The 116,358-nt window shown below is 36.6% G+C and overlaps 3 protein-coding genes and 3 long non-coding RNA genes across 26 annotated transcripts; 3 read left to right on the top strand and 3 right to left on the bottom strand.

Moving 5' to 3' along the window:
* Positions 1 to 1,212: 1,212 nt before the first annotated feature.
* On the bottom strand, positions 1,213 to 4,620 carry LOC139976923 (uncharacterized). Its single transcript, XR_011796319.1, has 4 exons — positions 4,479 to 4,620; positions 3,409 to 3,592; positions 2,857 to 3,070; positions 1,213 to 2,337 (listed from the first exon to the last, which is right to left on the bottom strand). It is a non-coding gene; the product is annotated as an uncharacterized lncRNA (long non-coding RNA).
* Positions 4,621 to 8,601: 3,981 nt separating this feature from the next.
* On the bottom strand, positions 8,602 to 19,646 carry LOC139976919 (scavenger receptor cysteine-rich domain-containing protein DMBT1-like). Its single transcript, XM_071985805.1, has 8 exons — positions 19,453 to 19,646; positions 17,237 to 17,545; positions 16,418 to 16,723; positions 15,448 to 15,753; positions 14,208 to 14,516; positions 12,728 to 13,033; positions 11,515 to 11,820; positions 8,602 to 9,503 (listed from the first exon to the last, which is right to left on the bottom strand). Exons 1-8 carry the CDS (start codon positions 19,541 to 19,543, stop codon positions 9,196 to 9,198), a joined length of 2,241 nt encoding a protein of 746 aa, XP_071841906.1. The 5' UTR covers positions 19,544 to 19,646; the 3' UTR covers positions 8,602 to 9,195.
* An 8,440-nt stretch (positions 19,647 to 28,086) lies between these two features.
* On the bottom strand, positions 28,087 to 30,216 carry LOC139977566 (uncharacterized). Its single transcript, XR_011796598.1, has 2 exons — positions 30,067 to 30,216; positions 28,087 to 28,872 (listed from the first exon to the last, which is right to left on the bottom strand). It is a non-coding gene; the product is annotated as an uncharacterized lncRNA (long non-coding RNA).
* A 145-nt stretch (positions 30,217 to 30,361) lies between these two features.
* LOC139977565 (uncharacterized) lies at positions 30,362 to 32,499 on the top strand. The gene is made up of 2 exons (XR_011796597.1): positions 30,362 to 30,518; positions 31,714 to 32,499. It is a non-coding gene; the product is annotated as an uncharacterized lncRNA (long non-coding RNA).
* Positions 32,500 to 36,487: 3,988 nt separating this feature from the next.
* LOC139978033 (coatomer subunit delta-like) lies at positions 36,488 to 56,286 on the top strand. The gene is made up of 10 exons (XM_071987976.1): positions 36,488 to 36,644; positions 37,198 to 37,461; positions 38,882 to 39,061; positions 41,505 to 41,713; positions 42,344 to 42,502; positions 44,944 to 45,109; positions 47,781 to 47,928; positions 49,362 to 49,473; positions 50,159 to 50,363; positions 52,270 to 56,286. The coding sequence occupies exons 1-10, from the start codon at positions 36,642 to 36,644 to the stop codon at positions 52,357 to 52,359; spliced, it is 1,536 nt and encodes a 511-aa protein (XP_071844077.1). The 5' UTR covers positions 36,488 to 36,641; the 3' UTR covers positions 52,360 to 56,286.
* Positions 56,287 to 67,220: 10,934 nt separating this feature from the next.
* LOC139978032 (cubilin-like) lies at positions 67,221 to 115,647 on the top strand. 21 transcript variants are annotated; one of them, XM_071987953.1, is made up of 42 exons: positions 67,221 to 67,421; positions 68,411 to 68,592; positions 70,481 to 70,667; positions 71,204 to 71,230; positions 72,083 to 72,133; positions 73,246 to 73,424; positions 74,085 to 74,241; positions 75,251 to 75,328; positions 75,872 to 76,053; positions 78,489 to 78,675; positions 80,860 to 80,901; positions 81,658 to 81,708; positions 82,479 to 82,657; positions 83,319 to 83,475; positions 83,967 to 84,044; positions 84,594 to 84,775; positions 87,072 to 87,258; positions 87,806 to 87,847; positions 88,529 to 88,579; positions 89,332 to 89,510; positions 90,171 to 90,327; positions 90,827 to 90,904; positions 92,340 to 92,521; positions 95,056 to 95,242; positions 95,790 to 95,831; positions 96,881 to 96,931; positions 97,621 to 97,802; positions 98,456 to 98,612; positions 99,081 to 99,173; positions 100,609 to 100,790; positions 102,404 to 102,590; positions 103,131 to 103,172; positions 104,116 to 104,157; positions 108,106 to 108,287; positions 109,054 to 109,210; positions 109,717 to 109,788; positions 110,188 to 110,343; positions 111,102 to 111,199; positions 111,984 to 112,128; positions 113,710 to 113,760; positions 114,121 to 114,336; positions 114,827 to 115,647. In XM_071987953.1, exons 1-42 carry the CDS (start codon positions 67,361 to 67,363, stop codon positions 115,009 to 115,011), a joined length of 5,283 nt encoding a protein of 1,760 aa, XP_071844054.1. In that variant the 5' UTR covers positions 67,221 to 67,360; the 3' UTR covers positions 115,012 to 115,647. The 21 variants fall into 21 exon arrangements, with proteins under 21 accessions (XP_071844054.1, XP_071844053.1, XP_071844052.1 ...); XM_071987952.1 differs by having other exon boundaries at positions 71,189 to 71,230; positions 99,096 to 99,173; XM_071987951.1 differs by having other exon boundaries at positions 71,189 to 71,230.
* The last annotated feature ends 711 nt before the right edge of the window (positions 115,648 to 116,358 follow it).

Below are 116,358 nucleotides of genomic sequence, written 5' to 3'. Positions count from 1 at the left end.
AAGAAAGGTTCCTTCCCATACCATGATAAGACGATGAAAGCTGGGTATTGCCTTGAAATAAATTGAGCCTATTCACAGAGGCAGAGCTCTGGTGGGATCTACGTATTGAAGTCTTCTATACAGTTGCAGCCCTTTTAGATATCAGTTGCTATCTTGTAGTTCCAAAATATATATCATTAAAATGAATTTCTCTGTAATTTCTTTGAATGTATTACAGTTGATATTTTTAGAGTTTTAGTCGAACTTTTCAAGGTTTCCACAAATTTGTCTGACAGCAAAACGTAAGATTAATAGATATAGGATGAGAAATTATAACCAACTGTTGCAGTCAGTCAGAAGTGACATAATAACTTTAAGGCGGACTAATTAGGTTGCTCAATCGCTCAAATTGGGGGCGACACAGCGGACTGGGATCATCCATTAGTTAGCTCCCTGAGAAGAAACATGGTGAGGGTTAGGAAGGGTCTTGGTTTGATGTGGCATTCATTTTTGTTTAGTCTTTTGGTAAGTTGGTGTCCCTCAGTTAGGGCCTTTTACACTGAAAGTTCCGTTTGGCTCACGACGGCCCAGGTGAAAATTCCAGTTAATACCTGTTGAGCTGGTTTTAACAGGTACCTGTTGCAACTGGTATTTGGTGACAGGTAATAACAGGTATTAAATGGTATTAACGGGTGTTAACTGGTATTGACAGGTTTTAACTGGTATTAACACGTTTCAACTGTTTTCAACAGGCATAACAGTTTTTAACTGGTATTAACAGGTTTCAACTGTTTTCAACAAGTTTCAACAGGCACAACAGCTTTTAACTGGCATGAACAGGTATTAACTGGTAATAACAGGTTTCAACTGTTTTCAACAGGGGCAACAGCTATTAACTGGTAATAACATACTGTATGAACTGGTTTCAACTGTTTTCAACAGGGGTAACAGGTTTTAACTGGTTCTGTTATCAACATGTCTTTACTGGTATTGAAAACGTTTCAACAGGTAAGAACATGTATGGAAGGTTTTAAGCTGGTTATAACAGTAGGATTTTCCACAGGTTCAATTGTTTTCAACAAGTTATCTGGTGAAAACAGGTGGCGATGAATTTCAACAGGTTTAAAATTACTCTTTACAGTTGCACATGATGTAGGTCTAACACTTAACAAGCAAGTTAAGGCGAGGGAGAACTTCCAGCAGATGGAGTAAAAAGCACTGTTAACAAATATCTGAAAATATCATTTTATTCCAACAAAGTTAAGACAAGTTAATGGATCAAACATGAATGGCAAAAGTATAGTACTGCACAATAATGCAAAGTTGAGGGCAATGAAAAAGAAAACATAAATTTGGAGTCTAACAAGAAAGCAAACTTCTGAAGTAAACGCTTTCATATTACACATTAAAAACTTACATATAATATGAAATACCAACTAAATATGTTCATTAAAACAATGATTTCATGTATTGCTGTGGCAATTAAGAAAGGAAACTCTATCTGTTAAAACAATATAAAGGTTATTTTTTTATCAATCATTATATCAAAATAAAAGTTATAGCTGAATAGATAAAAGTTATTCAAGAGTAAGCATTACCAAACTATGTAGTCTGCAATTCTGCATGCTAGGCAGACAATAATAATAGCTAGTCAGACAGTAACCTTTTTGAAAGGAATTCATTCTTAAATTGGCTACCAATCAGATCTTAAAAAACAATATTTACCTACAAAGCATGTATTTGTAATGCATATTTATACTGAACACATATGTGACGACAATATACTGTCTATTCTGGAGTTTGAATAAAAATATGAATACTGTTTAATGGCATTTGTACATACTGATTACTAGAAATGTTAGTTCTTTAAAAAAAAGGCAAAAGTGGAAAGATGACTTTGCCAAGTGAAAGTCAACATCAGTCTATAGTAGTCATGGTTAAACCACTTTCAAGAAAAAACTGTCCAGAAGATCTCCATTGAAAACTTAAGTTGTAATTAACAGCAACATACTTTCCATTTCCTGAATTTAATTAAAAACTAAATACCATATAATGGCAAACAATAACTGTTAAAAACATAATGATAAATATGGGTTTAATCCTACTTTGAAAAAAGAACTGTCTGGAAAAATTCCTCTGAAATGTTAACTTGTCAGTGACAGCAATATGCTGTCAGTTTGAATAAAACTAAAGACTGTTTAATGGTAAGCAATAACCATTGACAAAAATAATATGATACTAATGTTTTAAGGCCTTCTTTGTTTTACGATTGATGTCAGCTTCTCGGATATGTATTTGCTGAACCTTGTAGCTTCCTCAGTAAACTGCAGCTTTCTTTCAAACGTTCCACGAATTGTGCTGCAAGAAACAAAGCGTATGAACACTTAAGAATTGACTTATCATGATTAACAGTAACAGTGTGGTCCTAAAACTAAACAAACTCTCTTGCATTGCTAGATGAGTGCTTTCATGGAAAGTTAAGGTCAAACTTTCCTATGGTTTAGAATGTCTCACGATATTTATATCTGTTGGTATCCAACCTGAATGGACTAGCAATCACAGTCTAACCAAGAACATTCTTTTAGAATTTGGGATTGCTCAATCTTTTGGTTGGAAAAACTACACCACTATGGTAGTTTGATTGTAGGCTTCCTGTCAGAACTCAAAGGCAATTAAGAACCAACCAAAATGATATCAGTTGTTAACTCATGATACTGGAATGCATAATCCTACTGATAAATAGTTCTGTCAGTGTTAAAAAATTACTTACTCCTGAAAAACAGCTTATTCAGTAAATTATATTGTACACTTGTGTACTAAGTCATGAGCTTGTAATATAAATGGTTACTTGTTTGAAAGCTATTCATAATCACTAACCTTCCATAGCATTAACCTTCACGGGAGACAACAGCGGTTTTGCATCTCTGTCACTGTTGAATCTTGTGCAAGCATTCCCAACGACTTTCGTTTTCAAAGTGTTGGTACCCCAAATCAACACCAGTAAAGTCTTCACGAACATAGAGTGTTTCTCTTTACTACAAATGGCCTCCCACTTGTCTTCAGGAAGCCCAAAATCTGCACCAATATTGCCCTGTGAACAGAAAATATGATATACCTGTAAGCATATATACAGATATAGCACATGATAACTCACATTATCATAAACATACATTTACATTAAAATTAAGCCAGGAATAGCAGCTTTACCAAATAATTACTAGCTTTGCACTATAACACCAAGTTATTTTTCAAAGCTTAATAACCATGTTTATAATTATCCCAAATCAGTAAAAAAAAAATTGGCCAAACTTATGACGCTTGTACGTAAATGATGTACCAGACTGTTTTTTTTTTATATTATATATAAACAGGTTATGAAAAGTATTTAAATAATATCATTACACATTTGGGTACAATAGTTAAACTCACCCTTCCATCTTTTTTCTCTATGGCACTTGTTCCTTTGCTTTTTGGACTCTCGGATAAACACTTAATATCATCTTACACCATTATGTCTTTAAGCCATATACGTTCTCCTCTCCTGTTTTTGCCTCTACACTGGTGTCGTACATCACAAGAAACCTCACCTGGATATTTGGTTTTTCAATTCTTCCTGGAAAAAGGAAATAGCAAAGCAGCAGTAGTGATCATTTGAAAAAAAAATGAAATAAAGTTGTCACCACAAAGTGATGTGAGATTTGCTTCCACAATAGTCTAAAAAAAGAATCCCAAAGTTTGAAGCAGACTGTATAAAGCTGAACATTTGAACCAGAGTGTCATCATCATTGCAACCAGAATCAAATGCCCAGACTACAGAGATAATAAAACATGGGCTAAATCTTTGTTTGTTTTTAAGATCTAAAAATACAAGATTTTAGAAACACAAATGCACTGAGCCAACTTATTTATAGGCCTAATTGTTTTAAGTTATTTTGCTTGCTCACTTAACAAGTCTATTTAGACCTAGGCTAGAGAAGAAACAGTTCTTTGTCACACTAAGTTAGTTTGTCTTTCAGCCGTTTTTTTAGTCTTACTAGTAGTAGTACTAAAGTATATAATACCGGTGACTAGCCAACATAATTTGTTCAGCCTACTGTAACAGTAAGTTTGAAGGTCTATCCTTGTTTTATTCAATATCACATAGCCTACCCATTTAGATTCACATGGGAAATTCAAGAAATCTTTACCAAATGAGTGTAGACCTAAGCTTCAACTATTGAAACTCAGTCCCAGCATTTGTTTGGAAATAAATTAGAAGATTATGTGCGACTGTTCAATCTAGCCCAATACACACATAACACATTGTTAATTGGTGTTTAGAATGCACAGTTTAGTGTTGAGAATGCACTGCAGTACTCAATAGAAAACCTAGGCTACTCACTGTCATTGCACTTGTGTATTGCGAAAGGCTAGCCTAACAACGGTCACAAAACCGCGTAGCGTAATGCTAATCATAATACTACTTTGTGCCAGTGCCTAACAATTAACGTTAGTTTTACCTCCAAGTTTAAGGAACAACATGTAGGCCGATGGTGGCGGTTAATACTTCCATTCTTATATAGATCTTCTTGGGTGATTAACAGTTGAAAGTTGCTTAGAGTGATCGTATTCAACCATACCAAGCAATGCTTACGCTATGCAATGCAAGTTGCCGTTGCTCCTCGGTTTCGAAATTGAATATGGTGTTGAAGTCAAAGTTCAACTTAAACCTCGTAGAAAATGTGATTATCAAAAAAATTGAAAAAATTGTCTTTGGCCTCCTAATTTGAGAGTTTTATGTCAATGAAAATTACAAATATCATTAATTGATATCAAAAATTTAAAACAACAGTAAATAAGAAAGGATTAAATCATAATACAATTTAAACATTAATTATTTTTATCTTGATCTTGACTTGGCAATATGCGTCTTAATTTCTTAGACTATGAATCACTGATCTAAATATAGATGCGAACTCGTCTCAATCTTTTGATGTATTTCTATGCTACGTATTCATATACTATCTGGAAGAACTCTCTCATAAATGTAATATGTGAATTTTTCATTTTACCTTAATGTACCAAATAGAATAAACAATTCAGTGATCAGACATATGTTATACCACATCTTTGCAGTGGCAAAGCCAGCGAGGGTGGGGAAGGGGGGGCAGGGGAAAGAGTACCTCCACAAAAAAATTTGGGGACGTGATGTCCGACGGTGAAAAAAACGAAGGGAGCCAAAAAAAAGGGAAATAATTGCATCATTTTGCATATAAGCCCTTTTTGAGAACAACAATTTTCAAGCCACCCTCCCCTCATAAACCTTCCCTGACAACGGTGATCCACCATTATGTGCCTTAAAGTGGACACAGAAATTTGAACCAACTGGTACCTGTTGAATGCAACTGGTGTAACAGGTACCTGTTAAACCAGTTGTTTTCAACAGGTACCTGTTAAACCAGTTGTTTTCAACAGGTACCTGTTTAACCAGTTATTTTCAACAGGTACCTGTTTAACCAGTTGTTTTCAACAGGTACCTGTTAAACCAGTTGTTTTCAACAGGTACCTGTTTAACCAGTTGTTTTCAACAGATACCTGTTTAACCAGTTGTTTTCAACAGGTACCTGTTAAACCAGTTGTTTTCAACAGGTACCTGTTAAACCAGTTATTTTCACGGGTATCTGTTTAACCAGTTATTTTCAACAGGTACCTGTTAAACCAGTTATTTTCAACAGGTACCTGTTAAACCAGTTGTTTTCAACAGGTACCTGTTTAACCAGTTATTTTCAACAGGTACCTGTTTAACCAGTTGTTTTCAACAGGTACCTGTTTAACCAGTTGTTTTCAACAGGTACCTGTTAAACCAGTTGTTTTCAACAGGTACCTGTTAAACCAATTGTTTTCAACAGGTACCTGTTAAACCAGTTGTTTTCAACAGGTACCTGTTTAACCCAGTTGTTTTCAACAGGTACCTGTTTAACCAGTTATTTTCAACAGGTACCTGTTAAACCAGTTGTTTTCAACAGGTACCTGTTAAACCAATTGTTTTCAACAGGTACCTGTTAAACCAGTTGTTTTCAACAGGTACCTGTTAAACCCAGTTGTTTTCAACAGGTACCTGTTTAACCAGTTATTTTCAACAGGTACCTGTTAAACCAGTTGTTTTCAACAGGTACCTGTTAAACCAGTTGTTTTCAACAGGTATTTTACCTGTTGAAAGCAACTGGTTTAACAGGTACCTGTTAAAACCAATTGGTACCTGTTACAGCTTACAGGTAATTTACCTGTTGCAACAGGTAATTAACTGGTATAAACTGGTTTTGGTCACAATACCTGATAAAACCAGTTGTCGTTAACAGGTACCTGTTAGTCCCTGTTGGTGCCGGTTAAAACCAGTTGAAATTGTAACAGGTATTAACAGGAATTTTCTCCTGGGGGATCTCGATCAAACGTTGACAGGGACTAGCAACTGCACATTTCTTGATTCGTGGCGAGGGGGTTTGTACATTGACTGACTTCGAATTTCTTGAAATGTGTATAATATAAGAGTGATCGACATTTCACCTAACACACATATTGTAAGTCTGCCAATCTGGTGTATGAGTAGACAGGTCTGCAGTGCCGGATATCCCCATACATCCCCATACATGTCCATACAAGTGTTCACGTATCTTCACTATACCCGCATAAATAGATTGATTATCCAACCACGTTTGTCCAATTCCTAGGTGTTTGTACCTCTCAGAACTAAACGATGTTGTTCGTGCTTATTCAACTGTTTGTATGGCAAGCCATTTTATTTTTTATTCAGTATTTACTGTTATCAACAATTATTTAATGATATCAACAATTATTTAATGATATCATGAATTATTTCATGATATCTAAAATTCTTTTAATGATATGTTCGTCATACTTGATGATATCATTAATTGGTGCAAGGAAATTATTGATATCATTATTTTATTTGATGATATCATAATTAAACTTTCTGATATGAAGAATTGAATTTGTGATATCTTAACATAGATGCACTATTATAGGTATCAATAATACAATTCAAGATATCAAAAATTCAATTTCAGATATCTGTGTATAAATTAATGATATCAAAAAGTATGACGTACATATCACGAATTCGGCCATATTTAATGATATCATTAATTCGAATTTTTGATATCATAAATTCCAATTAATGATATCATCAAATATGACGTACATATCACGAATTCGGCCATATTTAATGATATCATAATTCGAATTTTTGATATCATAAATTCCAATTAATGGTATCATGAAATATGACGTACATATCACGCATTCGGCCATATTTAATGGTTTGAGCGCCTGGGATTATGTGGCGGGAAGTAGCGGGGAGTGCGGTTAGTGCGTTATATTCTGTCTAGAACTGGTTGAGCTTCAATCCCCGCCATATTAAGAGCAGTTTTACGTATTGAGCCTACCGTATAACTAATGTAATGTATACTGCACTGCACTAGACCCATACCAACTACCACCAGCTTAGTTCCATAAGGCATATGTACGGATGAGTTACTGAGACTACGCCGTATAACCAGACATGTCGCAGCAATGTTTAAATATATCATTAAATATGGCCGAATTCTTGATATGTACGTCATAATTGTTGATATCTTTAAATCGAATCGATATGTACATATCACTAATTCGAATTAGTGATATCAGTAAATATGACGTCATATTTCATGATATCAGTAAATCGAATTAGTGATATATAAATATCACCAATTCGAATTAGTGATATGTACATATCACAAATACATTTAAAGATATCTTTAAATCATTTCTTAATATGACTAATTCATTTCTTGATATCATTAAATGAATTATTGATATCAAGAAATGAACTGAATAAATGATATCATTAATTGATTTAATGATATCATCAATTCGAATTCTTGATATCAACAATGGATTTAATGATATCATCAAATAATTAAAGATATCATTCAATATCGAATAAAAAGTAAAACGGCTTGCCATATGTCCGCAGATACTGAAATCTGCAACGATTGTTTTAACTGCAAAATAAGTCAAGTTAAGCAGTAAACACATGTGGTATGACCACGTGCGTCCGGGGAGGGGGCATGTGGAAGGGCAAAACAAGCCAGGGGGCGAATAAAACAAGAACCCCAAATTGTGCTATCTCGTTAAAAATATCCCAGATCATCAATCTTTGCTGACCAAACCAACTCACGGAGCAAAACTGTACATGAAAAACATGATGTTCAGTTGAAAGATGAAATTGCTTAATTGATAAGAAATCACCCACGTTTATCGAACGATAAACTCCATTCTATGTGTCCGTTTTGGCATTTCTTCAAGATTTATCGTGTATTGTTTTGTCTCTGTCAATGCATTCTGCATTTATGCTGTGGCTTTGGCTGTCGTTAAAGCAGTCATTTTGAAGTGGGAAAGAGTGCCACATGATCAAAGTACGCTAAATATTACTTTGAATAGTTGGTCTCTCTTAGGGAGGTTGTTGTGATCTTGATATTTTGGAATTTATATGAATCACTTCTTATTTCAAGCAGTTAGTGGTGGTTTTTATTGTGTGGGTGGGCATTCTTATCTTAGGTGAGATAGAAATATCCGAAAGCAAGGTCAAGTGCAAAAAAATTCTTTATTATCTAAAAATGTACATTACACTTTTGCTCAAACTTTCGTTTACCATAATTAACAACAAAATAGTAAATTTATTCAGGAATCGGTTATCATCATCCACAACCGTGATTGTGTTCTTTGATAAAACAAAACAGTACCATGCCTCCAGTCACTATTTGATCCAAGTTTCGTCAGTAATTTAATAAACATCGTTTTAGAAAACTCTCTCATGTTATGCCTATGTCCTACTAAAATCATTTAATGAAGAGGTACTATTACTAAGAAACAATATTCCTCGAGTACATCATGCTATTTTAATCAAGACTTTGAACATAATTGGACATTGTTGTTAGCCAAAGTGTCTCATAATACTTTATAAAAGAGGAACATGCCGAGTCACAGTAAATGACCCCAACAGACACTTTTCAAAAACATTTCTGTTTCTGTTATATCAATACTTTATTGCTTAAATAACATATAATACCACAAGATTACATCTTTGCGGTGATCGATAAAGTGACACCTGTACCAACAATTATGCCAGATGAGTCTCGATAAGTAATGTTAAATTTCAACTCGCTGTTATTAATCACCTTAAAATTCACATCTTACACCAGCATCTTCACTATGACCACAGTTGTGTACACCAACGCCACGGTTTGCACAAGACAAAATATTCTGTTCGGATCCGTCACATTGTACATCATCCAACCAGATTTGACCAGTTCCTTGCCCATAACTTGCAGAACTAGTTGCTGCCTCCGCTGACGAATAGCCAAGCTGCCGACAGGCCACGTTCGCATCATCGTTATCCCAATAATCATCACAGATGGTTCCCCAAGTTCCATTTATAAATATTTCAACTCTGCCTTCATTGTTGTTTGCACCACCAACAAGTCGAACTGACGTGGGTGGAAAAAAATAGGTTATCAATCCTAGATGTAGAACACTTTTGTTGCAAAAGATTTAATGAAGTTTAAATGTTTATGCCTCGCCAGGGTATAAAATGAGTCATGGGTTTAAAGGAGACACATGACAAATAATTAGTTTCGATCTATGTCAAAGAGATACATGTAATAAACAATTCTCCAAACAGCTAGTAAAATTTTAGACTATTTGGGATGTATCCCAGGTTTAATGTTCCTTCACATTCAGATCTGATAGACTTGTTCGAGTCGAAACATTCATGACATCATGGAATAACATGTAAATTTAAAATAACTTACTTTAAATACTACAATGTTAAATTTTTGTCGGTGGAGTTTGACACTACTGAATCTACAATATGAATTCTCTACGTACGGCCTATAATGATGTTATCTAGTTTAGTTACAACACTGTTAAATTCATTCTTGGGAACTACATAAAGATACTATAGAGCCACTATGACATCACATAGTTACAATATGACAGCCTCACAGACACGACTTTTAAGCTATGGTAAATACCAATCGGTGCAAACATTTTCGTAGCCGTGTTTGGGAATTGTTCTTCAAATGGATTTTTTTAAGCTAGAGGTGACTTTGACTGTCACAGTAAACATTTAATAATTGGAAATAGCCGCAATCTAAAGGGTCTATTTTGTTTTCCGTAGTCTCGCTAGTTCATAGGCTAAATTAGCATATATCTAGCCAAAGGTTAATAGGTCAATTTTACAGGTATAGTCCCTATTGGCACGTTGCCAATGAACTAAAATTCCAAAACTTCCAAACGTCACAAGTTATAATGAGTCAGTTAGTTAGCCATACAATAGGAACAAAATAAGTCCAACTTGGTAGGGTATTGTTTATACACCTGTGTTTCGAGGTATATAAGTATATGGTGTAATATCATTCGGGGTTGAGATCCAGAACTGGTATCAATATTCTACGCAGAAAGTTATAAGGTTCAGGCCGTGTATATCGCCTAGGGCGAAGTATTATCATATTAGTTCGACTACCTTCCAAAGCTATAGACAAGAGCACGTGGCGTCTGTCATAGGGGAAGCAGTGGGAGCTTTATAAAATTACACCGCAACCTTGCCAAATAACATAACAAAAGTAATTAAGACTTGGGGCATCATTCTTGGAAACCAGCCCAACACCTATGTCCTGGACACCGTTAGCCATCTTGTATGGTAAGATTTCATTCTTTAATTTAAAATGTATTGTTGCTGTTATATTATGCCAATTTTGAATACTACTAGAAGTATAGTTACATGACCGTCCTACAGACGTGAATGAAACATATTACACGGAGTAGTGGAATGCATTAAGTAAAGACTTTAACATATAAATATATTACAACTGAAGCAATTACAATCGAAGTGATGCCTTTGCTGTTTGTTGGAAGTTACCGTATGAACTTTCTAAATATTACCTATGTTAATAAATTAGGAAACGTATATGATTTTGTTAGATGAATGCAACTATAGTACTGGATTGATTATATTGAAACTTATAGGCAGCTAGTCCGGGATTCCTGTCTGGCCCGACGAACTACCAGGAACAGACCTGAACGTGGCCCCATATATATACTGGTGGACCCTGGAGTATACACGCGACGTTTTTACCCACCTTGAACTACGGATAGTGTGAACATTATGGTTTAAACGTTGCAAAGGGATAGTAAGCTGAAATAAGAGGGGCAATATAATAGAGGGTGCAATATAACTTAACGGGCAAATAATATTCAATATTTAATTATAAGTTAATTCTTTTGTTTTGGTGTTAAGTAGTTTGATGTTAAAATTAGTGCAATAAGACGTGTAATAATAATTGTTCACTAACTTTGACAGCGTCTTGTTGTATTTTGTTGATTGTGATAGTGTAAACACCCCAGTATTTGTAAGGAAATCTGCGAACCCACATGTCCCAGCAATACAGCCGTGAAAGTGACCATGTTCTCTTTTATGTGTTTAAACGAAATACGTACGTGGACCGTTACATGAAACTCCAACATCTTCAGCATGAGAATCCTCTCGTGTGTCGGTTTGGTAAGGACACTGTATTAATTTGGCCTCTTCACTGTGACAATTCACGTTATCGATCCATATTGGTCCTGTGCCCTGTCCAAAGTGAGCACCCTTGTAGCCAATTCCGCCATAATGAAAGCCGAGTTCACGACATACAACACCAGCGTCAATATCTTCCCACGGGTCTTCATCAACGGTACCCCATTCCCCCTTCATAAACAACTCCACTCGGCCTTGGTAATTTCCTTCTCCACCAACTAATCGCACTGTAAATATAACGTGGTACCATTAATCCCAATATGTATTTATTTAAAAAAATGCACTTCTCTAAGCTTCCCATTAACCTTCACTACTCTGACAATACCTGCGTTAACAGCAAGAGTAAATATCACATACCATAATTACAAACAGTCAGTTGGATGAAAGTAAACCAAACAATCCTATGTCATATCTAAGCACTGAATCCGACTGAGGTTGCCGAAACAATCAAATGTGAGTTACGATAACTCCAATACCCCAATAAAAAACAATTTCTAGGTTGATAAAGTTCTAATCAATTTCACGGTAGACAGATTCAATGAATCTGTCAAAAATTCTTTGTTTACTGATTTAAACGCTAAGTAAAATGTTTCCCATGAGTTTCTTTCATAAAGTATTGTTTACATAATCTGAAAACAAAATGACAAATTTTGAAGTTGATCTACCGGGATACTCTCGACCATTTGCCTTTATATAATATAATGATCAACAAAATGGGATGTCATTGACAAACACTACTGTAATTTAAACAGAAAATATGAATTTGATACACGTTTCTCATATATATGTACGACGTATTAGAAATGTTTTACCGCATGATGCCCATAACGAAATACTTGGAAGAGGGAAATTTTAGACTAAGATTCTTTACAAGCCTAAGATTCATTTTGACGCCTGAGAATGTTCTAACTTGTGGTTATACGCAAAGTGCATTTCTCGTTTCACTTTACAAAGGTCACCATCTTACGTCCCGTATGCCATTTGCACACCCCAAATAGAAATATCAGGTCTTGCGATGTTGCTATCTATTTCAGTCATAACCATATCACAATACTATACATGGGAAGTAACTAGAAACAGCCGGGAGTTTACTGTACCTCATTTGATATACTGTGATATACTTGAAATACTTACATGGACCGTTGCAAGCAACGCCAACATCTTCCGCGTGAGAATCCTCCCGGGTGTCAGTGTTATGAGAACAGTGTAGTAAGTTAGCCTCTTGACCTTCGCAGTTGACGTCATCAATCCAAATTGGTCCTGTTCCCTGTCCGAAGTGCGCACCTTTGAAGCCAACACCGCCAAACGGAAAACCGAGTTGACGACAAACAACAGTAGCGTCATTATCATCCCATGGGTCTTCATCAATGGTGCCCCATTCGCCTTTCATGAACACCTCCACACGTCCTTCGTAACTGCCTCTGCCACTCACTAACCTCACTGTAATATTCGATAAGTAGTAAATATGCTTGTTAAATATTTAGCTAAAGTTAAAGTTTATTATTTCGTTTTCCCTCTAAAACAATTAAATTCAAATATCTCTTTGCAGACCTTTCCTAGTTATGAAACTATACAAAATTACAACAGGGTATTTCTATATATATATATATATATATATATATATATATATATATATATATATATATATATATATATATATATATATTTATATATATATATGTATATATATATATATATACATATATATATATATATATATGTAAGTATATATATATATATATATATATATATATATATATATATATATATATATATCAATTAACATTTATGGAATTTTAGTTGTGATGTGCTGCCAGTCTCACACCTTTGATGACACACTGATGACGTTCGAAGGATAAGTGTGTACTTGTGGGGTATCAGTAAGACAACAAGGAGTTGATATAAAGAAAAGGGGTTAGCGGTTTTCGAGAACTATGTGTTAAGCAGGAATTTCTATACCGACCGTTAAGCCAATGAACGTCAACCTGGAGGGCAGATATCGTTGTGGCGAGTTATGTGATGAAGTTTATAAGATAAGATAAGTGTTGACTTCAAATATGATTGCTTAATACATGAACATTGGCTACAGTGCCTCAGTGAGCTCTAACAAAATATGTTAATGGTAAAACCCCAAAACATGGGCTCACCTAGATGACAAAAGGTTAGCCACCATTCTACGCATGTAAGGATTATAACGTTTAATGTGCAATACCGTTAAGAAGTAAAAATACAAGGGGCATCAGGTCAACGGAGATCAAAGCTCAAATTAAAATAATTTTGAGGAAAATTCGACAATGCCCGGCGGATGAACTGGGTAACTGTTGTGAAGTATGACGGCATATTGTCAATGTGTACGCAAAGGTCATCAGTTAGAATACAACTCTATTGCGTGCCTTACATGAGTATGACAGATGATAAATTGAGATTCTCACACCCTAGTACGAGCATGATGATGAAAAGTTGTGCGTAATGTGTAAATTGAGTCCATTGACGAAACCATGAGCGTACCCCTCCATGGGTGATCACGTTACATCTATCAGTTGACAAAGGGTATATAACAGCATTTAAGGAATGTTTTGTGGAGCTCCATGTTTTAGTATGCAGTTAACCTTACCAGGAGGTGCACACCGAACACCTGCATCTTCATGATGGCCACAGTTGTGTTCACCGACACCCCTGTTGCCACAGGCCAAGATATGTTCTTCGGATCCGCTACATACTACATCATCCAACCAGATTTGACCAATTCCTTCTCCGTAACTTGCAGAACTATTTGCTGCCTCCGCCGCTGTATACCCAAGCTGTCGACACGCTACGTTCGCATCAGCCATATCCCAGCTGTCATCACAAATAGTTCCCCAAGCACCATTCATAAAGATTTCTATCCTACCTTCATAATCCGTGGTGCCGTCAACTAGTCGTACTACGGATAACAGTAGATATATTACAAAAATAACATTTCAAAATAACTTACTACGGGTTTCATTGGGAAATTTATTTCATAAATATGTTTGCCCAAACAGCCTTGGTCTACATCAACTAATGACGACTCGAACGCAGCTTAATCACAAAATGTATCTGATTATTCTTAATAATGATACTCTGAGTTATGTTATGTGCACATACCTCAAGCTCTTTCTAGTTGATAGGAATCAGATCTCCTAGAATCGAATGTTATTGTGTTTTGAAAATGTACATTTAGGTTCTGCATTAACCATATTATTCCACGACAAGAAGGAATGAGTTGTAACGCCACAATAACTCGAAAGCTTGTAAAGTCAGCAATATGCACACAGGACTTCTTGTCGAATGCCTAAGCTTTTTAACTATACTATTGACATAAGTCTGAATGAATTTAATACTCAAAAGAAATGAGCATATTTACCAAAAAACAAACTCAGGTGCTGCTTGTGTTTTCTCTTTGTCAATTGTAACATCATAGAAACTTTATTGAAAAAGCACAACTAGCCTTGCCCAGAAAACATTTCCTGAAATAACCCTTAACGTTGAAGAATTACGGTCACTACCTTGAGTCTTCAAAGCGAAAGTCTTCATTGACACATTTCACCCAAGCGAGCACGTGTAAATTTGCCCAGAATGAAGCAACGTTATTGTTTGTTTGTTTTTAATACTAAACCTGCTCACTGACTCCATGAACTTCCAGGACCACATACCACAATAAATGTTTTTAGATAATTTGTTCTTCAACTATGTTTGCCACCTAACTTATGGTAACATAAGTATTTGGATTAACACTGTTATTAACTATGTGCTGGGCACCCTTTACAGAGTGTGGAGGAAATAATTAATTTGCACAAATTTAAAACAAAATAATATATCGATGGGTTACATACGTGGACCGTTACAAGAAACTCCAACGTCTTCTGCGTGGTAATCTTCTTGGGTATTTGTACTGTGAGGACATCCCAGCAAGTTATTTTCATTACCTTCACAATTCACGTCATCGATCCATATTGGTCCAATACCCTGTCCAAAATGCGCACCCCTGTATCCAGTGCCACCATATAGAAAGCGGAGTCGACGACAAACAACACCAGCATCAGTATCATCCCATGGGTCATCATCAACGGTACCCCATTCTCCGTTCATGAACAACTCCACACGTCCTTCATAAGGGCCTCTACCACCTCGTAACCTTACTGTTATTTCGAGGATATAAGAGTGTATGCATCGTGATAGTGCAATTGTGAACGTTTTCTACCTAGTTCCACACACACACAACTAGCGTTTAACCCCCTCTACCACGTACATCTCCATGAACATTGTTCAATGTAATACCTTTGTGGACTAGCCTGCAAACAGTAGCTTAAACATATGCTGATAATATATTTCAGTAAGAAAATAACATAAGTGTTTTAATAATTCTTTTAGTAATAATCTCAAATAAGATTTTAACCCAATCTTAGCAAAGGGATTTATTACAAGTATTTATTGTATCAGGTCTGTCGCCCCGAACGCCGGACCTCTTCTATATCTTACATGGTCATACATATTATATTTGACTTTTATGGCTCGGGTGTGCTCTCGAAACTGCTTTATTAACAAGGTGGTTAAAATTGATCTCAGTCTTATATTAAAACTTTAAAAGCTAGCTCATGCATCAATATGCATTTACCTTCCCAATTTGGTGGTTGAATTTGTACTTATAATTTGTGATCTTACACAGTTGTTCTGAAATGGATCGGTCTATTAAAGTGGAAGCGATGCTATATGATGTCACCTTGTAAACCTATGCTATTTAGTAAAATGGCCGGTATTCAAAACAATATCAAGAATAACAATTTAAAAATATTCAATACGCACGTAGACCGTTACAGGCTACACCGACATCTTCTGTGTGAGAATCTTCAGATGTGTCGGTCTGATGAGGACATTGCAACAAGCTAGTCTCTTGGCCTTGACAGTTCACTTCATCGATCCATATTGGCCCTGTACCCTGTCCAAAGTGAGCACCCTTGTAGCCAATTCCGCCATAACTAAAGCCGAGTTCACGACAAACAACACCAGCATCAGTATTGTCCCACGGATCCTCATCAACGGTACCCCATTCTCCGTTCATGAACAACTCCACACGTCCTCTGTAGTTCCATCCGCCATTCACCAATCTCACTGTAATTCGGAGAAAACACGCATAAGCAGGACAACTGTTTTACCTTATACTTACTCTTTTCTTTTCCGTTTTTTTTTACGAGTTTTCAAATGATGAGAATAATTGGTATACGGAAAATTATTTTAAATCATGTTTAGCCTTCCTCTTGCTTCACTTATATAATCAGGTAGATATTTTTTTACGACGCTAATGGATTACAACTTTCACGTCGGGTGGCTTCCAGTTCAACATTTTGAACCCAACACTTATTATACTCTGCCCGGGATCGAAACCCGAACCTCCCGATTGCTAAGTATCAAATGATACCGTTTTTATCCACTCAGTCACAACACCGGTGACATATTTCAGGAAGAAAGAATAAAGTAACATATCATAAATACTGACAAGGCATAATATTGCCCTTAACAAGTTAGGACCCTAGGACTTTTACTAGTTAAGTTATCTACAATACCAAACGTAAACTCTAACTTTACTTATATTTCAAATATCTGCTAAATGTAGAATCATCTTACATCGACTTTCACATTTCACTCCGGCATCTTCACCATGACCACAGTTGTGTACACCAACGCCACGGTTTGCACAAGACAAAATATTCTGTTCGGATCCGTCACATTGTACATCATCCAACCAGATTTGACCAGTTCCTTGCCCAAAACTCGCAGAACTGGTTGCTGCCTCCGCTGACGGATACCCAAGCTGCCGACAGGCCACGGTCGCATCATCGTTATCCCAATAATCATCACAGATAGTACCCCACTGTCCATTCAGATAAATCTCAGTTCTGCCCTCCTGGTCCCTGACACCACCTACAAGCCGAACTGGGAGCCAAATAAGGAGAATACGAACGCCTTTAACCACGGACAAGTGACCATTAAATCTGACGAAAGCAAGATTTTTTTTCTTTAATGACCGTTGATTCTTTAAATCTTGAAACAAACTTATCGTGAAAGGATGTCAATTCCCTCATAGATGGGAAAAAAGAAAAAAATAGTATATATATATATATATATATATATATATATATATATATATATAGTAACAGCATGGGGTCCACTGGCCCCGGAGTATAAGCAAGGATCCTGTGGTATCAAAAGAAAGTATATCTTAGTGTCGCCAAAAGGATATGTAGGGGGCACCTGGTCCTCCTGTGTTACGGGATGCAGATCAAGGCTTGTTGATGGTTGCTCATTGCGTTTCGCCTTTGCGACGTATGACGAGAGGCAGGTGCAAGAAACGTGTAATATTTGTTCTGCAAAACACTAGTAAAGCACTATGGCCGGCCATCAGTCTCAAATCATGGGAGATCGACTTATACCGATTTAAATCGACATATACCAGTTTCCTTCGACTTATACCAGTTTCCAGCAGCTGAAATTGACTTCTACCGATTTAAATCGACATATACCAGTTTCATTCTACATATCATCGATTTAAATCGACATATACCAACATAATCGACATATACCATGAAACTGGTATATGTCAGTTTAAAGCGACATATACCAGTTTCATTCTACATAACATTATTTTATTTTATTGATTTATTTTACTTATCATCGATTTAAATCGATGATATGTAAAATAAATCGATGATATGTCCATTTAAATCGACATCTACCAGTTTAAATCGATGATATGTCGAATTAAATCGGTAGAAGTCAATTTCCGTGGACTTATACCAGTTTCTAGAGTCTCAAATTGACATATACCTATTTAAATCGACATATCATCGATTTAGCTCATTAACATATTCCAAATCCCGATTTCGGTGATGATTGACGTGATGATATCATTTATACACTGGCTCAGTTGCGTTTCGAAAAGAGATGATTTATTTAGTGATCTATAGCTGAGACGATAGAAAGGTTTTAGTCTTTTAGCCCGTAGTTGAGTGAGTCCCAACAAATCTCGTGTATGCCTCCAGGAGTTTTTTACGCTTAATTGCGTTATTGTGTAATTGCGTAATTGGGTAAGTATGTAACTGTGTAACAGCATAAGTGCGAAGACAATTACTTTACCATTTATATTAACTGTTTACTAATGTAATCTCTGTACGCTTGTCAATGCCGTCATATGTGGTTAATTCATATGTCAGTGAATCAGCGATCGACTGACTGCATTAATACATTAGAATTAACCGGTATTAAACCTCTTTTCCGATTTTGTATTGATATGTGTTAAATATTTTTATTAGTTCAAGCGGCCGGAACTTCGGGAGACACTGGCCAACGTTACAATTGGAATAGACGTTTGTTGTCAAATTTACATATCTTTAGCCAGCTGAAGAGAGTAAAGCATAACAAGTGGATGTCATTTTATTTAATGACAGTATTCCGAACCGTCAAAAGAAAATTATATAGCAGCAGTCTGCCATGTAAATGCACTGCCTAGACACATATATAGTAACGCATATAATGATCTATTTGTGACAGCTTTCAGCATGTAACTATTTCAGATATAAATGTCCTTGGTTTGTTGGAAGGAAGCAGCAAGATACAGAAATAGATTATTCAATACCACGGATTTTTTAACTAAGAATTGCAACTAAAAATATATCCAATTATGTAAGGCACCAATTTAAAGAACTCTTTTCGCATACTAGTCTTGTCAACAGAAATTGCGATGAGTAACTGAATCTGAGATGTGCTTAAAGCATGAAGCAATGGATAATGTTCATTTGGAGTGTTCAAACTGAAACTGACGAAAATACAATATCAACACTTACCCTCTCCATTTCCTTGTGTGTATACGAGCGGTAACAATGCTGATAGCAACGCCGCCAAAGTGGTGAGAATATTTAGACCTATAAGAAACATGTTGGAGGTGTTGTTCCTTGGAGTACTCAAGGCTCAAATAGGCTGCGAATGTTCATGTTAAATCAATTATACTGGGGGATCTTCAAAGACGTACTTAACATTAACTTGACAAGCTGCAGCCAAATGTAAATAGTATACGGAAGCTTGTGGATATCGTAATGTGTCTCAGGTAAAACACTATCTGTATTACACTTAATACACACCAGAGATTTCACTATACATAAATCCTACTTGAAATTTATACCATTACTCATTTAGGACTTTTGAAATTTAAAACTCGTAAACTATTGATTGTTTAATGTACATTTGAAGGCAAAGTTCCTATTCAACCGGGAACTCCAATTGTTATTAAACGGAGCCGTGCATGTCACACATATTTTCATACGTTTTTATTCGTGACGTTGTTATGTTGATCGCAGTCACGATTGTTACAGAGTCACCTACGTAAGTACTTGAATTGCTTGCCTAAAAGCACACCGAAGGTCTCCTATTTTAAATATGACTTATAGAAAGTTCGATTTTCAAAATCATGGTAATTCAAATTGAACGAAAAAGTAAAGGTTTGAAACATGAAATCATACTCCCTTATTGAAATGAAATTTTCCATTCCATTTTCGATCTAGAAAAGCTTTTGTACGACTATTGATTGAGATCTATGTTTGCTAATTTTCAAGCAATATATAGGAAGTTATTTCAAAACTAATTTCGTAACAGTCATATTCTCGAGACTGAGCCAATAGTTGGTTGTTGGTTGATCCAATAAATGTTTACATCTTTTAAGTCACAAACTTTTCGAATTCCTAATCTAAAGCTATAGTAAATGTTAAGCATCTCATTTCACTCACATAAATGGTCACTACGCCTGTATCGATATATCTCTCAAAGGACTTGGTATTGGTTTCAAATACATAGCGCAGATAATCCCAAACGATGCTGTAAGTCGTTAAAACCGGCCCATATGTGTGCTGTTTTTTTTTTGTGATGGCTTGTACCCACATCCATTACATCTCGTATGTGTTACTGACATGACACACTTCTTCTCGCTACCGTCATAATTCGAGCAATGGTTATTGTTTTGTTTCTGTAAGTGGTAGGGTACGTCAAATAGACAATTACATCCTTCGATTGGGGGTTATTTGTAATTTAGAGATAACAATTTCCTGTTCTTTCCATTAAGTTGTACATTACTCTTGAAAAGTTGGGGAAACCATGGGGCTGTCCCGATTTCAGATAGAGTTCAGACACAGGCCAATATAGGCCTAGCAGTGTTGCTAACTTGTTCTCATTCAAGGGTATATTATATATGTAACATTTTAATGTCAGATTTCTTCTTGGCAAAAAAACATGTCACATCTTAAGAACATTTGCTAAAAGTGATAGAACGAGTACCGGAAGGGTGGATTCAGGATTGGTGATGTGAATAAGCCGCCATGTTTGTCCTACATCATAAACAAATGGTATACTAAACGCAATTAAGTCTGATCAAAAAAAATTGTCATAAATACGGAAAGCGAGCGATCAAGAAGTTTCATATTTATATGCTTGGTGTTCTTGAAAACTTCTCAAAAGCTAAAATTATATTCCCTTTCGTCGAAGTCATAAAACTTTGCTAGCTTTTAGCGTTTTGTCTTAAGCATTGATATATTTACCTTCAACTATGCAAGATGTTGATAAACTCTACAGTAGAAGAATAATCAACCAGGTAGACCGAATTATCGGGACCCCAGTTCACCAGGTCCTTCATTATTCAACCACATATCATAGTATTATTACAACATGTGTCCATCGTCACTTTACAATCCGGCTCAAGTTTTAGACCTATAGATAATTTATATAAATATATATTTGAATATAATTAATGTCCAAAATATGAGAAACATAACAGAATGCACCATTTCAATTCTACTTGTCTTTTCACGAGGGAACATTCCACACATCCCTCCCCATATGTGAATCGGTTTCAACGACCCCGGGGACACGCCCCTTCGTTATAATATTAACGTTTTACGACAGCTTGTTAAGCTTTTAAACTAACGTCACATTTTTCAGAAAAAATATTCCAACAATCTATGGTTAACTTTTCAATTTCTTCTTCTATGACACAGATCCTGACTTTTCAGACTCCGATTTTCAGATTACCGCGATAGCTTCCGGGTATGATTATCATAATTAGGTAAACGAAACAGTAATAGAAAAGAAAAACAAACATAAAAATTAGTATAACAATTATAAGAGTTATTGGGAGTGTTAGCTCAGTGGTTAACGCCGGTGCCTTCCAATCATAAGGTCCCCGGTTCGAGTTCATAATCATGACGTTAAATATGAATGTAAGAGACTGACTTCGGTCAGCTTGCGGCTTTGATAAGCCAATGCGGCTTCTTCGCGAGTTCCTGCTTGCAGGAGGATCTAATATACATACATTGTTAAATTCTGAGAACCAATTTTTGGTTTTCGATTTAGTGATGACCACACTCCATGAAAGAAGTGATTCAGTCGTGTAGAAGAATATGGTGTATAGGTGTACATAAGAGTCATGTTCTCATAAGCAAGCGATGCCTTGAAAGTAAACAATGGACTCACAAGTAAACAATGGACTCACAAGTAAACAATGTCCTCACAAGTAAACAATGTCCTCACATGTAAACAATGTCCTCACAAGTAATTAATGTCCTCACAAGTAAAAATGTCCTCACGAGTAAACAATGTCCTCACAAGTAAACAATGTTTACACTAGAAAAAATATTGGAATCGAACTTAAATGCCAACTACAAAATTCTTGTAAATGAATGGTGGTAAAGCATAAAACATTTCTATAAGAAAGCAAATGACACCAAAAAAAAAAAGAACTGAAACTGGACAAAACAGATTAATATTATCACCAGTTATCAGCATTGTCCTAAATGATGCTAGAATTCAAATATTTGTCACATATTTTCCAACTTTAAGAAACAATTTGCCTGCTTAATCTCCCCCTCAGACCATTCTTTTACAGTAATATCCAATTGAGATATTTTAATACCTAGAGCCAGATTTCCATACATTTATTGGAATATAAACTGTTATCACCCATCTTTCTTCCATGGGGAATTTCTGCTTTACCAACCAGTTCTTAACATGTCAACCCAACCAACCAACCAAGAAAGATATCAATATATGCCACTGAATGTACGTGACGGTAATTCATTGGCAAATACAGTGAAGGGCTTTGACTGATATATATAACATCAATTCTAACAAAACATCATACATCCGCTCTACGCTTTTCGAGCACTCTCTGTTTCCTTCCCGTCTATATTTTCAAAGTTCCCCTTATGCCTTTTTTGTATGCCAGGCTACAGTGTGCCATTTTATCCAAGCATTTTCGTCTGTACACTTTTCCTATCCAGTAAGGCAAAATCAAATGGCACAATGTCACAAGCAAATTATGTGCCTACCAAAACTTCTGATGGACATATCCAACAGTGAAAGCTTCTTCAAATAAGAGGAACAAATTTACATACATTTTTCTATCCCCCTCCCCCCACCCCAACCCACTTATTCAATTGTTCGTGCGTGTTAATTGTCAACTAAAGTTAATTCAATGGGTAGAAATCACTTTTCATAACCCTAAAAAGTAGACTAATCCCACTCTTCCCCAAAATAAAACAGAAGGTACATATTGTTAATAATTATAACAAAACATACTTCATCTCCGTTGTGTGGCTGCTACAACCACATATGTCCATTATCACGTTTTTCAAAAACTTAAAACAATTACAGTTATATTTATAGTCCTCTATATAGGAAAAAATAGAAGAAAAAATATAGAGATATAAAGAACACCATTTATTTCAACTGGATCCTCTTCTTCAAGTTAAATCTTTCTTTTATGTCAACCTTCCAATGTATGATGAGTTGATTCCCTTTTGCAATCAAACCATTAACCACAAAGTACTTTCAAAGAAACTAACCAGATGTCAGTGGTTCAACATACTGGTTTGTAAATAACAACTCATTGATAATAACAAACAAAAACCAATCAGCTTCTTAGATATAATTGTACACATTTCAACCAACTAAGCATATAAAACTATTACCATTAATTTATTTATATATTGCTTTAGTTTCATAACTTTATCGCAGGTACATTAAAAAAACAAAAAACAAACAAAGGAGGCATGTGACCCATTCTTGCGTTAGGGACCTGACTATCTCTACATTCCATCTGGTTTTAGTATTGTGAAGCTACAGAAATATTGGAGTTTCAACCCTTCTGTACTTTAGCCATGGTAACAGTGAAGCAATACATAACATTTTTTAAAGATGAAACATTTTATCTCTCCTTTAGTTACGTATTTCAAGATATCCCTTTACAATACATCCATCCTTAGTCCAGATATCCCTTTACAATACGGCCATTCTTCGTCCAGATATCCCTTTAAAAATTGGCCATCCTTAGTCCAGATATCCATTCACAATACGGCCATACTGAGTCCAGATATCCCTTTACAATACGGCCATACTTAGTCTAGATATCCCTTTACGAAACAGCCATCCTTAGTCCAGATATCAGTTTACAATACGGCCATACTTAGTCCAGATATCCCTTTACAATACGGCCATAGCCTACTTAGTCCACATATCCCTTTTACAATACGGTTATCCTTAGGATAACACAACAACAGTAGCTTTGATGTACCAAAGAGGAATATCTGATATATTTTTTCTGTACATAATTTAACCAGTTCTTAAGACAGAGAGGGCGACGCAGGATTACGCGTCTCATACGATCTCATACTTCTCCACAAGGAGTACGATATCCAAAGAATGCTTCACCGGTGTGCCGCCCTCAACTGGCACTATCGAGTCCGATATATTTTTGTACAAACGACGTTAACACATTTTGGTGCATTGTGTATGTCCGACTGCATATAGGCCTATATTGCGATTGTGTATGCCAATAATGATATACACACATAACTGTATATCAACATCATTTTCATCAATATATCAACATCAATTTCTACATATACAGTCATGTCTCCCGCAGGCTGAAATAGTGAAATTAACTTGATCACTTCGTAACCTGCGTTGCGGTTCACTTATCGTTGATTTATCTTAACCTCGACCATTCACAATGACGTCACGTCACGAAATGAAATCAAATCAAAATTGGTGATATCCGAAGATACTTTGAAGTATGCAAAAGTTGTGTTCTACTTTTGTGGAACGTTCCACTAACTTTGACACGAGGAACTTATCAGCTGTCCAGAAGTAAATCACAACTTAAAACTTGATACAGACGGCCTTCTTTTTGAACCTTACATGATTTACCACAATTCAAATGCTATCCACAATATTTCAGCAAATTTTGACAATAGCTCTAAGAGGATAGACTTTTTTGTTACGATTTCTGTGACCTCGAATGACCCTTCAAATTTATAGCAAACATATAATAAATAAAATCTCGACTCACAAAAATCTCTCATGAAATTTCAGTTACATCGAAGGAAAAAGACGACATGGCAGTCATCATGGGCGGGATCACGGGGGGGGGGGGCAAGAGGGGGCATTCCCCCCCCCCCCACTTTTTCCCAGACCTTGGTTTACTTTATTGTCGTTTTTGCAGACAAATGTGCACAACCCTAAGCGAAGTTATTCCCCCACAACAGCTTTATCAAATAGGCCTATTTGTTTCGAATCTAGGTCGAATTTGTGTTTAACATCGTAACATGTAGCATGCAGAATAACTGGAGCTGGAGCTAGCACATCGTTCGCAGCACAGGTTACGAATCCTGGAGCTAACACACTAGCGATTCAATTCTGCATGTGATGAATCCGCGGCATGCAGACGTCGTCTAGCCCTTCATTAACAGTAAGTTACATTCATGTATTTATTATGCATTTCTATGTTGCATGATAATCTGGCAATAGTTCAAACATAATGCTGGTACTGCCAGGTAATAATTTCATTTTCAAAATCTCAGCCAGTACTATGAAATGACCCTTAAATGTTGCACCTAGTCGCATTGTAAAATCCAAAAAGTCACCCCGCCTCGACTTCAGTGGCGACGGGACCGGTGGACTTAATGGGCTTATCCGCCGTGAAAAAGTGGGGAAGGGGTGGGGTAAAGGTATGTTCAGCCCCCAATTTTTGCCAAGTGCTCCAAAAAGTGGGGACCGCGGGAGAATTTCGAAGTGGGTGCTGAACATATTCTTGATCGGTCCAATGCACAATATACTAAAAATTTAAGGGGGAAATAACTGTCTAGATGCGATTTATTGTTACCAGAGGTGTCATTTTTGCTTATCTAGGATTTCCTTTATGCTTAAATTTCACCGCCTAAATAGTGACGTATAAGCTTCAGTTGTACATCACCATATAAAATTTACACACGTTCATTAATTGTTTAGATGCAATTTAAAGCCTACATGTGTGTTAAATTTACCGATCTAAGGGTACCTTTCATCAAAAAATTTGACGATCCTTGCCAACCGATGATGGCGCTCCGCTTAGATAGTAACCAGAGCCGTATATAGAGAGAGTTTGGCCAACCATGTAACCGATTTGGATTGGTCGAGAGGGAAAACGCCCACACAGGGTGGTAAAATAGGTCCACTTGAAAACTTTATAGCAGACGACACGCATACTCACAGTGTATAGACTATCGTTTGTGTACACGAAAAAAGTACGAAATTATGAAAGAAATGGTGCTGGGGATGCTGCAATCGGTCAGAACATGGATATTGTTGTTTGATTATCCGACTGACCATAAAAGAAGAGGAATTTTTGGAAGTAGAAAGAACATGATGGAGATCTAATGAAAAAAAGTCTGTGTAGCCTAGGCCCATACTAGCCATAGGCCCTAGTGTAATACGAGTAATGTACAAGCAATGCGAGAATTTTACGTTCAGACTGGTTTCTGTAATTACATGCATGGCTATTCTCTCTCGTTTTACGATCCACAAATTCGATTTCATTATGCCAGCTCTCCTAATCATAGGCATGGCAGTTTCAGTCGCACATATAGTTATCCTAATTCCTAGTTACTGTATGCCTAGGCTATGCCTAGCCTAAAAAAGTATCACTTTTAGTTTAATGTAAAAGGGTGGGCTAGCCTCTAGGCATCACGTAAAGCCCTAATCCTTAGTTAAGCCCGAAGCATAAGTTAAGCCTGGGCTTAGTTAGACCTGGACCATTCTTGCTATTACTACAAGTACAACTGTTATAGCACATTACATAATATGGCACAGTATAAGGCCCAATTCAACTAGGTCTAAGGAAAACAAAGTAGCCTAGGCCTAAACTAGTTAGGCTAGGTCTATACTCATTGGCAACTTGTGGGTTGTGTACACATACAGGCCTAATTATATAGACCCTTTTAGTATGCCATAAACAAGTGCCCAAATGGTTAAATGATCTTGGTTTGTGTTAATTGTCAGCATTGGCCTAGCCTTTTTAGGCTAACATGAATTCAGCCTAATTTTTTCTTCTTCAAAAGTTTAGCCTAGGCCTTGATTTAATTTGGATGCAGTCAACTATCATTTATCAAAGTTGCATCAGTACCTCCTTATTCCCTTAATTGACACCCACATTGACGATTGAAGTTAAAAAAAAATCTTTTTAAATTATCTTTAGACAGTAAATTTTAACTCCCTGAATTTCAGGACTTTTTTTACAAATCAAAGGTGACATGTGCTCTGAAGAAAAACTCCTAACATAAAAAGCTACAGTTAGCAGACTGTGATAATGACAAACCTGGTGAGTGACTACTAGACTGAAATCCAGTTCCTGCAACCACAGCAATAAAGTCTTTGTTTTAATCAATGCACTTGTGTGTTTGAAACTTTCAAATGGACACTCAATGGCAGTTGGTTAAGATATAAGGTTTTACCTTCATCATGGAGAGTTGAAGGGAATCTGCCTCATCATCTGAATAATGGACTCAAGGATAGCAACAAATCATGATTGGATAATGATTTTGAGTAAGTAAATATCTGGCAATTTGAAAGTTTGTATTATTTTTTTACTTATTATTTAAGCTGTTTAGCTCACACACAAGCAAATGATCAAGTGACAACAACCGATGCAGTATATTTAAAGGTATTGAAGACTTGCCCTAAACCGCATGCCGTGCTCTGAAAAAGTTTACTTTCCGTTGCTTGCAAGTGAAGTTTTTTTTGTGTCGCTACAAAATGCAGACAGTAATGAAACCTGAGACCTTGTTATCTTTTATCTAGACCTGAGATGTCCACGCTGCTATGTGCACTGTGTTGTGGGTATTGACTGTGATGTTTGTATTGACTGTACACTAATGTCTATTTACAGATGGTAGCAAGCTGTATGTGTATTTTCTGGGATCAATGGTGGTGTCTAACACTTCTGTTACACCGCATTCGAAACTAGGTTAGATAACCGGCATGAGACGTTTCTTTGTGCGGGAGTCTCCACACCCTTTAAGGAGAAGTATTTTTATCCCATTAATAGAGAAAGAATTATGTTTCAATTGGTAGCATGCAACTTAAAATTTTGCAAACTAGGATACAATCAAACAATAACAAGATTCATTTACAAGGTAATCTACTGCCCTTTATTTCACATTAGTCTGTCACATCAGAAGGTCACAGCTTTCAATAATTATACAAACAAATTCCCTTGATGGGTGCTTCGTTAGATTCCTGCAATTTTCAAGTTTATCAATGTAATAAGTTCTGAATGTGGCAATGTGGAGAAGCTTTGGGATAATCTGTGGATAAGACTGCCAGACTATCAACAAGATTCCACATCCATGCAACTCCAACTGCTTCCTTCACCTCCTTGCAGATGTACCACATGTCCAAAAAAAAGTCAGCATTGGTTAATGTAATTAAAATCTGGCTTCCTCCTGAGCTGGCAAATACACATGAATTGTCAAGTACAGAGGTCAGTGTGAAACCAATGAAAGATCTTCTCAGCTTTCAAGAAAACAAAGACTTGAAGCCAAATTGACAGAGGCCACACTGATACCATTCCACTCTCATAAGATGAAGGTATAACACACACTTCATTTTGCTTCTGCGATGCAGTGCCTGGTAGACTGTGAGGGTCACCCAATGGATGTTTTAACAACTGCCTGGTTTATAGAGCTCTGCAACAGATAATTCATCCTAATGTCTAGTCGTCATCCTGTCATGGCCTTGAGCAAGTTGAACCCACTTCAACACAAAGCAGCTATTGAATTCTTGTCTAGGTACTGTCAAATCCACATCACCATCATTGCTGGTTCCAGCTACGCTGACCATGATAAAAGAGTACAATGAGGGTTTTTTAATTCACCCAACAGAGCTTGCATTCCAGTACCTTTGGGCAGCTGAAAAGATATTCAGAAATTGTTATATATGAGTGTGTTTGTATGCATGCATATGTGTGATTTTCTTGCTTTACAGAACAGCTCCATTTTGATAAGCTATGTAACACGGAAACCTGCCAATCATATGTTTGAAATAGGACAGGCTGAAACGATTCTTAAATCTAAAGCTTAAAGACTTCTTGCATTTTTATACATCACTGTTCAGGTAAGGCCAGTAAGGGCAGTATGAAGAATAAGTAACAATTAATAATTATCATTATGGCCATTTGCTGTCTGCATAATAACAAACTGAATGATGTCATCAGCCCTGTGCTCAGTTGACAACACTGACAAGTAGGCACACTATGTCAGTGTGATCCATGAAACCTTATTAAGGACATGACCGTATAGTATATATGTTAATGGAAAATACATAAGCTATAACATACACCAGTATTCAGTTGTTGCAGGGTTTTTTTTTCTCGACAGACCCATTCAATCTGTTGCACCTACTATAGCCTAGTACTACATTCCTGAGAAATTAACACCACAATATCATTCTTAGGTTTGCCCACAGACTCCCAACTATTGCTAACTCCTACACTCAAGTATATAGTTTAGTTTAGTAGAAAAAAAGACCAGGAGAGACATTCAAGTCCCCATTAAGGACCCTAAGGCTATATGAGAGGAATAAAACCGAGGACATCAAATGTCATACCCAATTACAATGCTTAATGTACTCATCCAAAGTATTCTTAAACCCATTCACACTACTTGCAATTCAACCTTCTCAGGCAAACCATTCCATCCATTCACAACCCTTGTATAAGTTGTATTAGACTTTAGAGAAAAAGTTATGCCGAATATTAATCCTACTATGTAACTTCTGGAGTTTAATACAATGACCTCTGGTACAACTACTTTTTGGCAAACCTGAAAAGATCAGTGAAGCATAAATTGTGATTTTATGTGTAGGCCTACTTATTTAATTGAAGGATCTATGAATGTAGGCCTGATGCTATAGTTGTGCGTCTGTAATCTAGCCTAGCCAGGACTGTGATGTGTGCTTTTCGTTTGTATGACTAAAGTAGGACTAGTAGTATGAGGCGTAAAATAAAACAAGTGTAATGACAGGTTTTCAGCTAGTTTTCTATGCATTTCAGGTGTGAAGATAAACGTAAATGTCATTAACTAACGCATACTCTAATTCATTACCTGATATCCATTTTGTTCCTCGTATGCCTGTCAAAATCTGACATTCTGAGTCGCTTCGTTTGTTCGCAACGAGCACTGTGTGCAAAGTTGCTATATATTGTGTGTGGTGTTTTTCGTGTTTCGCGCAACTGGTAACGACAACTGGACCTATTTTGATGCCCATGGTTTGCGTGTGACGTCACAAATCGCCAGTTGGCCAAACTCTCTCTATATACGGCTCTGATAGTAACCAGAGCCGTATATAGAGAGAGTTTGGCCAACTGGCGATTTGTGACGTCACACGCAAACCATGGGCATCAAAATAGGTCCAGTTGTCGTTACCAGTTGCGCGAAACACGAAAAACACCACACACAATATATAGCAGCTTTGCACACTGTGCTCGTTGCGAACAAACGAAGCGACTCAGAATGTCAGATTTTGACAGGCATACGAGGAACAAAATGGATATCAGGTAATGAATTAGAGTATGCGTTAGTTAATGACATTTACGTTTATCTTCACACTTGAAATGCATAGAAAACTAGCTGAAAACCTGTCATTACACTTGTTTTATTTTACGCCTCATACTACTAGTCCTACTTTAGTCATACAAACGAAAAGCACACATCACAGTCCTGGCTAGGCTAGATTACAGACGCACAACTATAGCATCAGGCCTACATTAATAGATCCTTCAATTAAATTAAGTAGGCCCACACATAAAATGACAATTTATGCTTCACTGATCTTTTCAGGTTTGCCAAAAAGTAGTTGTACCAGAGGTCATTGTATTAAACTCCAGAAGTTACATAGTAGGATTAATATTCGGCATAACTTTTTCTCTAAAGTCTAATACAACTTATACAAGGGTTGTGAATGGATGGAAGGGTTTGCCTGAGAAAGTTGAATTGCAAGTAGTGTGAATGGGTTTAAGAATACTTTGGATGAGTACATTAAGCATTGTAATTGGGTATGACATTTGATGTCCTCGGTTTTATTCCTCTCATATAGCCTTAGGGTCCTTAATGGGGACTTGAATGTCTCTCCTGGTCTTTTTTTCTACTAAACTAAACTATATACTTGAGTGTAGGAGTTAGCAATAGTTGGGAGTCTGTGGGCAAACCTAAGACTGATATTGTGGTGTTAATTTCTCAGGAATGTAGTACTAGGCTATAGTAGGTGCAACAGATTGAATGGGTCTGTCGAGAAAAAAAAAACCTGCAACAACTGAAGACTGGTGTATGTTGTAGCTTATGTATTTTCCATTAACATATATACTATAAGGTCATGTCCTTAATAAGGTTTCATGGATCACACTGACATAGTGTGCCTACTTGTCAGTGTTGTCAACTGAGCACAGGGCTGATGACATCATTCAGTTTGTTATTATGCAGACAGCACATGGCCATAATGATAATTATTAATTGTTACTTATTCTTCATACTGCCCTTACTGGCCTTACCTGAACAGTGATGTATAAAAATGCAAGAAGTCGTTAAGCTTTCCATTTAAGAATCGTTTCGGCCTGTCCTATTTCAAACATATGATTGGCAGGTTTCCACGTTACATAGCTTATCAAAATGGAGCTGTTCTGTAAAGCAAGAAAATCACACATATGCATGCATACAAACACACTCATATATAACAATTTCTGAATATCTTTTCAGCTGCCCAAAGGTACTGGAATGCAAGCTCTGTTGGGTGAATTAAAAAACCCTCATTGTACTCTTTTATCATGGTCAGCGTAGCTGGAACCAGCAATGATGGTGATGTGGATTTGACAGTACCTAGACAAGAATTCAATAGCTGCTTTGTGTTGAAGTGGGTTCAACTTGCTCAAGGCCATGACAGGATGACGACTAGACATTAGGATGAATTATCTGTTGCAGAGCTCTATAAACCAGGCAGTTGTTAAAACATCCATTGGGTGACCCTCACAGTCTACCAGGCACTGCATCGCAGAAGCAAAATGAAGTGTGTGTGATACCTTCATCTTATGAGAGTGGAATGGTATCAGTGTGGCCTCTGTCAATTTGGCTTCAAGTCATTGTTTTCTTGAAAGCTGAGAAGATCTTTCAGTGGTTTCACACTGACCTCTGTACTTGACAATTCATGTGTATTTGCCAGCTCAGGAGGAAGCCAGATTTTAATTACATTACCCAATGCTGACTTTTTTTTGGACATGTGGTACATCTGCAAGGAGGTGAAGGAAGCAGTTGGAGTTGCATGGATGTGGAATCTTGTTGATAGTCTGGCAGTCTTATCCACAGATTATCCCAAAGCTTCTCCACATTGCCACATTCAGAACTTATTACATTGATAAACTTGAAAATTGCAGGAATCTAACGAAGCACCCATCAAGGGAATTTGTTTGTATAATTATTGAAAGCTGTGACCTTCTGATGTGACAGACTAATGTGAAATAAAGGGCAGTAGATTACCTTGTAAATGAACCTTGTTATTGTTTGATTGTATCTAATGTTTGCAAAATTTTAAGTTGCATGCTACCAATTGAAACATAATTCTTTCTCTATTAATGGGATATAAATACTTCTCCTTAAAGGGTGTGGAGACTCCCGCACAAAGAAACGTCTCATGCCGGTTATCTGACCTAGTTTCGAATGCGGTGTAACAGAAGTGTTAGACACCACCATTGATCCCATAAAATACACACACAGCTTGCTACCATCTGTAAAAAACATTAGTGTACAGTCAATACAAACATCACAGTCAATACCCACAACACAGTGCACATAGCAGCGTGGACATCTCAGGTCTAGATAAAAGATAACAAGGTATCAGGTTTCATTACTGTCTGCATTTTGTAGCGACACAAAAAAAACTTCACTTGCAAGCAACGGAAAGTAAACTTTTTCAGAGCGCGGCATGCGGTTTAGGGCAAGTCTTCAATACCTTTAAATATACTGCATCGGTTGTTGTCACTTGATCATTTGCTTGTGTGTGAGCTAAACAGCTTAAATAATATGTAAAAAAATAATACAAACTTTCAAATTGCCAGATATTTACTTGCTCAAAATCATTATCCAATCATGATTTGTTGCTATCCTTGAGTCCATTATTCAGATGATGAGGCAGATTCCCTTCAACTCTCCATGATGAAGGTAAAACCTTATATCTTAACCAACTGCCATTGAGTGTCCATTTGAAAGTTTCAAACACACAAGTGCATTGATTAAAACAAAGACTTTATTGCTGTGGTTGCAGAAACTGGATTTCAGTCTAGTAGTCACTCACCAGGTTTGTCTTTATCACAGTCTGCTAACTGTGGCTTTTTATGTTAGGAGTTTTTCTTCAGAGCACATGTCACCTTTGATTTGTAAAAAAAGTCCTGAAATTCAGGGAGTTAAAATTTACTGTCTAAAGATAATTTAAAAAGATTTTTTTTAACTTCAATCGTCAATGTGGGTGTCAATTAAGGGAATAAGGAGGTACTGATGCAACTTTGATAAATGATAGTTGACTGCATCCAAATTAAACCAAGGCCTAGGCTATACTTTTGAAGAAGAAAAAATTAGGCTGAATTCATGTTAGCCTAAAAAGGCTAGGCCAATGCTGACAATTAACACAAACCAAAATCATTTAACCATTTTGGCACTAAAAGGGTCTATATAATTAGGCCTGTATGTGTACACAACCCACAAGTTGCCAATGAGTATAGACCTAGCCTAACTAGTTTAGGCCTAGGCTACTTTGTTTTCCATAGACCTAGTTTAATTGGGCCTTATACTGTGCCATATTATGTAATGTGCTATAACAGTTGTAGTAATAGCAAGAATGGTCCAGGTCTAACTAAGCCCAGGCTTAACTTATGCTTCGGGCTTAACTAAGGATTAGGGCTTTACGTGATGCCTAGAGGCTAGCCCACCCTTTTACATTAAACTAAAAGTGATACTTTTTTAGGCTAGGCATAGCCTAGGCATACAATAACTAGGAATTAGGATAACTATATGTGCGACTGAAACTGCCATGCCTATGATTAGATGAGCTGGCATAATGAAATCGAATTTGTGGATCGTAAAACGAGAGAGAATAGCCATGCATGTAATTACAGAAACCAGTCTGAACGTAAAATTCTCGCATTGCTTGTACATTACTCGTATTACACTAGGGCCTATGGCTAGTAGTATGGGCCTAGGCTACACAGACTTTTTTTCATTAGATCTCCATCTTGTTCTTTCTACTTCCAAAAAATTCCTCTTCTTTTATGGTCAGTCGGAAAATCAAACAACAATATCCATGTTCTGACCGATTGCAGCATCCCCAGCACCATTTCTTTCATAATTTCGTACTTTTTTCGTGTACACAAACGATAGTCTATACACTGTGAGTATGCGTGTCGCCTGCTAAAAAGTTTTCAAGTGGACCTATTTTACCACCCTGTGTGGGCGTTTTCCCTCTCGACCAATCCAAATCGGTTACATGGTTGGCCAAACTCTCTCTATATACGGCTCTGATAGTAACGTATAACAAAAGTTGTACATCACCATCTGACCATATGTTCTACTATCAATCCTCTGCAAATTTGTAAACGATAATTAACTATCTAGATACAATTACAGACATGAGATCCATATTTCAAGGATGGGTACATGCAACTTAGAGCACTCGGGAAATGCCGTTTCCGGTCATCTCAAAGCCAAAAGATTTCTTGCAGCTCCGCTTAGATAGTCTTGCTGGCAGGTTTGCCCCCCCCCCCCCCCCACTTTCGCAACTCAAATCCCGCCCCTGGCAGTCATTAGAATATTGTGGCAACAAATGAACAGAAACTTTGGGAAATTGGCGCGATAGCTATACATCTAGTTGTAACCGCATGCAGGGACCCAACTAAGGCCAGGATGGGGGTGTAGTGGCTGAAATTCCAACTGGATGGGTTTTAGAGCCAGAAAATTCCGAATGCTGCCTTGTAACCCCCCCCCCCCCCCGCATTAATCGTCAACGATACGGTCAGTGACACCCCACCATTCGCGACTGCACTTATGTTCCGAACTTTTTTCGATACATTTGTACCTTATGGGGCAAATTTTTTCTTATGTTGATGGTACTTTTAAGCTTCCATAGATTAGTATTGAGTGTTTTAATTGTATAACATAGAGACAATGTATATCCCAACGACGGAGCCAGGAATTTGAAAGAGGGAACACCTTTTGCGATTGATATGGGGAGGGGTCTAAGGGGATGTGATGGGTGTCCCCATCCCCTTTGAGATACTTTTGAACAATTGAAGGTCCTTAGATGCGATCTGCGGTGCAATTTGTTGCCAGTTTCATCATTATCATATGATATCATATTTTCAGCAGATTTTGTTTCCTGTTTGAATTCTTTTACATGTTCTTTTACATAATATATCAGAAAGACAAACATAGTGCTCTTTTACAATTTTTCCAGAAGGATGATTCTTGTTTATTGTCCAATGTCTGGACTTTAATACATTTGACGAACTTAACTGATGGACAATACAAACTTTCATATTTTGTAAGACAGCCAGATGTGCAGTGGCCTAAAAACAAATATCGTTATCGCCGTGTGTAAGCAGTGTAATAACAACAGTTTTTAAACATATTTTTCGACACTGAAAGGGGGAGCAGTCGATCCCCTGCTCCCCCTGGCTAAGTCCCTGGTATATCCTGAACTTACTTGAAGCAAGCGAACAGGGTTTACCCACCCAATAGCAAAATTAAAACATAAATTATCCGAATTGAAGCTGGCGAACGTTGTATTATTTTTTAGAGTATTCAAAATCATACGAATTTTTGTATGGTAGAGTGTAGGGATCGCGAGATACAATTTCTCAATGTGACGAGGAAAACGTGGTAAATATGACTGATTAAAGGTCAATTTTGATCGAAAATTTTATGTCACTCACAAATTACAAGCACATATGAAAATAAAAGTGCGACAGTCAGAAAAATTAGAGTGCGACAGTCGGATATTCCGAATTGAAGCTGGAGATAGGGGGAAATTCCGACAGTGAGAAATTCCGACTGTCGCACTCAAATTTTCCAACTATCGTCATTTTTACCAAGATTGGGGAGGGGGGGTGAGACACCCCACACCCCCTCTAGCGACGTCCCTGACCGCATGTCTTATTTCACTAGGGGGGAGGGGTGGGTGGTCTTCCAGTAACACGTGAACATTATATTGCATTAGCTTGGTCAGTTATAACCCAATACAAAATACAGGCTAACATTTGCTTCACTCTTACCACGAACATGTTGCTCCTTTCCGGTAAGCGTGCAGGAACTGCACGGCGGGAATGCATTAAAATATTTATAAAAGTTAAGTATATTCACTACTATTTTAACAGACCTTGTATGTAGTCTATCACAAGAAATCCTGCTGATCAAACAATCCTTAAAAATATTTTCAAGAATAGCGCCATCTATTTTCCTGCCTGTTATAAATACGTGGCCTGTTTATCGTGTACAACTCGTCAATGAAAATGTTGCATATGAAATAAGGACTAGGTCCTAATATAGGCTACACGAACACTGTGCAAGCACTCGTAAGGTAACGGGAGTGAAATACTGCTGGAGCTTATTATCGTGTTTTTCTTGCCACAAGAAGCGTTTTAACGATGGTAATTTGTCGTCATTTCCCAATACTTAAGAATTGAGTTTATCAACGAGCCGAATCCGGTAAACCGTGATAACTTGAAAACGACAGTAACTCTAGTCTGGTTCCAACGTGTAACGTAACATAACATTAGGCTATTTGGCATATACTAGTGGGAGTAAATTGTGTGTTAGGATGCTGTTCAAGTCGATGTACTTGGGGTATAGTACAAGTATACATCACCAGTACTTCCAGTAAACTAAGGTTACGCAGATACTTAGTACTATATAATTGCACATTGGAAAATAATGTTTCTGTGCAGTATGAAGTTTAAACTTTTTTCCACCAAAGTGAATCAACAACGTAAAACATGTCGCAGAATCGTTTTATGCAGCTAGCCTAGGCTAGACCTAGGCCTAGGCCTACTGTATTTAGTCTCAACCAATTCCAAAGAACATCTGCAAGTAAAAGTAGCATGGCTTCTTACAAAGTGTAACAAAAGGAGCCCACAAAGTTGATGAAACTATTTGATATCATCAGAAATGTGACGATTTTTTGTATTGTCTTTCTCTCCTAAGGTGCTTTTAGCAGCGGCCATTTGCACTAAAAGTGGCAAGGGCCTAGTAGCTCGTCAGTTTGTGGAGATGACCAGAGCCAGAATCGAGGGCCTCTTGGCAGCATTTCCCAAGCTAATGAACACTGGCAAACAGCACACGTTTGTTGAAACAGAGAGTGTTCGATATGTATACCAACCTTTGGAGAAGTTATACATGCTTCTAATCACGACAAAAGCTAGCAACATTTTAGAAGATTTAGAGACGTTAAGGTTATTTTCCAGAGCGGTAAGTATTTTGATACTTTCTTTGCATTGCTCTTTCTCTATTCTTTCCATATTTTATTGGATGGTTTTTCTCTCTAAATGAAAGAGAAGTTAAGTTTATAGTGACACAAGAGGTTTTAAATTTGCCACAAATTACAAATAAACAGGCAGTTGTACATTTATCTTCATTGACAATTTTGTTCAATGGAATGACCGTTCTTTTAATTTGAGCTTTTGGCCTGTCGGTTTATCTCTCGCGCACCGCTTTTACAATCTCATGTTAAACTGACTTGAAGTGTCTCTTTTGAACAGTACAGTATAACCATTTGATAAGATTATATTTTAACCGGAACAATTCCAACAAAATTGGACAAAGATTGAGCTGGACTGCAATTTTGACTTAAAGGCCGCCACTTTATTGTCTAATTGTCAGAAAACGATGGAACCACTTAAAAGTGCAAAGAAACATGTAGGTAGTGCAGTTTTTTTTACACAGTGCAGTAACCATATACATAGCATTTTTATTAGAGACAAAGTTCATAGCCTCCAAAATTGCTCTGCAAAACAAATTCCCAGGATGTGGATTGGGGGAGAGGGCAGGGAGGGGGAAACAATGTGAACAAACTGCTCACCTCCTGCGCACAGCCTGGCAAAGGCGATTGGAACAGTTTCAGTGTTCAAGATAAAGTGAGGATCGGAACGCGAGGCCTTACAACAATTAGGAGGGATATCGTCCATTCTGTGGTCATTTAGTAAACATGTCGTACTGTATGTTAGCACAGTGGCCGATGCTGTGGCCCAGTGGATAAAGGCGGTGGCATTTTGAAGCAATGATGCTTAGCAATTGGGAGGTCCTGGGTTGGATACCCGGCCGGTACATAGTAAGGTGGGTTTTTCATCCAAGAGCCAATCTACGGTTTTCCCCACCTGAAACAGCTCCCTAAATTGACAAGTTTCCAAATTTAGTGCAGATGTCGAATTGGAAGCCACCCGACGTGTAAGTTGTAGTCCATAAGACCCTTGTGGGGTTTCTTTCAGATTTGCGGTCATTTAAGCGTCGTAAAAAGTGTTAATTGTTACTATTATTGTGAGGACATTGTAGCTTGCACTGAAATACAGTATATACTCGCTCACTCCTGTTGGGCACATATGTACTGTGGATGTGAGAACGTGGGATTTGATGGATATGGCCGTCACATTATGACTATTTTTCTACTGTTTTATGTAAAATCACTGATTCCAGCTTTATACAGAAAGCTTGAGTTCTTACGAATGCTACATATTTATTAATATGTTTTTCTTGTCCTCATCTAGCTGTAGTAGTGATTTTAGCGCCTGTGAACATCGTATCAATGGATATGGTAGTGCATACTGCTTTATCAATATAGTTTTATCATTATGATATATTATTCATGATTTCTCTTTACTCTTTTCTTTTACAGATTCCAGAATACTGTCGAGCCATGGAAGAACAAGAAATATTAGACCATGCTTTTGAGCTGATTTTTGCATTTGACGAAATTGTCGCCCTTGGTTACCGAGAAAGTGTCAACTTAGCCCAGATAAGAACATTCACAGAAATGGATTCCCACGAAGAGAAAATGTTTGAAGCTGTCCGTGAGGTAAAGGAATATATATATACATCCATTTGGCGGTAATAAGCCTGTTCTCTGGTAATACAGATGTAGTATATATGCAGCTCTTCAACATTTTCAGCTTTCATAATGTTGGTCGGTTCAAGGTCCCACTCGGTCGTGCAGTATGGCCGAGCAAAATGAAAAAAAAAAGCAAGCATTTTAGAATAATCAAGTTAAGGTGATTAAAATAGTTAGAATACCTTTGAAATGTTGATTATACATTTGAAAAGATCTCTCCTTGATTAAACTATGAAATGAAATGGGCGGTCAGCTAACAACATTGTCATGATCTAAAGTCACCGATCTGTTTGTGAAACTAAATAGGACCGATATGACAATACCCCCATTGGGTATGGTTGGAAAGCCCCATTAGATGATGTCATAGTCTTCCTGTGAGTGTAGATCTATTGTTTGGGTAAAAACCGAGTGGACCCTCTTCTGGCATTTTGCGACTTCTTTTAACAAAATAATGCTTGAAAACATTTCTTTCAACCATAAAAAATCAAGTGAATTGTCACCCAGTGCATAATTTGCCATTGTTGTTTGGAATTCAAACAGTTTCTGCTTGATCAGTGGCAACAGCGAGCCACTCTGTGACATAAGCGAGCCTCGTATCGCATTTCAACACATTGAAACGTTCTAAACCTAACATTTCCACACCTGTCCCCAGAGAAAGGTGTCTTGTTTTGTGATATCTCATATCAAATTTATTAACAAAAATTGTCTCGTACAGATACTATATTCAGCATGAGTGAGATGCCCTTACTATCCCTTTAACATAGGTCACACAACACTCCTCATTATAGAAAACCGCACGGATCGTTATAAATAACAGTTTCATTGTCACTGATTTTCAGAAAAGAGTCGTCGATCTTAAATTGATCCTCGGTCTGTTGTTTAAGAAACAGTGATCAATTTATTCAGTATAGAATTATAACAGAATGCTTGAAGCAAAATATTTTCAATTTGTCAAACAGAGATCTGCAAAACTGTATATAGTAGTCTTTTGTGGACAAAACCATGTGGTATTCAGTACTTGATAAAATGACAGGATGAAAGGACATGACTAACTTCTCTTCTGTCCCCCCCCTCCTTCCCCCTTTCCCCCCCCCCAATCACTCCTCTTCTTATAGCTCTCCTCAACCCTTTTTTCTCCACACCTTTCTGTCTTTGTCCTTGTCCACTTTATTCCCTACCCCCTTCCCTGAATCCTCTCTTTGTCCCTCCACTGTTTATCTCCTACCTCTCCTCTTCCCCTGTTGGTTCTTTCTTTGTTCTCTCCATCCCTTGTCTACGAATCGCCTTACATCCATCTCTTTGTGTTCACCATGCTCATTAACCTGTCTGTATTCTGTGCGTGTTTTTGTCCCTCCTGTTACTGTTACTTGTCATTTAGCATTTGAAGAAGATCCTGCTAGGATCGGAACGTCAGGCCAACTTACTTTTACACAAGATGAAAGGGCACGAAGTATTGCCACTGTATACAAAAAATGGAACAGCACTTCAATTGGTTATTCCCTGATGAGAGTTAATATTAATAATAAATAATATGCCACTTACGGTATATAGCGCAATATGCAAAGGCTTCAAAATGCTTTACAAAACATAATACATAAAAACAAAGTAAAAAAAAACATAAATACAAAACCAATACACCTGAGAAAGATAAAATTACACAATGTAAAGTAAAGGAAATGTTAAAAATACAGTGTAAAACTACATCAAATATGTGAAAAACTACTAAAATAAATATATACTATTTTACAATATGATACCGAATCAAGAATAGCATAAAACGGATATCAAATATATATTGCACAAACATTGCAATGGAATTCAGTTGTATAAAATGGTGACACTAAAAACAGTCATAAAATGAAAGATATATTTATGTGTCATAGAAATGCAGCCGGAAAAGGTGGGTTTTGAGTTTGGATTTGAAAATTCCCAAGGAAAGTGCATGGCGAATGTTGGCGGGAAGTTTGTTCCATAAGTCGGCGGCGGGCGTAGGCATTATTGTTTAACTAACGTTATTGTGAAACTCGTTGTGTTTGGGCTGGTGTGGCAGGGAATAGTGTCCGGGTGTCTCACAGACACTTTTCCACGAGAATTGTGTCTGTAGGACAACTTTCTCGGGGGGAATTGTGTCCGGCGGACAGTATTATCTGTCCAGACGGACACTATTAACTAGGAAAAAACGTCCGTGTGTGGTGATTTTCTGTCCGCGCGGACAGGATGAGAGAATACCACGGACAAATGTGTCCTACAAGCTCTTCTGTATGGAAACGTAGTGCAAAAACATCAGGACAGCAAGGCTTCTTTGGAGGGGACACTATATCCTAGTAATAAGTGTCCTACGGATGGACGGACACTCATTACTGCCACACTGGCATATAATTATCTTCTCTCATTATTATACATTTTACAGTCACAAGAGAAGGAGGCCCAGAAGGAGATGAAGAAGCGAATGGGTGAACTCATGGCCCAGAGGAAAGACGCTGCCAAGAAGGGTAGGGACGTACGGTCTGGCGGCTTTGGGTCTTCGGTACGAGGAGGGGGAAGCAGCGGAGGAGGAGGAGGGGGAATGGACACGATGATCGAGCCCAGGGAATCTAAGCAAGTCACAAAACCAACAAAGTGAGCTTAAATCTAAGTTAGAGAAGTGTTCAGCACAACTCATTTAGTTTGAATGGAAGAAGAAATCCAGACTATCGTCTGTGTTACGTAATTTGGATTTGGCAAAATTGTGAAAAAGAAGAATTCCCCCCGAAAAGAGAAAAGAAAGAGTTCGTTCTGTTGGCGAATTTGGCAAATTTTAAAGCTCCACGGCAGGTGGCTGCCATTTTGTCAATGTGTGATACCGAAATGGTAAAGTAAGAAGTGAAATTCAGTATTTTTTTCCATTTTTTTTTGGGGGGAGGGAGCTTTTCATGGTAAAAGCAGTAATGCCTCTGGAAAATAAATGCCCAAGGGCTGTTACTCTTTCTTTTTATGCACAGAAAAGTCAAGCCAACTTTTTTTTGACATCCCAGAGCTCTCTGGAATTGTTCGAAGGCCTGGAAGGCCACTTATTTTGGTTTTCCGAGTCGGGATGGTCTAGTAAAGAGATGACTGCAGTGATCACCACCATACACCTAATTACTAGGTAGCTCAGTGGGTAGAGCACAGGGGCATTTTTCATCCTGCTCTCACTGGCTTGAATGCCAATGTTCAGATTTAAAAAAAAATGTATCCTCACGATTTAGTTTGGTTTGTTTCTTTCGTTAGATCACTGGGTAAGGGCATGAAGCTGGGAAGCAAATCAAAGGACGTCAACTCCTTCTTGGACAAACTCACCTCGGAGGGCCAAGATGTCATCAGCGAGAAGAAAACCCGCCAGTCGGCCAACATGACCAAGGCCACGACACCAGCGGCTAAGACAGAAAAGTAAGTTGCATTACAGCAGAGGTGGTCCGAGAAGCGGATCGGGCCCGGCAGCGCAACCGTTCATCATGGAACGGTTTATCCAGCCTCGCATCGCAAGACGCCGTGTGCAAAATGGGCAAATTGCAAAGATGCATTTGGCAGTTTCTGTACATAGCAGGCGTGAGCTTTTTCCGCAAATTCGCGGAATATCCGTGATTTCTTTTCTACCTTGGGCACAAATACTATTATCCTAACACACTGTAGCATATGCAAACTGCAGCCTATACCGCAATTTTGCAAAGGTCCGTAATTCTTTTTTTTTTTTTTTACACCAGGCTCATCCCTTGTACATAGGGAGGGCCGCAGTAATTTTAAAAAGCGATCAATTTTCACAGCCTTCGTAACTGCTGCGTAGAAATTCAACACCGAATTGTAGCCGGAACAAAATCCAGAGCAGTTTTTTTTTTCCTACTAACCATAAATCACTGGGAACAGTCACTTCAAAAAATGACGGGACTGAAAATACTTCTACCTTTGTGGAGTTTTGAATGAAGGTCCGGCTTGCTTGTGATGGGATGTTTCAATGGACAAATAAGCATGTGAAAGAAGATCTCTCTGGTCTTTTATTCCTCGTGTAAAGTCATCTAGATCTAGAGATCTAGAACGTCCTTTAGGCAGGTCAAATTTTCTGTTCAGATATAACCAAAAGCAGACAAAGTTGACAAAAACTTCCATAAAAATTCCTTACAAATTTTGCACTGCTTAAGTGTTTGTAACCCTGCAGGATTTTGAGGCTGCAAAATTTTCTCAGTCGCTCGCAGGATCGATGTCATGCACGCCTCTGCACAGCAGGCTAAACGATCGGGTCGATAGATTGGACTTTTCATATAGGGTTATGTATTGAATTCTTTATATCTGTAAAATGAACAGTCTGCTTTGATTGAGTGTCCTATATGTTGGATCCCACTTTTACAGATCAAAACGCCCCACTTTTCAATCCTCAACAGTTCATGTAGTCACTCCCCTCGTTAAATAGTGATTACAATCTGTAGTGCAGCAGAAATGACTGTTCGAGTGTTTAATTACCCAAAAAATGTATCGGCCCATTTGAATTCTGTTGACTCTGTTGTAAGTTTTGACGAGGACTTTAAATGTCACGTAGATAGGTTTGACGATAAATGACAGCTGGAGGAAGATCCAGTCACAAGTTTGGTTCTAATCCCTTCAAGTGATCTATATACCCTGATAGGTTGATTCGTGAAGGTACTGACGTAAGCTGACAAATCGTCCAAGACTGCAGCGGACACTTGCCACGGTCCTAGCAGCTTGCTTAGTGGTCTACCACATGACGGCCAACAGAAGTACAGTAGAGCTTAGGTGACAGATTGATTTATGGGGGTGTCAGATGAAATGTTTATTAGATCCTCCTACAAGCAGGAACTCTCAAAGAAGCAATCATCGGTTTATCAAAGCTGCAAGCTGACTGAAGTCAGTCTCTTAGATTCATATTTAGCAGCCATGATTATGAATTGTCAATTGTCAACAACTCTGTAACTGGACGACATAGATTAATCTTGAAGTGACTCGAACTCGGGACCTTATGATTGAAAGGCACCGGCGTTAACCACTGAGCTAGCAGTCCTTGAATTGCCTGTTACACCCAATTGCTATCAAAAATGGGTTACGGGCAAATGAGATATTTGGGAATCGAGAGTAACAAATACTTGTAACTCACTCATTTTCTATGGATGAGAGCAGACTTATTTTACAGCCTTCAATGTGTTTTAAGCGAAAAAACATATGCAATCAGCTTATGTGTGTCTGTGACACTTGCTTTGGTCTGTGATAACTCGACAACAGAGTTGTAGATATTTGTCATACTTGCTATGTACATGTATTATAGTGAGAAGGTGTGTCCTATCGTTTTTGGCACGGACCTTGTGAATATTAATGAGGTTATGGGGTCATCTGTAAAATTCTTGACATAGCGATAGCCTCTCAACCGTAAAGTCGAATTGTAACCAAACGCGGTATACAATTGTTGGTGTAACAGCTGGTACATGTGGGCATAAATGTAATGATATTTAGGTTATGACATTGAAACACTCTAATAATCCACTAAGCAAGAAACCATAGTGCCCATTGGACTCTTGTTTTATACCAGAGCCTTTTGATGACTATTCGATGATCTATAATTTATTCAGATTTTCAGGCATGGACAACCTCTCTGACAAGGTCTATGAAGTCAAGAGTCGTTTCCCTTTGTTTATGGACAGTTTGGTCAACAAGAATGACAAACCAGTGGTTACCTTGAGCTTGAATTTTGAATTATTAACAATGAATATTCATAGGGTTGACTGTGAGGTACAGGAGTCTGGTTCAAATCTGAGAAACCGTAAAGGGTTCTTTAAGTCTACACCTCTTGTCTTCTATACTCTCTCTCCCTCTCTCTCCCTTTGCAGCATACATATCCAGGCGTCGGAGAAGATGAGTGTGACCGCCAGCCGGGATGGGGGTCTGGAGGGGTTAGAGGTCCACGGGATACTGCAGTTGAGGGTCGCTAACCAGGAGGATGGGTTAATCAAGATTCATGTGGATAACAATGATGACAAGGGGGCACAACTACAGGTAATTGATGCTTTATACACGGCAAGATTGTGTGTGTCTATAAGCTGTAATGTTGCACACCTTACACCAATGTGTAGAATTGTGGCTTAGTTCTACTGGACGCAGTATATAACACTAATATGGTAGGATTATGAATGGATTATGCTTCTAATGCTGTTCATGTTTAAACACTGATGTGTAATGTTGTAATGTTGGACACATTCTAACACCAATGTGTAGGATTGTGGGTTAGTTCTACTGGACACAGTATATAACACTAATGTGTATGATTATAAATGGATTGTGCATAAGATAGTTTGCACTTTTTGTAGTTACTGTTTGAGATTCTGTGATGTTGGTGTAAAAGTGGTGTAGATAGTGATAAACTGTATTTGACTTGGCTTTTGTAGTGTTTGAGATTCTGTGCTGTTGGTGTAGAAGTGATGTAGATAGTATTTGAGATTATGTGTTGTTGGTGTAGAAGTGGTGTAGGTAGTGATAAACTGTATTTGACTTGCCTTTGTAGTTACTGTAGTGTTTGAGATTCTGTGTTGTTGGTGTAGAAGTGGTGTAGATAGTGATAAACTGTATTTGACTTGGCTTTTGTAGTTACTGTAGTGTTTGAGATTCTGTGTTGTTGGTGTAGAAGTGGTGTAGATAATGATAAACTGTATTTGACTTTGCTTTTGTAGTTACTGTAGTGATTGAGATTCTGTGTTGTTGGTGTAGATGTGGTGTAGATAGTGATAAACTAGTATTTGACTTCGCTTTTGTAGTTACTGCAGTGTTTGAGATGCTGTGTTGTTGGTGTAGAAGTGGTGTAGATAGTGATAAACTGTATTTGACTTTGCTTTTGTAGTTACTGTAGTGTTTGAGATTCAGTGTTGTTGGTGTAGAAGTGGTGTAGATAGTGATAAACTGTATTTGACTTTGCTTTTGTAGTGACTGTAGTGTTTGAGATTCTGTGTTGTTGGTGTAGAAGTGATGTAGATAGTATTTGAGATTATGTGTTGTTGGTGTAGAAGTGGTGTAGGTAGTGATAAACTGTATTTGACTTGCCTTTGTAGTTACTGTAGTGTTTGAGATTCTGTGTTGTTGGTGTAGAAGTGGTGTAGATAGTGATAAATTGTATTTGACTTGGCTTTTGTAGTTACTGTAGTGTTTGAGATTCTGTGTTGTTGGTGTAGAAGTGGTGTAGATAATGATAAACTGTATTTGACTTTGCTTTTGTAGTTACTGTAGTGATTGAGATTCTGTGTTGTTGGTGTAGATGTGGTGTAGATAGTGATAAACTAGTATTTGACTTCGCTTTTGTAGTTACTGCAGTGTTTGAGATGCTGTGTTGTTGGTGTAGAAGTGGTGTAGATAGTGATAAACTGTATTTGACTTTGCTTTTGTAGTTACTGTAGTGTTTGAGATTCTGTGTTGTTGGTGTAGAAGTGGTGTAGATAGTGATAAACTGTATTTGACTTTGCTTTTGTAGTGACTGTAGTGTTTGAGATTCTGTGTTGTTGGTGTAGAAGTGGTGTAGATAGTGATAAATTGTATTTGACTTGTCTTTTGTAGTTACTGCAGTGTTTGAGATGCTGTGTTGTTGGTGAAGAAGTGGTGTAGATAGTGATAAACTGTATTTGACTTGGCTTTTGTAGTGACTGCAGTGTTTGAGATTCTGTGTTGTTGGTGTAGAAGTGGTGTAGATAGTGATAAACTGTATTTGACTTTGCTTTTGTAGTTACTGCAGTGTTTGAGATTCTGTGTTGTTGGTGTAGAAGTGGTGTAGATAGTGATAAACTGTATTTTACTTTGCCTTTGTAGTTACTGTAGTGTTTGAGATTCAGTGTTGTTGGTGCAGAAGTGGTGTAGATAGTGATAAACTGTATTTGACTTTGCCTTTGTAGTTACTGCAGTGCTTGAGATTCTGTGTTGCTGGTGTGGAAGTGGTGTAGATAGTGATAAACTGTATTTGACTTTGCTTATTGTAGTTACTGTAGTGTTTGTGATTCTGTGTTGATGGTGTAGAAGTGGTGTAGGGAAACAGTATTTCACTTGTCTTTTGTAGTTACTGTAGTGTTTGGTAAGGACTTTATAGCAGGATTTATTCCTGTGCGGGATTCTGCACAGGTGATCATAGCAGTGGGGTTTGAGGGGGGAGGGTGTCATATTAATATACAGTGTGTAAGATTCTAGTTTTGCTGAATGTAACGGCCATGTAGTACAACGTTTGGTATTTCTGTATCCTGTATGGTTGGTGTTGCAGTGGTTTCGTTATCGAGACACATTTTAAGTCCTCATTGAGTTAATCTTGAAGTTGTTGAATACTGAAAAGCTTGCTATAGTATCGTTACAAAGACTTGTATTAAGAGTAAACAAATATTGTTTTCGCCAGAACGTGTTTGAATCTGTGAGCTCATTATTTTGTCCTGATATCAGTGGATCAAATCCCGTAATTCTAGATTCAATGTGACAAACTGACATCGTTTCCGCTAGCATCCATGAACTTAAAAACCATTTCCAAGGAATTATAATTTTGACGGTATCGTGAAATAAATAATTTTGAGGATTTTAATCATCAGCTGATGAAGCCATATTTTTAACCATTTTTGTTAGTTCTGAAATTCTGCAATGCCCTTGTATTTTGCTATTTGTGACATCACTTTTTTTTCTTTCACGTTTTTTTCTTGTTTTTGTGTAGACACATCCAAATGTTGACAAGAATCTATTCAACACGAAATCAGTCATTGGTATGAAGCAATCTAAGAAGCCATTCCCAGCCAAGCTTGACGTTGGAGTACTAAAGTGGCGTTTCCAGACACAGGATGAAAGTCTCATGCCTCTTTCTAGTAAGTACATATACAAGAAACATTGGGTCAAACGACCTGGAGATTCTGTTTCAGAAGGAAGTGTCCCCCTTTAAACATCGATGTGAGTTTGTGATACCATATTATGGTACCTTTAACATTGTTCAGGAACATTGCATTTAAGAAGAGTAATTGATTACGTTGATCATATTCATGTATCGCACTTAGCATCGTATAGCTCATTGCTCAGTGGCAACAGGATGGATCTTTCTCTGTGTAGCTTACCGAGAGAGGGCGCTGTGATGCCCGTCCTATTGGGAGTGAAATGTACTGTTTAATGATCTCTAAATTAAGGAAAAGCACGATCACATGAAAGCGCTGACAAGCTGCAAACATGCCTGACGAATTCATGTACCAGCACACTGTGTGATCAACTGGTTCATGGTATATATATATATATATATATGTTGCAGCGCTATACAAAAACTTTGGTTCAAGGTTCAATTTGTGCTGTTTTGTCGAACAAAAGACCTACTGTATATATGTAATATACAATATGTTTCTGAATGATCTCTTCATCAGTAATGACAAAACCACTTTGTATCTACTACTAGTGATCAACTTCTGCTTGCGCTATTTACGCGGAACAAGACCTGATAGATTTGACAGCGTCCTATGTTGATTTTTGGCGTGGCTGGAATGCCCCATTGTTTCAAACACGTAAATGTGTTTTAGTTAGAATGAGTCTTGGGGGGCATGCGGTTGTTTCTGATGAGGTCATCAGGGATGTGCCCACGCTGGGCGGCCCCGCCCAGCACTCAAAATTACCGCCCAGCACTGTCTTAAAAATGGTGAATCCTACCTAGCACTATTTTCATCTAACAATATATTCAACAAAAATTGGGCCTATGCCAAAACCATACAGACTATTAATTATCAGTTACGCATGCAAGAAACATTACTTACGGCTCTCAATCGGTCCCTTGTAAAATCTCTTTGAAACAACCACTAACTTTTACCAGGTATGCAATATATTTCACTAAAAGAAAAAATTAAAATGTAAGTTGTTAGTGTATGTGCTTAAAAAGCTATACAATTACTAGCATTTGGCATCTGAGCACCTTCAAAAATCAAAAAAATTCTCGAAGGGGAGGGGGATATCCCCTCTCCCCCTTAGACCCCTCTCCCAGGAAGGCAATCAGTATATCCGGCACTCAGGAAATCCTGGCACATCCCTGGTCATGACCTGTAAGAAGTGCCAAAGTGTTTATAACGCTGCCCGTTAGCAGTGGAAGAAGTGTTGACGTAGGGTCCATATATCGTTGTGTCTCTTAATGAACTCGCCATCCGTCTGTGAATTAACGTTTTTTTCTTTCGATCTGGAAGAGTCGTTTCCTTGCGAGGGTTCATGTCGTCGTGCTTTCTCGTTTCCATGTTGCTTATAACTCATTTCCATGGTCTCTCCTCCTGCGCAGTAAACTGTTGGCCGTCAGAAAACAACGATGGAGGCTGCGATGTAAATATCGAATACGAACTTCAGCTGGAGGATATGGAACTCCAAGATGTATCCATAACCATTCCTGTTCCGTAAGTAACTTTTACGTCAATTTAACCAGCTTTGGAGCACGTCCGAGTACCGAGTTTCAGCCCCCTGAGAGTCCGGTCCGACTAGGTTCAGTTCATTTATATTCAGGGAATTGTAAATTTACACAATGGGATCGAGTTTATCGGAACCGTCAGTCTTGATTCGAGTCCTGGAGTTCTGGCTGTCCAAGTCGGTGTCCCATTTTTGTTTTCACAATCGAGTTAAACATTTGAAGTCGTTGAAAAATGGACCAGTGTGGACTGGAGTGCCAGGTCCGATGTCAAGTACTAAACCACTGTCATTTAGTCACAATGGGCAGCCCTACTTGGCTGTTGAATTTTGCTCTATATGGGCATTTTAATCTAATTTATCAGATACTTTTACCAGAAACTGGACAGCCGCCATATTAGTATTGAGTAAACTTGTGAGACCACCACTTTTATGGTATGTGTTATGAACATTTTCATGATCAGTGTAATGTCAGGTTGTTGTCAGTGTTTAGTTTAGCCCCACCCTTGTCACACCCATGCCCCACCCATGCCACACCCACTATACACCACCTGTTCACATCAACCTGCCATGCTCTACTCCTTTCACCATCATATGGAAAGACCACTTTTACACAATATTGTCTTCACAGACGAAATATTTCCTCCAAAATTTAAAACAAAATGTTTTTGTCACCAGGTCTGGAGTCGGTGCTCCCGTCGTGGGAGAAATTGATGGAGAATATCACCATGACAACCGTAAGAACATTCTAGAGTGGACTCTGCCCGTTATTAACTCGGAAAACAAGTCCGGAAGCCTGGAGTTCAGTATCGCTGGCAGCCCTGATGATTTCTTCCCAGTCAATGTCAACTTCTTTGCGAAGAGGACCTACTGTAATATACAGGTATGTTGCACAGGAGGGTAGCGAAGCTCAAACAGCCGGGTAGAAAGATAGCTCATCTGTGATTATAAGTTCATAGGTAACTACATAAGTAACTATATAGGTAACTATATTGGTTACTACATAGGCAACTACATAGGTAACTTCATTGGTAACCTTCATAGGTAACTACATACAGTAGGTAACTACAAATGTACTACATGGGTAACTACATAGGTAACTACATAGGTAACTACATTAGTAACTATATAGGCAATTAAATAGGTAACTAGACAGGTAACTACATAGGTAACTACATTGGTTACTACATATGTTACTACATTAGTAACTACATTGGTTACTACATATGTTACTACATTAGTAACTACATAGGTAGCTACATAGGTAACTAGATGGGTAACCTTCATAGGTTACTTCATTGGTTACTACATATGTTACTACATTAGTAACTACATAGGTAACTACATAGGTAACTACATTAGTAACTACATTAGTAACTACATAGGCAACTACATAGGTATCTACATGGGTAACCTTCATAGGTAACTTCATTGGTTACTACATATGTTACTACATAGGTAACTACATTAGTAACTATATAGGCAACTACATAGGTCACTAGATAGGTAACTACATTGGTTACTACATATGTTACTACATTAGTAACTACATAGGTAACTACATATGTTACTACATGGGTAATTCCATAGGTAACTATATAAGTTACTACATAGGTAACTATATATGTTACTACATGGGTAACTACATAGGTAACTTCACAGGTAACTACATTGGTTACTATCACTTGTGGTATTAGAACGTGGTATAATAACTAGAAAGTTAGTGATACATACAGAAGTGTATTGTGTGTAACAAGGTATATAGTGCTATGGAGCATTAGTGGATGGCCTGATTTGGTAATTATACCAGTGAATACCTGTTATAGGTGAATCTATAGGGGATACATGAATCTATAGCCCTGGATACGTGAATCTATAGGAGATAGGTGAATCTATAGGGGATAGGTTACTCTAGAGAGGATCGGTGAATCTGTAGGGGATAGGTGACTAGAGGGGATTGGTAAATCTGTATGGGATAGGAGAATATATTGGGGAAGTGTAAATCTGCAGGGATAGGTTAATCTGTACATAGGGGAGCGTTAATCTGTAGGGTATAGGTAGATCTGTAGTGGATGGTTAAATCTGTAGTGGGTGGGTAAATCTGTTGGGGTGGGTAACTCTGTCGGGATGGGTAACTCTGTAGTGGAAATCTGTATTGATAGGTAAATCAATAGTGGTTGGGTAAATCTGTAGGAATGGGTAAATCCAAATAAATCTTTAGGGGATGGGTAAATCTGTAGGGATGGGTAAATCCATAGTGGATGGGTAAATCTGTAGGGATGGTTAAATCTGTAGGGATGGTTAAATCTGTAGGTAACTACCCTCCTAACTGTAGGTTTATCAAGTGTAGCAAAAGTACAAAACAGGTTACTCTGTTGTTTAGCATACTGTACCTTGATGCACATCGGTAGTTACTATCGTAAGGCTGATAAATAAATATCTCCATCAAGCACAGCAAAGTTGTTGTGTACGGTTAAGGTAACTTTAGGTTAAGGTTAAGGTACGGTCAAGGTCCTTCCATTGTGGCATTACCAAATTCGCACTTCTCAATTTACAAAGTCCTACAGCCCATAGTGTACCATGACTGCAAGAACTCAAATGAGGTTGTGAAGTACAGCATATAGCAAACCTACAAGTCGCAGATTGGTTTATATTGTGTAACATTCTAGTCTGTGACAAGAATATCTGTTGCATCGAACATACTGTAAGATGGGTACCAATCCCCACTCTCATTACCGTCCCCCCTCTATTTTTTCATCCCCTTTCCTCTTTTTTTTTCAACTCAACAGCCGGACTCGATAGTGTCAGTTGAGGGCAACAGACCGGTGAAGCATTCTCTGGATACCGTACTCCTGGTGGAGAAGTATGAGATCGTATGAGACGCCTTATCTGTCTTAAGAATTGGTTAAATTATGTACAGAAAAAAAAAATATCAGATATCCCTCTTTGGTACATCAAGGCTACCGTTTTAGTGTTATCCTAAAGATGGCCGTATTGTAAAGGGATATCTGAACTAAGTATGGCCATATCGTAAAGGGATATCTGGACTAAGTATGGCCGTATTGTAAAAGGATATCTGGACTAAGTATGGCCGTATTGTAAAGGGATCTCTGGACTAAGTATGGCTGTATTGTAAAGGGATATCTGGACTAAGTATGGCCATATTGTAAAGGGATATCTGGACTAAGTATGGCTGTATTGTAAAGGGATATCTGGACTAAGTATGGCCGTATTGTAAAGGGATATCTGGAATAAGGATGGCCGTATTGTAAAGGGATATCTGGACTAAGTATGGCCGTATTGTAAAGTGATATCTTGACTAAGTATGGCCATATTGTAAAGGTATATCTAGACTAAGTATGGCCGTATTGTAAAGGGATATCTAGACTAAGTATGGCCATATTGTAAAGGGATATCTGGACTCAGGATGGGCATATTGTAAAGGGATATCTGGACTCAGGATGGCTGTATTGTAAAGGGATATCTTGACTAAGTATGGCAGTATTGTAAAGGGATATCTTGACTAAGTATGGCCGTATTGTAAAGGTCTATCTGGACTAAGTATGGCCGTATTGTAAAGTGATATCTGGACTAAGTATGGCCGTATTGTAAAGTGATATCTGGACATTTAGGTGCCCGTTGGATCACTGTCGGTGGATATCGACTGATTGTGTAAGGAAAGGTCAATACAGAACTTTGGGAGATTTTTATTTACTCATTTTGGAATACGACACTAGGAGAGATAAAATGTTTCATCTGTAACAAATGTTATCGGTATTGCTTCACTGTTACCATGGCTAAAGTACAGAAGGGTTGAAACTCCCATATTTCTGTAGCTTCACAATACCAAAACCAGATGGAATGTAGAGATAGTCAGGTCCGTAACACAAGAATGGGTCACATGCCTCCTTTGGTTTCTTTCTTGTTTTTTTGTATTGTACCTGCGATAAAGTTATGAAACTAAAGCAGTATTTAAATTAATTGATGGTAATAGTTTTTACATGCTTAGTTGGTTGAAAATTGCCATTTTCATAGACTCTTAGCTTTTGAATAGTTTATGAAAGTTTGGGTGAAAGTGGTGTAGCCATATGCTAAGCTTAAACTAGTGAAATCTTGTTGTATTCTGCCATGGTGCACAAAAAATATGCAGGAGCGGAGAAATGTGCAAGAAAGGAAAAATACTTAAATAGCTGAGAAAACTGGAGTAAGCATGTAATTATGAAGGAGTAGACTAGTATTTTGGAAAACACTAACATCTTTTTAGCTGGCTTGAAATAAAAATACAAAGTTATAAGTCATTCTGTCGACAGTGGTTCAGACAGGTACAAATTATATCCAAGAAGCTAATTGGTTTTAGTTATTGTTATTGTTATGATCAATGAGTTGTTATTAACAATGCCAGTATGTTGAAACGCACTGACGTTAGTTTCTTTGAAAGTACTTTGTGGTTAATGTTTTAATTGCAAAAGGGAATCAACTCATCATACATTGGAAGGGTTGACAGAACAAACAAGACTTAGCTTCCAAGAAGCGGATCAAGTTGAAATAAATGGTGTTCTATATATCTCTATATTTTCTTTCTTCTAATTTTTTTCTATATATATATGACTGTAATTGTTTTAAGTTGTTGATACGTGTGAAAATGGACATTCATGTGGTTGAAGCAGCCACACAACAGAGAGGAAGTATGTTTTGTTATTATTATTAACAATATGTATTTCTTTGTTTTTGGAAGCTGGGGAGTAATCTACCTTTTTAGTGTCATGAAAAGTGATTTCTACCCATTGAATTAACTTAAGTTGACAATGTACATGCACGAAAAGTTGAATGGGGGGGGGTTGGGGGGAGGGGGGATGGAAAAATGCATGCAAATTTGTTGATATGATGCCAGACATTGCTTAACCAACTACATAACAGTTTATATTCCAATAAGTGTATGGAGATCTGGCTCTAGGTATAGAAATATCTCAATTTGATATTTATGTAAAAGAATGGTCTGAGAGGGAGATTAAGCGGGCAAATTGTTTCTTGGTGGAAAATATGTGATGATTATTTGAATTCTAGCATCATTTAGGACAATGCTAAAAACTGGTAATGATATTATCTATTTTTGTCCACTTTTACTCTTTTTGGTTTGTTTTGGTAAGGCTTGATTTGTGTCATTTGCGCTCTTATTGAAATGTTATCTGCTATACCACCATTCATTTACAAGAACTTTGTAGTTTGCATGTAAGTTTGATTCCAAAATGTGTTCTAGTAAGGTTATTGCTTACTTGTGAGGACATTGTTTACTTGTCAGGACATTGTTTACTTGTCAGGACATTGTTTACTTGTCAGGCCATTGTTTACTTGTCAGGACATTGTTAACTTGTCAGGACATTGTTTACTTGTGAGTATATTCCTTACTTGTGAGGACATTTCTTACTTGTGAGGACATTGCTTATTTGTGAGGACATTGCTTACTTGTGAGGATATTGCTTACTGGTGAGGACATTGCTTACTTGTGAGGATATTCCTTACTTGTCAGGACATTGTTTACTTGTCAGGACATTGTTTACTTGTCAGGACATTGTTTACTTGTGAGGATATTCCTTACTTGTGAGGATATTCCTTACTTGTGAGGACATTTCTTACTTGTGAGGACATTGCTTATTTGTGAGGACATTGCTTATTTGTGAGGACATTGCTTACTTGTGAGGATATTGCTTACTTGTGAGGATATTGCTAACTTGTGAGGACATTGCTTACTTGTGAGGACATTGCTTACTGGTGAGGACATTGTTTACTTGTGAGGACATGTTTACTTGTGAGGACATTGCTGACTTGTGAAGACATTCTTTACTTGTGAGAACATCGTTTACTTTTGAGGACATTGCTTGCTTATGAGAACATGACTCTTATGTACACCAATACACCATATTCATCGGCACGACTGAATCATTTCTTTCATGGAGTGTGTTCATTACTGTCCATGGTAGAAATAGGAATTATATATTAAAAATACATATTAGATTTTGAAGACTTAGATAGTAGTAAAGCTACATTGTTGTTGCATATTGGTTAGATCTAAAGGTATCATTTCGCCATGTTGTAACATCATGATGTGTATGGTGAAGTATATTACTATGATAGTCAAATGATAAAACAATGGGGCCTATGAAGGCCAATGTTATTTAGTTATTTTTTATTTGTTCTTGAACTGTAAATTACGCCATGTCATTTGTTAAAGAATAGTTCAATATAAACATAACATCTGTCATAGTTAGTATCATTTATCACATCACAGTTAGCTTTCAGTTGTATTGCATTCTGGTGACCTAAATACAGTGACCGTATTTTCCATCAAATCGTGAACACGTTTGAGGCTATATTTATTCCTTGAGTCCAGACCCCCTCTCATGTGACAACTACGTTGTTTTGCTAGAAGAAATATCTATATGTGATATGGATCAAAATGTCTTAATTATTCATTTTTTCATTTCCTTCTCGAACGAGGAAACACAAATGTTCCAATATTGACATTTATATCGCTACGTCACTAAAACACCGTCCTTTGAGGTTGTTTTAACTCAGTCATCAGCTTCAAAAGATTATGTTTTCCTGTCCTTCGAATTATTATTTTTATTAGTACTTTTTTTTTTTTTTGGCGTCGCGGATTCTTCTTTTTTGTGGTATAGCACACAATAACTACAATTCTGAAAAAAAAGGATAAACCCCATAAACTTTTGACTTATGTAATATTTCATGATGTAAATCGAAAACCAAATATTGGTTCTCAGAATTAACAATAAATCTTGTAATTGTTATACCAGTTTTTAAGGTTTTTTTATTTTGTATTACTGTGTCATTTACCTTAGTATTATGATAATCATACCTGAAAGCTATCCCGGTGATCTGAAAATCGGAGTCTTAAAAGTCAGGATCTGAGTCAAAGAAGAAGAAATAGAAAAAAAAAACACAGATTGTTGGAATAACTTTCCTGAAAAACGTGCCGTTAGATTAAAAGCTTAACGGGCTAAAACGTTAATATTATAACGGAAGGGCGTGTCCCCGGGGTCGTTGAAACCGATACACATATGGGGAGGGGTGTGTGGAATTTTCCCTTGTGAAAAGAAAAGAAGACTTGAAATGGTGCATTCTGTTATATTTCTCATATTTTGGAAATATATTTTATTCAAATATATATTTATATAAATTATCTATATGTCTAAAACTTGAGCCGGATTGTAAAGTGACGATGGACACATTGTAATAATACTATGATATGTGGTTGAATAATCAAGGACCTGGTGAACTGGGGTCCAGATAATTCGGTGTACTTGGTTGATTATTTGTATACTGTAGAGTTTATCACAATCTTGCTTAGTTGAAGTTAAATATACAAATGCTTAGAACAAAACGCCAAATGCTAGGAAAGTTTTATGATTTTTACGAAAGGGAATATAACCGGCGCGTAACCCGGGGTGTTGGGGGCACGCGTCCCCCGGGTAAGTAAACTAGGGGAACATGACGCATTTCGGTACTAGACCAGGATCTATATGCGAACTGCACTAGACCCTATATCCTTCGATACAATCGATACAATACTGCCATGAGAGATAAAATATTATACACTCCACTACACCCTTCCAATCACGTTCCGATCAGTTGCGAAACTTAATTACTTACCTTCGCATCACACCATATCAGTGAGCATGAAAATGGCGTTTCATGATGAACAGCCTCCAAACTGTCTATGTGTGTAGTCTTCGGTTTCGGAAATACCTGTTATTTTGTCCACGCCACCTGCATTAGAATCTACAGACAGGAAGAATCCATTTGAATATCCTCCCTGTTTTTATAATTACTTTAACGAAGATTTAACTAGTGGCTCGATCTGTACTAGCCATCGAGATGTGAGGTGAATATTTCTTTTCATTCTTCATCACCTTTGTAAACTTGTAATTAATTTTAAGTTGATATTTCATGAACTTTATTCTCAGTCATGATCGCTCGAAAGGCCTATCTACGTTTAGTTGTACAGTGTTTATTATGCTATGTATATGTACACCATTAGCTCAGTACAGTTTCTGCATTAGGATCGTAATGAAGTAGAGATTTAGGTATTTAGCCTGGGCGCCCTCTTCTCAAAATGGCCGCCTCCATCGCGTAAAAGCTAGGCTATAATAAACTAATCTTGTTTGAATGGTAACTACCATGCGACTCTTATTTAGTTTTTGAGCAATTGGTACTAATTTAGAATCCGTACCATTCCTAACCCCTAACCCTATTCCTTACTTCCTAACCCTAATTCCTAACCACTAACCCTATTCCATACTTCTTAACCCTACTTTTTAACCCCTTACCCTGTTGCCTACTTCCTAACCCTAATTCTTAGCCCCTAGTAAGCTTTCCCATTCATATGGTACGCATTCTCAAGTTATTACGATGGGTTATGAGTATAGTTTATAATAAACAGCATGTGATTCGGGGAATTTACCTCCACTGTTGGAAGTATTGGACATGACATAATTTATGCATTCTAGTTAGGTATCTATCTAGTCATCTAAATTATATTTTCTTTTCCGTTAGTAAGTCAAACTTTGTATCAAATTGATGTAGCACTCGTTGAGACATAACTCATCACCATGATGTTGAGATGCAACTTTGCATATAGTTTTCTATCTTGTTGAATCTGATCTGTTAATAATGGTTTTCAGAGCAATTTTCGTACGTTATTGAGTGGGCCGAAGCCCAACAAAGCATGCTAGGGACAATGTTCTACCTAAGCTTCATTTGTATATTGCAATATTAGTTTGGGACATATAAGAATGTCCATCTTTAATTATTGTAATTGTGTTTTGAAAATTGCTTAATTGTTAAATTAAACTTTGAGAAATTCATTATCAGATTTAGACTTACTTTCGACACTTGTCCGAATTTGATCACTAAACATGTTCTAGTTTGAGGCTTGATTTCTGTCAATTATCGTTTAGTGTAAAAACATCACATGATTAATGTTTTTATTTACTTATTGCATCTCCAACAGCTCATTTTCTGAAAATAGTCACACTGTCGTATTAATGATATAATTTCTTTGCATGCATGTAAAGTCAACAGTAGAATTAAAGATACATAAGCTGTTCACTATGGCATATTTCTAGGAGCTTTTGAAGTTGGTTTGAGCTTTTACATATCTTGATCAACCTTGTTGCATATTTCCTTGAATTTCAGTTTCATTGAGTATTTTACTAATAACTTGATATGATAATACTTTTGAATGTATTGACATATTTCATTTTGCATCATATTTATAAATGTTTTCCTATTTTGTTTTACAGTAAACACCGTTTAACGCTGTTGATGATTGCTCCACCGCCCTTTAATTTTATTCTTACGCTTGCACTTACACTGATTTCAAAGAAAAGTGCAAGCGTCATTAAACCCAGTGATATTCTAGAACCATAATAGAGAGACGAAAGATAAGTTGTGCTTGTTTGTTTCATTTTGTTCGGGTTTCCACACAGACAATATTAAATAAACTAATATAAATTGCTAATTTAGACCACAACAGTCACTCAGAGAAGAAAACAAGAATAATGAATAGCTTTAAATGCTTGTAAAGAGTGAAGAATTTGTGTAGTTTTTGCTAAACAGTTCGCCGTCATGTGGATATTGTAGAATTTGTTTCTTGAAGTTTGTTTTGTACTAGGTCCAGGTTCATCCTTCAAACACTTAAGTGGTTCCCATGCAGTGGTTAATTAATGAGACTTATGGGAATGGAACCCAATTAACACTGAATAGGCTAGTTCAGACAACCAGCTAGTGAAGTAGTTCTCTTCTCAGACTTGAAAGGTTGTCGATGTGATAGTGAATTAAGACATTTGCTTGGCTTACTTTTAAGTTTGTTAATGATTGTCCTTTGGTAGTTTAACTAATATATATATATATATATATATATATATATATATATATATATATATATATATATATATATACATATACATTACGTTAAATCGTCTTTAGTCGCCAAATGTATGGGGTTGATGTATCACCTCTTCTGTGTGTGTTAGAAGGTAAAACCTTCTACAGAATATTCACTTTAGCTGTAAACGCAAAAGCACTGTTTTATTTTGTTAAATGTATGTATTTAAGTTCCTCCTGCAAGCAGGAACTCGCGAAGAAGCCATCATTGACTTATCAAAGCCGCAAGCTGACCGAAGTCAGTCGCTTAGATTCATATTTAACATCCATGATTATGAATCGTCAATTGTCAACAACTATGTAACTGGAAGACATACATTAATCTGGGAGTGACTCGACATCGGGAACTTATGATTGAAAGGCAGCGACGTTAACCACTGAGCTAACATTCCAATGATATATATGAATGAAAATGAAACTGAAACTGAAATTATGCGTTTAGGCTTAGCTATAGAATAACATCATGCTTTACAATGGAACGAGATACCGACTGAGGTCAATGTATTCACTAAATTCCATTGCTGCTATGATCCTTCCGGAAGTCATCGTGTGTGTATCTTTAACAAGTTTGGACGTGTCCGTCTGGTTCGCAACATCCTATGTAGATATTCTTTTCACAAACACTATTTATCTTTCGATCATTGAACAGTTACACAAATAATTGGTACCCCCGTCGTCACATTCCCTGTTTTCTTTCATCCTAACACAACATTCTTTACCTTAATTACTCTACAAAAAAATATGCCGTCAGAGACTGCTCCGGAACAATTCACATTCTCATCCCCTTGGAAAAAGAAGTACGTTTAACTAGATTCCTAAACAAAACGCATTCTTTTCCTGCCTTAACGTTACATTTCTCCCTTTAATCTATTCCGACAGTTATTCCACTTATATATCTATGCTGTCCCCGAAAAACGTTAGTTTCCTCCCTTGAAAAGTTTCTTTCCTCCCTATAAACAGTGGCGTCGCAAGAGCCTCCCCCCCCCCCCCCGTGATGCGATTTGTAGTGTTTACAAAATTATTCAAACATAAACCTTTTTCTACAAAGGACGAAACGTGTATGTTCTTTAGTAAAACTTCTTTCCACAGAGCATCACAATTACAAGTTTTTTTCTCACAAACAAGGTCACATAGGCCTTGGCGTGAATCGCTAATTGCTTAAACTTCACTTCTACCCTGCATGAATTACAATTTCCATTTTCGACACTTTTATTTAATAACATTATTAAAGCAAAAGGGTTAATTTCCATGTTTTTATAACTTTTTTATCCGCCTCAATTAGAAACATAAATGTCGGAAAGACTAAGCCCGAAGATTCTTGAACATAAAGTTACTTCAAGTTGCACTTAGCACCAGATTGCATCTAAGGACCCTTAATTAATCAACAATTTCTCAAAGGAGAGGGACAAACCCTCCCCCAGTGCGGGCATTCACAAATAAGCATTGTGTCCCCTAATTAAGTGCTGTGCCCCCCCCCCCAGATTGAAATGTCTGGCGACGCCACTGCCTATGAATTAGGGGAGGAAACAAACGGCTCCAGAAACTAACGGCCACCGTATATCATACATGCTTTACAATGGAAGGTGATACAAACTGAGGTCAATATAGTCATCAAATTCCACTGTTGCTATTATCCTCGCGGAAGTCGTGTACGTACGTGTACATCAATGACAAGTTTGGACGTGTCTGTCTGTCTAGAAATATCCTATGTAGATACACTGTGGAGAAAATACTTCCTCTGTATGCGCCGATCGATCATATTGTTGAGTGTGTTAAAGTAAATCAGATTTAATAATTTTGTGAATTTCGATGCGCTGTCGTCTCTGATGATGAAATAGAATAATGTTACAGTTGAAACAAGTGAAGTCTTACATACATTTTTTAATTACACGTATAGTCAAGATTTATTTCACTGTAAAGGTAACTGTAAACCCATACCCCAATTCAGGAGTATCACGTCACAATATCCTAACCATGCAGTTTTCAAAACACAAATTTTGCAAAGTGTCAACCAGTAAAATCACTTTGGTAAATTTGAGTGGAAAAAGCAATTTCTTCCTAACATTATACGTAACATATGCCATTATGCCTAACTGTAGACTTTTACGTTCGTTTCTAAGATAAACTAACAATATTTGAGGATGTATTTGCGATTAACATCAACAGTATGTAAATCGTGAGTGTAAATGTCGGTTCAGGCAGAAATTTGCTTTAATGTTTACCCTTTCTAACTTGTCAACCGGAATGTCACAATTCATTCTTTCCACCACAGGACTAGTTTCTTACAAACAAATTACCAACACATACAACATTTTCAGGTTATGGATACTTTGTTTATAGTTTATATTACAAAAGTAACTAATTGACCCTTTGTAAAGTTTGTGTTCCGAAAACTGCATGCTCATGATGCTGTGACGTTATACACCTGCAGTGTTGGAGTATGGGTTTACAGTTAGCTTTACGCTAAATAAACCTTGACTGTACGGGTTACTTAACCAAATGTAGGTAAGGTTTCTTACTTATCTTTATGTATTAAATTAGATGTTTCTACTATAAAAAATATGCAATTGATTATCATCATCATGATAAGGCAACTGAACAAATTGTACATTCTTTTATCACTTCAAGGTTGGATATGGGCAATTCCTTACTCCTCGGTCTTCCACATGAACAGATTCACAGACTCCAATTAATCCAAAACTCAGCTGCACGTATTGTAACTCATTCTCATAAGCATTGTCATATCCACCCTGTCTTAAAACACTTGCACTGGCTACCTGTAAAATATCGTATTATGTATAAAATTCTCCTTATTGTTTATAAATCACTTAAAGGACATGGTCCAATGTATATTTCTGACTTATTACATATGTATGTCCCCTCTCGTAATCTAAGATCCAGCTCTCAATTTTTATTATCTGAAATTAAGTCCAAACATTCTTGGGGGGATAGGTCATTTATTGTTTCTGCCCCTCGCTTATGGAACCAACTTCCCTTAAAAATCAGAAAAACATCTACTCTCTCTAACTTTAAGAAGAGCATAAAATCACACTTAATGACGAAAGCTTTTATATGATCTTATACCATTAAGTTTCTCTTCTGTCATTGTTTTGTATTTTTCTGTATTATTTGTATCATTTCTCATTGTCATTTGCGCCATGAACATTCTTTGAGTGGTGTGTGCGCATTATAAGTCTTATTATTATTATTAATATTATTATTATCATTGCAGACGACAGCACATCGAAATTCACACAATAATTCAATCCGATTGCTTTAACACACTCAACAATGTGATAGATCGGCGTATACAGAGGAAGTATTTTCTCCACAGTGTATCTACATAGGATATTTCTAGACAGAGGAACACGTCCAAACTTGTCATTGATGTACACGTACGATCACGACTTCCGCGAGGATAATACGCGACAGTGGAATTTGAGGAAATACATTGACCTCAGTCGGTATCACGTTCCATTGTAAAGCATGATGTAATATGTATAGATAAGCCTAAATACGTATTTCATTTCACAAAATGAAATGTGGTTTTGCGTCTACAGCTAACCTGAACATTCTGTAGAAGGTTATACCTCCAAACACGCACAGATGCATGAACCCCATGAACCCCATGAACCCCATGAACCCCATGCAGGTGCATGAACCCCATGATTTGGCAACTAATGACTATTTTACGTAATGTATATATATATTAGTTAAAACGACCCAGGGCAAATTCAATCATGAACAAACTAAAAAGTTAGCCAAGCAAATTTCTTAATTCACTATCATATCGACATTCTTTCAAGTCCAAGTAGAAAAATACTTCACTAGCTGGTTGTCTGGGCAAGCTTATTCAGTGTTAATTGGGCTCATTTCCCATAATTCTCATCAATCAACCCAATGACATGAGAACCACTTAAGTGTCTGAAGAACGAACCTGGACCTAGTACAAAACAAACTTCAAGAAACAAATTCTACAATTGCCACATGACGGCGAACTGGTTAGCAAAAATTTTACAATTTCTTGCCATTTAAAGCTATTCAATCCCAAAAAGAAACGCGATAATTCAATGACAAACCTCGTCTTGACCTAACATGACGGTATATGTGGCTATTAAGGCTATAAGTATATGTGACAGTAAATGTGGCTATAAAGGATATAAGTATATGTGACAGTATAGGTGGCTATAAAGGCTATAAGTTAATGTGACAGTATATGTATACGTATTTGTATAAGTATGTGTGGCTATAAAGACTATAAGTATATGTGACAGTATAGGTGGCTTTAAAGGCTATTTGTATATGAGTCAGTATATGTATAAGTATTTATATAAGTATGTGTGGCTATAAGGCTATAAGTATATGTGACAGTAAATGTGGCTATAAGGGCTATAAGTATATGTGGCAGTAAATGTGGCTATAAGGGCTATAAGTATATGTGGCAGTAAATGTGGCTATGAGGCGTATACATAACAGTATATGTTGCTATAAATGCTATAAGTATGAGAAGGGACTATTTATGAGCCTATGTTTTATTATTCCAAACAAAGCAGCGAGTGAAACCAAACGTTCAAGCCGTCCATGATGTGTACCGTGGACCGACAACGGTGTGAAATTAATGTCTCGTGTACGCTTCCCATGTACAACAATGCATATTCATCCCCTATAATACCGACACGCACAGACAGCCAAACTAGGCTTTACAACCATTCTTCGCATTGTTGCATTTCAAAACGCTTTGAAGTCACACAAATATCCGAGTATAGTATCCTAACTGAGCCATAAAACCCAATGGTCTGTTGATGCCCAAAGATCCGTGTGATATCATGCATGTCAACGTTTCTTGTATGTTCAGTTCGTACTGAGTGACTATCTCAGCAAATCATCTTAACCATCTTAAAAAAAAAAAAAATACAATACAATACAATACAATACAATAAAAAATAAACAAATCAAATCCAAAACATAATAATCTATATTTCGATGTGACCTAATTTCAATCGTTATATATGTAAATAAAGCTTTTGTGTAACAACTCATCACGCGTTATGCAAATCCTTCAGATTATTTTTAAGCTACTGACATCTATTATCGTTGTTTAAAAAATACTTGTCTCGCTATGAAATAAGCTCTTCATTCCAATTATAATCGTCTAAATCTTATTTGCCTATCAAGTTCATTGTTTGTATTCGCCTTTGTCGTTCATTTCTTCTTTTCTTTTCTTTGTTTTTTTTCTCTTATTTTCTGAGTGATTTTTAGTGGACTAAAGAAGTAATTTACAATATTTCACTTATTGTCTAGTACGTCCGGCTATAATGTCTGTTCTACCTACTGTTTTAAATGCCTACTAGTATAATGTTATAAATCTATAAATACCTAAATACACTTTTTACACTATGTGTTATATACATATTATCAATGACTGCCCGAATTGGGGTGTGGGTGGGGGCGGGCGCTACTAACTCTTTCTATTTATCTATCACACTTACCCACCACGTTTACCCACCACAAAAGGGTGCGAAAACCACATACTACACTATCGAGCCTTATATAATATGCAAGCCGTATATATTATAGAGCCGTATATATAATATACGGCTCTGTGCGTGGGTACGGGTGTTTGTGTGCGCGCTTTTTGATTTTTTTTCAAAATATTTCATAATATTCATCCTGGGAAAAGGTCTAAGAGGATGGGTTTTCTGCATACCCTATGATAATTTCCTGACTGGATAAGACTTAGATCCATCATTTCCATATATGTTGTTTCCATTAAATGTTCACGCTGTCTGTCACTGGTATATCTTGTGCTTGCTGCGAGGCGACAGCATTAGCACATTAGTCGGTAAAGTGGTTATGTATTGTTGATATTTTGTAACATAAGTATGTACATAAAAGTGATCTCGCTATATAAAAAGTTTAAAAACAAAATGTTTTATTAGGGCCTGACTGTTTTTTATTCAATACTTACATCTAGAATCAATTAATACAATACTTCCGTATAATACTATAGGTTTCGTCATATTCTGTTGATTGTGTGTCTGTGTGTTGGGGGGGGGGTGAGGGAAGGGATCTAGTGGGAGGGGTGTTTTCGTCTCCTATGAGAAATTTTTGATTGGCTAAGGATACTTAACTGCATGATTTCCATATATTTTTGATTTAACATGTAGTATTAAATTCGTGTCAGCCATTAAGAAAGAAAAAAACAAAACATTGGGAGTTCGGAGAGGGGTACGTGCAATCTGTTCCCCATCCGCACCCACACCACATAACCACACCGTTTCCCCCCGTGGCTACATATCAGAACATAGCATGTAATCGATCCAACAAGCACTCCACCGGGTTATTGTCACCAACTCAACTATATACTTGAACAAAAGTCGACGATTGCTTACGTCATTGCCAACGACTTGGGGAGGATAATGGGAATTTCCCGGCAAAGAATTTCTACATTACTTTAAGCAATAGAGCGTAGCGAATGGGTTGTCGACAGTTCAACTACTTTGCAAATTCGGTTACAAGAGATATGTAGCTTCCTGGAAATCTATTCAGCAACTGTCTTGCATGATTATTGTTGCAGAATAATTATGTTTATGATGATGATAATAATATGTGAATGTTTCCAATCCAGGGTACTCCCTTTCCTGCCATGTCAGTTTTGGTATGAACGTAACCCGATATTCCCTTAACGTGAATTCCATAACAAGATAAAGTCACGTACTATAATATAACACATAGGAATATTCCGGCGATTGAAGTTTGATTGCTTAATAAACATACTGGAAACTGTTTACCTCTTATGTCAAAACCATTCACATCATTAAAGCTTTTTTTTATAATATTAACAAAGATATGCAATGTTTTTTGAGATTTTTAAGTTCGGTTGTAAGAGCATTACTATTCACGTTGAAGTGAATTTATCAGACTCACCAGGAACATTCATAGAGATAGTTCTCAGATATGATCTACCGAGGGGGAAAAACCTTTTCATCCTTTCAATTTTACAAGTTTTTTTTTTCTCTAGCTATTGATACACATTTTTTCAAACATATTCTTGACAAAGCCGGAACCTACAGAGGCTAAGAAGTTCTCTTTTGAAGATTTTCCTTCTGAAAATCTGTGTAACTTTTATAGCTGAAAAAACTGCACAGTGTTGATGCTTCTTTTATTTTTTAAACTAACCCATCAATTCCAGATGGTTGGTTATCTTTTTCTTCTTTTAGATCGTCTCGGATGTTATCTTTACTCTCAATTCAATGAAATTGAAAAAAAAAACACACTTCGATAGCGTCCGCCATGTATGAGGCTCCACTACTCTAAGAGAAAGAGTGAAAGTTTAATCTTATAACAGCGTGATCACATTCCAATTTATTTCTAAAACTAGTAAAGAAGGGAAAATCAAAGTGGGGAAGATGTTCTTGATTCCCCTCCTGAAGATTTGAACCATGATGCAATTGCAGGACAGGAAAAAGTGACAGGAATTAGAACGAGTCCTAACTAGTCTTGAATTCAGATCTAAAATGTTTGTCTGTCAAACTGGTGACTAATCAATTTATCTCTGTTTTTTTTTTAATCAAATCGAAATGTTTGTACTTTTTTAAAAAATATTTTTCCTTTCGTTTTAACATCCAGCTTCATTTATGATCACATAGACGTTTACAACGTTGTGAACATAATTATAGACGGAGTGATCATAACATTCTTTATGGCACCTAAAAGTTTCCATACGGTCGTATCCTGTAATTGTTCTTGTGTCGTATATAACAGTCATGCCAAAGTCAATGTACATCCAAACTGTTGGAAATTTGTATTAAAGCTAGTTCATGGTTACACGATTTGCCTGTATAGCTGAAACTTATTCCATGTAACTGCTCCACTATTCTTCATGACAGGAACGAAACGAGAGAAGGTTTTCTTAAGATGGATTTTTGTGATTTCATTTTGCTGTTGTTCGGTTTCGGTCTCTTAAGTCGTGCCGAAGGTAAGTCGTTGAGAATATTAAAATAACTGAGTCTGTGTATATAACTTTAGAAAACGGCGACGTTTGGAAGTAAAACTACTTGTATTGTGATAAGAAAATAAATATCATGATAACAAAGCCGTAAACGTAGCCAACTGTTGAATTACTCTTCAAATAACTTATGAAGTGTGATTTAATTTTCACCTTGAAACTAAGATATGAAAGATACTTTAAGCTGTTGATTACGTTACTAAAATATCATAAACTTGTTACTGGTGGAGATTTATTGGCAATAATCGAAACCACTTTACGTTAGTAGAAACTAATTTGCATAATCTATGTATAAAGACTGCGGTGTTATGGATTAACACCTTATCCTAAAACGAAAAATGTATTTAAAGCTTTAGATTCGGTCATCAAAACCATATAACATAACAGGTTACAGGTTTCGGTTTATTCGTTAATACGCCTCAACCGAATCCTTTTAAATCAGTCCCTAATTTTATGCGTTAATATAAACCGTGCAATGCCATATTTTTGTCATCTGGAAACTAAAACATTAAACTTAATTCAAGCTACCGATTCCATTACTAAACTTAGGTATAATTTTGAAGAGCTGCATTTGAAACAATTGCAACGGCCGCAGTGAAGTGTAATACTACGTAAAACTCAAACTCAAACGTAAAACTTACTTAAAACTCCGTCATGACAAACATATTAGTTTGTTGCTTGCTGAAGTTTAAATGTGAAGAGCGTTATCAAAAACTGAGCACGTTTTATGTATAGACCTAACTATAGTAAATAAGAGAGATCCTATCATGTTTCAATCTTCATATTTGGTCTTACGATAAATGTTAGGGGCCGGATCAGTGGGTCGCATTGCAGTAGCGTTGGGCGGGGAAGGGAAATTTCCTCTGTCCACACATAATTCCGGGAGGCTATACTCAACTGATATTGTTGAAAAATACATTTTGGTTATTCGGTATATCTTTACATTTGTTTGTACACAGGGTGCAATCAACTATTAGATCAAAATGGCGCTACCATGACGTCACCGAACTACCCAAGGGACTACCCGGACGCTAGCAAATGTACCTACACTATTCAGGCGCCAGTAGACAAAATGATTCAAGTCACTTTTCATACGTTCAATCTGGAAGATGGCACTGACTGCTCATATGACTCTCTTAAGGTAAATATAGACGAAAGGAACTTCCTAACACCATCAATGATTTGAATTGAATTTTCTGTTTCAAAAACTAACTAGACCCTAAAATATTAACTATTGCTACTATTGCAATCATGTTTCGCTAAACTTTGCGCATACTTTTAGAAGGCGTACAACAGCATGAGAAATTCCTCAAAATGTGTGTGTGTGTACGGGTACGAGTAGAAGGCTAGGAGTATCCCAACTTGCACTAGTATCTATCTTTCATCAGTACGAGTACAGACAGCCCTATCGTATCCTAGTACAAAGTATAAGTACGAGTACAGACAATCCTATCGTATCCTAGTACAAAGTATAAGTACGAGTACAGACAACCGTTTCGTATCCTAGTACAAAGTATAAGTACGAGTAAAGACAACCCTATCGTATCCTAGTACAAAGTATAAGTACGAGTAAAGACAACCCTATCGTATCCTAGTACAAAGTATAAGTACGAGTACAGACAACCCTATCGTATCTTAGTACAAAGTACGAGTTCAGACAACACTATCTTATCCTAGTGCAAAGTAACAGTAGGAGTACAGACAACTCTATCGTATCTTAGTACAAAGTATAAGTACGAGTACAGACAACACTATCTTATCCTAGTACAAAGTATGAGTAAGAGTACATACAACCCTATCGTATGTTAGTACAGAGTATAAGTACGAGTACAGACAACCCTAACCTTTCTTAGTTCAAAGCATAAAAAGAGTACAGACAACCCTATCGTATTCTAGTTCAAAATATAAGTACAAGACTATACAGACAACCCTATCGTACCCTAGTAGTAAAATTCTAAAAACCCAATTATCAATTTCAATATCGACACTGAGTAATTAAAGAATATTAGATTTCACTGAATAAATATTGTTGTGAGCAATAATTGTTATTTATTTATATTCTCTTAAATTTTGTCTACGACTATTGCTTCAAGATGGCCAGAATACGGCAGTACAGTCAAAACAGCAGTATTACGAGGAGTACACGCAACCATGTTAGCATCCAAATCGAGCACACGAACTCACTAAATGTATACGTTAGCTACATTAAATGTTACACAATGACGTCTCATTGAATATGATTGATAAATAGAGAGTAGAAAAAGCGAATACATGTTTCTAACACTCACCTTACAATATTTACATGGACAAAGATGAATACTTCATATCTGATCCTAATGACCTACACATTGTGGTGAGCAATAAATAGTATGATCACTTCTCAACCTTTAGGTAAAGATCATGTGTATAGTATCAGTATATGTTAAGATACAGAATTCACGATAGATGGCTAACCGACATTATGCACCGGTCAACTGCTCTAACACAGTCATGATCTTACGGTTAGAGTATCGATGTATAAAGGTAGTGGGGTTGAGAGTTGGATCCAGTTCTTTGGTTGTCGAGGCCCACGCTGTGTCTTATATAGGAGACTTTTATGAAACAAAATATTAGCTTGATTACTTCTCATTCTTTTGGTTAGGTAATTGTGTATATTACCTGGTCATCTTTACATTACACAATTCACAATAGTATTTCTCATTTACCTATAACAGTGAACATGTATTCACTTAATTGCGAAGGGGACTCGTGATTACTCGAGGCGCTTGGCGATGAAATGGACACCGTCGCATGATAAAAAAAAGAAGTTTACTAGAACCTTTCAAATGAATAATTCACACGGTATTTATTTATTACTCCTAGTTTCACGCACATTTTACAGGGCGATCATCAGGCAAACTAAGCAAACTATTTATGTTTCTTTTTGGCACCGCAATGGGAATACAATCAAGGTAAGCTACAGTCGCATGAAAAGTATGAACTCGATCAATCAAAAAATGCACGCTTTCCTGTAATATTCTTTCGTTTAGGTTTATGATGGTCTTTCTCCTTCTGTTGACAATCTACAACAAACTCTATGCGGTCAACGAGTGTCGTTTGTCGTTCATAATTCTGGCAACGAGATGTTGCTAGTATTTAAATCGGATACAAGCATAAGCCGAACGGGGTTCAAGGCAGATGTGATATTTCTTGACAAATCGATTTTGGCTCCTACCGGTTAGTTTTCAATTATATTGTTGTTAAAAACCTCTTACTTTCGTTCAGATTTCATTAGACATGGGGTGGAAAAGGGGGGGGGGGAGGGGCTGTTCTGAGACGTAGGAGAAGTTAAGGTGGTGTGGTGGAGGCTGCAAGATGTGACAAAATTATCCATGGAATCTAATCCAACACTTCAAATGAATAGGACAACAAATCATATTTTAAGCTCAATTTGGCACAATTCTGCCGAAATTGAGTAAAACATTTCAAATGCAAGCAAAATAATAGTTTGGTGACGTCAGGTGCCAATAAATACTTTCTTTCATTTCAATTTAATGTTCATTTCCAATTGTTATGAAATAGAATATTAGCATTATCTCCAAACTGTTATTTAGTTATATTCATTAAGTAAACAGATAAAAAAGTAAGTAAATATTACTTTTATGATGCATTTTCAGCGACGTCAACTGTTCAACAATAAAGTAGTTTATATCATCGTTATTAGTAACTTTTCCTTTTTATCATTTTGTTTTCCACAGACGAAACCGTTGCAGATGATATTTTCACAACTCAAGCTAATGGTGAGTAAACATTTACCTTTAAAAGGGTTAGAGGGTAACGCAAATGTCACACATATATTCCAGGGTTTTTGTAAGTCTGGATATATTTGTGATGAATGATGATGATATACCGGGTGTATAGTGCTGATGATACACCGGTGTATCGTGATGATATACCGTGTGTGTAGGGATGATGATATACCGGGTGTATAGGAATGATGATAAACCGGGTGTATAGTGATGATGATACAGCGGTGTATAGTGATGATGATATGCCGTGTGTGTAGGGATGATGATACACCGGTGTATAGGGATGATGATATACCGTGTGTATAGTGATGATGATATACTGGGTGTATAGTGATGATGATATACCGGGTGTATAGTGATGATGATACACAGGGTGTTTAGGGCCACAGAGTTGACTCCAACGACAGCAGGTCCACACTCCTTTTGTACTTTTAAATCGTGGATTCGCTCCGTAAATAGTTAAAAATGATAAACGTCAAAATACGTAAATCATATGTAAGACACGGTTCGCAAAAATACAAGACGAACACAAATTTTGTTTTTAATTGAATGAAAAAAAAACCCTTAGTAAGATCAATTTTCTGAGTGCACTATCAGGTCAATATATCAAGACAAGAGGCAAACAATATATGAAAGATAATGCAGCACTTATTACCAACTTGCCATTTCAAACTGAGTTTGGCTTCGGTTAGTAATATTTTTGTGTACATTTATTATGTTAACTTATCTATGTCATAAATTCACAAACAACCAGAGATTTTACTTATCGCAGGTGTTTCATTCGTCTGGAAAAGTAGATTTTCGCAAGTTAACACAGTCTCGTTTTATTTCTCATTTGAACAGGGATAGATTATGAATATGGAAATTATGCTACAACTCCATTGACGGTACCAGGTAGGTTATATATGGGCTAGGCTAGTCATTTGTATTTAATATTGTTATTACGTGGTATGTGGACAAGGTTCGTACGGTATTCTTGAAGGGACAGACGAGTTGTAAACTCATCGTCTTGGTAAAACACGTCAGAAAGTATAGGCTACGGTATGTATCGAGTTGTTAAGTAACGCTAACGTCGACATCTTGATAATTTTCGTCAAGTTGTCGTGGCTCTTTAACTCGTCGAAAAGAACCCCGACATATTTTTCACGATGCCATGTTATGACAAGTTAAATATGACTTCAACTACTAGTCAAACGTCTGTCCATTCAGAACTACCGTAAGTTCGAGTACTTGACTGTATTAATAAACAGATATATACGTGAAAGTACATTGCTTCGTTAAGATATATAGATGAATGGATGAATGGATGAATGGATGAATGGATGGATGGATGGATGGATGGATGGATGGATGGATGGATGGATGGATGGATGGATGGATGGATGGATGGATGGATGGATGGATGGATGGATGGATGGATGGATGGATGGATGGATGGATGGATGGATGGATGGATGGATGGATGGATGGATGGATGGATGGATGGATGGATGGATGGATGGATGGATGGATGGATGGATGGATGGATGGATGGATGGATGGATGGATGGATGGATGGATGGATGGATGGATGGATGGATGGATGGATGGATGGATGGATGGATGGATGGTTGGACGGACGGACGGATGGATGGATGGATAAAAAAAAATAATAATATCTATATATATATATATATATATATATATATAAATGAAAATAATAATGAGTATACTAAATAAAGTACAGTGAAAAAACTTCCAGCCTCCACCGGGATTCAAACCCGGGCATCCCGCTTTGTACGCGGACACCCCAACCAACCAGGACATGGACGCTGATTGTACGTCCAGATGTCCTAAACCGGTAAGGAAGGTCGTAATTCCCCGGTAGGCTTCTGTCACCCGTACCGAACAATACTCGTTCTGTTTCTGGTGACATACATACACACACACCCATATATATATATATATATATATATATATATATATATATATATATAAATATGTGCAATTGATGACTTTTTCCACAGATTGCTACATTTACGTCAATTCTGATGAACAAATCAGTTCTCCTAATTACCCCGATGACTACGGCAACAACGTCTTATGTCTCTATCGCGTAGAGGCACCTGTGGGTCATGTGATCACAGTGGATTTCTTACGCTTTGCAGTGTGGTATGATCGTTCTTGTAGATATGATTCCTTAAAGGTAATTTCTTTATAGTGCAGAACAGTTTTGTACAAAGTACCCATAGATTAATTCCTCGGTCAGAGCAATTGCACACAAACACACAAAAGGCCCAAAGTAGAAGAAGAAACTAAATAATACTTCCATAATATAAAATAATAGAATGTTTTCCTGATTGGTATTATTTGGAATTCAAGTTCATACGAGCTTTGTATAATTCAAAATAAAGCGCTCGAGATATAAGGACTTTATACTACGGAATAAGTAAATGAGAGCAGGGACGGATCCATGATTTAACTAAAATAGTGTGGTGTTGTATTACTGCGGTTCCTGTGGAGGTGCTCGGGGTCCTCCCTAGAATTTGCTGAGCATTTTCACGATTGAATACTCTCGGCATGGCACTACATAGAAAACGGCTGTTCTCTGGTATTACTCCCTTAATTGTCACGCTTGTGAGGCCAACAGATCAATGGACGGGCATGATTAAAGGGTAACTCACCCACCCACCCCACCATCAACACGTACACAACACCATTCAAATATTGTACTTATCACTGTCACGTAGTAACATTATTCCTGTGTCTATGACGGAACAATGACAAATTGACTTGTCAGAATAATTATTTGGTATTTTAATAGTTTGTATTGATTATTTCATTATTCACATTATGTATATTTTAGGTCTACGATGGCGACCAGTTAGTGGATACATTATGCGGATTCTCGATACCAAGACAAATAAGAAGCACGGGAACCAGTTTGAAGATGATATTCAGATCGAACAGTTATTATTCAACAAGTGGTTTTCTCGCAAACGTTAGGATCATCCCGGACTCTGGTATCTTCATTGTTATTGTTATTGCTATTTTTCAACTCTTTATTGTTTGAACTTGGTATTTGATGGGTGGGTAGCAAGTCTTTAGTTAATATTCCCAATCGGTGCAAGTGCCTTTAAAACAAGTTACCAATGTGACAAGATGTGAACCAAGCAACAAGTTTGGCACCACGGGATTTATCTTCGGTTTCGTAATCGATAGGGACGGTGTTATTTCAAGAAGTGGTCCTGTGGCAAACGTTACGATCATCCCGGAGTCTGGTATCCTCATTTTTATTGTTATTGCTATCTTTCAACTCTTTATTGTTTGACCTTGGAATATGATGGGTGGGTAGCAAGTCTTAAGTTAATATTCCCAATCGGTGCAAGTGCCTTTAAAACAAGTTACCAATGTGACAAGATGTGAACCAAGCAACAAGTTTGGCACCACGGGATTTATCTTCGGTTTCGTAATCGATAGGGACGGTGTTATTTCAAGAAGTGGTCCGGTGGCAAACGTTACGATCATCCCGGAGTCTGGTATCCTCATTTTTATTGTTATTGCTATTTTTCAACTCTTTATTGTTTGAACTTGGTATTTGAAGGTCGGTAGCAAGTCTCTAGGTAATATTCCTAATCGGTGCAAGTGCCTTTAAACATGTTACCATGGTGACAAGCTGTGAACCTAGCAACAAGTTTGAAAAGATCATAGGTGTGGTCTTAGACTTCCATGAGGGTTAGGATATATATTCACATGACTAAATCTTCCACGAAAGGAAAAACTGTTGACGTTTTTTGATCTTTTGTATTTTTCGGGAATTTTAAATAATGTTTCTTGGCCAAAGAATATAACAAAAAATCATGTTTACAGTTAACATTTTTTGGGAAAAATGATTTCCTGGTCTCATTATTTTTTACCACTGAATAAGAAATGTTTGAGTATATATTCTTTTTATAAATGTGTTTTTCCTCTTTGTCAGTAACTTCCTTTCTTCTGTGTTGAAAGTTTTATAAAAAGATTTTATCTTTTCAGTGTCCGATTCAACTAATGTACCAACTTATGCGAACTATCCTACAGATATTAATGAGTTTACCACAATAGACCCGGCAGGTAAGGGCTTTGACCAATCAATTAATATAGTTAACAAGTATATAATCGAACGTTTTAAACTTTTTACATTTCGTTTTAACACCCATCTTCATTTATGATCACATAGACGTTTACAACGTTGTCAACATATAGACGGAGAGATCATAATGTTCTTCACGGCACCTAAAAGTTGCGGTCAGCATCCTGTTATTGTTCTTGTCTACTAAATATCAATCATGCCTAAGCCAAAGTGCATACAAACTGATGGAAATTTGTATTAAAATTAGTTTATTGATACACGATTTGCCTGTTTAGCTGAAACTTATTCGATGTAGCTGCTCTATTATTCTTCATGAAAGGAACGAAACGAGAGAAGGTTTTCTTAAGATGGATTTTTGTGATTTCATTTTTCTGTTGTTCGGTTTTGGTCTCTTCTTTAGTCGTGCCAAAGGTAAGTCGTTGAGAATATTAAAATAACTAAGTGTGTGTATATCATTTGAGAAAACGACGACGTTTGGAAGTAAAACTACTAGAAATCTGATAAGAAAATAAATATCTTCACAGGGTGTAGTCAACTGTTTAATCAAACTGGCGCTACAATGACGTCACCAAACTACCCAGATTACTACCCGGACCTTAGCTATTGTACCTACACTATCCGGGCGCCATCGAACAAAATGATTCGACTCACTTTTCATACGTTTTCTCTGGAAAGTCATTCTGACTGCATATATGACTCTCTTAAGGTAAATATATACGAAATAAAATTCCTAACGCCATCAATGATTTAAATTGCATTTTCAATAACTAACTAGGCCATAAATTATTAACCATTGCTACTATTGCGATAATTTGTTACTTTCGCTAAACTTTGCGCATACTTTTAGAAGGCGTACAACAGCATGAGTACGAGTAAATCTGAAAATTCCTCTTGGTATGTGTGTACGGGTACGAGTAAAGGCTAGGAGTACCCCAACTTGCACTAGTATCTATCTTTCATCAGTACGAGTACAGACAATCGTATCGTATCCTAGTACAAAGTATAAGTACGAGTACAGACAACCCTATCGTATCCTAGTACAAAGTATTAAGACGAGTATAGACAACCCTATGGTAACCTAGTACAAAATATATGTACGAGTACAGACAAACCTATCGTATCCTAAAACAAAGTATAAGTACGAGTACAAACAACCCTATCGTATACTAGTACAAAGTATGAGTACGAGTACAAACAATCCTATCGTATCCTAGTAGAAAGTATAAGTACGAGTACAGACAACACTATCGTGTCCTAGTACACAGTATAAGTACGAGTACAGACAACCCTATCGTATACTAGTACAAAGTATAAGTAAGAGTACAGACAATCCTATCGTATCCTAGTAGAAAGTATAAGTACGAGTACAGACAACCCTATCGTGTCCTAGTACAAAGTATAAGTACGAGTACAGGCAACCTTATCGTATCCTAGTACAAAGCATAAGTACGAGTACAGTCAACCGTATCGTATCTTAGTAGAAAGTATAAGTACGAGTACAGACAATCCTATCGTATCCTAGTACAAAGTATAAGTAGGAGTGCAGGCAGCTCATCGTATCCTAGTACAAAGTATATGTACGAGTACAGACAACCCTATCGTATCCTAGAACAAAGTATAAGTACGAGTACAGACAACCCTATCGTATCCTAGTAAAGAGTACAAGTACGAGTACAGACAACCTATCGTATCCTAGTAGAAAGTATATGTACGAGTACAGACAATCCTATCGTATCCTAGTACAAAGTATAAAGACGAGTATAGACAACCCTATCGTAACCTAGTACAAAATATATGTACGAGAACAGACAACCCTATCGTATCCTAGTACAAACTATACGTACGAGTACAGACAATCCTATCGTATCCTAGTACAAAGTATAAGTACGAGTACAGACAACCCCATCGTATCCTAGTAGAAATTATATGTACGAGTACAGACAACTCATCGTATCCTAGTACAAAGTACAAATACGAGTACAGACAACCCTATCGTATCCTAGTACAAAATATATGTACGAGTACATACAACCCTATCGTATCCTTGTAGTAAAATTCTGAAACCCGAAATATTCCTTTCAATATCGACACTGAGTACTTAAAGTACATGAGATTCAACTGACTAAATATTGTAGTGAACAATAATTGTTATTTTATTATATTTTCTCTAATTTTTTCTACTACCTACTGCTTTAAGATGGCTAGAATACGCAAGTACAGTCAAAACAGCAGTATAACGAGGAGTACACGCAACCATGTTAGCATCCGAATCGAGCACACGAACTAACTAAATGTATACGTTAGCTACATTAAATGTTACACAATGACGTCTTATTGAATATGTTTGATAAATATAGAGTAAAAAAAGCCGAAAACATGTTACTAACACTCCCTTACAATAATTAATGGATTAAGATGTATACTTCATATCTGACCCTAGTGACCTACACATTGTGGTGAACAATAAATAGTATGATCACTTCTCAACCTTTAGGTAAAGATCATGTGTATAGTATCAGTATATGTTAAGATACAGAATTCACGATAGATGGCTAACCGACATTATGCACCGGTCAACTGCTCTAACACAGCCATGATCTTACGGTTAGAGTATCGATGTATAAAGGTAGTGGGGTTGAGAGTTGGATCCAGTTCTTTGGTTGTCGAAGCCCACGCTGTGTCTTATATAGGAGACTTTTATGTAACAAAATATTAGCTTGATTACTTCTCATCCTTTTGGTTAGGTAATGTGTATATTACCTGGTCATGTTTACATACACAATTCACAATAATATTTTTCATTTACTTTTAGCAGTGATCATGTGTATACACCATGTATTCTCTTAATTGCGAAGGGACTCGTGATAACTTGAGGCGCTTGGCGATGACAAGGACACCGTCCAATGATAAAAAAAAAAGTTTACTAGAACCTTTCAAATGTATAATTCACATCAAATTAATTTGTTACTCCTAGTTTCACGCACATTTTACAGGGCGATCATCAGGCAAACTAAACAAACTATTTATGTTTCGTTTTGGCACCGCAATGGGAATACCATCAAGGTAAGCTACAGTCGCATGAAAAGTATGAATTCGGTCAATCAAAAAATGCACACTTTCTTGTCATATACTTTCGTTTAGGTTTATGCTGGTCTTTCTCCTTCTGTTGACAATCTACAACAAACTCTATGCGGTCATCGAGAGTCGTTTGTCGTACGTAATTCTGGCAACGAGATGTTGCTAGTATTTAAATCGGATGCAAGCATAGGCCGAACGGGGTTCAGAGCAGATGTGATATTTCTTGACAAATCGATTTTGGCTCCTACCGGTTAGTTTTTAATTATCTTGTTCTTACAAACCTCTTACTTTCGTTCCGATTTCATTAGATACATGCATGCAATCGTGGGGGGGGGGGGGGGGCTGTTCTGAGACGTAGGAGAAGGTAGGGTGTTGTGCTGGAGACTGCAAGATGTGACAAATAATCCATTGAATCTAATCCAACACTTCAAATGAATAGGACTGTTGCCTCCACGTCGCTTCAAAACCTGATAGGATAATGAAATAAAGAAGGACAGCCAGTAAATCTCTTTGTAGGGCACTTGCTTGTAAGTTTCATGTGTGTATTACCCGTCTGTATACAAAAGGTCCACTTATATCTTACTTTGTAATTTAAGAACTTAAGTATGGGTAAATAATGCTTAACCTAACAATCCTATTTCTAGCTTCACTCTAAACTAAATGGTAATTTTGGGATTCTCCTGAAACCAGATCATAATACAACAGCACGCAGGCATTACCTCTGCATATTTACTACTGTTAAGACATGACCATTACTAGCATCTTTCTGAATACGATAACAACGGCTGTATAATATAAACAATACATGGCATGACAGTTCGACTGGAGTTGCATAAAACAGTTAAATCTATTTGTTGCCTGATGCCGGTTACCATATAGGATTTAACATTACTCCTAAAGTGCATAGCGTAACACTTTTAAAGCTTAAATACATTTACAAAAGATAGGTAATGAACATATAGTTAATTCAATACAGAACGAGAAGAGCAAAGAATATAAAACAATGTCCTTGATGACACTTCACCATGAGGATGAACTTCCCCAAGCTAATTCCAGTGACCCTTCATCACCTTTAACTGCTTAGAACATTAAGCTTAGTTGAATCAATTCACCGCATGACGATGGTCTAGTTACCGTAAAGTCATTTCAAGGCAACATATAAATCATTACCCTTAATCTTCCATAGTACATGAGCATGACTAAATAACTGGAATAATACTACTGATAATAAAATGTCAGTATGCTCCTTTAACTTAATAAAATGACAGTATGCTCCTTTAACTTGTGTCAGTTACCATGCAATCAACTAACTGGAATAATACCCTGAAAATGTCTTTCCAATACTTTAATGTAAAACAATAGCTATGCTGGGCTAAACATACAACCCTAAATTCCTTCCTATACATTTATCACCAGCAACAAGGTTCAACCTATTAAACTCTCAAGGTCATAGCTACCTGCTATACTCTAATCTTCCCTAGTAGCTCTCAACTGGCCACTAACCCCAGGATATATGTGATGACCCTCTAGTAAAATATGGAATGGTCCTGCCCAGTACTACACTTCTGCTCAACAAGCATGATACATGTGATCACACGGCCTAACCTGTTATATGCAGTTGTTTTCAATACATAGCAACACTACAGTACACACAGCATAGGCCTACTGAAATAATTCTACGATGGGCTGAGCCACTCCGTAACTTTACATCTTAATTTTAACTAACAACAATGTGATTATGAGTTTTAAGTACAACCTTCAGCCTCTCTAGTACTTTACTTAAAGTATCTCATGAAAATCAAGAAGAAACTCAACATACCTGATAGGATAATGAAATAAAGAAGGACAACCAGTTAATCTCTTTGTAGGGCACTTGCTTGTAAGTTTCATGTGTGGTCCTCACACACAAGGCCCTAACCTATATCCAGACAGTCTTCATTCCAGACGGACGGAATCTCTGATTATATACATGGGGGTGCTTCTAAAGGAAGAACTGTCTAGAAACTAAAATGTTTTGATGAGGGGAAGTCCCTTTGTTCAAAACAGAATTTTGTAGGGGTGCCTGCTTTTTGAGCCCGCTACAGGACAACAAATCATATTTTAAGCTCAATTTGGCACAATTCTGCCGAAATTGAGTAAAACATTTTCAAATGGAAGCAAAAATAAATAGTTTGGTGACGTCAGGTGCCAATAAATACTTTCTTCCATTTTAATTTAATGTTCATTTCCAATTGTTATGAAACAGAATATGAGCATTATCTCCAAACTGTAATAGAGTTATATTCATTAAATAAACAGAAAATAGTAAGTAAATAATAATTTTATGATAATTTCAAGATGTTGAATTTTCAGCGACGTCAACTGTTCAACAATAAAGTAGTTAATTTCAACGTTTATAGTAACTTTTTCCTTTTTATTATTTTGATTTCCACAGACGAAACCGTTTCAGATTATGTTTTCACAACTCAAGCTAATGGTGAGTGGACATTTACCTTTTAAAAGGGTAAGAGGGTAACGCAGATGTCACAGATATATTCCAGGGTGTTTGTAAGTCTGGATATATTTGTGATGAATGATGATGATATACCAGGTGTATAGTGCTGATGATAAACCGGGTGTATAGTGATGATGATACACCGGTGTATAGTGATGATGATATACCGGGTGTATGGTGATGATGATACAACGGTGTATCGTGATGATGATATACCGTGTGTGTAGGGATGATGATATACCGTGTGTATAGGGATGATGATACACAGGGTGTTTAGGGCCACAGAGTTGACTCCAACGACAGCAGGTCCACACTCCTTCGTACTTTTACTTCGTGAATTCGCTCCGTAAATAGTTAAAAATGATAAACGTCAAAATACGTAAATCATATGTAAGACACAGTACGCAAAAGTAGAAACGAACAAAAAAATTGTTTTTAATTGAATGAAAAAAAACAACCTTAGTTAGACCAATTTTCTGAGTGCAATATCAAGTCAATATATCAAGTCAAGAGCCAAACAATATATGAAAGATAATGCAGCACTTATTACCAACTTGACATTTCAAATTGAGTTTGGCTTCGGTTAGTAATGTTTTTGTGTACATTTATTATGTTTACTTATCTATGTCATAAATTCACAAACAACCAGAGATTTTACTTATCGCAGGTGTTTCATTCGTCTGGAAAAGTAGATTTTCGCAAGTTAACACAGTCTCGTTTTATTTCTCATTTGAACAGGGATAGATTATGAATATGGAAATTATGCTACAACTCCATTGACGGTACCAGGTAGGTTATATATTGGCTAGGCTAGTCATTTGTATTTAAATATTGTTATTACGTGGTATGTGGACAATGTTCGTACGGTGTTCTTGAAGGGACACACGAGTTGTAGACTCATCGTCTTGGTAAAACACGTCAGAAAGTATAGGCTACGGTATGCATCGAGTTGTTAAGTAACGCTAACGTTGACATTTTGACGAGCTCAGCAAATCGGAAACTTGATAATTTTCGTCAAGTTGCCGTGGCTCTTTAACTCGACGAAAAGAATCCCGACTTATTTTTCAAGATGTCATGTTATGACAAGTTAAATATGACTTCAACTACTAGTCAAACGTCTGTCCATTAAGAACTACCGTAAGTTCGAGTACTTGACTGAATTAATAAACAGATATATACGTGAAAGTACATTGCTTCGTTAAGATATATAGATGAATGGATGGATGGATGGTTGGTTAGACGGACGGACGGATGGATTGATAGAAAAAATAGAAAAAATATAATATATATATATTATATACATATATATAAATGAAAATAGTAATGAGTATAATAAATAAAGTATATATATATATATATATATAGACAGAGAGACAGAGACAAGGAGACAGAGAGACAGATAGCTCTATTAACCTATATACATACATATTAATATATATATATATATATTAATATGTATTAATATATATATAAATATATATATACATATATATATATATATATATATATATATATATATATATATATATATATATATATAATTGATGATTTTTCCACAGATTGCTACATTTACGTCAATTCTGATGAACAAATCAGTTCTCCTAATTACCCCGATAACTACGGGAACAACGTCTTATGTCTCTATCGCGTGGAGGCACCTGTGGGTCACGTGATCACAGTGGATTTCTTACACTTAGCAGTGTATTATGATCGTTCTTGTAGATATGATTCCTTAAAGGTAATTTCTTTATAGTGCAGAACAGTGTTGTACAAAGTTTCCATAGATCAAGTCCTCGGTCAGAGCAAATTGCACACAAACACACAAAAGGCCCAAAATAGAAGAAGAAACTAAATAATACTTCCATAATATAAAATAATAGAATGTTTTCCTGATTGGTATTATTTGGAATTTAAGTTCATACATGCTTTGTTTAATTCAAAAGAAAGCGCTCGAGATATGAAGACTTTGTACTACGGAATAAGTAAATGAGAGCAGGGACGGATCCATGATTTAACTAAAATGGTGTGGTGTTGTATTACTGCGGTTCCTGTGGAGGTGCTCGGGGTCCTCCCTAGAATTTGCTGAGCATTTTCACGATTGAATACTCTCGGCATGGCACTACATAGAAAACGGCTGTTCTCTGGTATTACTCCCTTACTTGTGACGCTTGTGAGGCCAACAGATCAATGGACGGGCATGATTAAAGGGTAACTCACCCACCCACCCCACCATCAACACGTACACAACACCATTGAAATATTGTATTTATCACTGTCACGTAGTAACATTATTCCTGTTTCTATGACGGAACAATGACAAATTGACTTGTCAGAATAATTATTTGGTATTTTAATAGTTTGTATTGATTATTTCATTATTCACATTATGTATATTTTAGGTCTACGATGGCGACCAGTTAGTGGATACATTATGTGGATATTCGATACCAAGACAAATAAGAAGCACGGGAACCAGTTTGAAGATGATATTCAGATCGAACAGTTATTATTCAAGAAGTGGTTTTCTCGCAAACGTTAGGATCATCCCGGACTCTGGTATCTTCATTGTTATTGTTATTGCTATTTTTCAACTCTTTATTGTTTGACCTTGGTATTTGAAGGTCGGTAGCAAGTCTTAAGTTAATATTCCCAATCGGTGCAAGTGCCTTTAAACATGTTACCATGGTGACAAGCTGTGAACCAAGCAACAAGTTTGAAAGATCATAGGTGTGGTCATATACTTCCCAGAGGGTTAGGATATATATTCACAGAACTAAATCTTGCACCAAAGGAAAAACTGTTGACGTTTTTCGATCTTTTGTATTTTTCGGGAATTTAAATATGTTTCTTGGCCAAAGAATATAACAAAAAATCATGTTTACAGTTAACAGTTTTTTTTGCAAAATGATTTCCTTGTCTCATTATTGTTTACCACTGAATAAGAAACGTTTGAGTATTTACTCTTTTTATAAAGGTGTTTTTCCTTTTTGTCAGTAACTTCCTTTCTTCTGTGTTGATAGTTTTATAAAAAGATTTTATCTTTTCAGTGTCCGATTCAACTAATGTACCAACTTATGCGAACTATCCTACAGATATTAATGAGTTTACCACAATAGACCCGGCAGGTAAGGGCTTTGACCAATCAATTAATATAGTTAACAAGTATATAATCGAACGTTTTAGACTTTTTACATTTCGTTTTAACACCCATCTTCATTTATGATCACATAGACGTTTACAACGTTGTCAACATATAGACGGAGAGATCATAATGTTCTTCAAGGCACCTAAAAGTTTTCATGCAGTCAGCATCCTGTTATTGTTCTTGTCTACTAAATATCAATCATGCCTAAGCCAAAGTGCATACAAACTGATGGAAATTTGTATTAAAATTAGTTCATTGATACACGATCGGCCTGTATAGCTAAAATTTATTCGATGTAGCTGCTGCATTATTCTTCATGAAAGGAACGAAACGAGAGAAGGTTTTCTTAAGATGGATTTTTGGTCTCTTCATTTTTCTGTTGTTCGGTTTTGGTCTCTTCTTTAGTCGTGCCGAAAGTAAGTCGTTGAGAATATTAAAGTAACTAAGTGTGTGTATATAATTTAAGAAAACGACGACGTTTGGAAGCAAAACTACTTGCATTCTGATAAGAAAATAAATATCTTCACAGGGTGCAGTCAACTGTTTAATCAAACTGGCGCTACAATGACGTCACCAAACTACCCAGATTACTACCCGAACCTTAGCTATTGTACCTACACTATCCGGGCGCCATCGAACAAAATGATTCGACTCACTTTTCATACGTTTTCTCTGGAAAGTCATTCTGACTGCTCATTTGACTCTCTTAAGGTAAATATATACGAAATAAAATTCCTAACGCCATCAATGATTTAAATTGCATTTTCAATAACTAACTAGGCCATAAATTATTAACCATTGCTACTATTGCGATAATTTATATGTTTCGCTAAACTTTGCGCATACTTTTAGAAGGCGTACAGCAGCATAAGTACGAATATATCTGAAAATTCCTCTTGGTATGTGTATACGGGTACGAGTAAAGGCTAGGAGTACCCCAACTTGCACTAGTATCTATCTTTCATCAGTACGAGTACAGACAATCGTATCGTATCCTAGTACAAAGTATAAGTACGAGTACAGACAACCCTATCGTATCCTAGTACAAAGTATTAAGACGAGTATAGACAACCCTATGGTAACCTAGTACAAAATATATGTACGAGTACAGACAAACCTATCGTATCCTAAAACAAAGTATAAGTACGAGTACAAACAACCCTATCGTATACTAGTACAAAGTATGAGTACGAGTACAGACAACCCTATCGTATACTAGTACAAAGTATAAGTAAGAGTACAGACAATCCTATCGTATCCTAGTAGAAAGTATAAGTACGAGTACAGACAACCCTATCGTGTCCTAGTACAAAGTATAAGTACGAGTACAGGCAACCTTATCGTATCCTAGTACAAAGCATAAGTACGAGTACAGTCAACCGTATCGTATCTTAGTAGAAAGTATAAGTACGAGTACAGACAATCCTATCGTATCCTAGTACAAAGTATAAGTAGGAGTGCAGGCAGCTCATCGTATCCTAGTACAAAGTATATGTACGAGTACAGACAACCCTATCGTATCCTAGAACAAAGTATAAGTACGAGTACAGACAACCCTATCGTATCCTAGTAAAGAGTACAAGTACGAGTACATACAACCTATCGTATCCTAGTAGAAAGTATATGTACGAGTACAGACAATCCTATCGTATCCTAGTACAAAGTATAAAGACGAGTATAGACAACCCTATCGTAACCTAGTACAAAATATATGTACGAGTACAGACAATCCTATCGTATCCTAGTACAAAGTATAAGTACGAGTACAGACAACCCCATCGTATCCTAGTAGAAATTATATGTACGAGTACAGACAACTCATCGTATCCTAGTACAAAGTACAAATACGAGTACAGACAACCCTATCGTATCCTAGTACAAAATATATGTACGAGTACATACAACCCTATCGTATCCTTGTAGTAAAATTCTGAAACCCGAAATATTCCTTTCAATATCGACACTGAGTACTTAAAGTACATGAGATTCAACTGACTAAATATTGTAGTGAGCAATAATTGTTATTTTATTATATTTTCTCTCATTTTTTCTACTACCTACTGCTTTAAGATGGCCAGAATACGCAAGTACAGTCAAAACAGCAGTATTACGAGGAGTACACGCAACCATGTTAGCATCCGAATCGAGCACACGAACTAACTAAATGTATACGTTAGCTACATTAAATGTTACACAATGATGTCTTATTGAATATGTTTGATAAATATAGAGTAAAAAAAGCCGAAAACATGTTACTAACACTCCCTTACAATAATTCATGGATTAAGATGTATACTTCATATCTGACCCTAGTGACCAACACATTGTGGTGAACAATAAATAGTATGATCACTTCTCAACCTCTAGGTAAAGATCATGTGTATAGTATCAGTATATGTTAAGATACACAATTCACGATAGATGGCTAACCGACATTATGCACCGGTCAACTGCTCTAACACAGTCATGATCTTACGGTTAGAGTATCGATGTATAAAGGTAGTGCGGTTGGGAGTTGGATCCAGTTCTTTGGTCGTCGAAGCCCACGCTGTGTCTTATATAGGAGACTTTTATGAAAGAAATATTAGCTTGATTACTTCTCATTCTTCTGGTTAAGTAATGTGTATATTACCTGGTCATCTTTACATTCACAATTCACAATAGTATTTCTCATTTACCTATAACAGTGATCATGTGTATACACCATGTATTCCCTTAATTGCGGAGGGGACTCGTGATTACTCGAGGCGCTTGGCGATGAAATGGACATCGTCGCATGATCAACAAAACACAAGTTTACTATAACCTTCCAAATGTATAATTCACATTATTACTCCTAGTTTCACTCACATTTTACAGGGCGATCATCAGGCAAACTAAACAAACTATTTATGTTTCTTTTTGGCACCGCAATGGGAATACAATCAAGGTAAGCTACAATCGCATGTAAAGTATGAACTCGATCAATCAAAAAATGCACACTTTCCTGTAATATTCTTTCGTTTAGGTTTATGCTGGTCTTTCTCCTTCTGTTGACAATCTACAACAAACTCTATGCGGTCAACGAGAGTCGTTTGTCGTACGTAATTCTGGCAACGAGATGTTGCTAGTATTTAAATCGGATACAAGCGTACGCGGAACGGGGTTCAAAGCAGATGTGATATTTCTTGACAAATCGATTTTGGCTCCTACCGGTTAGTTTTTAATTGTATTGTTCTTACAAACCTCTTACTTTCGTTCAGGTTTCATTAGATACATGCATGCAACCGTAGGAGGTGGAAAAGGGGGAGTGGCTGTTCTGAGACGTAGGAGAAGGTAGGTTGTTGTGGTGGAGACTGCAAGATGTGACAAAATAATCCATGGAATCTAATCCAACACTTCAAATAAATAGGACAACAAATCATATTTTAAGCTCAATTTGGCAAAATTCTGCCGAAATTGAGTAAAACATTTTCAAATGCATGCAAAATAATAGTTTGGTGACGTCAGGTGCCAATAAATACTTTCTTTCATTTCAATTTAATGTTCATTTCCAATTGTTATGAAACAGAATATGAGAATTATCTGCAAACTGTTATTTAGTTTTATTCATTAAATAAACAGATAAAAAAGTAAGTAAATAATACTTTTATGACAATTTCAAGATGTTGCATTTTCAGCCACGTCAACTGTTCAACAATAAAGTAGTTAATATCATCGTTTATAGTAACTTTTTCCTTTTTATCATTTTGTTTTCCACAGACGAAACCGTTTCAGATTATGTTTTCACAACTCAAGCTAATGGTAAGTAAACATTTACATTTAAAAGGGTAAGAGGGTAACGCAGATGTCCTAAATATATTCCAGGGTGTTTGTAAGTCTGGATATATTTGTGATGAATGATGATGATATACCGGGTGTATAGTGCTGATGATACACCGGTGTATCGTGATGATGATATACCGTGTGTATATGGATGATGATATACCGGGTGTATAGTAATGATGATACACAGGGTGTTTAGGGCCACAGAGTTGACTCCAACGACAGCAGGTCCACACTCCTTTGTACTTTTAATTCGTCGATCCGCTCCGTAAATAGTTAAAAATGATAAACGTCAAAATACGTAAATCATATGTAAGACACGGTACGCAAAAGAAGGAGACGAACACAAATTTTGATTTTTAATTCAATGAAAAAAAAAACCTTATTTAGACAAATTTTCTGAGTGCAATATCAAGTCAATATATCAAGTCAAGAGCCAAACAATATATGAAAGATAATGCAGCACTTTCTACCAACTTGCCATTTAAACTTGAGTTTGGCTTCGGTTAGTAATGTTTTTGTGTACATTTATTATGTTTTCTTATCTATGTAATAAATTCACAAACAATCAGAGATTTTACTTATCGCAGGTGTTTCATTCGTCTGGAAAAGTAGCTTTCGCAAGTTTAAACATTCTCGTTTTATTTCTCATTTGAACAGGGAAAGATTATGAATATGGAAATTATGCTACAACTCCATTGACGGTACCAGGTAGGTAATATATGGGCTTGGCTATTCATTGTTATTTAAAAATTGTTATTACGTGGTAAGTGGACAAGGTTTGTACGGTGTTCTTGAAGGGAGAGACGAGTTGTAGACTCACCGTCTTGGTAAAACACGTCAGAAAGTATAGGCTACGGTATGCATCGAGTTGTTAAGTAACGCTAACGTTGACATCTTGACGAGCTCAGCAAATCGGAAACTTGATAATTTTCGTCAAGTTGCCGTGGCTCTTTAACTCGACGAAAAGAATCCCGACTTATTTTTCAAGATGCACTGTTATGACAAGTTAAATATGACTTCAACTACTAGTCAAACGTCTGTCCATTAAGAACTACCGTAAGTTCGAGTACTTGACTGAATTAATAAACAGATATATACGTGAAAGTACATTGCTTCGTTAAGATATATAGATGAATGGATGGATGGACGGATGGATGGTTGGTTAGACGGACGGACGGATGGATTGATAGAAAAAATAGAAAAAAATATAATATATATATATATTATATACATATATATTAAAGGAAAATAGTAATGAGTATAATAAATAAAGTATATATATATATATATATATATAGACAGAGAGACAGAGACACAGAGAGACAAGGAGACAGAGAGACAGATAGCTCTATTAACCTATATACATACATATTAATATATATATATATATTAATATGTATTAATATATATATACATATATATATACATATATATATATATAATTGATGATTTTTCCACAGATTGCTACATTTACGTCAATTCTGATGAACAAATCAGTTCTCCTAATTACCCCGATAACTACGGGAACAACGTCTTATGTCTCTATCGCGTGGAGGCACCTGTGGGTCACGTGATCACAGTGGATTTCTTACACTTAGCAGTGTATTATGATCGTTCTTGTAGATATGATTCCTTAAAGGTAATTTCTTTATAGTGCAGAACAGTTTTGTACAAAGTATCCATAGATTAAGTCCTCGGTCAGAGCAATTGCACACAAACACACAAAAGGCCCAAAATAGAAGGAGAAACTAAATAATACTTCCATAATATAACATAATAGAATGTTTTCCTGATTGGTATTATTTGGAATTTAAGTTCATACATGCTTTGTTTAATTCAAAAGAAAGCCCTCGAGATATAAGGACATTGTACTACGGAATAAGTAAATGAGAGCAGGGACGGATCCATGATTTAACTAAAATAGTGTGGTGTTGTATTACTGCGGTTCCTGTGGAGGTGCTCGGGGTCCTCCCTAGAATTTGCTGAGCATTTTCACGATTGAATACTCTCGGCATGGCACTACATAGAAAACGGCTGTTCTCTGGTATTACTCCCTTAATTGTCACGCTTGTGAGGCCAACAGATCAATGGACGGGCATGATTAAAGGGTAACTCACCCACCCACCCCACCATCAACACGTACACAACACCATTGAAATATTGTATTTATCACTGTCACGTAGTAACATTATTCCTGTTTCTATGACGGAACAATGACAAATTGACTTGTCAGAATAATTATTTGGTATTTTAATAGTTTGTATTGATTATTTCATTATTCACATTATGTATATTTTAGGTCTACGATGGCGACCAGTTAGTGGATACATTATGTGGATATTCGATACCAAGACAAATAAGAACCACGGGAACCAGTTTGAAGATGATATTCAGATCGGACTATCATTATTCAACAAGTGGTTTTCTCGCAAACGTTAGGATCATCCCGGACTCTGGTATCTTCATTGTTATTGTTGTTGCTATCTTTCAACTCTTTATTGTTTGACCTTGAAATATGATGGGTCGATAGCAAGTCTTTAGTTAATATTCCCAATCGGTGCAATGCCTTTAAAACAGGTTACTATTGTGACAAGATGAAAACCTAGCAACAAGTTTGAAAAGATCATAGGTGTGGTCTTAGACTTCCATTAGGGTTAGGAGATATATTCACATGACTAAATCTTCCACGAAAGGAAAAACTGATGACGTTTTTCGATCTTTTGTATTTTTCGGGAATTTTAAATAATGTTTCTTGGCCAAAGAATATAACAAAAAATCATGTTTACAGTTAACCTTTTTTTTTTTTTGCAAAATGATTTCCTTGTCTCATTATTTTTGACCACTGAATAAGAAACGTTTGAGTATATATTCTTGTTATAAATGTGTTTTTCCTCTTTGTCAGTAACTTCCTTTATTCTGTGTTGATAGTTTTTTAAAAAGATTTTATCTTTTCAGTGTCCGATTCATCTAATGTACCAACTTATGCGAACTATCCTACAGATATTAATGAGTTTACCACAATAGACCCGGCAGGTAAGGGCTTTGACCAATCAATTAATATAGTTAACAAGTATATAATCGAACGTTTTAGACTTTTTACATTTCGTTTTAACACCCATCTTCATTTATGATCACAAAGACGTTTACAACGTTGTCAACATATAGACGGAGAGATCATAATGTTCTTCACGGCACCTAAAAGTTTTCATGCGGTCAGCATCCTGTTATTGTTCTTGTCTACTAAATATCAATCATGCCTAAGACAAAGTGCATACAAACTGATGGAAATTTGTATTTAAATTAGTTTATTGATACACGGTTTACCTGTATAGCTGAAACTTATTCGATGTAGCTGCTCCATTATTCTTCATGAAAGGAACGAAACGAGAGAAGGTTTTCTTAAGATGGATTTTTGTGATTTCATTTTTCTGTTGTTCGGTTTCGGTCTCTTCCTAAGTCGTGCCGAAGGTAAGTCGTTGAGAATATTAAACTAACTAAGATTTGTTATATATAAATAAAGAAAACGGCGACGTTTGGAAGTAAAACTACTTGTATTGTGATAAGAAAATAAATATCATCATAGCAGAGCCGTAAACGTAGCCAACTGTTAAATTAGTCTTCAAATAACTTATGAAGTGTGATTTAATTTTCACCTTGAAACTAAGATATGAAAGGAACTAAAAGCTGTTGACTCCGTTACTAAAATATCATTAACTTGTTACTGGTGGAGATTTATTGGCAATAATCGAAACCTCTTAACGTTAGTAGAAACTAATTTGCATAATATATGTATAAAGACTGCATTGTAATGGTTTATCACCTTATCCTAAAACGAAAAATGTATTTCAAGCTTTAGATTCGGTCATCAAAACCATATAACAGAATATGTTACAGGTTTCGGTTTATTCGTTAATAAGCCTCAACCGAATCCTTTATATGTTTCTAATTTGCATAACGTTTTATGCTTTAATATAAACCGTGTAATGTCATTTTTTTGTCATCTGAAAACTAAAACATTAAACTTAATTCAAGCTACCGATTCCATCACTAAACTTAGGTATAATTTTGAGGAGCTGCATTTGAAACAATTGCAACAGCTGCAGTGAAGTGTAATACTACGTCAAACTGAAACTCAAACGTAAACCTTACTAAAAGCTAAAGATTCCGTCATGACAAACATATTAGTTTGTTGCTTGCTGAAGTTTAAACGTGAAGAGCGTCATTAGAAACCTGAGCACGTTTTATGTATAACTATAGTAAATAAGAGAGATCCTACGATGTTTCAATCTTCATGTTTGGTCTTATGATAAATGTTAGGGGCCTGATTAGTGGGTCGCATTGCAGTAGCGTCGGGCGGGGAAGGGAGATTTCCTCACTTTTCATTATTTCGGGAGGCTTTACTCAACTGATATTGTTTGAACAATGGATTTTGATTATTCGGTATATTTTTACATCTGCTTGTACACAGAGTGCAATCAACTATTAGATCAAAATGGCGCTACCATGACGTCACCGAACTACCCAAAGGACTACCCGAACCTTAGCAAATGTACCTACACTATTCAGGCGCCAGTAGACAAAATGATTCAACTCACTTTTCATACGTTTAATCTGGAAGATCACACTGAATGCTCATATGACTCTCTTAAGGTAAATATAAAAGAAAGGAACTTCCTAACACTATCAATGATTTGAATTGAATTTTCTGTTTCAATAAGTAACTAGGCCATAAATGATTAACTATTGCTACTATTGCGATCATCTATATGTTTCGCTAAACTTCGCACACACTTTTAGAAGGCGTAAAACAGCATGAGTACGTGAAAATCTACAAATTCCTCTTGGTATGTGTGTATGGATACGAGTGGAAGGCTAGGAGTACCCGAACTTGCACTAGTATCTATCTTTCATCAGTACGAGTACAGAAAACCCTATCGTATCCTAGTACAAAGTACGAGTAAGATTACAGACAACCCTATCGTATCCTAGTACAAAGTATATGTACGAGTACAGACAACCCTATCGTATACTAGTACAAAGTGTAAGTACGAATACAGGTAACCCTATCGTATCCTAGTACAAAGTACGAGTAAGATTACAGACAACCCTATCGTATCCTAGTACAAAGTATGAGTAAGAGTACAGACAACCCCATCGTAGCCTTGTACAAAGTATAAATACGAGTACAGACAACCCTATCGTATCCTATAGTACAAAGTATAAGTACGACTACAGACAACTTATCGTATCCTAGTGTAGAGTACAAGTACGAGTACAGACAACCCTATCGTATCCAAGTACAGAGTATAAGTACGAGTACAGACAACCCTATCGTATCCTAGTACAAAGTACGAGTAAGATTACAGACAACCCTATCGTATCCTAGTACAAAGTATGAGTAAGAGTACAGACAACCCCATCGTAGCCTTGTACAAAGTATAAATACGAGTACAGACAACCCTATCGTATCCTATAGTACAAAGTATAAGTACGACTACAGACAACTTATCGTATCCTAGTATAGAGTACAAGTACGAGTACAGACAACCCTATCGTATCCAAGTACAGAGTATAAGTACGAGTACAGACAACCCTATCGTATCCTAGTACAAAGTACGAGTAAGATTACAGACAACCCTATCGTATCCTAGTACAAAGTATGAGTAAGAGTACAGACAACCCCATCGTAGCCTTGTACAAAGTATAAATACGAGTACAGACAACCCTATCGTATCCTATAGTACAAAGTATAAGTACGACTACAGACAACTTATCGTATCCTAGTATAGAGTACAAGTACGAGTACAGACAACCCTATCGTATCCAAGTACAGAGTATAAGTACGAGTACAGACAACCCTATCGTATCCTAGTACAAAGTATAAGTACGAGTACAGACAACCCTATCGTATCCAAGTACAGAGTATAAGTACGAGTACAGACAACCCTATCGTATCCTAGTACAAAGTATAAGGACGAGTACAGACAACCCTATCGTATCCTAGTACAGAGTATAAGTACGAGTACAGACAACCTATCGTATCCTAGTACAAAGTATAAGTACGAGTACAGACAACCCAATCGTATCCTAGTAGTAAAATTCTAAAAACCCAATTATCCCTTTCAATATTGACACTGAGTACTTAAAGAACATGAGATTTTACTGACTAAATATTGTTGTGAGCAACATTTTTTATTTTTTATTTTTCATACGACCTATTGCTTTAAGATGGCCAGAATACGCAAGTACAGTCAAAACAGCGGTATTACGGAGGAGTACACGCAACCATGTTAGCATCCGAATCGAGCACACGGACTCAATAAATGTATACGTTAGCTACATTAAATGTTACACAATGACGTCTCATTGAATATGTTTGATAAATATAGAGTAAAAAAAAGCGAATACATGTTTCTAATACTTCCTTACAATATTTTACAAAAACAAAGAAGTATAGGCCTACTTCATATCTGATCCTAATGACCTACACATTGTGGTGAGCAATAAATATTATGATCACTTCTCAACCTCTAGGTAAAGATCATGTGTATAGTATCAGTATATGTTAAGATACAGAATTCACGATAGATGGCTAACCGACATTATGCACCGGTCAACTGCTCTAACACAGTCATGATCTTACGGTTAGAGTATCGATGTATAAAGGTAGTGGGGTTGAGAGTTGGATCCAGTTCTTTGGTTGTCGAAGCCCACGCTGTGTCTTATATAGGAGACTTTTATGAAAGAAATATTAGCTTGATTACTTCTCATCCTTTTGGTTAGGTAATGTGTATATTACCTGGTCATGTTTACATACACAATTCACAATAATATTTCTCATTTACTTTAAGCAGTGATCATGTGTATACACCATGTATTCCCTTAACTGCGAAGGGACTCGTGATAACTCGAGGAGCTTGGCGATGACAAGGACACCGTCCAATGATAAAAAAAAAACAAGTTTACTAGAACCTTTCAAATGTATAATTCACATCAAAATTAATTTGTTACTCCTAGTTTCACTCACATTTTACAGGGCGATCATCAGGCAAACTAAACAAACTATTTATGTTTCGTTTTGGCACCGCAATGGGAATACCATCAAGGTAAGCTACAGTCGCATGAAAAGTATGAATTCGGTCAATCAAAAAATGCACACTTTCTTGTCATATACTTTCGTTTAGGTTTATGCTGGTCTTTCTCCTTCTGTTGACAATCTACAACAAACTCTATGCGGTCATCGAGAGTCCTTTGTCGTACGTAATTCTGGCAACGAGATGTTGCTAGTATTTAAATCGGATACAATCGTAGGCCGAACGGGGTTCAGAGCAGATGTGATATTTCTTGACAAATCGATTTTGGCTCCTACCGGTTAGTTTTTAATTATCTTGTTCTTACAAACCTCTTACTTTGGTTCAGATTTCATTACATACATGCATGCAACCGTAGGAGGTGGAAAAGTGGGAGGGGCTGTTCTGAGACGTAGGAGAAGGTAGGGTGTTGTGCTGGAGACTGCAAGATGTGACAAATAATCCATAGAATGTAATCCAACACTTCAAATGAATAGGACAACAAATCATATTTTAAGCTCAATTTGGCACAATTCTGCCGAAATTGAGTAACATTTTCAAATGGAAGCAAAAAAAAAAAATAGTTTGGTGACGTCAGGTGCCAATAAATACTTTCTTCCATTTTAATTTAATGTTCATTTCCAATTGTTATGAAATAGAATATGACCATTATCTTCAAACTGTAATTGAGTTATGTCATAAATAAACAGATAAAAAAGTAAGTAAATAATAAATTTATGATAATTTCAAGATGTTGCATTTTTAGCGACGTCAACTGTTCAACAATGAAGTAGTTAATTTCAACGTTTATAGTAACTTTTTCCTTTTTATTATTTTGATTTCCACAGACGAAACCGTTTCAGATTATGTTTTCACAACTCAAGCTAATGGTGAGTGGACATTTACCTTTTAAAAGGGTAAGAGGGTAACGCAGATGTCACAAATATATTCCAGGGTGTTTGTAAGTCTGGATATGTTTGTGATGAATGATGATGATATACCGGGTGTATAGTGCTGATGATACACCGGTGTATCATGATGGTGATATACCGTGTGTATAGGGATGATGATATACCGGTGTATCGTGATGATGATATACCGTGTGTGTAGGGATGATGATATACCGGGTGTATGGGAATGATAATAAACCGGGTGTATAGTGATGATGATACACCGGTGAATCGTGATGATGATATACCGTGTGTGTAGGGATGATGATATATCGGGTGTATGGGAATGATAATAAACCGGGTGTATAGTGATGATGATACACCGGTGAATCGTGATGATGATATACCGTGTGTGTAGGGATGATGATACACCGGTGTATAGGGATGATGATATACCGGGTGTATAGGGATGATTATATACTTTGTGTATAGTGTTGATGATATACCGGGTGTATCGTGATGATGATATACCGTGTGTATAGGGATGATGATATACCGGGTGTATAGTAATGATGATACACAGGGTGTTTAGGGCCACAGAGTTGACTCCAACGACAGCAGGTCCACACTCCTTTGTACTTTTAATTCGTCGATCCGCTCCGTAAATAGTTAAAAATGATAAACGTCAAAATAATCATATGTAAGACACGGTACGCAAAAGAAGGAGACGAACACAAATTTTGATTTTTAATTCAATGAAAAAAAAAACCTTATTTAGACAAATTTTCTGAGTGCAATATCAAGTCAATATATCAAGTCAAGAGCCAAACAATATATGAAAGATAATGCAGCACTTATTACCAACTTGACATTTCAAATTGAGTTTGGCTTCGGTTAGTAATGTTTTTGTGTACTTTTATTATGTTTACTTATCTATGTAATAAATTCACACACAACCAAAGTTTTTACTTATCGCAGGTGTTTCATTCGTCTGGAAAAGTAGCTTTTCGCAAGCTTACACAGTCTCGTTTTATTTCTCATTTGAACAGGGATAGATTATAAATATGGAAATTATGCTACAACTCCATTGACGGTACCAGGTAGGTTATATATGGGCTTGGCTAGTCATTGTTATTTAAATATTGTTATTACGTGGTATGTGGACAAGGTTTGTTCGGTGTTCTTGAAGGGAGAGACGAGTTGTAGACTCACCGTCTTGGTAAAACACGTCAGAAAGTATAGACTACGGTATGTATCGAGTTGTTAAGTAACGCTAGCGTGACATATGGACGAGCTCAGCAACTCGGAAAACTTGATAATTTTCGTCAAGTTGTCTTGGCTCTTTAACTCGACGAAAAAAAACTCGACTTACTTTTCAAGATGCCATGTTATGACATGCTAAATATAACTTCAACTACTAGTCCAACGTCTGTCCCTTCAGAACTTCCGTCAGTTCGAGTATACTTGACTAAATTAATAAATAGATAGTTACGTGAAAATAGGCTTGCTTCGTTAAGATTTATAGATAATGGATGGATGGTTGGTTGGTTGGTTGGTTGGTTGGTTGGTTGGTTGGACGGACGGACGGACGGACGGACGGACGGACGGACGGACGGACGGACGGACGGACGGACGGACGGACGGACGGACGGACGGACGGACGGACGGACGGACGGACGGACGGACGGACGGACGGACGGACGGACGGACGGACGGACGGACGGACGGACGAATGAATGAATAGATAGAAATATATATATATATATATACTTTATGCATTTTCCCACAGATTGCTACATTTACGTCAGTTCTTCTGATGAACAAATCAGTTCTCCTAATTTCCCCGATGTCTACGGCAACAACGTCTTATGTCTCTATCGCGTGGAGGCACCTGTGGGTCACGTGATCACAGTGGATTTCTTTCAGTTTGCAGTGCAGTATGATCGTTATTGTAGATATGATTCTTTAAAGGTAATTTCTTTATAGTGCAGAACAGTTTTGTACAAAGTTTCCATAGATCAAGTCCTCGGTCAGAGCAAATTGCACACAAAAGGCCCAAAATAGAAGAAGAAACTAAATAATACTTCCATAATATAAAATAATAGAATGTTTTCCTGATTGGTATTTTTTGGAAATTAAGTTCATACAAGCTTTGTATAATTCAAAAGAAAGCGTTCGAGATATGAGGACTTTGTACTACGGAATAAGTAAATGAGAGCAGGGACGGATCCATGATTTAACTAAAATAGTGTGGTGTTGTATTACTGCGGTTCCTGTGGAGGTGCTCGGGGTTCTCCCTAGAATTTGTTGAGCATTTTCACGATTGATTACTCCCGGCATGGCACTACATAGAAAACGGCTGTTCTCTGGTATTACTCCCTTAATTGTCACGCTTGTGAGGCCAACAGATCAATGGACTGGCATGATTTAAGGGAAACTCACCCACCCACCCCACCCTCAACACGTACACTACACCATTGAAATATTGTATTTATCACTGTCACGTAGTAACATTATTCCTGTTTCTATGACGGTACAATGACAAATTGACTTGTCAGAATAACTATTTGCTTTTCCAATAGTTTGGATTGATTATTTCATCATTTACATTATGTATATTTTAGGTCTACGATGGCGACCAGTTAGTGGATACATTATGTGGATTTTCGATACCAAGACAAATAAGAACCACGGGAACCAGTTTGAAGATGATATTCAGATCGAACAGTTATTATTCAACAAGTGGTTTTCTCGCAAACGTTAGGATCATCCCGGACTCTGGTATCTTCATTGTTATTGCTATTTTTCAACTCTTTATTGTTTGACCTTGGTATTTGAAGGTCGGTAGCAAGTCTCTAGGTAATATTCCTAATCGGTGCAAGTGCCTTTAAACATGTTACCATTGTGACAAGATGTAAACCTAGCAACAAGTTTGAAAGATCATAGGTGTGGTCTTAGACTTCCATGAGGGTTAGGATATATATTCACAGAACTAAATCTTGCACCAAAGGCAAAACTCTTGACGTTTTTCGATCTTTTGTATTTTTCGGGAATTTTAAATATGTTTCTTGGCCAAAGAATAAAAAAAAATCATGTTTACAGTTAAAATTGTTTTGAAAAATGATTTCCTTGTCTCATTATTTTTTACCACTGAATAAGAAACGTTTGAGTAAATATTCTTTTTATAAATGTGTTTTTCCTCTTTGTCAGTAACTTCCTTTCTTATGTGTTGATAATTTGTTTTAAAAGATTTTATCTTTTCAGTGTCCGATTCAACTAATGTACCAACTTATGCGAACTATCCTACAGATATTAATGAGTTTACCACAATAGACCCGGCAGGTAAGGGTTTTGACCAATCAATTAATATAGTTAACAAGTAATCGAACGTTTTAGACTTTTTTTTCATTTCGTTTTAACACCCAGCTTCATTTATGATCACATAGACGTTTACAACGTTGTCAACATATAGACGGAGACATCATAATGTTCTTCACGGCACCTACAAGTTTTCATGCGGTCAGCATCCTGTTATTGTTCTTGTCTAGTAAATATCAATCATAGCTAAGACAAAGTTCATACAAACTGATAGAAATTTGTATTAAAATTAGTTCATTGATACACGATCGCCCTGTATAGCTGAAACTTATTCGATGTAACTGCTCCATTATTCTTCATGAAAGGAACGAAACGAGAGAAGGTTTTCTTAAGATGGATTTCAGTGATTTCATTTTTCTTTTGTTCGGTTTTGGTCTCTTTTTAAGTCGTGCCGAAGGTAAGTCGTTGAGAATATTAAAGTAAATAAGTTTTTATATATAAATAAAGAAAACGGCGACGTTTGGAAGTAAAACTACTTGTATTTGTGATAGGAAAATAAATATCATCATAGCAGAGCCGTAAACCTAGCCAACTGTTAAATTAGTCTTCAAATAACTTATGAAGTGTGATTTAATTTTCACCTTGAAACTAAGATATGAAAGAGACTAAAAGCTGTTGATTCCGTTACTAAAATATCATCTACTTGTTACTGGTGGAGATTTATTGGCAATAATCGAAACATCTTTACGTTAGTAGAAACTAATTTGCATAATATATGTATAAAGACTGCATTGTAATGGTTTATCACCTTATCCTAAAGCGAAAAATGTATTTCAAGCTTTAGATTCGGTCATCAAAACCATATAACATAATATGTTACAGGTTTCGGTTTATTCGTTAATAAGCCTCAACCGAATCCTTTTAAATCAGTCCCTAATTTGCATAACGTTTTATGCTTTAATATAAACCGTGTAATGTCATTTTTTTGCCATCTGGAAACTAAAACATTATACTTAATTCAAGCTACCGATTCCATCACTAAACTTGGGTATAATTTTGAGGAGCTGCATTTAAAACAATTGCAACAGCTGCAGTGAAGTGTAATACTACGTCAAACTGAAACTCAAACGTAAACCTTACTAAAAGCTAAAGATTCCGTCATGACAAACATATTAGTTTGTTGCTTGCTGAAGTTTAAATGTGAAGAGCGTCATTAGAAACCTGAGCACGTTTTATGTATAACTATAGTAAATAAGAGAGATCCTACGATGTTTCAATCTTCATGTTTGGTCTTATGATAAATGTTAGGGGCCTGATTAGTGGGTCGCATTGCAGTAGCGTCGGGCGGGGAATGGAGATTTCCTCACTTTTCATTATTTCGGGAGGCTTTACTCAACTGATATTGTTTGAACAATGGATTTTGATTATTCGGTATATTTTTACATCTGCTTGTACACAGAGTGCAATCAACTATTAGATCAAAATGGCGCTACCATGACGTCACCGAACTACCCAAAGGACTACCCGAACCTTAGCAAATGTACCTACACTATTCAGGCGCCAGTAGACAAAATGATTCAACTCACTTTTCATACGTTTAATCTGGAAGATCACACTGAATGCTCATATGACTCTCTTAAGGTAAATATAAAAGAAAGGAACTTCCTAACACTATCAATGATTTGAATTGCGTTTTCTGTTTCAATAACTAACTAGGCCATAAGTTATTAACTATTGCTACTATTGCGATGATTTAAATGTTACGCTAAACTTCGCGAATACGTTAGTAAGGCAACAGCATGAGTACGAGTAATTCTAAACATTCTTCTTGGTATGTGTGTACGGGTATGAAAAGAAGGCTAGGAGTACCCCAACTTGCACTAGTATATATCTTTCATCAGTATTAGTACAGACAACCCTATTGTATCCTAGTGCAAAGTATAAGCACGAGTACAGACAACCCTATCGTGTCCTAGTACAAAGTACAAGTACGAGTACAGACAACCCTATCCTATCCTAGTATAGAGTACAAGTACGAGTACAGACAACCCTATCATACACTAGTACAAAGTGTAAGGACGAGTATAGACAACCCTATCGTAACCTAGTACAAAATATATCTACGAGTACAGACAACCCTATCGTATCCGTAGTAAAATTCTGAAACCCGAAATATTCCTTTCAATATCGACACTGAGTACTTAAAGTACATAAGATTCTACTGACTAAATATTGTTGTGAGCAATAATTGTTATTTCATATTTTTTCTTTAATTTTTTCTACTACCTGTTGCTTTAAAACGACCAGAATACGCCAGTACAGTCAAAACAGCGGTATTACGGAGGAGTACACGCAACCATGTTAGCATCCAAATCGAGCACACGAACTCACTAAATGTATACGTTAGCTACATTAAATGTTACACAATGACGTCTCATTGAATATGTTTGATAAATATAGAGTAAAAAAAAGCGAATACATGTTTCTAATACTTCCTTACAATATTTTACAAAAACAAAGAAGTATAGGCCTACTTCATATCTGACCCTAATGACCTACACATTGTGGTGAACAATAAATAGTATGATCACTTCTCAACCTCTAGGTAAAGATCATGTGTATAGTATCAGTATATGTTAAGATACAGAATTCACGATAGATGGCTAACCGACATTATGCACGGGTCAACTGCTCTAACACAGTCATGATCTTACGGTTAGAGTATCGATGTATAAAGGTAGTGGGGTTGAGAGTTGGATCCAGTTCTTTGGTTGTCGAAGCCCACGCTGTGTCTTATATAGGAGACTTTTATGAAACAAAATATTAGCTTGATTACTTCTCATCCTTTTGGTTAGGTAATGTGTATATTACCTGGTCATGTTTACATACACAATTCACAATAATATTTCTCATTTACTTTTAGCAGTGATCATGTGTATACACCATGTATTCCCTTAATTGCGAAGGGACTCGTGATAACTCGAGGAGCTTGGCGATGACAAGGACACCGTCCAATGATAAAAAAAAACAAGTTTACTAGAACCTTTCAAATGTATAATTCACATCAAATTAATTTGTTACTCCTAGTTTCACGCATATTTTACAGGGCGATCATCAGGCAAACTAAACAAACTATTTATGTTTCGTTTTGGCACCGCAATGGGAATACCATCAAGGTAAGCTACAGTCGCATGAAAAGTATGAATTCGGTCAATCAAAAAATGCACACTTTCTTGTCATATACTTTCGTTTAGGTTTATGCTGGTCTTTCTCCTTCTGTTGACAATCTACAACAAACTCTATGCGGTCATCGAGAGTCCTTTGTCGTACGTAATTCTGGCAACGAGATGTTGCTAGTATTTAAATCGGATGCAAGCGTCGGCCGAACGGGGTTCAGAGCAGATGTGATATTTCTTGACAAATCGATTTTGGCTCCTACCGGTTAGTTTTTAATTATCTTGTTCTTACAAACCTCTTACTTTGGTTCAGATTTCATTACATACATGCATGCAACCGTAGGAGGTGGAAAAGTGGGAGGGGCTGTTCTGGGACGTAGGAGAAGGTAGGGTGTTGTGGTGGAGACTGCAAGATGTAACAAAATAATCCATGGATTCTAATCCAACACTTCAAATGAATAGGACAACAAATCATATTTTAAGCTCAATTTGGCACAATTCTGCCGAAATTGAGTAACATTTTCAAATGGAAGCAAAAAAAATAGTTTGGTGACGTCAGGTGCCAATAAATCATTTCTTCCATGTCAATTAAATATTTTTATTTTACATTGTTAGGGTAACAGAACATAGGCCTCATCTCAAAACTGAAATTCAGCAATAGTTATAAAATAAGGTGGTAACTAATAATTTTTATTATATTTTCATGATTCGGCATTTTTAGCGACGTCAGACTGCGCAAGAATAATATAGCCAATATCATCGTTTATAGTCACTTTTTCTTTTTCATTATTTTTGATTTCCACAGACGATGCTGATTCAGAGCATTTTTCCACAAGTGAAACTTATAGTAAGTGGACCTTTCCATTTATAAGGGGGAAGGGGAAGATATATATATATATATATATATATATGTATATATATATATATATATATATATATATATATATATATATATATATATATATATATATATATATCAAACATATATTCCAGGTTTATGTTAGTCTGGATATATGTGTGTGATGTATGATGATGATATGCTGGGTATATATAATGCTGATGATGATACACCGGGTGTATGGTGATGATGATGATACACCGGGTGTATGGTGATGATGATGCATCGGTGTCAGTGATGATGATACATCGGGTGTATAGTGATGATGATACACTGGGTGTATGGTGATGATGATACACCGGGTGTGTGGTGATGATGATGCATCGGGTTTATGGTGATTATGATGATACACTGGGTGTATGGTGATTATGATGATACACTGGGTGTATGGTGATGAGGATACACCGGGTGTGCGGTGATGATGATACATCGGGTGTGTGGTGATGATGGTATACACAGAGTTGACTTCAACGACAGCTGGTCCAAACTCCTCCTTTTTTTGATATCATGGATCCGCTCATTAAGTGGTTAAGATTCAACAACGTCCAAATACGTATATTATAGATAAAACCACAGTTCTCAAAAGTAGAAGACGAGCATATACAAAACAAGTATATAACAAGCTGATTTAGGCCAATCACCTGTGTGCTGTATAGATTCAAACAATATATGATAGATAATGCAGGCTATACAGCACTTACTACCAACTTGCTATTTCAAATTGAATTTGGCTTCGGTTTGTAACAGTTTGGGTCTTTGTTTTTGTTTACAATTCAATGTAATATGTGCACATACAACCAGCGTTTTAATATTGCTAGGTCTCTACTTCGTCTGGAAAAGTAGCTTTATGGAAGTTTACACACTCTCGGTCTTTTTTTTTTCTTTTGAACAGGGATATATGATGAATATGGAAATTTGGTTACAAATTTACCAGGTAGGTTATATTTAGGCTACGCTAGTAATTGTTTTTTTACATATTATAATTATTACGTATAGTGCGTGGATAAAGTTCGTACGGTGGTCTTTCGAGATCCGGCTTTAGGAATCACAAATGATTTCGAGTTGGTTAGCATCATGTTTGATCTTTAGGGTAAAGCAAAATATGTCACCGAAACAAAACTAGTATTGTTCGATACAGGTGACATAACGCCTACACTGGAACGACGACCTTCCTCACCGGTTTCGAACCTCTTAGCATACAATCAGCGTCCATTGCCTAATGGTTAGGGTGTCCGCATATCAAGTGGGAGGCGTGGAGGCTGGAAGTTTTTTCACTGTTCTTGATTTTCCAACTCATTACGATTTCAATTATAAGTATATATATATATATATATATAGTGTAGGTTGGCGTCTATCTTGGCGCAGAGTGCTCTATGTCCGAAGTTGTCTGAAGATCGCTATAACGCGTGAAACTCCGAGTAACAACTACTAGTGTCCCACTAGTCTCATCTAGTATCAACATATATATATATATATATATATATATATATATATATATTAATATATAAACATCTTTATATATATATATATACATATATATTTATATATATAAATACATATATATACATATTTATATATATATATTTATATATATATATATATATATATATATGTATATATATATATATATATCTATAACTCATCTGGTTAAACTCAACTTAAAACCTCAAAAAGAACCAGGTCTCGCAGATTCCGTCGGAAAGAGATACCGACCGCATGCAACACCACCAAAAGTGCAGTTGTTACCATTGATTGCCAACTCTCGGCAGGAGAAACAAACCTACTCTCCAAATGTCTAAATTTTTGCCCTAAACCACGGCAAGTTAACGCTCAGAAACTTTCTCTTGACCTAAATTTGTTCTATCGACGCTTACGTCTCCGTGAATTTTTTGCCGACGAAAATGGCAATAACACCACGCCACAAACCAACGACTTGCATTCCAATTTTAAGCCAAAAAACTCGTGGAATCCACCCAAGGCCCATTGTGCGCCTCTTGAATCATTTATTTCGGCCATTGAAGAGGATGTTAAAACACAGACCTCCGCCCCAGACTTCCGCGACAATCTCAACAAAACTGAGAGACAGGCCATTCATGAATTCCGGAAGCGCGATGACATTGTCATGAAGCCAGCCGACAAGGGTTCTGCAATTGTCGCTATGGGCAAACAATTCTACAGAGAGGAAGCCAACAGACTACTCGGCAACCCTCAACACTACAAACTCCTAGATTCTGATCCTACTCAAGAAATCACACAAAACGTGAAAAGAGTCATCCAAAAGACAGTCTCTAACGGTTCCATTGACCGCAAGTTAGGCCAAAACCTCCTGGAAAACTACCCAAAACCTGGTCGCTTTTATTTTCTGCCTAAAATTCACAAAGAAGGCAATCCCGGGAGGCCCATAATATCGGGTAATGGTACAGCGACTGAAAAAATGTCCAAATTCGTGGATCTCCTCATCCAACCTCTTGTTTCGGCCCTACCGTCCTATGTGCAGGACACAACGGATTTCATCCGGAAAATTGGGGAAATAAAAAATCTTCCCTTATCAACTCTGCTAGTCACCTTGGATGTGTCTTCGTTATACACAAATATCCCTAACGAAGAGGGCATTTCGGCCTGCACAAAAGCATTCAAACCGAAACGTGACAAAACCCCCACGAAGAAAGAATTGGCCAAATTAATGCAACTCATCTTGACAACAATAATCTGGTATTTGGCAACAAACACTACCTCCAAATTCATGGCACCGCAATGGGCACCAAAATGGCACCGTCTTTTGCCAACATCTTTATGGGAAACCTCGAGAAAGAATTTCTATCTCGACAAAACTTGAAACCACACACGTAGTTACGTTACATTGACGATATCTTTATGATATGGACCCATGGTGAGGCAAATCTAAAACTCTTCATTGATGACATAAACTCGTTTCATCACACTATCAAATTCACTGCTGATTTTTCTGGACATGGCGTTCACTTCCTGGACACCACTGTGACCCTGCAAAATGGTTCACTCAAAACAGACTTGTTCAATAAATCCACGAACAAGCACAACTACCTCTTACCAAGCAGTTGCCATCCACGTCACTGTACCAAACATATTCCATACAGTCAAGCGTTGCGCATTCGACGCATTTGCTCCTCTGAAGTCGATTTTGATTCACGCACTAAAGAACTGTCACAACACCTCCTAAACAGACAGTATTTTCGGGGTACTATTGAAAATGCCATCAAAAAGGCTAAAAGCAAACCCCGTACCGAAACATTGACGTACAAAACTCGTCAAACCAGTTCCAAAAGGGCACCATTGGTTACTGAATACCACCCTGGTCTCCCACCACTGGCCAATATCATTCAGAAGAATTTTCACCTACTTCAAGGCACCGAACGCCTGAAATCAGTTTTCCCAGAATTACCTGTCATCGTTTTTAAAAGACCCAGCAACCTACGGGATATCTTAGTTCGGGCATCCTTCCGGGATGACACCCCATTAGGGGAAAGCAAAACAGAAACTACAGGATCATCGCCCTGTACACAAAATTGCAAAACGTGCTTACTTGTCGATTCGACCGGGGCCTTTCAGAGCAACCAAACCAAACGCACGTTCCAAATTCGGCACAAAATTAACTGCCTATCCAAAAATGTCATTTACCTCATCTACTGCAATATTTGTAACTTACAATACATTGGAGAGTCAAAAAACACTTTCAGAATGAGAATGACACAACATAGATCGGCGATCAAAACAAAAAAGATCTACCAACCTGTTGCAAATCACTTCAATCTCCAAAATCATTCAATTGAGAATTTGCGTGTTATTGCCATTGACCAGAACGATTCTTGGACAGATAAATCTAGGAAAGCGAAAGAAAATTTCTGGGAACTAAACTTAAAGACCACGGCACCATTCGGTTTAAACATCAGAAACGATTTGCCGTCCCAGATAAACCAAAACAATTCCTTTACAATTACGACGGAATCGGTAATAATCCGACGAGGATTAAAATAATCCGAATTTCTAAAACTTCTGCTCAATTCAGCAGAAATCTGTATGTCGCTTTGCCTTTACAACCATGCAGGCGGGGATCCAGGGGGGGTCCAGGGGGTCCGGACCCCCCTGCTCTTGGACAAAAAAAAAGAGAAAAAAAAAGAGAGAGAGAAAAAAAGAGAGAGAGAAAAAATAATTAAATTAAACGCCAATTTTAAACATGTAGGACGTCAGAAGGGCGGTTATCCTTACAAGTCAGCCAGGTGTGTCTTTTCCGTCAAATGAACTATAGTGTGCACGCGTGCACGCGGGGGGGGGGGGGGTTGTAAAGCCAAAAATTTTAGGGTACGCTCCGCGCCAACCGATGGTGGCGCTCCGCTTAGATAGTCTTTCGATCAGGCGCGGCTGGACCAGTCAGACCCCCCCTGTCAAAAATCCTGCATCCGCCCCTGCCATGCCGACATCTTCTCTATAAAATAGTTTCAATTCCTGCTACTCCTTGTCACTTTCGGTGATCATGCACTGAAGAAGAGCTAGTTTTGCTCGAAAGCTCTGCAGAAACCAAACATTGGCTGTTTTACTTCCATTCACTTAATTAATTCAATTATTGTATCTCACTCGAGATCCAGCCTTTCTCTTAATGCAGAATAGTTGTTTAACAGTTTTTCCGTTATTCCTATATATATATATATATATATATATATATATATATATATATATATATATATATATATATATAGATATATACACATATATATATATATATATATATATATATATATATATATATATAGATATATACACATATATATATATATATATATATATATATATATATATACATATACACACAGTTTAACATATTTATATTTTATGTTTTTTCTTACAGATTGCTTTGCTTACATCAGTTCTGATGATGCAGAAATCAGTCCTACTACTTCCTACGTAGACTACGAGAGACACAGTCATTGTTACTATTACGTGACGAAATCTGTGGGTCACGTGGTCATGGTCGATTTACTAGAATATGAATGGGAGTATCATAGTTCTTGTCTATATGATTCCATAGAGGTAATTTCTTTATAATGCAGAATAGTTTTGTACAAAGTATCCATAGATCAACTCAAAAAAGGGCCATTAAATAGAAGAAACCCCATCATATTAACATAATATAAAATAACTGGAGGTGTTCCTGATTGTTATTATTGTTATTATATTGAATATAAGTAAATAGCCCTCGATATGAGAACTTCGTTTGACAGAATAAGTAAACGAGAACATTAAACGGCTGCACAGTTTACCCCCCCCCCCCCCCAAAAAAAATGGTGAGTAGCTCTGCAGTCTTTGTAGATGTGCACCGGGTCCTCCTTGGCCTCCTGACATGGCGCTATATATATAGAAAACGTATGTTCTCTGGTATCAATCGCCTTTAGTGCGTATACGCTTCTGTTACGCTAACAGATCATTGGACGGGCATGAATTTAAGGGAAACTCTGGTGGTAAAATTATTTTATATTCAGAAGCTTGACCAGATACCGTGAATTTGCCGAAAAGCCTTCATAAAACAATTGCAATATGAAACTTTAGATGGAAATTGTGTCATGATTCTGAGGCGTGGTTGGTCTTTTAAATAAGTCCATAAGATTGTTATTGTTCTGAACCTCCTCCTACGTGAGAGCTGTATTCAAGAAACCCACTTACTCCAACCCGACCCCCTCCTACCCCTCTTCCACCCACCAACGCACACCCTCTACCATTGTCCCTTATCTTATCTTAGTTATATTAAGTTACACAGTTTGAACTGATTAGTTCATGATTCACATTATGTATTGTTTAGGTCTTGAACGACACAGAGATATGGAGTTCAGTCTGCGGATACTCGATACCAAGACAAATACAAACCACGGGATTTATCTACGGTTTCGTAATCAATTCGGACGGTGTTATTTCAAGAAGTGGTCCTGTGGCAAACGTTACGACCATCCCGGACTCTGGTATCTTCATTGTCATTGTTATTGCTATCTTTCAACTCTTTATTGTTTGATCTTGGAATATGATGGAACGATAGCAAGTCTTTAGTTAATATTCCCAATCGGTGCAAGTGCCTTTAAAACAAGTTACCATTGTGACAAGATGTGAACCAAGCAACAAGTTTGAAAGATCATAGGTGTGGTCATATACTTCCCAGAGGGCAAGGATATATATTCACAGTACTAAATCTTGAACCAAAGGAAACGCTTTTGACGTTTTTTTTTTCTGTTTTTGTAATTTTTCGGGGATTTTTAATAATGTATTTTGGTCCCCCCCCCAAAAAAAAACTATGAGTATATAGATAACAATGGTTTGCGAAATGATTTCCTATAGTCGGAAAAGTTGTTAACAACTGAATTAAAAAAACGTTTGCGTATCATAATATTCCTTTCATAAATGTGTTTTTCCTCTTTTCAAGTTTATTATTTTTCTTTGTTGATTAATTTTCCAAAATATGTTATCTCTTCAGTTTTCGATTCAACTGAATTACCAACTTATGCGAACTATGCTACTGATATTAATGGGTTTATAGATGTAGAAGGTAAGGCACACTCATTGAACTCATACATATATATGTATCTATATATATAACTCTTTATATATATATATATATATATATATATATATATATATATATATATATATATATATAACTCTCTCTCTCTCAATATATATATATTATATATATATATATATATATATATATATATATATATATATATAATAAATATATATATATAAATAAATATATATATATATATATCTATATATATTTATATATATATATCTATATATATATATATATATCTATATATATATATTTAATATATATATATATATATATGTATATCTATAATTAATATATCTATAATCTATATATAATATCTATAATCTTAATTGCATCAGCATACTGTTCATAGTCGGTTCTGTTCATCCTCAGATAATACTTGCCCTCATGAATGGCATTATTTCGACCAATCTTGCTACTTCATTAAAACGAGTGCTGGGGAGTTTTTGGATGCGGAACGATACTGCGGAAGCCATGGAGGACAACTCGTTAGTATCCATAGCGACAAAGAACAGCGTTTTATTTATTGTAAGTGTATGATGAATTATATCTACAAGAAATATTTTGGATTCATTTGTTCCATTTTTTTTTTGGAGAGGGGGGGGGGAGGCAAAATAGATGTTCCTTTCGTTATTCCATGTCTTCAATATACAGTTGTGGAACAGAGTGACTAATTAAGGTCAAATGTTAAGTATCTCTCGTGTTACTTGTGTTGCAACTCTTGACGTAACACCGTCCTGATCACGTGATCCAAGGTTAAATATAAAGGGAATTGTGTTGAGAGGTGGATACAATTTTTTTTTCATTTTACATTTTGTCTAAACTCCATCTTCGGGACTACTTCTTGGAGAAAGTATCATTTTTGATCAAGCTAATAGGAACTCAGAGATATCATTAAAATCCAACTAGAAAATAATTATCTCCAAGAGAACAATACATGTAGGTAAATTAAGACAACTTGTAATTATTAAGCTGTTCCTAAATACCGAGTGCTATCCATTTTCTTTTATTACATTTATTTATTTATTTGTTTGCCACAAAAGTACAAAGTGGAGGGAAGTCTTCCATAAAGCTTTAAAGCTTAACAGTGTGGAAGACTCCATGAAGAAAGAAAAGAAAAGAAAAGAAAAAACAATATATATATATTGCATATAAACATTATATATTATACACATAAACATTATATATATTATATATAAACAATATATATATATTACATAGAACACTTCAACTTTCCTACGTCCTCCACTATATATATATATAGATGTTTTCAATTCTGATTCCAGCTTTACTAACTTCCGACGTACAATCTTACTATATTGGAATGAGGTTATACATCGACAAGGATGGTTACGATGGCTGGCAGAACACAGACTCAACTGCGGTAAATATTTTGTTTTCCGGCGTTGACCAATTTCCAGTTCAGTCTCAAATGGATCAGGTCTCACTCACTCAAATTTAAAAAAAAAAGTAACATGGTGATAAAATGCATTCAAAGCGATACCTGTGTTAAGACATGTACATATTTCTCATTTCTAATTAGTGAACACAAAAAAAAACCATGACAAAAATAAGTGAAATATATGAACATTTGGAAATAATCAGCTAATAAGGCAACTGTTATATGTTGGTCGTCTTGCTTACCAAACCTTCTTTAGATAAGTCGAACAAGACGGCAGCCATTTTGAATTTATAATTACATCAAATGAAGGGTTATGAAGGAAAATTTTTGCCATGGGGGTACAACCAAGGCTACACTTAAGTCGATACTGCAGTCTAACAGTTTTGAAGCTCAGATAGACTAGTTTAAACGTTTGAGTTGGAAAATCCCTCCTCCAAACGCTATACCCTCCGCCTGATTAAAACGTCTCTGTTTTTGTCTTTTCAATATTAAAGACAAGCTAAAAAACGTTATTGCCTTGGGGATGACGGTATTCAATAATTCAAAGAGAGATAAAGAGAGAAATAAAGAGCTTGGGACAACAATTTAAACATGAGTCAACCTTTAAAAAAAAAGCTGGTGAAAAACGAACGTTTGAGAAACTGACGTTTCGATTTACCGCGCTGCAGGATCTTCGTTTGATTCTAATTATGAACTATAAAGTTAATGAATTGATATAATTATGATAATGACGGCTTACATATTTGTCGTATTTTTTGTTTTATAGATTAACTACACTAATTGGTATCCCGGCATGCCCGACGGTGGAAAACACGAGGACTGCGTTGAGATATACTATTACCACGAAGGGAAATGGAACGACGTTTCCTGCCGCTCGTCATTGAATGGTGCAGTTTGCAAAGCCGATATTGGTCAGTTGCCAAAAAGACCACCGCTGTTATATATTTTACTATAGACTATTATTGTATGTTCATTCATACTTAGTAAAGATTCCCAAATCCTATTGGTCCATTCAGGTCAGCTGACCGTGGTTAATCCTGTGAGTAACGCACGGTAAAATTACGGGGCATCACTTTAATAAATCTTTGGTTATATGTAACCAAAAATGTTTTGTTTTATGATTTTTCCCCCACACAAATGGTAGTGTTAATGCTATCGCTGGATGCACTCGGGCTCCGCCCTCGTGCATCGCTTGCATTATCCCCGATCGTGCATTTATTCTGTGAGTAACGCACGCTAGAACGTTGATTAACCCCTTATTTACTGCTAATTATATATAGTTACTGTCAGTGTAAACAAAACAATGGCATCTGCCACATTTGTAACAAAAGCAATGGAAAGTTAACCGTTTCGGTGCTAATGTCAAACCCGATTATAGCGAATCATCAATAGATAATCGCTTTATACATATTTATACGTTGTATCTTAATTTCACTCCTTAAATATGAACTACTGGCGTTATCATTACGTAATGTGACGTTAATAATCAACTAAAATTAAATGTCATAGAGGTAAATGGGTTTACATTATGGCATTATAACTCTTACTTCCCGCAAAGTGGGAGTAAGAGTTTCATTCTTTGATATTGTCCACGATAAGTTTTCTTGCAGTATTTAATATAATACTCAATAATATTCAGGCAGTTATATAGTTTTTCATCAAATTTATCAAATGAGAACACTTCAATTTGATTGACTTAAATCTCATCATATCCTGAACAATGTCACAGACTAAGTTCCCTGCACTGTTTGAAAATTAACTATGTTAGCATCTGACCACAAAGATCAACGTATACCAGTCAAAGATTCCATGCAATCCAATTTCAGCTTTTATTAGATATAAAATATTCGTCGATATCGAATGATGCAACATTTTCATGTGGTGTTGTGGTTGATCAAAAATATTAGTAGCATACGATACGTTCTAATGAACGGACAAATATACAGACCAATACTTCATGTAGTAAAAGAAAGAGTGAATTCATTTGATTGAAAGGCGGAATTATGTTTCAAATATTAATTAGAAATATGTAAAAAAAAAATCACTCAGTCTTGAGAACTGTCTAGGCTGAGCATTTCTTAGAGTATAGTAAAGATCAATGCTATCAGTCGAAGAGTGACTTCATTGTCAATTGATCTCTTCCGAAGTCGAGCTGCTTCCACTCTATATGTTATAGACCTGACTTGTGCTAACAATCTCTTCCTGATAGGAACTCTGAAATCACGCATCGGAAACGTGATCCCAGTATAGACACACCCAACTAGTACGAATACCGACTCTTTCAAATTAAGAGTATATATATAGTATACGTTATTTCCAGTAACAGATGGGAAACGTCTGATCATATCATTTTATTAAATTTAAACTTAAAGAGAGAAAACAACTTTTCATCTAGGTAAATGCTTGACATATAGACAGTTGACTGCCCTGCAAGAAATATCGATATATTTTATCTTTTTAAAGTTGTTCTTCTTCTACTTTCTTTTTGGCAGATACGGTTTTATCTACTCACACTGTTCCACAGTCTGTCCCAACAATGACACGTACGTGTTTTGTGTATTCTTCACAACTTTTGCTTTCTCTCCAATGAAATTATAAAAGACAAACAAATCCTTATTTTGTTCATATCGATTGACCCCTGATGACATCACCCACTCAACTATTGCCAGATGCATTTTAACATAAGATCCTCAAATTTCACCCAAAAGAAAGGGGAAAAAACGGAAAAAAATTGACGATATATTACTGATACGAGGGATATGGTGGCTTAAAGTTTAAAACGTAAAAGATGTTGACACTTTTTAGCAATTTTGCTAAGCAAATTCAACTTTTGAGGGACAATTTCTTCCCCCATTTTATTCTAAAAATCGAATACTTTCTTCTTTAACTTGATTTATTCCCAGACTGTAAAGACGGCTGGACTAGTTACTACAGTGACAATTATTATTGTTTCATGGAAAACGAACAAATTTGGTCAGCTGCCAGCCGGGCGTGCGAAAGGATTGGGGGACATCTGCTTCAAGTTAATAGTAGCTACGAGAATGAATTTATTTGGACGACCATGGAAAGTATTGATGCGGAATTTGTTTGGCTTGGAATCACGGATCAAGCTGATGAAGGTAACCAGATCATAGACCTATATTGAAATTGTTTTGGTGGTGCTTTGTTGTTTTATCAAGACAATGCATCATTGCAAAGTCAGACTTTATTCAACATCATAACGGTAACGTGAAATATGCTGATATATGTACTTTCCACTTCTCCTCGAAGTAGATGGGTTTGATGCTATAAGCTTCAAGTTCAACATGTATGATCAAGATTCTATACAGTAAATATCTATGATAATGATAACGTTAACGAAAGGATCTTGTGACAATGCAAACGTTTAAAGGGAAACCTGGTTCTGGTGAGTTATGTATTATACTTATTGGCTGTACTTGACAAAGTCTAATGGGAAGTTGCATGTAAAGGGAATCGTTATTTCATGTGGTAAGTTTCATCGGATTAACAACATTAAGCTACCTAACAATATGCTGTACATAAGACATAATAAGACTTAGCAACTGCAACCGTTACTATTTAATTTTATTTATATTTTGTCCTCTGAAGGAGTCTGGGTTACCGATGACATGCGGACACCACCGGAGTACACGAACTGGGACTCTTGGGAACCCAACAATCTCCACAACGAAGACTGCGCGGTGATGTTCTTACATTGGACGGGGAACCTCCGGCGTGGTGCCTGGTATGACAACCCTTGTTGTCACGAGTTTCCTTTTATTTGTGAAAAATAGAAGGAAAAAAGATGACTTTTTCTTAACAGACGTTTCTTTATTTCTCTTACAGACGACGCAGATTTCAATGGAAAAGCGGGGTTTTTTTGGCCAAATTTATACGGACTTATTATTATTTTATTAATAAGTAATCTCGCTGTTATAACACTTCGATCATATATACCATTAAAATGAAAGCTAATTATAGAAGCTGTTATTCATATTTTTTCTTGGAATTTCTAAAAAGACTTTTCAAAGTAAGAACTAACCCTCCATCTCCCCCCCCCCCCCCCCCTCCTCCATTCCTTCTCCTAGCTTTGATGAATTTATTACATTTTATTTTCGCTTTCTTCTATTTTCTTCTTTTGAATATTTTTAGAATTAATATCTTTGAAATAAAATTGTAAGATTGTTAAGTAGTAAATGTCACTAAAAAACAAAGTAAACCATTTGTTTTGTCCAAGTAATGATTAAATATCAAGTAATTAATGATCCCAACATTTTATTGTTTGCCTTTTTACATGAACTTTTTTTATTTTAAATGACTAATACCTGAATATTCAATCTTAACAAAAAAAACTATATTGAGATAATTATATGAAATATTACATTCTTTTCTATCCGATTTAATTAAATAAACTTAAATGCTGCAAATTATTAATCAGTTTTATATGAATTCTCGTTTTTGTAAATTAATTGTAGCGAATTATTTTCCTCAACAACAAATCAAAGTTGATAATGAAAAGTGTTTTCAAAACATTGTTTTATTTTTGTTGGCGAGTTGGGGGAGGGAAGGGGAGGGGAACGTTCCTCGTTCACTTCTGTCCTCTGATCCACCTTGTGTTTTCATCAGAGTTCTGATCCGGTGCTCAATATTCGTTCCTGAGCTTGGAACAAAACAGGATCATATTGGAGTAATCACTCACAGCCTCTGACTAACAATCATGCCACTGAAGATGAAGATGAACACAAAAAAAAAATCACAAATATGAGAGTCCATCCAAAACAGAGCTATTATTTGATATACATTATATTACGTTTGTTACTCTATTTTTTTTAAATATTTGCACACAAAGAAATCCATCATTCGAATCATCTATTGAGGCAGTAGCTCCCTATGTCACCCGGCTGCTTCCCCGAACATTGCAGTGGTCGGTTATCGATTCCCACAATAATAATAAAATTATGATCTTAGTTAAATTTTTAGCTAAACAGCTAAATAGATTTTAGCTAAATATGATCGTGTTCGCTTGTGGAATGATGTCACCTTAGTTACATAGTCGGTTATAGCATCATTTATAACATACAGAAAAATAGCCTAAAATATCAAAGAATATGTAATATTTTAAAATGTCTTTGATCAATTTT

Source organism: Apostichopus japonicus, chromosome 12, assembly GCF_037975245.1.
Source record: "Apostichopus japonicus isolate 1M-3 chromosome 12, ASM3797524v1, whole genome shotgun sequence".
Lineage (NCBI taxonomy): Eukaryota > Metazoa > Echinodermata > Holothuroidea > Aspidochirotida > Stichopodidae > Apostichopus > Apostichopus japonicus.
Note: the sequence above shows the minus strand (reverse complement) of the source record. Positions and strands in the feature narration are given on the sequence as shown.

Coding starts and splice junctions, on each gene's coding strand:
- LOC139976919 (XM_071985805.1), bottom strand. CDS start 19,543: ATGTTTCTTATAGGTCTAAATATTCTCACCACTTTGGCGGCGTTGCTA. Junction 16,724..17,236: donor AGTGAAATGTGAAAGTCGAT/GTAAGATGATTC, acceptor TCCGAATTACAG/TGAGATTGGTGAATGGCGGA. Junction 14,517..15,447: donor AGTTTCTTGTAACGGTCCAC/GTATGTAACCCA, acceptor TGTTATCCGTAG/TACGACTAGTTGACGGCACC.
- LOC139978033 (XM_071987976.1), top strand. Junction 41,714..42,343: donor CAAGTCACAAAACCAACAAA/GTGAGCTTAAAT, acceptor TTCTTTCGTTAG/ATCACTGGGTAAGGGCATGA. Junction 50,364..52,269: donor GGACCTACTGTAATATACAG/GTATGTTGCACA, acceptor TCAACTCAACAG/CCGGACTCGATAGTGTCAGT.
- LOC139978032 (XM_071987951.1), top strand. CDS start 67,361: ATGGATTTTTGTGATTTCATTTTGCTGTTGTTCGGTTTCGGTCTCTTA. Junction 71,231..72,082: donor TTTCACAACTCAAGCTAATG/GTGAGTAAACAT, acceptor TCATTTGAACAG/GGATAGATTATGAATATGGA. Junction 97,803..98,455: donor GTAGATATGATTCTTTAAAG/GTAATTTCTTTA, acceptor TGTATATTTTAG/GTCTACGATGGCGACCAGTT.